Here is a 107378-nt window from a genome sequence, read left to right as displayed (position 1 = left end):
CTAATTTTCGCTCCATTATATAAACAGTGTATGCGTTCATTTGGTGCGTTATTCTTTACTAAAATTTTAAAAATAATTTTAAACAAATAAATCGGGAGTGATCTCCCCTAAACTTTCTCGAATATTCTTATATAAAATAACAGGGGATGGAAACTCGGGCTATAGACATGATTTTTAATCCATTTTAAATACTTAAAGTTTTAAAAATAGAATAGAATCTCGTAGACAAATTAATTGCACACCAAGTGAACGCAAATAAAAAAAGCGCATAATAGTGCGCAATATTATTAGTACTTTTAAAATTTACATTAGTTTTTTGAGAAATCGGAAGTAGCGTAAATTACTACTTCCAGTCAACGGAAATTACTCAAAATTTAACAGAAGGTAGAGAATTAGATCTTTTACTTACATGTGAAATTTCATTTATCTATCTGAAATAGTACTCAAGTTATAGGCTTTTAAAAAATTCAAAGTAGGAAAAGTACCACTTCCGGTTATCGGAAATCGCTCAAAAGTTGATACGGATCTACGATTTTGATAAAATACTTATATATGAAATTTCATCAACCTAGCTGTAACGGTACTCAAGTTATCGTGTTTACACACGGACAGACACACACACAGACACACACACACACAGACATACGGACAAGATTGCAAAATTATGTTTTTCCGTATCAGTGAGGTGTAAAACGTCGAGATTTGTAAAAATCTCGATTTTTTTTTTTTGCACGATTACAATACTTTCTCTATACTACGTATATACGAGAAAGTAAAAAACATTTCCGTTTCCCGATTGCATTTCTCTTACTCACTCTTACTGTTATTACTTGTTATACGAGAAGATTTACGAGAAATCGTTTCCACTTTATTTCTCTACACCATATATTCACAAAATGCCCCTACATGTCAATTTTTTTTTATTTATTTATTTTTTTTTTTTTAAATACTTTTATTTTCAAATAGAAATAATTACATCAGCATATACAAATGTGTGTGTGCGCGCGCGTTAGTCTTTAACATAGTTCAAGGATTTACAAAAATTGTCATTACATGAGCAAAATGGTGAACATTCCTAACAAATGATTGGTCGATCAACAATTCAAATGAGGATAATTACAAATAAAGAAATACAGTAATGGTAGTTAACCATGATCGTTTAAAATGTTTTTACAGTTATGAGTAAAATTATTAATTTTTTTTTCTTTCTTTTTTTTTTTCTTTTTCTCTTTTTTTTTTGCCTCAGACACGTAATTTATAGCGTCAGTTGTGTGTTCGCTTTAGTATTACAGTTTTCATCATCGGCTTGTGAGGACTGATACAGATTTTCAATAGTAATATTTCTTTCTTACGTGTAGCCTGCTTTCATTCATTTAAGATGGTTTACTTATACATAGATCTAATACAAAACGTCTAAATATAAAGAAAAAAATAAAAATTAAAAACCAACCTGAAACTGAAAATGCAAATGTGTAATTAAATGATGATTCAAGGGATTTTCTTTACTCTTTCTCGGCGTGGTGGGCTGAGGCGACGAGGGGGGGGGGGGGGGAGAGGGGGAATTTGTTGTTTTTTTTTAAAGTAGAGCTGAAATGAATTTGGGATTACAGAGAATTAAAATGATACAAATTTTAAGCAATCAGAAAAGCTATGTTATTACAATGAGACACGTAAAAGCAAACACTCTTCCCTTTCAAACATCTATATCTATACAGTCCTCAATTAGTTTTTTTTTTTATTTATTAATTCAATTGTTTTAAACATTTAAATCAGTAATAATTATTTATTTGATAGATTTTACACAGCATCAAAATCAAAAACAGGAACATCAATTGCATATATAATAATCAAATGGAGAAAATAAAATGGCAGAAGAACTAGACTAAAATAAGGTGTGCAAACTAGGTTTCTCCTGACTACTTAGCTTACTGTGCTTTGTCCTTAGCTGAGGAGTCAAAAGTTCACATTGTAGCCGTGGGAGAAGTGTCTCTGCAGTACACATACTGATCTATCATTCCAAAACTTTCCATGACGTAAAATTGACCCTTGGCAAAGAGGGCACGCTACCTTGAAAAATCCGCCAGTCCGGTTGAGTGGGGGGGGGGGGGGGGTGGGAAGTGTGTGTGGGGGGGGGGGGGTTGGTGTGTATCTCTTTCTACCATTCAGGTTGTGCACTTTTAAAAACCTGGGAAATAGAACACTGTTCTAATGTTAATTTACTTGGGGGCTGATCGAGTGATGTTTAGCTTGAGACTGTCGATATTAATCATGCATCTAGTTTATTTGCTTCTTCTGTAGTTCAAATGTTAGTTTCCTGCAAAAGTAGGATGTCAATATTGTGTTTATTTATTATGTTGTTTATATAATGTGTTTGTCCCTAGCCCCCCTGATGTTCAAAGTTGCCAGAGTTAGCATGAATTATTTGGGGTTTTCTTTCGAACATCTGTTTCTGGAGGGCTGGATGGTGGTGGTCTTTTAACGCCAAACTTTCCAACCGCTGGTTTGCTATCCCGTTGGGCCCTGGTCACGACCCTTTGAGGTGGCTTTACTGTAGGTAATTGATTTTTACTTGAACTGATTGCTTGACTGTATGACAGTTGACCTGATACCTTTGTTGCTGATATACTTTGTGAGCTTTTAATTTCCTTTAGCGGTTTCGTTATGTTTTCTGAACTAGTGTTATCTTGAAAGAATATCATTTATTGTTTCGTCGACAGCCTCCAAATTTTCTTGATTCCCATCTTTTTGAGACCCTGTTACTATGGAATTTCTGATCGCTATTGTCTCCATGGCTTCGGCTTCTATGGTGGTTTCTGTTACGCTTTCGTTAACTTGCTGTGATGCTGCAGTAGTATGATGTGTTTCAGTTTGGCCATCTACTTCAAAGGCATCTTCTACCTCTCTATGCCTTGCTTCTCTAAGCATTTCATTTTGTCTTTCTCCGTCAACATCATACCTGCCCCAATGCTTTAAGAAATTTCTATTGCTACTTAGATGCTCCCTAACTTCTTCTTTATCATTTGCATCCCAAGGCTCAATTGCCCTGTACTGTTCATCTACTAGCTGGACGCCGTCAAGAGCGCGAGTCCTCAAATGCGCACACATTTTAGGCAGGTGCCTGTCTGTGCACCCTCCTCCCATTGAGGATTATAAGGACTCTGCTCTCCTTGTTGGCCTCATTTGTAAGTATAATATAGTGTGGGACACTCTCCACATCTTCTTTCTCCAGAGAGATGGTGAATTGGACCACATTTGATTGGTCTATTCTCTTAAATGTTGGTGTTGAGTCCTGACTGCTTATAGATTTCAGAATCGCCATTATATCATCGTCGCTTGTCTTGGAAGGCAGCCATTTCAGCATGCCCCTTTGCCCAGATTTATCGGCGTGGGTTATTGATATTCTCTGCACTCTGTATCTGGATGTTACCCCAGGTGGCAAATCTCTGTGAAATTCTTTTAGGTGCATTTTCTCATATAGTTCCTTTGATCTAATGGTGACATACCATTTACGCAGTGTCCCATAGTTATACAGACCTTCAAATTCAGCTGGTGATAGGCTACATAACATACATAGCTCTCTTTTTAGTTCGTCAGCTGTGAGGTAGTTTTGATTATTTTAGCTATTCGTTTACAAGTTGCCTCCCTTGAATAAAATTTTGCTTTTGGTATTTCAAAACGGGAGATAATACATTACCTAATTTCACATTCATATCCAATTCCTTCCCCTCCGATGGACCGCTATATTATAAAGTAAACTCTGATAGACGTACAACTATTATTTACTAAGTAAAAGAAGGAAGGGCGGAACTTCTAAACCGACCCTGCAAATGTGCGGGGGGGGGGGGGAGAGAGACCGTTATGGGGCCCAAAAATCCGACACACGAAAAACAAAAACTTCCCACCTTGATAGAGTAGGGATAGCTCTTCAGTAGCTAACACATACTGTTGTATAGAAAAAAAATAATACTACATGAGATAGATAGGTAAACCTTCAAACCACTTTCACTTTCATGACTTATCGCCCCTCCTTTGTGGAGGTAACAACATACACTCTCCTACCCGACCATGCCGTTCCCAGCAGAAAACCAATATCAGTCAAGCCAAGCTCAAGTAGAATGTATTTAATACATCGCCCTTGTTTAATGTTGTCTGTGTTTTATGCTGTCTCTGTTTCATGCTGTCTATGTTTAATGCTGTCTCTCTTTAAGGCTGTCTCTGATGTTGTCTGTGTTTAATGCTGTCTCTGTTTAATGCTGTCTCTGTTTAATGCTGTCTCTGTTTAATGCTGTCTGTGTTTAATGCTGTCTCAGTTTAATGCAGTCTCTGTTTAATGCTGTCTCTGTTTAATGCTGTCTCTGTTTAATGCTGTCTTTGTTTAATGCTGTCTCTGTTCAATTATGTCTCTAATGCTGCCTCTGTTTAATGCTGTCTCTGTTTAATGCTGTCTCTGTTTAATGCTGTCTCTGTTTAATTATGTCTCTAATGCTGTCTCTGTTTAATGCTGTCTCTGTTTAATGCTGTCTCTGTTTAATCTCTGTTTAATGCTGTTTCTGTTTAATGCTGTCTCTGTTTAATGCTGTCTCTGTTTAATTATGTCTCTAATGCTGTCTCTATTTAATGCTGTCTCTGTTTAATTCTGTCTTTTTAATGCTGTTTCTAATGTTGTTTCTGATTAATTCTGTCTGTGTTTAATGCTATCTTCACCAATAAATATTTAGTGGCTGAAAAAATCATAAGTCAAGGGAAACAACTTGTTATGCATACGAGTATTGGTAAAAGAAAACTGAGTTTTAAAAGTTGAGATTAAGATGTAACAGATGGACTCACAAGGGTTGCAAAACTTTAAACGTATTAAAACTACAATTGAAATAACAACGGCTCGTTGGTCTAGGGGTATGATTCTCGCTTTGGGTGCGAGAGGTCCCGGGTTCAAATCCCGGACGGGCCCGTTACTTTTGATGATATTTACAGCAACATAGCAGAAGCCTAACCAGATCAAGGTCTATCCAAATTGAAATGAGCAGCCATATTCCAACCTGTAGAGTTCACCTGTTTCTCTAGCTTCGGCATATGAAACTATCCCCAGCCGCCTTAATATTCCCTCAGTCAGAGGCACTACGACTCAAGCCAGGGATCCGAGCTCGTGACTTTAGGTTTAGCAGTCGAACACTCTACCATTTGACTACACCGGCTTATAAAAGTCTATAATCCGCAGCATCTTAACCCTTTCCCCGGCAACATATTTGGTACCCTGTCCCCGGCAACTGGGTGGATCATACCTGGACACTTTTTATAGTGGGAAATACTATTTCTTCTAATTCCCGGCAACTGGGTAGATAACACCCAAAGACTTTCTTATAGTAATTTTTTTTCTTTGTTCATTGTGGGATGGGTAACGATACTGACACAGTTAAGGTATTCAGGGCACAGAGGCCATGGGGAACACAAGACACATTGTTGTCAATGGTTGAGCTGCAGAGCCGGCGTTAGGAATACGCGGGGCCTAGGGCCAACCATCCGCGCGGGGCCTTTCCATTATATATATATATATATATATATATATATATATATATATATATATATATATATATATATATATGTATAAAGGCCTATGTAATGTGATGTACACATAATAACAAAAATGTTTTGGAGTTTATAAGCTAATGTCAAACTTTCCACTATAATAACAGATTTTTATCTCTCCCATGTATTAACCCAATGTTCGTAGTTTTTTTTTTCCTTTGCTAAGATTTTAAATCTCTTTTGACAGTTATGTAATTCATACCAAATCACTTAAGAAAATTTAATCACGTGCCGAATAATTAGGAAAATAAAGTTTACAATACAGCGAACTCGGCCTGATGTATCAAAAACAGTATAGACTTCAAAATTTGTTTAGAATTCATACAATATTTTAAAACCAAAAAAAATATTGTCTTAATTATTGAACGGGTGAATCCTTAAGGTGACACAACATAACAACAGTTTTAACTTTCTTCCAAAAAATAATAATAAGTCACTCTGTTTAATGCTGCCTGATATAGATCCTAAGCCCCCCCCCCCACCGCCCTTGTCGCCCTCCTCCCACCCCTCTGCACGCAAGTGAATGTTAATTTTGTTATACCGGCCTACATATAGAGTTTCTTCCAGGCATCTCTTCGGGGAGGGGGGGGGGCTTGCCCGAAAACGAAATGAAATTTATAGAATTTATATAGAAAATATATACTTTTAACAGTATCCGCCCCCCCCCCCCCCCAAATTTCAAGTGCCCCTTCCCCCCGGAGAAAAAAGTCTGGAAGAAACACTGTACATATACGACATTATACGACATCTACAACAAGAAAATCAGGACTAGAGTTCATCAGGTCACTAACTGTCTACTACAGACATCCCGTCTGCTCACTAAAAGGACGTCTTCATGGGTCCGCATACAATAGGGTATCTCTTTACGTCGTGGGCTAATTCTCGACCGCCATCTCCAGTCAGCTCAGGTCAAATGCCAGGCGACCGTACCCTACACAAAGGGGAGGTGTGACACTGTTTTTGTATCGAATTACGGCCTGTCCCAGTTCAGGTGTGACTCACCAACATCGACCGTGGCCTCAGTTATAACAATCAACAACGTCGGTATTCGACCATTTAGTTTTTCCCAATTGAATTCAGCAACAATTTTTTTTTAAGTTTACGAACTAATTCAGATAACAATGACATTGCTGAAGCGCGGGGCCCCTTCAAGCGCGGGGCCTATGGCGACCGTCCCGTTCGCCACCCCCTAACGCCGGCTCTGTTGAGCTGTAATATGATACTACAGGTTGATGGGATTCTCAAGCAAGAGTTAACCTGTGGGTGGACACATGTAGTGATTTATACTCTATGCTGGAGCTCTGACTTGCAGTTACAGACAGAACTGTAGTTTAGAGTTACAATAGGTTAATGAAATGCAGGGGTAAGATTGCCTGTGGGAGGACATATATGGTGATTTGTACTCTTTTAGGGAGCTCTGGAATGTAGATAGAGACAATCGAGCATTTTAGAGTAACCTGAAATTAACCTCATTAGGAGTACGAATGAGGACAAAAAGGCAAAACAACTTTGTAATGCTGCTTGAAAGTTGATACTGGGCAATGAATTGATTAAACATGGAGTGGGGTGGGTGTTCTACAGGTTGTGACCCTGAGAGTAAGGTTTATAAATAGTCATAAACGTTATTGAGGACACAACAGAAACAAGTCTTGAACGCTTTTGTCTAAACTCAAGTGCTAATGATATAGGAATATATTTGCCAGTTTTAGTATAGCAGGTGAAAATGACCAACAAGTTTTGAGTATGAACTATCAGTATCAGAGGTAGAAGATGAAGAACGGCAGCCATCAATATCAGAGGTAGAAGATGAAGAATGGCAGTCACCAGTATCAGAGGTAGAAGATGAAGAATGGCAGCCATAAGTAGAAGACAACGCTGGTTCAGTTTCAAGCAGCTCTGATGATGAGGTCTACCCAATATACTGCATTTCAACTATCAATAATGTGTCAACAGTTGGCACTCATAATGAAATGAAACTGATGGTGCAAAGTGAAGAAAAAGAAATATTTTCTAGAAAGACAAAGTAACAGTACACTAGACCACTGCCTGAAATATTTCTTCTGTACGTGAATACAAAAATAATACAACCAATATTTGACTGCATTAGCAGGGATGGAGAGAAAGCAAGAGGAGACACTGGCACTCTGTAGAAAAACAATTTAATTGTATGTCAATTCAGTTCTAATTATTGAAGTTTTTGAAGGCAGAATTTTCTATGAAGAGATTCAGCAACCTTCTGGGTCAGATTCACTTTCACAACAATAACACTAACAGTCCATCAGGCTCATGGTATATTTGCTTCAATTATGGTAGATTTTCCATACAAATTTAGCAGGGTGTTATGTTTCTGGAGAGATCATTACTAATTGGGCAACTAGTTGATTTTAGAGGTGGGAGTAGATTTATCCAATACATACCAAGCAATTCCGATAAGTATGGAATTAAAATATTTTGGGCATGTGACTCATGTAACACCACTAAAAGGGTGCCCATATTTTGTCAAAGAAAACTAAAGTTACCTGCCAGCAAAAGAAAATGTCCAGTTATTTTAATTTTATCTAACAACAGTGCTCTCTGAGGTGCAAATTATTAAAACGTGTTAATGTTCTATTATTTTATTACTAAAGTTGATTACTTCAAACTTCAATCCTGTTTGATATTTTTGTTACTCAAATACCTTCAGATTGTTAATTTATAGTTAAACTTTGAAAATGTAACACAATGACTTAACTTAGAATGAGTAAAAACAAATATTTAGGAACGAGTTTATAAGTTATAAATATTTTTTTCCATTCAAAATTGTGTTTGGGTGTGTAGCACCCAGTTGCCAGGGACCGTATAAAAAAATTTCAAACCCTCTTAAAAAATTTTTTTACGAATATTTTTAAAATTTACAACCTCCAATGTGTTCACCCCAACCACCTTATAGATGGGAATGAGGCCCAGAAAAATGTATAAAACGAGACTCGAGATATGAGCAAAAATATAGCGACTTTGAGTCGATTACACTCAGTCGCCGGGAAAGGGTTAAAAATACCTACCGGTTCCTTGGGATGGTTCTGCCGAACAGCCGACTTTAATTCACGCGTGGTTTAGAACCCTGTGTTCGTGTTCATTGATCCTAGCTACGCCACTGAATGTCCTAACACAGAAGCTGCCGCCAGGTTCTCTTTGATACACCGCTATCGCGGTAGGTAGAGACTAGCTCATGCAGGCATGCATTTGCGCCGCAAGAAGGGAGTGATTAACGCCCAAGACTAAATACAGATTAGGGACCTGGAACATCAGAACCTTACATGAAAGCAGCAGATCAGCCCAGGTCGCCAAAGAAATGAGAAGGTATAAATTAAAAGTCCTTGGATTAAGTGAGACACGATGGAATGGCAGTGGCCAAACTAGGTTGGTCTCGGGAGAGACTGCCATCTACTCAGGCCACGAGGACGAAAATCATGAACACACAAAGGGTGTAGCCATAATGATGTCTCCAGAAGCAACAAATGCCTTGATTGCATGGGAACCAATCTCGCCACGACTCATAGCAGCTCGTTTCAATGCCAAGGGAAGGAAAACAACTTTAATTCAGTGCACCCACAAATGCTGCAAAAGATGAAGAGAAAGAGGACTTCTACAGCGCCCTGCAAGCTCAAATTGACAAATCACCAAAAAGAGATATAAAGATAGTTTTGGGAGACATGAATGCCAAGGTTAGAACAAAAAATGAAGATCGGGAGCTCACAATGGGGGAAAATGGAATAGGCATAATAAATGAAAATGGGGAACTCTTTGCTGATTTCTGTGCATTTAATGATCTAATTATAGGGGGGGGGGGGACAATTTTCTCTTATAAAAATATACATAAAACCACCTGGACGTCACCCGATGGCAAAACAAAGAACCAAATTGATCACATCACAGTTTCCAGAAAGTGGAGAAGAAGTTTAGTGGATGTTAGGGCGAAACGAGATGCGGATGCAGCCTTAGACCACCAACTCGTGGTTGCAATACTAAAATCAAAACTAAAATCCTACAGGGATCGAGCTGATAAACTTTAACCGTGCGGTAAAAAAAAAATAGGTATGAAGCACTCTCCAGTCTGGCAGAAGAAACAGTTGAGCCAAAATTGATAGGAATACAGGAACTATGGGAGTCAATATGCACTGACATATTGGAAAGGAAAAAATATGAACAAAAAGAATGGATCACAACAGAGACATGGGCCAAAATTGAAGCTAGAAAAGAGATAAAGCAGACTATGAACAAATGTAAGGATGTGAAAGAGAAAACAAACCTCAGAACACATTATTGGGAAGTAAGTCGCATGGTAAGAAAAAGTGCAAAAAAGACAAAAGACAGTTCAAAGGACAGCAGAGGCAGAAACTGCAGCAGGACACGGAAACATGAAGATGCTCTATGAAGTAACCAGAACCATATCAGGCAAAAATATTAATCCCAACAAACCAGTGAAGAATAAAGTAGGAAATATCATAACAAGTGACGCAGAACAGAGAAACAGATGGGTACAGCACTTTGATAAGATGTCAAACCATCCTCTCTCATCAAACTTCCCCGATATACCACCTGCAAATCACCCACTAAATGTGTGTACAGATCCACCCACAAAGTTAGAAATAATAAGAGCAATAAAGAACATGCAAAATGGCAAAGCAGCTGGCCCGGACGGCATCCCACCAGAGGCACTCAAAGCAGACCCAGCCATATCAGCAGACATATTACATCCTCTACTTAAGCAGATTTTAGAAGATGAGATAATCCCATCTGACTGGAAACTGGGCTACCTGATAAAACCGTCAAAGAAGGGAGACCTGACACAATGCTACAACTGGAGAGGGATAATGTTTCTTTCACTCCAAAGTAAGGTGCTGACATGAATCATCCTAGAGAGACTTAGAGATGCTTTGGACAAAAGATGAGACCAGAAAAAGCTGGTTTTCGTCAAGACAGGTCGTGTACTGACCACATTGCCACACTGTGCATCATTATTGAACAGTCCCTCGAGTGGCAATTCCCCCTATACATGAATTTTGTCGACTCCGCATAGGCGTTTGACAGTGGGAATAAAGATGTTATCTTGAAGCTAATGAGCCACTATGGAATACCCAAAAAAATGTATATCTATCACACAGAAACTATAAGAAGACTCCACCAGCCAGGTAATACACAAAGGAAAACTAACAAAACCACTCACGGTGACGAAGGGAGTAAGACAGGGATGTATGCTATCGCCAATGATATTCTTGATGGTAATCAACTGGATCATGCTGAAAACCACAAAAACGACACAGGAATCCAGTGGAGTTTCACTAAAAGACTGGAAGATCTTGATTTTGCTCGATGACATCTGCCTACTATCTCACAAGCATCAACATATGTGAGCGGGTGAATGGATTATTTATTTTGTATCATTTTATTTGGTGCGAATCTGCGAGTGGATGATCCAATGGGGAGCGGCCACGGGGTCCCCCTTCCGCCCGTAGCGGTCAGTATATAAACTGACCACTCGGACATTTTCTTTCTTTTTTGACCGCCAGAATGTAGGTCAGGTCAGCTTCTGTGGTCGCGCTTCGTGCGTTGGAGTGAGGTTGCTTGTGCGACTTGGCTGGGTGTTTTGTTTGGTGTAAAAGGTTTGTTGTGTACGTATTGTTTTCTACGTAATGTATTGTACGTAACGTATTGTACGTAGTGGTTTTACGTAGTGTTTTGTTTGGTGTGGACTTTTGGATGTCGAGAATGGATGAAGGGAGGTTTCTGTGTGTCAGGGCCTGGACCATCCTAGACATCATAAGTCGGTGCAGCACCATCAAATAGTCGAACGTAATGTTTTGTTACGTTAAATTGTTTTGTATATTTTTTTTGTCCCGTTGAGTTTCTTTAGTCGGGTTTTGTGTATTCAGTAGTTTTTATTTTTTATTTTTTATATTTTGATTGGTTCCATGAAATAAATTTTATTAAATTGTTAAAAGTTTTTTGTTTTTAATTTAGACTAAGGTTAGGTTATTAACCAGTCTGGCTTTAGCCGGGCTTGCACTGACCGGACGGTAATAGATAAGCCTAGGGAAGGGTAGATAGATTTTAGGTATCCCCCCTAGCAGGGCTTACACATACACAAGCCAAACTGAATCGGCTATCGGAAGAAGCCTCCAAAGTAGGACTAAAAATCAATAAAAAATAAAACAGGTCATCAGAATCAATAACAACCAGGACCTGCCCATACAGCTAAATGGAGAAGATTTACGAGAAACAAACATATTCACATATCTGGGAAGCGTGATCAATAAGGACAGGGGAGCAGACGAGGACATAAAATGCCGTACCAACAAGGTTAGATGTGCCTTCAACTCACTGCGCCCGATGTGGAGGTGCACGGCCCTGTCATTCTGAGCAAAATTGTGATTTTCAACACAAATGTCAAGGCAGTATTGCTCTATGGCCCGGAGACTTGGAGGGTTACAAAGGCAAATACCGAGAGGCTACAGTCGTTCACAAACAAATGCTTACAACATATAATTAAAATAAGATGACCAGACAAAATATCAAACAAAGACCTGTGGCAAATTTTAAAGCAACAGCAAACAGAAAAGGACATCCAGGCCCATAAATGGTGATGGATCGGCCCAGTGTTTCTTCATGACTTTTTTCTCCTGGGGGGGGGGGGGGGCACTTGAAATTTTCGGGGGGGGGGGTGTGGGCGGTAGACTATCTTCGTTCGGGGGTGGGGGGGGGGGGAGCGGACACTGTTAAAAGTATATATTTTCTATATAAATTTAATTTCGTTCGAAGAGATGCCTGGAAGAAACTCTAGATCGGACAAACGTTAAGAAGAGAAAAGAAAATATTGCAAAAAATGCTATGGACTGGAATGCACGGGGAAAAGGGAAAGTAGGCCGGCCAAAGAAAACATGGAAAAGAACGGTTGAGGAAGAGGCCAAGACAGTTGTGTTCACATGGGCACAGATTAAGGGAGCAGCCCTAAACCGAGTCCACTGGAAATGTGTAGTTGCAGCCCTTTGCTCCCCAGGGGCCCTATATATATATATATATATATATATATATATATATATATATATATATATATATATATATATATAAAGCTCAATTCTGTAATGCATATGTTTGTCGTTGGTCTTGGATGGATTAAAGTGTTATAATATTATCGTGCGCATTTCTCTAAATTTATGAGTTAAAAAATTACTATTGAAAGTGTTGGGAAATAATTTTCATTTTTCAAATTATAGTAATAATTGTCGGCATGTTCATTCAACGCAAGTTTTAAAAAAATATCATCTTTTACAAAAATTCTAATTATGTCTTTATTTAGTCCTATAGCACTTACTTCCCTTTGATAAATTAGGAAAACAATTACTTCCCTTTATAAAACCATTGCATTCGTGGAAAATAATTTACTTTTTATTACTTTGTTTTGGGGTTGGGAAAAAAAAATAATTACATAATTAGCGGGGATTGATCAAGTGCAAATGTTGTAGGTATTTTACGGATAAGCTTGGAGTATTAAATTTGTTCATTAAATTGAAACAGGCGCGTTCGTTTAAGTGAGTGCAAAAGACTGTGAATAAGTTGGGGTACTATAGTCGTTCATTAAGCTAAAACAGGTGATTCCGCCCCGGGCGTTTATGATCGCGTTAGTGTTTTCTTTGTGTTTAGGTGGGTTTGCGTTAGTGGTTGCGTTTTGATTTGGTTCGTTTTTGTTCTTTCTTTTTTCGTTTTTGTTTGTGTTTTTTTGTTTGGGTTTGTATTTGTGTTTTTGGTTGGTTTTGCGTTTGGATTTGGTTTGTTTTCGTTTGCTTTTTCGTTTTTTTTTGTTGGTATTGGTGTTTGTGGTTGGGTTTGTTGTTAGGTTTTTGTTTTCGTTTGCTTTTTTGTTTGTTTTTTCTTTGTGTTTGTATTGGTGTTTGTGGTTGTGGTTGTGTTTGTTAGGTTTTTGTTTTCTTTTGTAATTGTGTTAGCGTTATGTTTGCGTTTTGGTGTTTTGGTTGGTTGTGGTTTGGGTGGGCAATGCCGGGTTTATGATGATTACTAAACACACAGGTAATGGTCTTTAACAGAAAGGTTTTTCACAGAAGCCAGAGCAGGGCCTGGCCGGGACGGCTAGTATATATATATATATATATATATATATATATATATATATATATATATATATATATATATATATATATATATATATATATATATATATATATATATATATATATATATACATATCGATGGTCTCGGTCGCAAACCGTCTAACTTCGAAAATGTAAATTTTACAAGTGGGACAAAAAAACTGATTATTTTATTGTTGATCGCTCTAATACAGTGGTTCCCAAACTTTTTCGATTGGCGACACCCTTTTATAAAAAGTAAGTGACCCGCGACCTCCAAAAAAGTCGAAATTAGTAGGAAATGAATATGCACTAAAATAACTAAAATAATAATTTAAGTAGACTTTCAATATGAATTATTCTTAATAACTGTTTTAATACGATAAAATTGCATTCTAATAACTCGTCTCGAAATTCGCGATTGCGTTTTTGTTAACGCCAACCTCATGTCCTTCTCAACATTTACTTTATTTCATTGTTTTGTTTTTAGTTGAGGAAGTGTTGAAAATCTATTCTTGCAAAGATATGTAGAGACAAAAGGAACTAAAACTCTAAAGGCAATCAATGTCACGTTTGGGTATGGATGGTGCATACTATACCAAAATTGTGAGAACAGTTTTTCATTTAACACAGCATGTGATGTGCAATCATTTCGCAAATTTAAGAATTTTGTTTTGAGGAAAATCGCACCGTTCGGGGCGTCATCCCTGCGAATTCTGCAGAAACCTCACCAGGAGTATTCTGATTTACTCACCAAAGTTTCATGGTACTCGCATGAACCGTGTCGAACCGCATCCTCCTTTTTTATATACAGTAAAATAGAGAACATTGCACCATCCCTGGTCGCTGCCCGTGAGAATCTATAAAAAGATTTGTTTTTGCAGAACCCTCTCCTGTAACGTTCTAGTTAACCATAAATTGAGGAAAAAGTTATGAGAAAATTAAAAAGATTTAATTTTTCTGTTATTATATCTGCATATTTTCAACAGTTGTTTTAAATGTAGGGTAAGACGATGTGGTGTTATGTGTGCTATTAAATATATTCATATAAGTTAATACAAATGGTTTACAGTACCCATGATTAGAAAGACACTTTACATTTCTTTTTGCATTTGAATAAAAAGTTTTTACTGAAAAATATTTGAACAGAAAAGTCAAATGTTAACATCACATGACAAGCAAGCCTTTGTTGTCTGACACTGACCTCAACAACCTGTCATGTTAAGGCATTAAATCATCAGATGAGGGTCAAGTAAACCCCAGGATACAACACACATTGGTCTTAGAGGAATTTTTAATAGACATTATTAGTAAAAGTAAAATACTATAATAAAAAAAAAATACATTTAGTAAGAAATTTTTATTTTTTTATTATTCCCATAGCTTTTGACTACAGCAAGATTTTCATTTATGTGTTAAAAAAAAGTAAACACAACAATACATAAATCATGCTAGAAATAGGATACCAAAATATCAGAACATAACCATTACAGCTTTATGTTTATTGCCTTTTAATTGATAACTTGTGTGTGGTGTTACTGTTTACAAATAGAAAAGAAAGTGGAATAGTGTCAAGCATTAGAAACTGATAGTTGTTTTAGGGAATGACCCAACTTACACTTCTCAGACTGAGACCAATGAAAAGATCAACTATAGATGTTCAGCCACAAGGATGGTCTAAATTAGATTATTTTACTATTATAACTTATTAATAATAGTCTGCTATTATCTTTTATATTCATTTAAATGTATGCAATAAACATCAATTTAGCTGTATTTGCATATAAAATACGAAAATATATACAAGTGTCCTACAAGTAGAATTAATACATGCTATCCTAAAATTAATATATACAAATAATGAATGAATTGACGATTAGAATGTCTATTCTATTGGTGCTTCAACAATTTAAAAAATATTATCATACACTACTGTGGGTAAAGTTTTCATAACTAACATCATATTTATATTATATTATTTTTGTTTGTGCCTAATTAAACTAGAACTAATTGAAAATCCTTTCTGACAAAAATCATATTCATGAGGCTTAACCACTAAATGATTTTTTTTTGTGTTTGATTAGAGTAGAACTGTATGAAAACTTTCACATTCATATGAATTACCTGCTGAATGAATTCTTTTGTGTCTATGACAATTAGAAACTGTTTAAAAATCTTTTATGACAACCATTCACAATCATGTGACTAATCTACAAAATGAACTTTTTTATGGTTCTTTAAACAAGAACTAATTGAAAACTTTTTATGACATAGATCACATTCATATGGATTATCTGCTGAATGAATTCTTTTGTGTCTAATAAAATTAGAACAGTCTGAAAACATTTTATGACAAACATCACACTCATAGGGCTTAACAACTAAATGAGTTTTTTTGTGCCTGCTTAGGGCAGAACGGCCTGAAAACTTTTTATGACAAACATCACATTCATATGGATTATCTGCTGAATGAATTCTTTTGTGTCCATTAAAATCAGTAGAGTTTAAAAACCTTTTATGACAAACATCACATTCATAAGGCTTAACCCCTAAATGAATTTTTATGTGTATTCTTAGAGTAGAACTGTGTGAAAACTTTTTATGACATAGTTCACATTCATAAGGCTTTACCATGAAATGAATTTTTTTATGGTTTCCTAAACTAGAAATGCTTGAAAACTTTTTGTGACAAACATCACACTCATAAGGCTTAACCATTAAATGAATATTTTTGTGTTCGCTTAGATAAGAATTGTATGCAAACTTTTTATGACAAACATCACATTCATAAGGCTTAACCCCTAAATGAACTTTTATGTGCATGCTTAGAAAAGAATTGCGTGAAAACTTTTTGTGACAAACATTACATTCATAAGGCTTAACCATTAAATGAATTTTTTTGTGTTCGCTTAGATAAGAATTGTATGCAAACTTTTTATGACAAACATCACATTCATAAGGCTTAACCATTAAATGGACTTTCTTATGTTTACTTAAACTAGAACTGTATGCAAACTTTTTATGACAAACATCACATTCATATGGCTTAACCATTAAATGGACTTTCTTATGTTTACTTAAACTAGAAATGTTTGAAAACCTTTTATGACAATCATCACATTCATAAGGCTTAACCATTAAATGGACTTTCTTATGTTCACTTAAACTAGAAATGTTTGAAAACCTTTTATGACAATCATCACATTCATAAGGCTTAACCATTAAATGGACTTTCTTATGTTCACTTAAACTAGAAATGTTTGAAAACCTTTTATGACAATCATCACATTCATAAGGCTTAACCATTAAATGGACTTTCTTATGTTCACTTAAACTAGAAATGTTTGAAAACCTTTTATGACAATCATCACATTCAAGTTCAAGAGGCATCTCCCCTACTTGAGCTTGTTTATGTTTATTCAAGTTAGATCTTTGAAAAAAATGTTCATGATGATCAACAGAAACAAATGTATTATCTTCAGGAAGTTTTAGCTTTTCTTCTAGTCCTTTTTGTTGTTTGTCCTCAAAATCTATAAATTTTGTCCATAAATCTGGTTTTATATCGTCACTTCTTGATAAGGTTGCTAATTCTGATTTTATATCTTCGCTAGTTGATAATGTTGCTAATTCTGATTTCATATCTTCGCTAGTTGATAATGTTGCTAATTCTGATTTTATATCTTCGCTAGTTGGTAACATTGCTAATTCTGATTTTATATATTCGCTAGTCGATAAAGTTGCTAAAGTTGATTTTATATCTTCCGATCCTGTACATACAGCAGGTTCCATATCTTTATTAACTAAAAATCCTGTTGTTACATCTTGAGAAGTTATTAATGTCATATTGTGTTTTACATCATCAAAAGATGAAAATGTATATTCTGTTTTTGTTTCTCTACTAGATAAAATCCCTGGTGTAACATCGGTTTTAAAATTATGTGAAGTTATAAATGTCATGTCTGGTTTAATATCATGGAAAGTCAAAAATGTTGATACTTCTGTTTTTATGTCAGTAGAAGATGAAAATAATGTAGATAGCTCTGGCTTCACATCTTCAGAATATGAAAATTCTGTTAATTCATCTGACTGTATATCTAAATCACATGTTGCCTCTCCCATGCTGCCCTGCTTCTTATAAATGAACTGAGGATAAAATATTTTAAATGTTAATTCGAATTGTTTTCAAATTTTTAAATGTTTGTATAGGCCTAGTAGCTACAGTAGATTGGAGTTTGTAGATGCCTTATAATAAATGATCTCCTTTCGGGCTTTTTCATTCAGTTTTTACAGATACTATAAAATGTGCAGCAGTCACTAAACAAAGCCTGCTGTAACTAAGTATTTATCCTTCTGTAATAAAAATTGGTCTGAATTTAATAAAAATAAGTAGACATTTTTATAATTTGTACTACTGCTATAACATGCTTATAAATCAGGTTTTACGTTTTAATTAAAAGCCCAACAGAGCTACAATGTTTATTAATTTTTATTTATTTTATCTATTTTAGGTCACTGTGAACACAATAACTAGAGTACCTTTATAGCTAGGTTGATGAAATTTCATATACAAGTATGATATCAAATTTGTAGATCTATATCAACTTTTCAGCGATTTCCGGTAAATGGAAGTGGAACTTTTTCAACTTTATATAGCCTATAACTTGAGTACTATTTCAGATAGATTGATGAAATTTAACAAATAAGTAAAGGATCCAACCAATTCTCTCCCTACTGTCCCTACTGTCAAATTTTGAGTAATTTCCGTTGACCAAAAGTAGTAATTTAGGCTATTTCCGATTTCTAAAAAAACACATGTGAATTTATAAAGTACTAATAATATTCAGCACAGTAGTGTACGCAGGGGGGAGCAGGGGGAGAGGCCGCTCCTCCTCTGGCCATTTTCAGCAAAGTGGCGCCTTTTTGGAAACTTTTTAAACTCAAAGTTTTAAACAATGATATTTGTTAAAAAATATTTTTGGTCGGCACATCTATGTAAATCACAAGATTTCTTTTCATGCAGCAATTAAGCATCATTGTACTAGTCTAGTAGTGTCTACATTTACAACACATATTAACAGCTGCACCAGTTTGCGATTCTAAAAATAATCTTTACGATGCATTGCAATGTTTAAAAAACATTTACGGTAGTACCACTTGGCAAGAGGGGTGTTAAGTTTAAGGCAGCTGTATAATGTATTTGCTTACGAATAATTGAATTAGAAAATGTTATAACATAAAACTTCACACATAATTACTTTATATATACAGTTTGAATCGTGTTATTAATTTTTTTTAAATTACAAAACAGAAACAAATACAACTGATGTGGCATCTCTATTTAAATTCACTTATGAGCAAACTGCGTAGTGGTGGGGACATTTTGACAAGGTCAACAACGTCATCACGATGAAGTAGTAGTATTCTTACAGTTTGGGCGATAGTGATTACGATTACAGTTACAACCCCCCTCCTCATCATAGCGAAGTAATGACATACATCTAGTAATTATATATACATATATATATATATATATATATATATATATATATATATATATATAATACACGTATATAGAAATTCGGCGCCTTTTTTTGCTCTAATCGCTCCCCCTACAACGAAAACCTGGATACGCCTCTGATTCAGCACTATTATACACACATTGTTAGGTGTTTACTTGGTGGGCAAATCTGTTTTAAAAGTTTAAGTTGCCATCCCCCGTAGTGTTGTATATGAATATTTGCAAAAGTTTAGGGGAGATCACTCCTGGTTTATTTGGCATTGGTGTCACACCCCCCCCCCTTAAATGGTGTCACCTGGTGCAGTCTGCACCCCTGGCCTCCATTCCTACGTCTCTGTGATAGAGGAAATATACAGCATGCTTAGACCATCTCACACGAGGATAAATTTTATCCTCTTCTGTTTAAGAAGAAATAAACTGATCTTAATGCTTTCCTTTCCTTAGTTTCTTAGACTATCCCTTACCCTTAAGCATAAAGGCCTAGCCCCTAAGCCTAACCCGAAGTTAGATCTAATGAATTAAAAAATAATACTAATGCCATTTGCATTAATAACAAAAACAAATAACACAATCATGACACTGAAAACAGTAGGCTAAATTTGCAATGAATGAGATGTGGCCCACTAAATCTATTTCCTAGGTTGAACGCAGTCTAAAAATAGATATCATGACGGCTCGATTTTTTTGTCTTAGTAATTCAATATTGACATTAACTTTAAATGTTTTATTTTAAAACCAATGTAGGCACAGGTTAATAATACAAAAAAGAATAGAATCTTGGTCAATCTGATCTAGTACTTGTAGACCGACAGTACAGTGGCAGTAGTAGGTCAGATGATAGTCCTAGATTTAGCTAGATCTTTAGAGCTATCTATCATGTGTGATAATAGATCTAATTTTATAAGCCTATGTATGTGAACTTACAAAAAATAATGACCAGAAGTAGGTCTGTTTTTAAATTTGCTTGAATGGGGTGGGGGAAGGGGGGTGGAGGGATGACATCGACAATCACAAATATGACTTGTTTCAATTCTATGACTATACTTATACTATAGTATAGGCCTCTTGAACTCACCAACCAGGGTGCAAACAAACAAGTGACGATTTTTTCCGGTCGTGCAAACCCAGGGTTCGAACTCAAAGCTCCAGGGCTATGAATATTAGCTGCCGCATTGTTGACTCTACCACTACCACGCCCAATGTGCTTGCAAATGAAATATTAAGCATTTTCAATCAGAAGACAGCAAATTTGAAAGGAAATAAACACTGCTTCATTAACTTACCCAGGTCAAAATATATCTTAATTTCAAACATAATGATAATATCCTATTGTATTAATTTATAGGCCTTAAGTAGTAGATTATGTATTAATGGGCCTAAATTTGTATATTATTGTATGAGTTTATTAGTTAGATATGTATGGGGTGTTGAATAATATTCCCGATACCTGTTTTGGTATGATATAGCGTCTGTTATTATTCCGGAATTGTACAGCAGTAAAAAACAGTAAAACCTTGGCGTAGTCTGTCACACCATTCTGTAAACATTTTTTTTGGTGCCATATTATTTTTAATACATAATTTTTTAAATGTGCATATAGTGATTTTAGTTACATTTTAAATAGCCTACTGTTTTGCTAGGCCTAATTATTATGTATTTCTAATTACTCTAAGTGTATCTGTTAATCATTGCAGCTACCAAACATTGTTCTAGTTCTTCTTACTACTTTTAGTAGGCCCTAAATCTAATATTCTTTTTTACTAGACTAGACCAAGACCTAGTTATCGCATTTCTTCTGCAAGTTTTTGTCTGTGCTTCTTAAAATACCTTATTATTAATATTTAGATCTCCTAATTGTTGCTAATTTTCTGTCAATTAAACTTTAAAGTTAGTTAAAACATTAATTTAATGTACTTGACTTTATTTTTATTTCAATGGTCAAATAAATTATGTTAGTAGTTGCCAGTTGCAGAGTAACGAATGTTAATGAAGCTCAACAAACATTACTTACCCGATAATTTCTGACTCTATATCAAATATCATGAGATTTCCCCTATTTTTAGAATGCTTTATATAGAATTCAAAAATACTTATTCACTCCAAAAAAAATTCATAAAAAACGTTTTAATAACAATTTTTTATGTAATAAAGCGTGGGTCTATTCCTAAATATTAGTAAATAAAGATAATTAAGTAAAAATAAAGTATATAGGCCAAGTGGCCCAGGCTTTTCTTTATAGTTATATTAATAGTAGTGCATTGGGCCCTAATTTATTTTCTACTTTTAAGTGCATTATTACATATAGCTTGGGATGATTATAGATAATGAATACGGGTGTCCGGTAATAGACTTTTCCATAAAATAAGTGGTGTGGGTTGTTAATAGTAATAGTATTGCAATCTCGACTAATTTTATGGTTAGAAATTAGGGTTAGGCGTATGGTAGGACCAGGGTTGGGGTTAGGGATAGAGTTAGCATTGACATTAGCCAGCCATGTGTCTATTTAGTTAGCTACTAGATCTAGTAAAATTTTTTAAAGATTCCATTATCGGACATAGTTGTAATTGTAAATATTCCCTCTAACTGCCTCTAAGTTAGTTTGTTATTAAAACATTTTTATGATTTTTTTTTCAGTACTTAAAATGTTCTAAATTTACAAAAGAATTGCATGACTAAAAAACATTTGTGTACCTTTGTGAACGTGATAATGCGTGTATAATTATAATAGAGTGGAATAGTTTGATGAGACAAAAAAAAAAACCACTAATAATACTAAAAGTAGGCCGTAGGCCTACCCGAATTTTTTTTTCTAGACAGACCTGAAGTGAATATTAAAGAATAACGACAGACTGACGACAGATAGAATAAGAATGTCGACAGACAGAGGAAGTAAGTAAAATAAAAGCTTGTAAAAACAATACTTCACAAAGAATGTGATCGCTGTCACGCCTTGCAATTCTAGTTGGTTGTGAAGTTTAGATCTGTCTTGTTGCTTGATGATAACAAAACTTTTAAAAACTACTCTTCAGTAGGCCTACTCTTCTGCCAATTAAAAATAAAAATATGTAGATCTATTACCTTTTATTAATTCGCATTATAACTCATACATATTCATATAGGTCTATATATATAATATATATAATATATAATATATATATATATATATATATATATATATATATATATATATATATATATATATATATATATATATATATTACAATACTTCCTCTATATCTCATATACGAGAAAAGTATAAATTGAAAACATCAAATTGTTTTTAGCGCAATTTCCATTCTGGAGAATTGCGTTTATTAACCCGTCATTTCTGGATATATGAATGAATTAATGGATGTGTGTCCGCAGCTTTAAGTCGTATCTCCTCCTCAACGAAGCAATATCGAGGACTAGTTCCAAAGCAATTATGTTAAGCAAGTTACGAGGATGAACATAGGCCTAAAAAATTCCGGGTTTCTTTCATGGATTTCCCGGAAAAGCCAAAAAAACCTCGAAAAAATGCAGTTTTTTGCCCATATCTCGGCAACCAGACCACTTAGCGACTTGAAACATGTACCAATCGATTCCTGCCATAATTTAAATCAATATTGCCGAAGAAAGTTTTCAAAAATATCCTTTCGTTCGGTCACAAATTTTTTTTTTTAATTTATTAAAATTTGGACCGAATTAGTAGGCATTTTTATCCAACCACACCACACGCATCATCACGTTCAATAGCTGCGCAATCACGTTCAATGGCTGCGACATCACGTTCGGTAGCTAGGCGCGCAATGGTTTTTAGTCATGTAACTCTATTGTAAATAAAACATCTAAAATACTGAAAAAAAATTTAATAAAAAACGTTTTAATAACTAACCAATGGTTTTACTAACCCTGCTCTTGATTTACGCTTGGACAGAGCTATTTTTAGATAACATAAGGGAATTGCGCTAAAATTGTCACTAGACTTTTTAATTATCTTGTTTTTCCTTCAAGCTCCAAGACACATGGGGCCCCAACAGAAAGTTCTTTCCAATATATAGATATACTAGGCATACTGCCTAGCTTCGCTTAGGTTTTCAAAAACATTTGAGAATTTGAATACTTAATTATTTAGTGATGGCTGAGGTGTGGAGTGTTTAAATTTAAACAGTAATGCTAATTTTAGAGAAAATGATGTTGTGTGTTGTTTAAAGTCCGTTTACAGAGAAAATATTGGAAAGTTCGCAATGTATGACTAAAATGGAATTATCTACAGAGGTTCCATGAACAGTATAATTTATATTACATTGACTTTTAAAATTTATTTATTTATTTAATTAGGATACGCACCTTAATTAACAACTTAATTTTTTTACTGAAGCAAATGCTATACTTCGTCATTTTCTGTTTATGTTTAAAAGAGTATACAAATACAATTGTTTTAAAAATAATGATTTTTAAAAAATTAACTCCCTTGAAATTGAACAAATAACGTTTTAACAAACAATTATAAGGAAATACGTCATCTGGAAAAATTTAACTACCCTAAGGGATTTTTTTCGACGGGAATGTTTTTTGTTATCCTCCGGGGTCGGTCTACGACCTCACAAAATATTAGAGAGATCGTTCGTCAATTTATTTATATATATCTCATATAAGGAGAATTTCGCTCGCGGTCATTTTATTGCCCTCGTTGAGAGCTTTGAGTTTGACCAACAGTTTTTCCATACGGTCTAGTCATCTATAGAGATACATGCAAAAAATTAGACAGATATACAGAGGTTAAGTACCCTAAAATTTGTGTTGAAATTACCCCATTTTTCACACAAAACACTTAGATCATATAGGGAAATACGACCGGTTAGTTTTGACCCGTTTCCAGATTTTTCCCGGATATGGTGAGTTTTTTCTGACACCCCTAGGCGTTCATCTACCACCTGACAAAATATCAAGGGGGCCGTTGAGCAAAAGTTTTTTTCAAAATATAGCTCATATAAAGAGAATTTCACTCGCGGTCTCCTTCACCTGCCCAGTGTCCCCCTAACTCAGACGTAATTTTGTCTTTGAAAACATAGATTTCGGCTGATCATTGGTCTGACCACACTATCTCTTCATATGCTGACGTCACAAGTAAACTATACACCTACCAAACTCTACTTCATCTGCCCAGTTTCCCACCAAAAATAATAAAAGTGAATTGCCGTGACACTGTTCACACGATCGTCATGAAACTTTAGGAAGTTGTTGAGAATATTCCTGGCGAGGTTTCTGCGAAAAAAAAAATATTTCAAATTCGCAGGGGTGGCGCCCCGACACGGCGCGATTTGTTTTTTTTTAATATACGGTATATAAAAATAAAAGTCGATTTTGGTTTGGCATCGTTCATCCGATAGCCATGAGACTTTGGGGAGATTTTATTATACCACTCTAGGGAAGGGTTCTGTAAAAAAAAAAAATTTTTAATTTCGCAAGGGCGACGCCACTGAAGGGTCCGATTTTTCTCTATTTACGTCATTTTAGGGGGGGGGGGGGAGTCTGGCTATTTTGTGACAATGTGTGACGGAGGGGAGGGGGAGGTAAAAATCGTCAAAAAAGCGTGACATCATCCATGGATGATTCCCTCCCCCCCCCCCCCCAGCTATAGTCTAATTTTAAAAATAGGCTTCATCACTAATTACTTAAAAAGAGGCTTAATATAAGTAAGGGGTCATCCATAAATGACGTCACGCTTTTTTTGACGATTTTTACCCCCCCCCCCCTCCCCTCCGTCACACGTCGTCACAAAAAGCCAGACCCCCCCCCTAAAATGACGTCACACATCAACCTACAACCCCCCTCAAAATTGCAGTTGAATTTTTTTAAAACATCGATATTTTTCCAAAATCTTGTCTAAACTAAAAAAAAAATTACAATTTATTAAAACAGTTATCTAAAACGCGAAATAACGTCTAAAATTCGTTACCTAACATTGCTTTTTTATAATGCAAAAATGAAACGTCGCGACATCTGACCCCCCCCCCCCCCTCCCCTCATCACACATCGTCACAAAATTACGGACCCCCCCCCCCCCCTACGAGTGTGACGTCATTTATGGACGACCCCCAGGCATATATAAAACAATACAAAACAATCATATTAAACCACAAAATCAACAAAAATTCATAAAAAACGTTTTAATAACAAGCTTTTATGTAATGATGCACTAAAAAGTAGAAAATAAATTATAGACTACTATTTAAATAACTATAAAGAAAAGCGTGGGTCACTTTAGTATCTATTGGATACCTTTACTAATGTTAAGGAAGACACCCACGCTTTTCTTTATAGTTATTTAAATAGTAGTCTATAATTTATTTTCTACTTTTTAGTGCATCATTACATAAAAGCTTGTTATTAAAGCGTTTTTTATGAATTTTTTTTTCAGTACTTTACATGTTTTATCTACTATAGAGTTACATGACTAAAAACCATTGCGCGCCTACTGAATATCACGTTCAGTAGACGCGCAATGGTTTTTGAACGCAGCCATTACGTGGTCGTGATGGCGCAGCTATTGATGACGCGTATGGTGTGGTTGGCTAGACATGCCTACTAATTCGGTCCAAATTTTAATTAATTCATAAAAAATCAATTAGGCATCCAATTAAGTCAAATTTAGTTTCAGATTGCATTGTCTTCATGTCTTGACCCACGTGCCAAATGTGAATCGTATCGGTCAAGTAGAACTGTCCGAATTTTCACTCCTGCGTTTCCGTCTAGACTGACGACAGACAGAATGACGAGGAAGTGAGTTAAATAAAAGCTTGTAACAAAAGACATGCGAATAGACAATTTTTTCAAGGGAAACTACTCTATTATTGTTTTTGAAACATTGCCGCTGCTTGTATTTACTCATTGTTGTCTCGAACGGGGTAGTTTAAAGTTTATTCCAGGATATTTATGACTGGTTTGGTCTTGGATTGTGATTTGTTATTCAATTATCTGTTATAATATGTAAAATATGACATAAATATGGCCAAATGAAAGAAATATTCATTAGTTACCTTCATCGCACATTACTAGCTAAGTTGGAATTTACGACGCTAAACTAAGATTTTACGGTAAAATCTTAGTTTAGCGTCGTAAATTCCAACGTAGCTAGTAATGTGCGATGAAGGTAACTAATGAATATTTCTTTCATTTGGCCATATTTATGTCATATTTCACATTTATAACAGATAATTGAATAATAAATCACAATCCAAGACCAAACCAGTCATAAATATCCTGGAATAAACTTTAAACTACCCCGTTCGAGACAACAATGAGTAAATACAAGCAGCGGCCATGTTTTAAAAACAAAAAATTGTCTATTCGTATGTCTTTTGTGTTGATTTTGTGGTTTAATATGATTGTTTTGTATTGTTTTAAAATATATGCCTGGGGGTCGTCCATAAATGACGTCACACTCGTAGGGGGGAGGGGGTTCCGTAATTTTGTGACGTTGTGTGATGAGGGGGAGGGGTTCAGATGGTGCCACGTCACACTTTTGCATTTTAAAAAAGCAATGTTACAAAACGAATTTTAGACGTTATTTTGCGTTTTAAAAAACTGTTTTAATACATAGTAATAACAATTGATTAAAATACTCTATTTTGACAGAGTTCAGACAAGATTTTGGAAAAATACAGCTGTTTAAAAAAAATTCAACTGCAATTTTGAGGGGGGGTTGTAGGCTGAGGTGTGACGTCATTTTAGGGGGGGTGGTCTGGCTTTTTGTGACGACGTGTGACTGAGGGGAGGGGGGGGGGTAAAAATCGTCAAAAAAAGCGTAACATCATTTATGGATGACCCCCTGTATAGTAATTTTTCTTTTTTTTTTAATATAGTTGACATGAATGACTAATAGACCTTATCAGACTTAATAGTGTGCATCCAAGACCACAACAATTGTTGGGAGGTCGAACTTTTGAACACTTTATTTGCAGTAAGCAAATCAATATTAGATCGCTCATAAATGACGTCGCTCTTAAGATAGTAATGACAGCGTGCATTATTACAGAACAAACATATGAACATATTGTTTCAAACAGAAATTGTGATTTGTGGTGGGGAGAGGTTGAGTAGAACTCAGCGATGTGATTTTGGAGACGGGTCAGGTTTTTTTTTTTTCGTGAAAACGGGATGGTTGTGGGGGAAAGACCAACTGTAGAAGTATGACGCGTCATTCATTGGTGATCCATTTTCTCAGTGGGGACGAAAGAACTATTAAGAAGGGTCAAGAAATGTAAAAAGCTTGGCGAGTCGCATTTCTTGAACCCTACCTTTTTCATTCCCCCACTTAGCACATCGTCACCGAGTTAACGCTCGCACGTGACGTCATGTAGCGGTACCGCCGACCGTTAGGCTAATTTTATAGAAAAACAACAAGCACTGCCTTTTTGAGGCTTTTGCGACGTTTAGTTTGATTACATAAGTTGGTGTTCATTAAACAGCCCCTAACACATCTATCACTCGTCCATTTAAACGTACGTAGTTATTTCTGCAAGCTTGCTGTCTTGAGACTTTCGGCCCTTTAAAAATGTATTAAGCTCACACCGTATAGAACTAGACTACCCATATTAAGCTCCAAAAGAAGCTTGGTGAAAACAGGATGGCCGTCCGATTTTGAAGCTGCTCTGCGCTTTATAAAAACCACAATAAACGATAAGATGACACTTAAATTAAATTATAGTTCTGAATCTTGATACATTAAAAGTGATATTCGGAAATTAAGAGCCAGACAGACAACATGATATTTCAATTTAAGTTTAAGTCCAAGAAAATAAATTTCCTCAAACGATGGAACAATACTAAATTTTCGCGCAGTTTAGCGAAATTGAATTTAAGTATTTACGTTATCTTACAAAGCGCGATAGCCTACTGGTGCTCTAACGCGGTCCATGCTAATGGCCGTATTCCTAACGCCCCGCATTAGACGCGGCTTATTCGTCGGCAGGCATTTGGTGGCAAGCCTTTTTGACGGGGATAATGTGTTGCGGCCGGTTTGCCGAATGTCTTAAACTAGCAGGCTTGCAACATTTGTGATGATTCGTTTTAAGCAAGGTATACGTATACTAATGCTTATTTATCGTTATTTTGATCGAACAAAGCATTATAGAGGTTCTCCGTCAACCATCTGGGTATTTTTCCCCGTTCACCTCCTTTCATGAGACCGACACGTCATAAATTGCAAAGCCGCCTGAGTTGACGTCACAAATCTTCACTCACTCCCGTAGCAAATCATATGTGACATCATTTATGGACAACCCCATATCACTCACTTGGGTACTTGATATTGACAATTTGACAACAAAGGATAACCAAAATGTGTCTGGCAGGTGGAGACTTGCGATCGACCATAATGACAACACGCACTTAAGGGGTGGACTCAGTGGCGTAGCCAGGATCGTCTCAAGGGGGGGGGGTTCCAATTTTTACCCGGGGACAAACTTTCGATTTGCACCCCCCCCCCCTTTCAAACTTTCAATTTGCACCCCTCCTCATACTTTTTATATATACAGAGGGGTCTATGGGGGGGGGGGGGGGTTATGACCCCCCCTAACCCCCCCTGCCTACGCCACAGGGTGGACTGGCTCATTGTTTTAGATGATGTTTTACGAGTGAAGCTGGTGGATAATACATTTTGTCTCTCTGTATATATAAATGATGACAAACATTTAATGTTTTCAAAATTATGGTTAGAGATCTTAGATAAGGCAGAGTGAAGCGTAATTTTTTACATTATGACTTGATGTGACATTGACGACAAAAATATGACGGGGGTTGGGGTTTAATTAAGGTAAAGAGAAGTAAAAAAAAATGTCATAAGTTACGATATAATTACTAATAATTATTATTGATGAAAAGAAAAACCTGAAACTGAAATGAAAATAGTGAACATTAAAACAATAAGAAAAAACTCACAACTATTTAGTAATAGTAAGATCAAATAAACATTAGTTTTAAAAAAACGTGATTTAATACATGGATACAAGTTGCATCTCACAATGCTTCTAGAATTAATAAAGTTGTTTGTTAGGAAATTCACATTTTTTAAAAAAAAATGCTTTGTAATATGGACTAAACAACAAGACGATCATATTTAAATACATTTTCATATGAATAGAAATGAAAGGGAAGCTACTCTCAATAACATTTTCTTAAGATGGCTGCTGTTTTTAATAGCAAATTTACTATCTCGAACAGGGTTGATAAAAATTAATTTCAGGATATTTAAATTGATTTAAACATCTATGGTGATTTGTTATTCAATTATCTATAATACTTTATCAAAATATACGAAAATGGTAATCTATCGTTTTGGGTACGTAAAATCGCCCGCGGCTATTTATGTACGAAAACGTTACCTCATTGTCAAGGCTTTAATAGAAGTATATTGTCATACTTTTGTGTCAAATATTATAGATAAATGAATAATAAACCTAAATCAATGGCTAAATATATCGATATAGGCCAGAAATTAACTTTAAACAGCAGTGTCTGAGAGCAAGATTTGCTATATAAACAGCAGCCATTTGTAAAATAGAGTGACTTCCCCCTGAATCTGGCGCTAAAAGCTTATAAAAATAAAACTTAGACAAGATGGCTGCTATAGTAAATGAGCATGGTTGCATCTGTTGGAAACATCGCTAGTCTTCATTTATTACGGAAAAGTTTTAATTCAATTGTTTAAAAACAGGTACATAAATGAATCAAGGAAACATTTTTGAATTTTTTAAAACATAAATTCTCCTCAAAATGTGAAATAATTATTAAAATGTAAGGAGTCACCTGTTTTTCACATTACTAGTCGCGGGCGATTTTACGTACCCAAAACGATAGATTACCACGAAAATATACTCATATTTAATGACATATTCATTAGTTCACTCTCTCCCACATTACTAGTTTTGGGCGAATTTACGACGCTAAACTAAGATTTTACCGATTTTACCATAATGTATATTCTAGAAGTCTATAGATCTAGCTAATTTATCGTTTTTAGGTGCGTAAAATTGCCGAGGCTGGTAATGTGCGAAAAAGTTGCCTCGTTGTTAAGGCTTTAAAAGAAGTATACTGTGATATAGTTGTGTCAAATATTATTGTTAACTGAATAATAAACCAAAATCAATGGCTAAATATATCAATATAGGCCAGAAATTAACTTTAACAGCAGTGTTTGCGAACAAGATTTGATATAGCTAAATAATTGAAATTATATAAATAGAGGTTATGTGTAAGTTAGAGTGGTTTCCCCTGGATTGTAACCAAAATAACTTAAACAAGATGGCTCCTAAAGTTAAATGAGCTTGGTTGCATCGCTAGTCTTTTTTTTATTACTGAAAAGTTTTAATACAATTATTATTATTGTTTAAAAACAGGTACATTAATGAAACTTTGAAACATTTTCGTAGCTTTCAAAACAGATCTAGAATTCTAGATCTAGAGTCTAGGATCTATAATTCTAGCCTTGGCCGATTTTACGTAGAATCTACCTAAAACGACAGATTACCAGTAGCCTATATAAATGAGTAGATCTAATTCTAGAGTCTAGCTAGACCTAGACATCTACTGGAATATTAAAAATTAATACTCTATTAAATTAGGACTATTAGGTAGTCTAGCTCATTACTGAGATGGCGGGATGACCTCTGACCTTGAAACGTCACTCGTCGTTTTTTTTTTTCGGTTTTTTCGTTTTTTTAGGGGTCCTACACACGACAAATGAAAAAACTGCTAATCTCGCACAATCTCATCATTATTTTAAGGCAGATTCTAGTCGGAATAAGATACGCATGCCTAATGGAGAGAAACTACGACTTAGCGGCGATGTTTTCGATGGTACTGCGCATGCGTGTGTTTACAACCGCAGAACCCTAACACCAACCCTAATCCTATCCCTAACCCTAGCCCTAATCCTATCCCTAACCCTAGCCCTAATCCTATCCCTAACCCTAGCCCTAATCCTATCCCTAACCCTATACCTAATCCTACCCCTAACCCTCATTCTAGCCCTAACCCTAGCCATAGGTCACTGCGCATGCGCAGAACTATCTTTTGCCGAAAAATCTTATTCCGAGTAGACACTTCGTTATTTTAATGTGAGATTCTAAATAAATGAATGCCAAAAAATTCACGAGATATGTGGTTTTTATTAATCAAAGTGTCTACTCGGAAGAAGATTTTTCTCCCCAACGTCTCCACTTAGTCGGCAAAAGATAGCTCTGCGCATGCGCAGTGAGCTATGGCTGGGGTTTGGGCTAGAATAAGGGTTAGGGGTAGGAATAGGTCAAGGCAGTTCTGCTGTATGGAGAGTCTCCAAGGCAAGCACAGCAAAGATACAGACCTTCATGAATAGATGCCTTAGACAGATACTGAAACTGAGATGGCAGGACAAAGTGCCGAACTTGGAACTATGGAGGAAAGCTAGGCAGGAGCCTATAGGTGTGCAAATAAGAAGGAGGAAGTGGCGCTGGGTGGGTCACACACTGCGAAAGGCTCACACAAATGTTACACGCCAAGCGCTTGAGTGGAACCCCCAGGGAAAGCGGAAGAGAGGGCGCCCAAGACAGACCTGGAGGCGGAGTCTTCTTGAAGAACTGAAGCCAATAGGGATGTCTTGGGAGATGTCAAAATTAATAGCAGAGGATAGGAAGAAATGGAAGGAAATGGTGGAGGCCCTATGCTCCATAAGGAGCAAAGAGGACTAAGTCAAGTAAGTCAAGGTAGGAATAGGATAGGGTTAGGGCTAGGGTTAGGGTTAGGGATGGGGTTAAGGATAGGATTAGGGTTGGTGTTAGGGTTCTGTGGTTGTAAACACACGCATGCGCAGTACCATCGAAAACATCGCAGCTAAGGCAAGTCGTAGTTTCTCTCCATTGCGCATGCATATCGCATGCGTATCTTATTCCGGCTATAATCGGCCTTTATTAATACACGCTATTCTTGTCGAGTACTGTGGGGAAAAACTGAACTGCTGCCTTAAACGGCCCGGTACATGGTCAAAACCCCCTGGTACAAATGCAGAAATATATAATTGAGATATTAATAATGATTAATTACAGTCCTGTTGATACATTTTTTTTTATCGAATATGAGGATGAGGTACCCATGCAGACATTTCTGTCCGCTATTTTTTTCATTGTTACGCTAGTTACCTCACAGAAACAACTAGATCTAGTTTTTGTTTTTTGCGGAATGAACTGTTAAGTCTAGTATTTTAATTATAATTTAATTGTAGCTTGTGCTGAAAAATGTAAAATTGTGGAAATTATTATTGTATTAGTAATTTTATTAGTATACTAGGCATGCTGCCCAGCTTCGCTTAGGCTTTCGAAAACATTGAGAATTTGCATGCTTAATTAATTCGCCCGAGGGTCGGTCTACGACCTCAAGAGTTATGAAGAGGTTCCTCCGTGGACATTTTTTTTTGATTTATAGCTCATATAAGGTACCGGTCAGTCGAGGTCAGTTTTGACCCCCTCATCGTAGACTTTTCGGCCAACCGGCCCCCGTGTTCTGTCGCCCCAAGGCAAGATCCTGCCAAATTTGAAGCGCCTGCGGCGCCGGGAAGTGCCCTATCGGACACCCGACAATCTAGATCTAGATTCCTAAAAGAATTTTTTTTTAAAGTTTAGCCCGAGCATAATAAAAAAAAATACATTAACCAAGTTGACTTGGTGTGTCTCGAACCCGCACCACCTGCGTGGTTTAATGTACACTAACATCTTCGCTATTTAGGCACCTTATAAAATACGGAGAATGAAACACGTATTTTAAAATCTTAACTTACGCGAATATGCCTATTCTTTCAAATTAATTTTTTTATCCCAAATTAGCCAGTTCCAAACAAAGATTTTGTATAAAATAAATAAGTCTTGAAATAGTTTAGTCCTAATATAGAAATTTATTTTTGGAATTGATTTTAGAGAAGTTAGAGTCTAAATCTAGATCTTAGCGTCTACGTCTAGATCTAGTTATTGCGTAGATTTAGATTTAGATTTAGTCTAGATCTAGAATCTCTAGATCTAGAATCCAAATACATAAAATAAATTTTATGAGTTTAGGCTGAAAAAATTGTATTGTATACATTTCATAGTGTACGTAGATCTAAATCAAATTTGAATGAAATAGTTCATTTCTTTTTATTCAAAACACGGCAGATGACGTCATTGGTTAATGTATAAGCAATAGTGACGTCACAGTTTTATGCGTTCTTTTTCACATATATTAATGCTTTTCCGGTTGCATAAATAATACTGTTTCTCTACATTCGAATACGCCTTTAATTTTTATTTTTCTTCTTTAAATAAAATTGTGGTTATACATTTAAAACATCTAACATATTATTTTCAACAAAAGTCCGTATAAAAGTATGCATATATCGCTGCCGATTCTGACGTGATGTCCGGCGAAAATATTTTGCGGACAGAGAGAGAGAAGAGCGCACACAGCCTTTTATATATTAGGATTGATTTTTTTTCTTCACTGTGGGCCGACAGTAGCTGCATTGAATTTAATTCGTGACTGGTGGTTAACCTTGTCAACGCTGCATGGCCTATTTGTTTATATAATTAGTGATGCTCGTTCAGTGTGTCAGTGGTCTTTTTTTCAGAGCTAGGCCTAATAACGGGTGATTGTCAGACTTAATTGATTGGCCGTTAGCCTTTTTCATTGCTGCATAATTTAAATAATGATCATTCAGCTGCCTTTTTTTTGGCGCTTAATAATCTGTTTATGGGCATTTTAAGCGTTTATTTATTTATTTTTTTAAAGCTAGCTAGAGGTATATCTAGTTAAAAAAAATTTGCGCGAGCATCATTTTGTCTTTTAAAACTACGATCGACTTGATATTGAATATTTAAATTACTTTACCTTACTACATTAAATTACATTTGCTTTATGTTTTAAGAGTTTAAAAATAATGTGTGCCTTTTGTGTAGACAAAAAAAAATTAAGCTAAGGTTTAAAATTAGTCTTACTTTTGTATAAATTCGGCTCTACTCTATAATAATTTTAAAAATGTAATAATTAGTTAAGGCCGCATTTGCGCTTTTCGCTCCTCGTTACGCTAAATTTTTACCCTAGATTTTTTTACAAGTCCTATTGTGTACAAATATTGTCACAAAACTAAAAAAACATTAGGTGCAAATTAGTGCCATGCTACCTGAAGAAATCAAGTGTTTATTAAGCTGTTTATGACAGTTTAGAACTGTAATTAAAATTAATTACATATTTTATTACATATTTGGATAAGATTAAGCACTTATTACTTACATTTAAAAACTAACAAAAGTAAATCAAGTTTTGATTTTTGTTATTATTAATATCTTAGTATTTCTATTTTTTAAAATAATTTTAAGAAACTGGTAGCTTAAGATATTAATCTGCAGTCCTAATTGCTTTGCATTACTGGTTGTCTATTTTAAAATTACATTTGACTAAGTAATCATTAGTAATCAGACTGACAAAAGTCTGGCATGTGTTACAACTTTTGCCATGTTATTAGTAATAAGTTGTTTTGGTTATTTAATAACCAGTTCAACATTTCCATTTTTTAAATCATCAGTTCATATCTAAGAAGCTAACCAGCATGGAGGTGGAAACAGATGTGTTAGCTGCAGTTTCTTCTACTGTAGAAGTACAGTCAAATGAATTATCAGAGTTTTCATCTTCTGAAGATTTGAAACCAGATCTATCGGCCATATTTCCATCTTCTGCTAGCATCAAAACAGAATTATTGTCATTTTTTCATTCTCAGAATATAAAACCTGACATGACATTTAAAACCACTCAAGATGTTAAACCTGATGTTACACCAGACTTTTCTTCTTCTGCTGGCATCAAAACAGAATTATTGGCGTTTATTAATTTCCAGGATATAAAACCTAACATGTCATTTAAAACTTCTCAAGATGTTAAACCTGATGTTAATTCAGAATTTACTTCTTCTAATGACATAAAACCAGAATTATCATTTTTTAATGTTCAGGATATAAAACCTAACATTTCATTTAATACTTCTCAAGATGTTAAACCTGAAATTACATTTTCAATTGAAAAAATTAATAAGAAACCTGCTGCATCAGCAGTATTTTCAAGATCTAAAAATTTAAAACCAGAATTATTACCTACTGAAAATTTAAAACAAGAGTTCACAAGAGAATTTTTATTTTTTGAGGATAAACAAGAAAATGGACTTGAAGAAAATCTACAATTGTCTAGGGACAACGAAAATAAAATTGTTTACTATCATGAAACATTTTCTCAAAGTTCTAAAAGTAATATGCATAAAAATGTTCATTCTGAAGATAAGCCATGGGAGTGTGAGTTTTGTCTTAAAAGGTTTTATCAAAGTTCTCATTTAAAAAATCATAAAAAGATTCATTCAGGAGATAAACCACATGAATGTTATGTTTGTCATGAAAAGTTTTCTGCAACTTATTTAAGAACACATAAAAAGATTCATTCAGGAGATAAACCACATGAATGTTATGTTTGTCATGAAAAGTTTTCTACAAGTTCTGATTTAAAAAAACATAAAAAGATTCATTCAGGAGATAAAACACATGAATGTTATGTTTGTCATAAAAAGTTTTCTACAAGTTCTGATTTTAAAAAACATAAAAATGTTCATTCTGGAGATAAGCCACATGAATGTGATGTTTGTCATAAAAGGTTTTCTACAAGTTCTCTTTTAAAAAAACATAAAAATGTTCATTCTGGAGATAAGCCATATGAATGTGAGGTTTGTCATAAAAGGTTTTCTAGAAATGCTGATTTAAAAAAACATAAAAATGTTCATTCTGGAGATAAGCCATATGAATGTGATGTTTGTCATAAAAGGTTTTCTCAAAGTTCTAACTTAAATTACCATAAAAAGATTCATTCAGGAAAAAGACCACATGAATGTGATGTTTGTCATAAAAACTTTGTGGAAAAGAATAGTCTATTACAACATAAAAATGTTCATTCGGGAGATAAGCCATATAAATGTAATGTTTGTCTTCAAAGATTTCAATATAGGTCTTATTTAAGTAGACATAAAAAGATTCATTCAGGAGAAAAGGCATATAATTGTGATGTTTGTCATAAAATCTTTGCAGATGAGAATGGTCTATTGCGACATAACAAAGTTCATTCATTAGAAAGGCTACATGAATGTGATGTTTGTCATAAAAGGTTTTCTCAAATTTCTAATTTAAGAACACATAAAAAGATTCATTCTGATGAAAGGCCACATGAATTGTGATGTTTGTCCTATAAGGTTTGCTTAGAAATGTGATTTATTAAGAGATAATATTGTTCTTTTGGGAAAAAGGCCATATGAATTTGATGTTTGTCCTAAATCATTTACTCAGAATAGTTATTTAACTACACATAAAAAACTTTTTTTGGCTATAAAAATTGTTCTCAACTTCTTATTTAACCATTAATGACTCATTCATTCTACCAAAACACCACCCTTGATGTCCCAATGTAAGGAGCATAACTCTGTATGAACAAGTGAACACTTTCACAAAATATTCCTTTTTGTTTAAATGAAACTAATAATTAAGATACAAACTTCTGCTTAATGTTAAAATTATATCTGGCTTTCTAACAGTATTAAATAGAATATAATATATTTGGTTGAAGTACAGAATAAAAAATATAAAAAATGTCAGAGAAATTCCAAAATAGTTAAAATATAGATCATTTTGGGTAGTCAACTTTATTTTTGTCGAAACAACTATACATCGAATTTAACAGTTGAACATCAATTTGTTTATGTTTAATATATATCATTCGTAAAATACATGCCTAGATTTGTTTTTAAGCTTGTTTTTATTTGATTTTTAATTTAAAATCAACTGAAAATGGGACAAATGCGTCTAGAATTTTGGGATGGAAAGAGACTAATATTATGAATCTTTCAAAATTGCCATTGATATTAGTAAACAGGACAAAATATGCTGAAACTATCCAACATCCTGTTTAGATAAAAATTAGGATTTTTAGGCCAAATCTTTATAAAACAAATTTAAGTTTTCTATGCGTATTGTATGCAGGCGTTACGGGCCATCATGTGTAGCGGGCGGCAGCGGGCGTTATGGGTCATATAAAAAAGTTCATTCTGGAGACAAGCTACATGAATGTGCTATTTGTCATTAAAGATTTTCTAGAAGTCGTAGTCTAAATGATATTTTTCACAAAAGCTTTTCTCAAATATCTAATTTAAATACTCTAAAAAAATTCATTCTATAAGTAAGATGGAGGAATGTGATGTTGGTAAGGAAATGTTTTCTTTTAAATTTACTTTATATTGTCAAAAAAAATTATCATGACTTAAAACCAATTTAATTTCATTTTTTAACTTAAAAACAATCAATATCTATAGCAAATTATTACTTTTAAATTTCTTATTAATTTTTTTGTCTGCACATAACTTTAACAAGCGGTTAACCAATTGTGGGTCATAGTTAATACGTTTTTAATTTTGTATTATGAAAAGGTTCTTTTGTCAAAGAGTATACCTCGGCAATTTTTATACATACTGTAAAAAAAAATTTATTCTATTATGTCAGCTGTTTGTACATTTTTTTTCTTTATCTATCCTACTTCTTTTTGTGTTATTTGTAAATATGAATGAAAGAAGAAATAAGCCATCACTTTAGAAACCCAGGGTTTTATTTTTAACCCGCATGGTTTTGTTCAGGCCACACAGTTAATTTGCCAATTCTTTTCAAATTTTATAAAATTGACAATGCACATTCATTGGGACAAGGGAGTTTACCAATACTGATCAAACCAATTACACATTAACAATAACAAAAGCTAACTAAAATAAAATACGCTGTTCAACTTCAATGTATTATTTACATTTACAATATAAGTACTGTAACACAATTCTCAAACATAATTTTACACATTTACACTACTCACAAACAGCCCAGTAAGACATACAGCGACATGACAGAATATCAGGTTAACAGTTAATACAACCTAAATTAGACAAGTACAATGACATCGGGCAATGGCATCTGGCCAACAGGTATAGTGACATCACAACTTCTGAGCAGACAAAATATTTTTTTGCAAAAACTTTTTCATCTTTTGCTAAATGTACTTAATAATTATATTGAGAGGTATAGAATCTCAAATCATATGATCAAACTTTATTGTCTGCAATGTATAACTCAGACAGACCATATGTAAAAACGTCCTCCCCCTCCCCACTATTTACATGTCTTATGGAACTAACCCCAAGTTTCATGTTGCTCCAACCATTGCTAAGGCTTATGGTCACTGCCTTACTTTTGCTAGATGAATGGTTTTTTTTTTAATTTTATTAAATTAAATGCATTTGTTACATGTTATATATAGATTTTATCTTTCTGCACTCCTTCTCAATATGAACTTTATGCCAAAGCTCAGACACCTCTCTGCATGCTATGTGATTTAGGCTATACAATTTAAAGATTAACCACACATTTCAATGTCATAAATTAACATTTAATTTTTTACAAAAACAGCATAAAAATTATAAGTTTGAAGAAAAGAAAGACTAAAGCTGCAATTGTTGCATTTTGGTATCTTAGTTTCAACATAATGTAATTTTTGGCTAGTTGTTATTTAATTTTGTATTCCGTACTATTAAAAAAATAGCCTCGTAATGTAAATTCTAATGTAGTGAATCATTAGAAATTGTAACATGAAAATTTTAAGAAATAAAATGGCTAGAGTGTGTGTCAAATTTTATTATTATTGTTTTTCTGTATGTAAATTCCAAGGAGGCCAATGTGTTTTGAATGATGGGGTGTATTTTACTCTCTTGTGATGATCCAAAGCCTGTACCTGCAAGTTAGGTTAGGTCAGTGTCAGACAACATTTGCTTGTTAGGACTCCAGTTACAAAGGAAACATTTGACATTTTAAGCACTTGTTTTACTATTTTTTTATCAATTACAAGCAAAATAAAATTTATAAAAATGATTGCATTATGGATGTTTTTGCCATAAACTTCTATGGCACTACTGCACACAAAGTGCACAATCCAAATTATTACTGTTATAAAAGCTTATAGAGTAAGTTTAAGGGAGCTAAATGTGTATGGGATTAGTTTTTTTTTTTTTAGAAGTATAGTGAGACGGTAGAATCAAAGGCTTTTTAAAACCTATCAACAAGGTGAAACAAAGTAGGTTTGAGTACTTCTGAGCCAGTTTTCAATATTATTATTAAACTCTGTGATCAGAAACTTTCTAAACCTAGATTGATTAGTATGGAAAAGGTAATGCTTTTTAGGCAGTTGACATGTATTTGTTTATATGCATTTCAAATGGTTTGGAAATTGGGGGTCATCCATAAATTAAGTCATTCTTTCTGTGACGATTTTTACCTCCCCCCCCCTTCAACTCCGTCACACATCGTCACAAAAAGCCCGACCCCTCCCCTAAAATGACGTCACACCTCAGCCTACACCCCCCCCCCCCCCTCTCAAAAATGCAGTTGAATTTTTCTTAAAACATCGATATTTTTTTCCAAAATCTTGTTTGAACTTTGTCAACATAGAATATTTTAATTAATTCCTATTACAATTTATTAGAACAGTTTTCTAAAACGCAAATTATCGGCTAAAACTCGTTTTCTAACATTGCGTTTTTTTAATAATGCAAAAGTGTGACGTCACACTATCTGACATTCCCCCTCCCCATTATCACACACCGACAGCAAATTACAGACCTCCCTCCCCCTTACGAGTGTGATGTCATTTATGGACCACTCCTTGGTCAATAGCTGTATGGATCCTGGATGTTACTTGTTTGTGTAGTTGTACAACATAAGTATACTTAACTCAGTGGCGTATCCAGGGAGGTGGCGTGCAGAGGGGTGGAGGCGGAAGAGGCCCAGGTCCCGGCATCCACCAGGGGGGGTGGAATTTTTTTTTTTATAATTAAAAAAAAGTAGCGGTATGTTGTGACATGGTGTCATCGTATCTTTCCATATATTTGCCGATCTCACCCAAAAAAAATTGACACTCAATCGTCTGTCACTCGTTTTGACATTACACCAGAGGCGTAGTGACCCTTCCCGGCGCCCGGGGACAAACTTTTCATTTGCACACCCCCCCCCCTCGAACTTTTCATTTGCACCCCCCCCCCCCCCTCAAACTTTCGATTTGCACCCCCCCCCCCTCAAACTTTCGATTTGCACCCCCCCCTTTCGAACTTTTCATTTGCACCCCCCCCCTCAAACTTTCGATTTGCACCCCCCCCCTAAAACTTTCGATTTGCACCCCCCCCCCCCTTTCGAACTTTTCATTTGCACCCCCCCCCCCCTCAAACTTTCGATTTGCACCCCCCATCGAACTTTTCATTTGCGCCCCCCCCCCCTAAGGTCGGCGCCCGGGGACATATGTTCCCCCCCGCCCCCCTTCCCCTCGCTACGCCTCTGCATTACACTGTCCGTAGGGCAAAACTTGTATAGAAAAAGCGGGCATCAATGAAGGGTAGTCCAAATGGCAGTCATTGATATTTCCGTAAAAAATGTGTGTGATATTTATTTAGTATAGTGTAGGGCAGGGGTCGGCAACCTTTTGAGACGGAAGAGCCAAACGTAATTATTTACCGAATTTCCCAGTTTTTAAAGAGCCACTAATATTTTTATTGAAATGCTATATTTTATTAGGATTATATATATATATATATATATATATATATATATATATATATATATATATATATATATATATATAATATTTATAATAGAATAGCGAGTGATTATTGTTTGTTTATTATTATATCGTTCATTACCGGGTGTTGCAGAACAATATTTTTATGAGTTTTGAAAATAAAATAATTATTGATATTTATGTATGGAGCTGAAGAGCCGCATCTTGATATCGAAAGAGCCGCATGCGGCTCGCGAGCCGCAGGTTGCCGACCCCTGGTGTAGGGGCATCTTTTAGAGTACTGTAATAGATTGAGATAATTGTGAGGTCAAGGGAACTCACTCTTCTGTATTAGTATTATATTTATATTGTTATCTTGAGTGATGTCCCTTACATGTTTATAAATAGTTGTCTCTCGTCACTTCCGTCCTCTTGCTGTTATCATGATGTAGTTAGACCCAATAAACGTTTTATATACAACCACATGCTTCTATCGTCAATCTATCTCATCTGGCGACGAGGATGGGATAATCTACTAGAAAGAGCACCTACTTACGCAAAAAAGAGGTTTGCTAGAGCTTATTAGCTACGTATTTCTAGAATAATGGCGCTGTATGGCCAAATAAAAGAATTTGATGCGAATGATGAAATCATTCAGGATTACCTAGATAGGTTAAGCTTTTACCTAGAAGCTAACAACGTGACGATAGAAGCCAAAAAGAGAGCTGTTTTGTTAACAGTCATAGGGCCTCAACAATTTAGGCTACTAAAAGACTTATGCGCACCAGCTAGTCTAACTACCAAGAGCTTTAACGAGCTGAGCAAATTGCTAACAGACCACCATGCGCCTACCCCATCAAAGTTTCTATGTCGAGCTAGATTTGACAGTAGGACTCGTCAACCAAACGAGTCAATATCAGAATATGTTGCTGCTTTACGTCATTTAAGTAGATTCTGTGAATTTGGAGAAACGCTGTCTGACAGATTATGTGAAAAGTTTGTGACAGGTGTAAACAGCCCTGATATTCAAAGAAAGTTGCTGCTCGAGTCAGATCTAAAATTGGAAAAAGCAATACAACTTGCAATGTCATTCCAGCAGTCATCTGATGCGGCGAGATCTTTAGCACCTTCAGAGATCCATGCAGTAAACAGCAGGTTAGTCAATAAACATCAACCCCATCAGAGCATTCCAACTTATGCTAAACAGCCTGCTCGTTCAAATCCTAGATCTAAATCTAGTAATAATTATCAAAAATGTCATCGATGCAAAGGTCCCCATGCATCTCATCGGTGCAAGTTCAAGTCTGCAACTTGTTATAAGTGCAGTAAGCAAGGTCACATTGCCAAGGCCTGCTTTGCAAAGTCTTCGTCTGTTGCTAAATCTAGCCAGTCAAGACAGTACCGCAACCAAAGGCAGCACTATGTTAACTCTCACCAAGACTACCTAACCCAACCAATGAACCACTCTACCTGTGAAAATGCTCAAACTGATTTGCAGCCGGATTTCAACCTGTTCTCTGTGAAATCAATAAGTCATGCTCCCATCAATGTACCAGTTTATATCAACGGTAAGAGCATCAGCTTCCAACTTGACACTGGAGCATCTCTAACAGTCATAACAAAGAAAGATTTTGACGCTGTCACAGGAGGATCAGTGTCTCTACAACCGTGTCACAAGTGTCTAACAACATACACTGGTGACAATGTTCCGGTAATAGGAGAGTGTATGGTTCATGTAAGTTATAATGGTCAAAGTGTTAAACTTCCTCTTCTTGTGGTTGAAGGAAATGGACCACCATTACTAGGTAGGAACTGGTTAAGTGATCTTAAGTTAAATTGGGAGAGTATTTGTTCATTGAAGAATGTAAAAGAATCTAGTCTTACTTCACTAGATAGAGTTATATCTGAAAATAAATGTGTTTTTGGTAACTCTGGATTACTAAATGATAGAACAGTGAAGTTAAGCATTAAAGACACAAATCCAAGATACTGCAAAGCTAGAGTTCCACCTTATGCAATGAGGAATAAAATTGAAAATGAGCTAAGTAGATTGGAATCTAATGGCATTATAAAGAAGGTAGACTATTCCGATTGGGCGTCGCCCATTGTGCCAGTGTTAAAGAAGGATGGTTCTATAAGAATTTGTGGAGATTATAAAACTACACTGAATAAGCAAATAGAGCTAAATAGGTACCCTATACCTAACATTGAGGAAATCTCTTTGAATTTGGCAGGAGGAGACAAATTCACTGAATTAGACTTTAGTCATGCTTACACTCAACTAGAACTGCATCCAGATTCAAAAGTCTATACGACAATAAACACACATAAAGGACTCTACCAATATGAAAGACTATGTTTTGGCATATCATCTAGCCCTGGAATTTTCCAAGCTGTCATGGACAGTATTTTTAAGGACATTCCAAATGTTTGTGTGTACTTTGACAATGTGTACATAACTGGTAAGAATGACACTGAACATCTTAAAACACTAGATAAAGTCTTGAAAATTGTTGGTGAAAAAGGTTTAAAGATAAACAAAGATAAATGTCAATTCATGTTGACAGAAATTAGTTTTCTTGGTTATATATTGAGCAAACAAGGCATCAGACCTCAACCTGAGAAAACAAAAGCCATTCAAGAAGCACCCAAACCTGAAAATACCCAACAACTAAGAGCTTTTTTGGGCTTAATAAATTACTATGCAAAGTTCATAGGAAATCTGTCTGGTAAACTATCACCACTGTACAAGCTGCTACAGAAAAATGCAACTTGGCACTGGGGTAAACAACAAGATACTGCTTTTAATACAGCAAAAGAGGCTTTGTCTGCTGACACCTTACTAACTCACTATGACCCAGGGAAAAGACTTATATTAACATGTGATGCTTCACCAGATGGAGTAGGAGCAGTCTTGTCCCACATGGATGAGAAGGGTGACAGACCCATTGCTTTTGCCAGTAGATCTTTGAATCAGGCTGAGAAAAATTATTCTCAGTTAGATAGGGAAGGCTTAGGCATCATTTTTGGTGTTAAGAAATTTCATAAGTTTCTGTTTGGTAGGAAGTTCACCATCTTTACAGATCATAAACCATTGCTAGGTTTATTTGGAGAAAACAAAACCCTACCTGAGCATGCCTCACCAAGAATTCAAAGATGGGCTATCACACTAACTGCATACAATTATGAATTGAAATACAAACCTGGATCTGAGAATAGTGCAGATAGTCTTAATAGATTACCTTTAAAAAAAACCAGAGCCTGAGCTATGTACCAGAAGATGTATTTGTTCTCTTCACTATCATGGATAACTCCAATATAAATGTGAATGATATTAAGAGAGAAACACAAAAAGATGAGTGCTTAATAAAAGTGTATGAGCACTGTATGAATGGTTGGCCTGAAGAGTCTGTGAATGATGACTTAAGGCCATATAAAATAAGAAATAAAAACCTTTGTGAAGATAATATAAAAGATGGAGAAGATGCAGTCCATTATCAGTCAGAGTTGCCTAAACAAAGTATTTGTAACTTAATAAATGATTATGGTGATATGGCAATTTCAAATGTTTTAAAGAGAATACATTAGTAAGAAGGAATGTGATCATCAAACAACTTTGCTAACATCATTAGCACTTACAGAAACTAAAAGGGTAACATCAAAAGAAAAAAAAAAGATTTTTTGCCATTTAATACTTTCAGATGCCAATTCAAAAATAGTTCCATTAAATCATGACAACTCATGCATTGAAAGAGAATTTGGTGTTAATAAGAATGTGTATCTAAGAAATTATGGGAGAAAGGAAAAATGGATACCAGGTCAAATTGTTCAATGTACAGGACCTGTGCCTTATAAAGTTAAAAATAACTTGTGCAGATAATAAGTGTGAATCTATCAATCCCACCAAATCTGAACAGTTCACACCAACTCAGTTTGTTCCACAACCAAGTTCTGTTGATATGAGTGAACCAAGTTGTCTGGAGTCAGAAAATGTAAATTCTGGAGTTAATGATTTAAATCCTAGACCTCCTGAGATAGAGAATCCAAATGGTCAGAACATTGAGTCACCAAATCAAAAGCCACTGAGAAGGTCAAGCAGGACAATCAAAGTCCCAAATAAGTTAGACCTATGATTTTAAAGGTCAAGAGGACTTTGACATTATTGTTTTGTATTTTAATTATGTTGTAACATATTGTGCATTGTTTGTAAGGTTGTAATCTACCATAGTGTTCATGTTACAATATAACTGGTGATTTTAGGATACTATCAATTGTTCTATTGAGAGATGTGTTATTGTGTTCTAAGGGTAAAGGGATGTAATAGATTGAGATAATTGTGAGGTCAAGGGAACTCACTCTTCTGTATTAGTATTATATTTATATTGTTATCTTGAGTGATGTCCCTTACATGTTTATAAATAGTTGTCTCTCGTCACTTCCGTCCTCTTGCTGTTATCATGATGTAGTTAGACCCAATAAACGTTTTATATACAACCACATGCTTCTATCGTCAATCTATCTCAAGTACTTGTGACCAAATTATGCCCATGCACTGTAGGGACATCGTTAAAGTAATATACACGTAGGCTTATTCGTTATACTCATTTTCAATGACATCCGTCGATTAATAATTATATCATATTTATTTTTATACACTGTATGGGCATATTTAAAGTAATCATTCGTATATTCACTATAATATATTTTATGAGCTTCTAGTAATATGCCCACTTCACTTTATAATACATTTTATATATTGTACGGGCATCTTAAAAGTAATTATGCTTATATTCATGTAATATACTCGAAGGGCATGCAACAGTAATTACTCCATTGGGGGCATCTCTAAAGCTTTTTTTTATGTACATGTTCATTATGATACATTTTAAGGGCATCCAAAGGGTAATTATGCCCATATTATTATACATTTTTGGGGCATCTATGGTGAAATATATATTTGTAGTGTAATTACGCCCATGTAGGGGCATCCTTTAGAATAGATTCATTTTCATGCATTGTATGAGCAGAATGCCCATATTGTTTTTGATACACTGTATTTTAATTCTGAGTAGCGCTTTCTTTAAAGTAATTGGGGGCACACACAGAGCAACTGTTATTCCCGTCTTTTTTTTTTTTATCTACTTCTTCGTTCTTAATTTTTGTGTTGGAAGGAAGCGAACTCGAGACTTTTCGGTTTAGCAACCATGAGCTTTACCGACTCGACCACGCCGACCCCTTTCCAACACAATTAAGTATTCGTGTCTACTGGTTATGCGCCCTTTATTCCAGTTAATAGTAGTGCTATCTATAGAGTTATTAAGCCCATATTGATGTAATGAAATGTGGGGATGCGGTGTGGGTTTATATGCTATGGATGCCGTTAGTGGATTATCCCCCACCTGAACTAGACATGCGTTACCTGGGTGTTAAATTTGGGAAAACACGTCCAAGTTGTAGGGAGGGTCTGACATAGCACAGTGGATTTTTAAACACAGTCCGATATAGAAGTGGTTTTTTTTTAGGGCTGGCAGCTTTAGCCAACCAAGGTACACTTCTCTTATATTCAAGGTTAAGATAGTTTGAGAGTATCTAGCATCACCCATCTCTTTAAAGAGTTGACGTTTTGACCAAGTGGTTTAGAGAAAAAAATCTGAAACATCTCTAGTTCATTGTACACTCTGGGTCTAGCCCGTAGTGGCGAAACGGAAGTACAAAAATTTTAGTATTGTCCGTACTGGCGAAATTATTTTTTGCGATTTAAAATATTAGATATTGATTATAGTTATAAACGTTTTTGATTTCCTCAAAATATATCACAAATACAATATGTAATTTTGTGTATTAAAAAAAAAATAATCGCAGTGTAAATCGGTGTTACAACATAATCGTACGTGTAAATACTCGATTATTATAAGGGAAAAAAATGTCAAAAAACAAGAACCAAAACAAAAATTACTGAAATAAATAAAATTTTATATTTCTTCGTTTTTGAATTTACAAAAACTGAAATCATCATTTAAAAACTCAGTTAAGGGCATTTTTACAAGCTTTTATTTAACTTGATTCCTCGTGCTAATTCTCTCATGTCTGAGTCAGAGATTCTTTCAGGCATCTCTTCTGGGGGGGGGGGGGATTTAATGAATTTTATATAAAAAAACATACTTTTTTTTATCAGTGTCCTCTTCCCCCCCCCCCCCCCCCCAGGTGAGAAAAGTCTGGAAGAAACACTAGCCTGGGTGGAAACTTTGCTAACAAAAAAACAAAATTATACCCGAACCGATGAGGTTTAAACTTGAATGTCACTTAGGTTAAGATCTGATAATGCAATGTGTCACGAACTTTGACATAATTAGAGGTGTTTCGTTCATTTTTAAAATTAATTAAATATTTCTATGACATATAGTGCACACTTACTTATAATTTAAGGCCTATATATAATAAATATAAGCCTTTTTAAAAAAAAGAAAAACGTAAATAGTAACAAAATATATAGTTCAGATTAGTTTAGTTTAGTTAATTTATATGTTTAGATTAGATGGTGATGATCTATATTAGATATATGTTTATTATAATCATACGCGGTGATATATTAGCTTGGAGTTGTGTTAGATTATGCTTTGGATGAAAAGTTAGGTTAGTTATGGTGTTGATTGTAAGAATTGTTTAGTAAATTTAAAGTATGGGTTGGTTTTGCTTTCAACGTTGTATAAGGGGGGTCGTCCATAAATGACGTCACACTCGTAGAGGGGAGGGGGCCGTAATTTTGTGATGAGGGGAGGGGGGGGGTCAGATTGTGACGTCACCATTTTGCATTATAAGAAAGCAATTTTAGAAAACTAGTTTTAGCCGTTATTTCGTTATTTAGCAAACCGTTTTAATAAATTGTAATAGGAATTGATCAAAATACTCTATGTTGACAGAGTTCTGACAAGAATTTGGAAAAATATCGATGTTTTAAGAAAAATTCAACAGCAATTATGAAGGGGGTTGTAGGCTGAGGAGTGACGTCATTTTAGGGGGTGGGGGTCTGGCTTTTTGTGACGACGTGTGGTGGAGGGAGGGGGGGGGGTAAAAATCGTCAAAAAAAAGCGTGATGTTATTTATGGATGACCCCTAAGTCGTTTAGTTTCTCTTAGTTTCAGAAAACGATTGAGATAATTTTAATTTATTGTTGTTTTTTTTTTCACGTTTAATCATGATTTGGCTTAGGTCAATATTTGGTCACAAAATTAAGTGAACAACAAAATGTCTGTGTGTGTGTGGGGGGGGGGTGTCCTTTATGCATTATTACACCTTTCATCCGATCGACATGAAATGAAAAACTATGTGAATTTTGAGCACACTCAATGGCAGGTTTCCCCGAAGAGCTACAAATTTAAGCGCCTGCGAATCTCATTTACCTTTAGCTCATGCAGGTTTTATTGAGCCGTAGAACTGGTTGGTGACCTACTTACCAGCCCTATTTTGTTCCAAATGTCCAGCCTATATTTTATTTTCTTGTACCACACCCACCCCACCCCAAGTTGACAAAATATCGATCTAAAGAGTTTGATTGATTGATTTCTGGTGCCAGTCCTTACCCCGGGTTGTCTGCCTATGACGCCTTCAAGTTTGTTAGCGCTGGCAAGAAAATGGAGAAACCTCAGCACTGCAGTTCTGACATGTACATAACTTTAATCCCAACCACACAATCGACAACACACACATCCACTTTGACAACTAAAAACCCACTCAGCTAGAGAAATTTTGACAATTCCACATCAATTACGGCAGCAACAAAAAAGTTCCACACAATCACACACAAAAAATCCCACACAATCCCCACCCCCCACATAACTCACCCCAATGTATAATCCCACCCACTCACAACCCCACACAACTCAACTCCAACAATCCTACACAAAATCCTACAAACCCGCATAACTCAACTCCCACACAACATCCCACCCCACACAATTCCATACACAAACCCACCCCCACAATCCCACACAACTCACCCCCATACATAATCCCAACCATTCACAACCCCACACAACTCAACTCCCACACAAAATCCCAATCCCACACAAACTCCCACCCCCACACAACTCAACTCCCACAATAAATCCCACCCCCACACAATCCCACACAAACTCCCACCCCTACACAATCTCCTACCCCCACACAATCCTACAACTCAACTCCAACAATCCCACACAAAATCCCACCCCCACACAATCTCCCACCCCCACACGCTTGTCTGGATGCGGACATATTGGATGAGAAGTTATAGGACATAAAGCTGGTTGTATGAGAAGATATAGGACATAAATGAGAAGATATAGGGCATAAAGCTGGTTGGATTAGAAGATATAGGACATAAAGCTGGTTGGATTAGAAGATATAGGACATAAAGCTGGTTGGATTAGAAGATATAGGACATAAATGAGAAGATATAGGGCATAAAGCTAGTTGGATTTGAAGATATAGGACATAAAGCTGGTTGGATTAGAAGATATAGGACATAAATGAGAAGATATAGGACATAAAGCTGGTTGATTGAGAAGTTATAGGACATAAAGCTGGTTGATTGAAAAGTTATAGGATATAAAGCTGGATGGATGAGAAGTTATAGGATATAAAGCTGGTTGATTGAGAAGTTATAGGATATAAAGCTGGTTGATTGAGAAGTTATAGGACATAAAGCTGGTTGGATGAGAAGAAATAAGAGATAAAGCTGGTTGCTTGAGAAGAAATAGGATATAAAGTTGGCTGGATGAGAAGAAATAAGATATAATGCTGGCTGAGTGCAGACATAATAGATAAGTTATAGTAGAATGACTGGGTTATATTAACTGACAGTTGAAGTCACCTAAGAGATCCCGGATGTTACATAACTTACTTGTATTTTGCAGATAACTTTTTTTTTAAAACCCCAGAAAGTCGATTTAAAAACGAATCAAATCATTCTTCGCAGTGATCTCGTGCAAAATGTTTTTGTCGACACAAGTATTAGACATGCTGACAAGTATAGGGCTGGTAAGTAGGTCAATAAATAGTTCTATGGCTCATGCAGGTTTTATTGAGCTGTAGAACTGGTTGGTGACCTACTTACCAGCCCTATAGTAGCGATCGTCCAGACGTGTATATGTTTCATAACATACCTACAAGACATTTGAAACCTACCCCATACCCCAAAGGACGTTACAGAACAAATATGTTTATAACCCCCCCCCCCCCCCCCCCCCCCGCCTCATCACGAACAAAATGTTAACTCAGTGCTTTGCAATTTATGTGACCATATAAATGAATTACAAGAATCACATTATTTTTTTAGGAAATCGTCGTTTTTCATCCTAATTATCCAATGATTGTAGATTCATGGGCCTATAGCAGAATTTTCTTTTGTTTTTTTTTTTTACAAATAAAAAGAACTAAACTTACTGACAGTGTTATACAACAGCAGTATTTTAACCATATTCCATATGACACAATATAACATGATGATAAATATAACCCCCTCCCACTTTCTCCTTTCATCAAATGTGCACGATCTGTTAGGCAGAATAAAATATTTTGTTAAAATAAGACTGTTTTGTAATAATATTCATTATACAACTGTCTGTTGATTTAAGCAAAAGAAACAATAACGTACATTAATAATTGTAATGCATTCAATGATAAAAATAGATAATAATAAATGCAATCTTTTGTAGTTTAGATATTAACGTCAATAAAACATTAAAATTTAATAACTATGAATATAAACACACCTAACTGTATATACAAACATTGTATTCAATAAAAACATTGCAACCATCCATTGTTTGCAGTTGTGTTGTCATGTTATAGTGATGCCTTGTATTCTATAGAACTGTTTTCATCGTTACTATGGACTTATAGTAACTACTTTTACAAATGCTGCCGAGTGTATGGCTTTCTCTCACTGTTATTCGATATCTCGCTAGCCAGGGAGAGGTGTGAATTTTCGAACTGAATTTTCTCTTGTGAACATGGTTACCATGACCATTATTAACAAAAAAAAATGCGGTTATTTGTTTCTAGGTCTCGCCTCAAGATTTTAAAATGCCAAGAGTGCATAAAAGAAAAAAGAATTGCGCAGCAAGTGAACGGAAAAAAATATTTAAATAATAGTGCGGAAAACTAGTTCTTCATTAATTCATATGCGTTTTTTTTAGAAATCGGAAATAGCGTAAAGTTCTACTTCCGGTCAACGAAAATTACTCAAAATTTGAAAGAAAGCAGAGAATTAGATCTGTTTACGTTTAAGTGAAATTTCGTTTCTCTATGTGAAACAGTACTCAAGTTATGTTTGAGTTTTTGTTTGTGGTTAGGGTTAATTAAAAAGGTAATATATATATTAAATCCGGGCTATGCCGGGTATATGCTGAACACAACACACAAGTCATGGGGGGGGCGGTAGATGCATGGAAAAAATTCTGGTGCCTGGCGGGCTAGTTTATAATTATATATATATATATATATATATATATATATATATATATATATATATATATATATATATGTTAGGGGGATTTAGTTGTTCGAGAAAGAGGGATCATCTGCGATCGCACTTCTGACACCAAAATGTAAGGGGAGGGTTGTTTTTGTTAACCGATTAAAAGAGAGACATGGTAAGATGGTATTGACCATTATTCTCTCAAATCCGTGCACCTTTGCGTGGTGACAAAGGAGTCTAATAGACCTGAGCAAAACTAATTAACATCTAAACAAATACAACATTAATTTTACACTAAAAATAAAACTTTGTAAACACCCAGTTAATGCATTTATTTAACTTCACAAAAAATGTATTTTACAAGCAAAAAAACAAAAGGATACAAATAAGACCTGGCCAGTTTTCATAATTAAGGAAACATCCCTCGAATTCTTAATACATGTAAAAAAACAAAAAAACAATCGCTTACATTTTTAGATACAACCACAATTTTATCCTTTATGCGAGTTCCTTACACGACCCAGTTCGTCACACACTAAAGGCAGGGTGATTCCCCAGCCACAAGGACAACATATCCGTCCTCCAAAACAAACATCTGGCCCCAGAGCGAGACATTTGGCTACTGGATCGAGACATCAGGCAACGAGCATAATATCGGGCCACAAGAACGAGGTGTTGGGCCGCTGGTGTAAACACCAGGCCATATCAACAATACCTCAGCTGGGCCACTAAACCAGCCTCTGCGGCCATCATAAGGCCTAGACTGGTCTATAGCCCTAGCTTGGTGTGTAAGAGACAGAGGTCTGAACACAGTCCTCTTAAATAGGCTGAATCCAAACAAACTTTTTTCCCATACTTTCCGACCACCTGTTTGACAAGAACTGACCGTCGCGACCTTACGGTCGTAAATTTAAGCAGACAACCATTGGGGAGACAGGACATAAAATTGAAGACAAAGCATGCACACACCTAGGGTCCGGTCACAATCCACGACTGTGAACCTCGTCAATTATCCGTGACACCGTCAAACCCTGCCAGAACCCAGCGCCGTGATAACCGGGCGGCGTCTTGAGAGAAGGGGGGAACATTACCCCGATCCAGCTACGACCAACCACGAATATAACTACACACAAAAAACAAGCAACCTGTGACAACTATTCAATAACCAGCCAACATTAGGATACCAGCCAACATATATACACACATATATATACATGTATCGTACATTTACACTTCTGTGCTCGCTTTTAAGAAACAGATCTTTTCTGTTGTAAATTAAACATTATCAAAACTTTAGAATTGGTGAAATTTAGCTGTTAAGAGCTCGCTTTGTTTGTGAATTAATGTTGGTTCATGAAAATCAATTTCATTTTGGGCATTTAAAAGAGTATATAGTGGTATTGGCGGTAGGACAAAATCGTTACTTTTATGTCAATAGTGGTCATGCCATTCATTGGTCTGGAGCCAATATGTCGGGAGCCCAATTGCCGGGAGTCTATTTGTCGTGAGCCGATTTGTCTTGAGCACTTATATCGGGAGCCGCTTTATTCTAGAAACATATTTATGGCAATACTCACATTAAAATGGTTTATCTTCTGAATGAACTCTTTTGTGTCTATATAAACTAGAACTCCAAGAAAACTTTTTATGACAAACATCACATTCAAATGGTTTATCTTCTGAATGAACTTGTTTGTGTGTATATAAATTAGAACTATATGAAAACTTTTTATGACAAACATCACATTCAAATGGTTTATCTTCCTAATGAACTTGTTTGTGTGTATATAAACTAGAACTATATGAAAACCTTTTATGACAAACATCATATTCAAATGGTTTATCTTCTGAATGAACTCTTTTGTGTCTATATAAACTAGTACTCTGAGTAAACTTTTTATGACAAACATCACATTCAAATGGTTTATCTTCTGAATGAACTTGTTTGTGTCTATATAAACTACAACTCTGAGAAAACTTTTTATGACAAACATCACATTCAAATGGTTTATCTTCTGAATGAGCTCTTTTGTGTCTATATAAACTAGTACTCTGAGAAAACTTTTTATGACAAACATCACATTCAAATGGTTTATCTTCTGAATGAACTCTTTTGTGTCTATATAAACTAGTACTCTGAGAAAACTTTTTATGACAAACATCACATTCAAATGGTTTATCTTCTGAATGAACTTGTTTGTGTGTATATAAATGAGTACTCTGAGAAAACTTTTTATGACAAACATCACATTCAAATGGTTTATCTTCTGAATGAACTCTTTTGTGTTTATATAAATTAGAATTACCTGAAAACTTTTTATGACAAACATCACATTCAAATGGTTTATCTTCTGAATGAACTCTTTTGTGTGCATATAAATTAGTACTCTGAGAAAACTTTTTATGACAAACATCACATTCAAATGGTTTATCTCCTGAATGAACTCTTTTGTGTGTATATAAATTAGAACTATCTGAAAACTTTTTATGACAAACATCACATTCAAATGGTTTATCTTCTGAATGAATTCTTTTGTGTCTATATAAACTAGTACTCTGAGAAAACTTTTTATGACAAACATCACATTCAAATGGTTTATCTTCTGAATGAACTTGTTTGTGTCTATATAAACTACAACTCTGAGAAAACTTTTTATGACAAACATCACATTCAAATGGTTTATCTTCTGAATGAACTCTTTTGTGTCTATATAAACAAGTACTCTGAGAAAACTTTTTATGACAAACATCACATTCAAATGGTTTATCTTCTGAATGAACTTGTTTGTGTGTATATAAATGAGTACTCTGAGAAAACTTTTTATGACAAACATCACATTCAAATGGTTTATCTTCTGAATGAACTCTTTTGTGTCTATATAAACAAGTACTCTGAGAAAACTTTTTATGACAAACATCACATTCAAATGGTTTATCTTCTGAATGAACTTGTTTGTGTGTATATAAATGAGTACTCTGAGAAAACTTTTTATGACAAACATCACATTCAAATGGTTTATCTTCTGAATGAACTCTTTTGTGTTTATATAAATTAGAATTATCTGAAAACTTTTTATGACAAACATCACATTCAAATGGTTTATCTTCTGAATGAACTCTTTTGTGTCTATATAAATTAGAACTATATGAAAACTTTTTATGACAAACATCACATTCATGAGGCTTTTCTCCTGAATGAACTTTTTTGTGTTCCGCTAAACCAGAATTCCTTGAAAACCTTTTGTGACAAACATCACATTCAAATGGTTTATCTTCTGAATGAACTCTTTTGTGTGCATATAAATTAGTACTCTGAGAAAACTTTTTATGACAAACATCACATTCAAATGGTTTATCTCCTGAATGAACTCTTTTGTGTGTATATAAATTAGAACTATCTGAAAACTTTTTATGACAAACATCACATTCAAATGGTTTATCTTCTGAATGAACTCTTTTGTGTGTATATAAATTAGAACTATATGAAAACTTTTTATGACAAACATCACATTCATGAGGCTTTTCTCCTGAATGAACTTTTTTGTGTTCCGCTAAACCAGAATTCCTTGAAAACCTTTTGTGACAAACATCACATTCATACTGTCTAACTAGTAAATGTATTTTTTTGTGGCTGCTTAGAGCAGAACTATTAGAAAACTTTTTATGACAAACATCACATTCAAATGGTTTATCTTCTGAATGAACTTGTTTGTGTGTATATAAACTAGAACTATCTGAAAACCTTTTATGGCAAGCATCACATTCAAGTGGCCTCTCCCCTACTTGAGCTTGTTTATTCAAGTTAGATCTTTGAAAAAACTGTTCATGACAATTATGAGGATCAACAGACAGATATGTTTCATCTTCAGGGAGTTTTAGCTTTTCTTCAAGTCCATTTTGTTGTTTGTCCTCAGAATCTAAAAATTTTGTCCATAAATCTGGTTTTAAATCTTTGTTGGTTGATAAAGTTTCTAATTCTTGTATTATATCTTCGCTAGTTGATAAAATTTCTAATTCTCGTTTTAGATCTTCACTAGTTGATTTATTTTCTAATTCTGGATTTATATCTTCAGTGGTTGATAAAATTTCTAATTCTGTGTTGGTTGATAAAGTTTCTAATTCTGGTTTTATATCTTCAGATCTTGTACATACTGCTGATACAGCAGGTTCCATATCTTTAAAAATTAAAAATCCTGTTGTTTTATCTTGAGATGTTAGAAATGTCATATGGTGTTTTACATCATCAAAAGAGGAAAATGTTGTACATTCTGACTTTGTGTCTGTAGAAGATGAAAAATCTGGCGTAACAACGGTTTTATCATCCTGTGAAGCTATAAGTGTCAAGTTTGGTTTGATATCACGGAAAGTTAAAAATGATAATTCTGTTTTTATGTCAGAAGAAGATGAAAATACTGTAGATAGAAGTGGCTTCACATCTTCAGAATTTGAAAATTCTTTAAACTCATCAGACTGTAAATCTAAATCAGCAGTTGCCTCTCCCATGCTGCTTCTTATAAATGAACTGAGGATTAGATATTTAAATGTTAAAGTGGTGATTATATAGATCTAGTAACTATAGTCAAAACAAAGTTTTTTCAATGAAACTTCTCAGAAGCATATTAAAACATCTTAGAAATGAATTTAGATAGCTTAAAGTTAACACAATCAATAAACAATTTTAAAAATAAAATAATTAATGTATTGTATATGCCTAAGAGTGGCGGATTATGGTAGAAAATAAAATCAAACTTAAAATTTTTTTTGTTTTATACAATATTTGTACAAAATTAACATGCCATGCTTTTTAAATTGACAGAAGGTAAGTATACCATGTTACAAAAACTGCAATCATAACAATTCATATTTTCACTTTAAAATATGAAAAGAAAAAAAAACAATCATCAATGAGGAAAGCGCAACGCTTTATGTTTTTAAAATATGGGGCGACATGACAAATAATAAATCTGGCCAAATGATTGGCTTTGGGCGCAGCACACATCTAAACGCGCCTTGTTTTTCACAAGATTATAATAAAATGGCATTAATGGGGAGGGGGGGGGGGGGGGGGGTATATGACTGGCATAGTGACCACACCTAAGGACATGAGAATTATTCCCTAACCGTTGTTTAATCATACACGGCATAACATTAGAATCATAGTTTAGAAGTTTATTTGATTGTAAGATCATTTTAAAACAAGAATATACAAAGCTACTTTCACTAAAGTGTCGCTTGCGAGATAAATAAAGAAATTAGGTCAAAAGTACACCTTACTATTCTTAATTAACAGACTAAGGTAATCTATGGTTTTATGTACATAAAATATGCAGAGGCTAGTAATGTTAAAAAGCCAGTAGTGATCTCCCCTAAGCTTTCTCGAATTTTCTTATATAACACTATGGGGGATTGGCAACTCGGGATATACAATATATAGACATGATTTTTAAATCTATGTTTAAGTACTTAAACTTTTTAAAATAGAATAGAATCTTGTAGAAAAAAGAATTGCGCACCAAGGAGACGCGAAACAAAATGTGTATAATAGTGCGGAATATTATTAGTACTTTATATATTCACATGCATTTTTGAGAAATTGGAAATAGCCTCCATTACTACTTCTGGTCAACGGAAATTACTCTAAATTTGAAAGGTGGAAAATTAGATCTTTTACTTACATATGAAATTTCGGTAATCTATCGTTTTGGGTATGTTAAATCGCCCGCGGCTATTAATGTACGAAAATGTTACCTCATTGTCAAGGCTGTAATAGAAGTATATTGTGATATGTTTGTGTTAAATATTATAGATTTTACGTACCCAAAACGATAGATTACCGCAAAATTTCATTTGGCTATCTGAAACAGAACTCAAGTTATAGGCTTTTGAAAAATTTAAAGTAGAATAAGTTCCACTTCCGGTTAATCAGAAATAGCTGAAAAGTTGATACAGAACTAGAAATTTGATATAATACTTATATATGAAATATGAAATTTTATCAACCTAGCTGTAACTGTACTCAAGTTATCGTGATCACAGACACACATACACTGAAAGAATTGCAAAGCCCAGTTTTTCAGACTTGATTATGCATAAAACGTCAAAAATTTGATAAATGTGGGTTTATAATTTTTGCCCGATTAAAGTAAGTCTTCTATACTCCAGATGAAGGACTGAGGTGAAAAACTGTGAAAACCGTCACAATTTCATGTGATTTTTGTGCACTATCAGAATACTTTCTCTATACCCTGTATGAGTGTATAGTGTACTGTATACTGATACGAGAAAGAAAAAAAGGGTGACGTATCAAATTTTTGTAATTAGTTGGCATTTTTAGAAGGATTCACATTTTGAAAGCTACAAAAATGTTACAAACTTTTATTGATGTGCGTGTTTTAAAACATCAGTAGTAAAACATTTCAGTAATAAATAAAGATTAACGATGTTTTTACTTGATGCAACCAAGCTCATTTACTAAAGCAGCCATCTTGTTTAAGCTAGAGATTCAAGGGAAACCACCCAAATTTACAGTTGGCCGCTGTTTATATAGCAAATCTTGCTCGCAAAATAGGCTGTTTAAAGTTAATTTCTGGCTTATATTGATATATTTGGACATTGATTTTGGTTTATTATTCAATTATCTATTACTATTATATTTGACACAAAACTATTAGTATTACTCGCTACCTTGGAGGTGTGGATCGTTGCTAACATCAATATGATGTCCACACCAGATGCATGACTTTCAAAGATTTTTCATCTTAGCACCAGTGACCTTCTTAAGGCTTCTTACAATTAGTTTTTAAAACGTTTACCAAGAGCAAAAATGTTGGTTTTTCACGGTATACAAACAAGCTATAGGTGGCAGGGCAAAATATGCCAGAAAAACATTTTAAAATTTGCTTTGGAGAAGGAAGGTATATTTAAAAGCTGGTACCATTAAAAATGATAGAACTTTTAAAATATTAGCCCGGGAAGTAGAAAAATGAATTGAAGATTGAAGAACTATTAGGTTTATCAGTCTATTAAAAAATATATCCAATATATATATATATATATCCAATATATATATATATATATATATATATATATATATATATATATATATATATATATATATATATATATATATCCAATATATATATCCAATATATAATACAACATAATTAGTTTAAAATGTTAGTACAATCTCAAGGCCTACCCCCATGCATGTAAACCACAATACAAACAACTCTGTAGTGGCAGTGGTCACTTTTTCTACTGTTGGTAATACAGAAATGTGTAGAAATATCTAAGAATTTTTTTTTAGCAGGCCTGAACTATAACAAGTGGTAGGCGTACAACACAAATGTACACTGTCGTATGCCTGCTTTTACAACATACCCAGGTATATGGCTAATTTCCACATCAAAATCTAAAACCTTATGTTGCACCATTTCACCACCAATGTCCCCCACCTTGATATGCGCGATGACGTAAAAAAAAATATTGTGGAAATTCGTAAGTAACATCGCAGGATTACAGAAACGTTATTTTTACTAAGAAATCACTTCAGAAGTAGGGTTGGTGTGGAGAGACAACTCCAAAATCAAACAACTTCTGCCTTGTAGTTTGTTCTTGGGTGGACAAAAGCTATGGAAGCAAATCCAAAAAGAAAAGCAGGAAGAAATCTGAGTCAATGGCCTCAATGGCGCATAACCAGTTGACGTGTATATTTCATTATGAAGAAGATTTCAGAAGTAACTATGCTAATACTAATGTCAGAGATGTAGCGCCCCAACTCCCCCCAAAGCAAGTAGCTGATTTTTTTTACAAGTGGTGGGAGGAGAAAATAGGATGAGTGCAGTGACAGCAGCAATTTTCACAAACACTGCATTTCAAGGTTTTTTAAAAATTTCAAGGACCTTTTACAACTGTTAAAAAACAACTATAGATAGATCGTGTAAAAAAAAATTATAGCAGGCCTACATATTTTGTTTGAAGACCCAAAACCAGACACGTTTTTTTCAAAATTTTGCTTAACACTAACAGTAAAGTGACTTTCTTAGAATTTGGTTTTTAAAAAATGATTATCACATGAAAAATGACAGATTTTAAGCGTATTTTTATGCTACCTGAAGATGACAAAGCTATTTTTGCCAGAAAAAAATTTAATTAGCTTCCAACAATGAAGGTCAAACATAAACATGGGTAAAGTTTTAAGTTGCTTAAAAACTTAAAATATCTATCTGTAAGGTTCCAAACTTGCACTGTTAGGTAGGGTATTATTAGATTGATCTGTTTCTGAATTAAAACTGTAAATATTCTGTACTCATTTTGAGAAAAAAAATCACCCACATGTCACGTAAACAATATTTTTTAACACGTTTTTCTTAACTCAGCTTCGCGTTTGTGGATTTGTTTGTTTGTTGTTAAAATTGACATCGAAAATTAGCCCACTTCTGATTGCTCTAGAGATCTGAAATTTGGCATACACGCTACTTTCGCCTAACAATTTCAGATGCAATCATAAAAACTAGCAATTAGAGACCGTAATTAGCTTAATTTAATTACGCCCCAAGGACCATAAAATTGAGGACATGATTTCTAAAGATACCGACAAGACTGTAGGCTTATTGACACAGTTACTTCGGCCCCATTTGATGTGAGCGCGCTGGCCGTGATCGTATAGTGGTTAGTACTTCGCGTTGTGGCCGAATCCAGGTTCGAATCCTGGACGCTCAAGATTTTTTTAGTCCGTGTATTTATAAACACTTAGTAAAGTCATACTTAATCAAGTCATTAGATAAAGTAGAAAATAAACTATATAAAAAACTTTTTTAAAAACCACGTTTTTCATGTGTAGCAACGGACTAAAAAGGAGAAAATAAAATACTTAAAAAAAACTTTTTTAAAAAACCACGTTTTTCTTGTGGACTAAAAAGTAGAAAATAACTATTTACATACATTTGATGACAAAAAACGTGGGTCGGGCAGATGGGTCGGGAAATTTGATGGTGAACGTACCCACGTTTTTTGTCATCAAATGTATGTAAATAGTTATTTTCTACTTTTTAGTCCACAAGAAAAACGTGGTTTTTTTAAAAAAGTTTTTTTTAAGTATTTTATTTTTTGTGAGGGACGTCATTGCTATCCTCTGTCACTGCTTAAGTAAGTTTTCTTTTTACTTGACACTTTTTTTTTTACCTATTTTGCTAGCGTAATTAGGCTAATTAAGTCTCATTATGGATCTTTCACCTGGCTTTTTGATTATACTATGACTCTAAAAGCCCCTAAACCACAACGATCTATTATTTTGTTTTTTAATTTGTGTTAATCCCTGAAATTATTGCGAGTTTGCCTTTGTGTGCTTATTTATGCCTAATTATTTGTTGTTTTCAAATGTGTTATAAGGGGTTGGCGTGGTAGAGTCGGTAAAGCCCATGGTTGCTAAACCGAAAAGTCTCGAGTTCGAACCCTCAGCTCGTTAGCTGGGGACAGCCACCCTTCTAGGAGAAGCGCGCTCACATCGATTGGGGCCGAAGTAACTGTGTCAATAGGCCTCCAGTCTTGTCGGTATGTTTAGAAATCATTTCCTCAATTTTATGGTCCTTGGGGCGTAATTTAATTAAGCTAATTTAGGTCTCTAATTGCTAGTTTTTATGATTGCATCTGAAATTGTTAGGCGAAAATAGCCTGCATTCCAAATTTCAGATCTCTAGAGCAATCAGAAGTGGGCTAATTTTCGATGTCAATTTTAACAACAAACATCCAAACAAACAAACAAATAAACGCAAAGCTGAGTTAAGAAAAACGTGTTAAAAATATAAAATTTCTAAATTAATTTTAGGCTTAAGTTTTAATTTTTTTTTACGGTCTAAATCTAAAAAGCATGTTTTTATTCCATGTCAACAACATTATGGTCTATGGAAGGAATCATGTCAACTCGCTGGTGTCCATTAGTTTAGTTACAGTTTAGTATTTCTATTTACTAGCCTATAGATCCAGGCCTATAATAAGAAGGCCGATGCTAGCCGGAATAAGATACGCGTGTGTTTACAACTGCAGAACCCTAGCCTAACACCAACCCTAATCCTATCCCTAACCCTACCCCTCATTCTAGCCCTAATCCTAGGTCACTGCGCATGCGCAGAGCTATCTTTTGCCGACTAAGTGGAGACGTTGGGGAGAAAAATCTTCCTAGTAGACACTTCGTAATAAGAAACGGGTATTTTCTATTACTAAAATTGAAGATGGGTTCAAAATCACTGTTTATTGTTTATCCCTCTACTACTAACTTACTACTAGATCTAGATCTAATAAGATGTAAGATCTAGACTAATTCTAAGTCCTAATAAAATAAACCGGTAGTGATCTCCCCTAAACTTTCTCGAATATTCTTATATAAAACAACAGGGGGTGGTAACTGGGGATATAGTTATGATTTTTAATCCATTTTAAATACTTAAACTTTTAAAAATAGAATAGAATCTCATAAAAAAAACATTGCGCACCAAGCAAACGCCGAATAAAAACGCGTATAATAGTGCGCAATATTATTAGTACTTTAAAAATTTACATTAGTTTTTTGAGAAATCGGAAGTAGCGTAAATTACTACTTCCAGTCAACGGAAATTACTCAAAATTTAACAGAAGGTAGAGAATTAGATCTTTTACTTACATGTGAAATTTCATTTATCTATCTGAAATAGTACTCAAGTTATAGGCTTTTGAAAAATTCAAAGTAGGAAAAGTACCACTTCCGGTTATCGGAAATCGCTCAAAAGTTGATACGGATCTACGATTTTGATAAAATACTTATATATGAAATTTCATCAACCTAGCTGTAACGGTACTCAAGTTATCGTGTTTACACACGGACAGACAGACAGACAGACAGACACACACACACAGACATACGGACAAGATTGCAAAATTATGTTTTTCCGTATCAGTGAGGTGTAAAACGTCGAGATTTGTAAAAATCTCGATTTTTTTTTTTTGCACGATTACAATACTTTCTCTATACTACGTATATACGAGAAAGTAATAAAAACGAAACCGCGCCGCCATCTTTGTAAATTGCTCCGAGAGCTTGGGCCGTGAGATAAAAAAAAAAATATAATTTTAATAATCAAACAAACCCGTAGATATCTAGACCTAGATCTACTTATTCAGTTTTCAATCTTTCTTGTTGCAAGACTAGATCTAGATCTAGGATGTTTATTTCAATTATTAAAATAGGATCAAAACGTAAAAATACGCTAGTGATCACAAGCAGGGACAGGTGACCACAGGGGAAAAGTAAATCACAAGGAGGTTCGTCACTAAAACATGAATATCTCAAATACTATGCGTATGAATACAAAATAACTCATGCATATTAGAGGGGTCTAGCCCGTAGTGGCGAAACGGAAGTACAAAAATTTTAGTATTGTCCGTACTGGCGAAATTATTTTTTGCGATTTAAAATATTAGATATTGATTATAGTTATAAACGTTTTTGATTTCCTCAAAATATATCACAAATACAATATGTAATTTTGTGTATTAAAAAAAAATAATCGCAGCGTAAATCGGTGTTACAACATAATCGTACGTGTAAATACTCGATTATTATAAGGGAAAAAAATGTCAAAAAACAAAAAACAAAAATTACTGAAATAAATAAAATTTTATATTTCTTCGTTTTTGAATTTACAAAAACTGAAATCATCATTTAAAAACTCAGTTAAGGGCATTTTTACAAGCTTTTATTTAACTTGATTTCTCGTGCTAATTCTCTCATGTCTGAGTCAGAGATTCTTTCAGACATCTCTTCTGGGGGGGGGGGGGGGGGGGTTTAATGGATTTAATATAAAAAACATACTTTTTTATCAGTGTCCTCTTCCCCCCCCCCCCCCCCCAGGTGAAAAAAGTCTGGAAGAAACACTAGCCTGGATGGAAACTTTGCTAACAAAAAACAAAATTATACCTGAACCGATGGGGTTTAAACTTGAATGTCACTTAGGTTAAGATCTGATAATGCAATGTGCCACGAACTTTGACATAATTAGAGGTGTTTCGTTCATTTTTAAAATTAATTAAATATTTCTATGGCATATAGTGCACACTTACTTATAATTTAAGGCCTATATATAATAAATATAAGCCTTTTTTTTTAAAAAGAAAAACGTAAATAGTAACAAAATATATAGTTCAGTTTAGTTTAGTTAAGTTAAGTTTAGTTTAGTTAATTTATATGTTTAGATTAGATGGTGATGATATATATTAGATATATGTTTATTATAATCATACGCGGTGATATATTAGCTTGGAGTTGTGTTAGATTATGCTTTGGATGAAAAGTTAGGTTAGTTATGGTGTTGATTGTAAGCATTGTTTAGTAAATTTAAAGTATGGGTTGGTTTTGCTTTCAACGTTGTATAGGGGGGGTCGTCCATAAATGACGTCACACTCGTAGAGGGGAGGGGGCCGTAATTTTGTGATGAGGGGAGGAGGGGGGGTCAGATTGTGACGTCACCTTTTTGCATTATAAGAAAGCAATTTTAGAAAACTAGTTTTAGCTGTTATTTAGCAAACCGTTTTAATAAATTGTAATAGGAATTGATCAAAATACTCTATGTTGACAGAGTTCTGACAAGAATTTGGAAAAATATCGATGTTTTAAGAAAAATTCAACAGCAATTATGAAGGGGGTTGTAGGCTGAGGAGTGACGTCATTTTAGGGGGTGGGGGTCTGGCTTTTTGTGACGACGTGTGGTGGAGGGAGGGGGGGGGGGTAAAAATCGTCAAAAAAAGCGTGATGTTATTTATGGATGACCCCTAAGTCGTTTAGGTTCTCTTAGTTTCAGAAAACGATTGAGATAATTTTAATTTATTGTTTTTTTTTTCACGTTTAATCATGATTTGGCTTAGGTCAATATTTGGTCACAAAATTATGTGAACAACAAAATGTCTGTGTGTGTGTGGGGGGGGGTGTCCTTTATGCATTATTACACCTTTCATCCGATCTGTAATATATTGAGAATTGTGAAGTCAAGGGAACTCACTCTTCTCGTATTAGTCTTATATTTATAATGTTGTTTTGGGTGATGTCCCTTGTTTATGTCTGTAACTTCCTGTTCCTGTTTTCCATCATGGTGGCTGAATAAAAGATCTCTTTACAATTAGCGTGGCTTCTCGTCAGTGTATCATAATAGAAACAGCTCCAATCCACCACAACTGGCGACGAGGATGGGATCATCCGCAGAAAAAGAGCACATGCTTACTTAAAAAGAAGCACCACCGCCTCGGGTGCCTCACCAACCCTCCCACTTCTGATGTATGTGCCCTCACAACCCCAACCTTACAACCCATATGACCTTACCCCTTTTCGAGCCCCTATTCTTCGCACATAAAATAACCCCCCCCCCCCCCTGTTTTATTCAACAGCTTTTCTGCCCAAATCTCCTTAGTACCCAACTACTTTATAGTATTCAATAATGTTAGTTCTATATATGTATTACCCCGCTTAAATGCAAACATTTGAAATGTACAATTCTAAGAGAAAAGATCCTCACAAATTATTTTCGTATAATGCTGTACTTTTTTCTGTTTTCAAGTCTGTTTGTCACCTTGAACTTAATATGTGAACACTTGTAAGGAATTTGTTTACCTCCATACGAAAACTCCACAGCAACCCCCCCCCCCCCCCCCCCCCCAGGCATGTGACTCGAACACACCAAACCCACCCACCCCAGTTTAGCTGTTGAAATTTAAAGTTTTTTATTTACTGACGTAAACTACAGTTCAAAACACCTACCCCCCCCCCCCCCCCCCCCCACTTTCTCCCCTTTTTGCCGGATTGTCACCTTCAACAGCAGGTATAAGCATATCCAAACTATTTTATGAGAACCTTTGAAATGATTTTTTGACCTCTAAAAAGTAACTTCCTTTGTAACTCCACACCCCAGCACTGACCCCCTTCCAAAATCGTTTTATACCCAACTGTTTTTACCAACATTTTTCTGCCCTAGTCTCCTTAGTACCCATCTATGTTATGGTACTAAATAATGTTTTGTCCATATATGTTTTACCGTATTAAAATGCAAACATCTGAGATGTGCATTACAAAGAGAAAAGAATTGCATGTATGAACCAATTTTTATTACCATTTGTGAACACCTGTAAGGAATCTGTTTACCCTTATACGAAATCACCACAGCAACCACTCCCCCCCCCCTTCAAGCACGTGACTCGAACACACCAAACCTACCCACCCCAGCTCAGATGCTGACATAAAAAGTTTTGTTTACTGACGCAGACTATAGTTCATAACCTCCTCCCCCCCCCCCCCCAACCACCATTTTCCTCATTTCTTTTTTCTGAACTGGTTGTTTTATTTACAATAACAGGTATGAACCTTTTTTTTTTCAACTCACTTACGTGAACATTGGTAATAAATTGTTTGACCTTTAAAAGGAATTTTTACTGTAACTCCACACCCCAGCACGAGATGAGAACACACCACCCTACGTGCCCCTGCTCAGCCACTGACATTAAAAGTTTTGTTTACTTATGCAGGCAATAGTTCATGACCCCCCCCCCCCCCCCCCACCCTTCTATCCGGTAAACAGAAAAAAAGTCACAGGAAAAAAAAAACACAGAAAAAAGTCAGTTTTTGCTAGGAAAAAAAGTCACAGAAAAAAAGTCACAGTGGAAAATTTTTTTCGGAAAAAAAGTCACAGAAATAAAGTCACAGAAAAAAAGTCACAAAATCGTTTTAGAAATATTTTTATTAATTTCATAAAAATTGTAAAATTTTGTATGTTTATTGTTGTGGGTTGTATTTTTTGATAGCATAAATTATTTATAGACGTTAAAAGCATTATGATTTATAACAATTGTAAGTAAAAATACTCTAAGATAATTAACACAGCAATCTCAAAATTTGTTACGTATTTAGTTAAATACGCGGTAGAAAAGTTGATTATAAAAGAAATTTAAGCACATTTTGCCGTAGGCTATTCTCTGGTCGGCCTCTCCTCAGTAGGCATTGTCCGAACATATTTTGTGTTGTTGACGTTATGCGTCATCGACAGCCTTTGAACCTTGTCGGCTTTCTGTTTTGATCCTAAGTTTTGTTATGTAATGAGCGTGGTAAATGTAGGCAGTAAAGGTGGTTGAACTAATCATAACTATTGTTGCCATGAGTTGAGGGCAGCAAGTCAGATGAACTTACCATTTCACGGTAATTTAATATTGGTATTTTAAAAAAAACACGATGAAAAACGTGGACTTTGGAGCATTCTATTAAATGCTACTAATCTTAAGTTTAAAATAATCACAATCTACATACTTCATAATAAATATTTTTAGATGAATTATAAAAATTCCTATGCGTATACAGCCTACACACATTAAATTACTTTTAATTAATCCTCAGTTAATTTGCACTCTCTAAATATTTAAACATAAAAGTGTTAACAAATATCATGCAAATATATATTTGTGACTTTTTTTCCTGTGACTTTTTTTCCTGTTACTTTTTTTCTGTGTTTTTTTTTCCTGTGACTTTTTTTCCTACAATCTTCTATCAACCCATCCCATTTGGGAAATCATGCCTAACGCATCCACCCCTCTTCACCCCTCCGTAGTATGGAGAAAAAGTGGTCCAGTGACAGAGAACTGGACCGCTAACCCGTAAGTCCCAAGCTCAATCTGGATCAAATAAGATTAACGACTCCGAGCCCATCTAACTACATACCCCAGAGCTTTATATATGTACTACCTTAATGAAATGAAATAAAAGCTTTGTTTGGGTTGTTGTTGTTTTTTTTTTCCCCACACATATGATTCATTTATTTATTCACTAAAAGATAAGTTAAAGAATTCACTGTAAATAAATTGTATCTCCTTTTTTTGCGCTTCTTATATATAACAAAAAAAAAAAGCAAATCAGCGTACTGTAAAAATGTTGTATTTCCACCTTCTTCCTGTATATTAATAACATATGTACTTATTCATTCAAATTTATGTTAACATGTCAATATAAATATGTTGTATTTTGTTTTATGGAAAATAAAATTATTTAAAAAAAAAAAAAGAAGAAGCTTGCTAGAGCATATTGGCTAAGTATTTCTAGGATAATGGCGCTGTATGGCCAAATAAAAGAATTTGATTCGAATGATGAAACCATTCATGATTATCTAGATAGGTTAAGCTTTTACCTTGAAGCTAACGACGTGACGATAGAAGCCAAAAAGAGAGCTCTCTTTTTTTTTTTTTTTTTTTTTTAATAATTTTCAGAACAACATATTTGTTTTTTTTCTAATTAAGCTTTATATATATGTGAGCGGCTGGAGTGTATTATTATTATTATTATTATTTTTAACTTAGAAGGCGAATGTATCGTTTCGTTTCATGTCGTAACCTGTTCGTAGTTTTTAGTTGTGTAGTCCCGTATTATGGCGCCGCTGTCTCACTGTTTATGTCCCTGTTTACAGCTAGTTTGTATATAATTCGTTTATATTGTTGTCAAGGTTTATATTAAGTGTCTTTTTATATAATTCTGTTGCATGTTTCGTGGCGTTTGGTTTGTTATCTGTGAATTAGGGACTATTTGTTTACGTGTAGTGTGTGAGGTGTGTGAAAGTCGATTTCCGGCTTGATGATTCTGTCTTTTTGTGTGTGCTGAAGCGATGAGGTGAGGGCGAAGGCGTTCCTCTTTCCATCAAGTATAAAGTATAATCATCTAGCTCTTATTATTTTGTGTATGTGTTCGTTACAAACCTGGACGTAGTCCGAAATTGGGTGTTTTGTTTGGTGTAAAAAGTTTGTTTTGTGTAGTCGTGTTTTGTGTATTCTGTAGTTTATCATCTTTCTTATTTTGATTGGTTCCATGTAATAAATTTAATTAATTGTTTAAAAAAAAAGTTTTTTGTTTTTATCATTTAGACTAAGGTTAGGTTATTAACCAGTCTGGGTTTAGCCGGGCTTGCACTGACCGGACGGTAATAGATAAGCCTAGGGAAGGGTAGATAGATTTAAGGTATCCCCCCCTAGCAGGGCTTACATATATATATATATATATATATATATATATATATATATATATATATATATATATATATATATATATATATATATGTGTATGTGTATGTGTGTGTGTATTTATGGGGGGCATTTTCCCCTTGATTTGGCCCCGGGCATCTACATAGGTCTACACGCCACTGTTCAGTATAAGAAATAGTATGCTTTAATTTAAGGGTCATCTATCTATGACTTCCATAAGTGAGTCGGTTATAGGCTGTTCAAACTCAGTGTGTGGGAAGAGAGGTCCATGCTGTACATTTACTTACAGTATGCTTGTAGATTATCAAAACAAAATGCCGTTATCCTGTAAACATCATGTATATCATACATTTACACTTCTGTGCTCGCTTTTAAGCAACATATCTTTTCTGTTGTAAATTAAACATTATCAAAATTTTAGAATTGGTAGAATTTAGCTGTTAAGGGCTAGATTTGTTTGTGAATTGATGTTGGTTCATGAAAAACAATTTCATGCAGGCATTTAAAACAGGTTATAGTGGTAGTGGATGTAGGACAAATGATTACTTTTATGCCAATAGTAGTAATACGATTTATTTGTCTGGAGCCAATATGTCGGGAGTCATTTTGTCGGAAGCCAATATGTCGGGAGCCTATTTGTCGGAAGCCAATATGTCGTGAGCCCTTATGTCGGGAGCCAATATGTGGGGAGCAGCTTTGTCGGGAGCCAATATGTCGTGAGCCTATTTGTTGGGGGCCAAATTGTCGGGAGTCCATTTGTCGGGAGCCCATTTGACGAAAGCCTATATGTTACGAGTCAGTATGACGGGAGCCCATTTGACGGGAGCCAATAATTCGGGGCCCTTTTGACGGGGTATTACGATCGCTATTCTGTCAGTCGCAGAGCTAGCGAACGCCCCGGGTTCGTTTTGGGATGGCTAATAACAGATGTCTACTAAAGAGGGTCAGAACACAACAAATTTCAACGAGGGCTCGTGAATAAGATCTAGGGGTATAAACACGCTGAACTGATGTGACTCACAACAACTTTAATCTGCCAACAACCGTTTAATAAGAGTACAGGAATTAAAGTGACACTAGGACTTGTACAAAATAATACAGAATCTAAGGGCAAATACTAAACCAAAAGCCAACTTACAGTTGATGAAAAAGTCACTTGTCTAGATTACAAATATCACAGATATGGTATAGGATAATGAGCACAGCTAAAAGGAAACTATCGAAAACAATGAATGGTACTAGAAACACCAATAATAGGGGAAAAACTGCCGCTACAAACTATGTAACACAAAATGGCGTCACACACATGGCACTCTCTCCCAAGATGTCTCATAAAAGGCTGCTTCGAGCCTCTGTGTTCAGGGTTTTTAAATCAGAGAGAAACCAGGGGAGGTCACTCCAAAGTTGTAAAACCATAGGTTGGGATTTTACTAAATTTCGAAATAACCAATTAAAATTTCATCACATGACGTGGCGGAAAAGTACTAGTGATTGTACAACTCTCACAAGGTCGATTACATGAACCAAAAACTTAATTTAAAAATTTGTCGGGGATCGATTTGACGATGGCATATTAACGGGGCCGATTTGTCCCGGGCCGTTTTGGGGGTGCGCCGTATATATATATATATATATATATATATATATATATATATATATATATATATATATATATATATATATATATATATGTTACGGTCAAAGCCCGAAATGCGGCCAAACCCCGGATTGGCCGGCCAATTTGCGCATTGGCCGGCTCTCTTGGCCAAAGCCCGAAGAACTTAGCACTAAGAGCGTATTTCGTACATTGGCTGGCCAATGCGCGCACTGGCCGGGACGTACTGGCCAAAGTCCAAAGCTCTTAAACTTGACAGCTTATTTTGTACATTGGCCGGCCAATGCGCGCACTGGCCGGGATGTCCTGGCCAATGTTCTATCTAGACTAAATTGTGATCGCGTTTTCATTATTCTGGGTGTCGATTTATTGTGAGTAACGTATTGTTTGGCTCTTGTTTGTATAGCATTCTATATGCAATGCGACATTGACCAAAAGGACCGTCCGATCAAGAGACAGATATACCAGATGGCTGCCAAAATAAATAATCCAAATCCTAATGGAAAAGAATTTGTGAATCAAGTTAATTCTGAACTAAAGAACATGTGGCCTGATATTAAACTAGTTCACAGAAAACCAGGCATAGCCAAAGCCAATGTTCAGTAGATCGTGCCAACTAAGATGTTCAAACATGATGATGACATGGATGCAGACAGATGAATCAGCTCATTGGGCTGAGAGTCTTATGAAAAACCGTAATTTTCATCAAGGAATCCAACAATCGCCTTACGAAGCCTTGTTTGGATGCAAAGCAAAAGTGTGACTTAGCACTTTAAATCTACCAAGAGAGTTAACTACTTAAGAAGATCTTGAGAACCTTGAACAAGAAATGGAGGTTACCATAAATGCAACGACATCCTCAGCTAACACATCTGCTGCCGTGGCAATAGTGTGGCCAACAGATTATGTATAGTTTGTAAAAAACATTTAGTGCAGCCCATTCTTGTGGATCCTGCGACAACGATGTTCATGCTATTTGCGGAATACCCAATGAAGCAGACGAAGGGTACGGAGGAAATATTACTTGCAGATTGTGTCACAATAAACAAGACATCATGGACAACAGGTCAGCAGCTCATACTAGCTTGCAAACTCAAGGTGCTAAGATGCTTAAAACATCAAATACAAAATTTAAACAAGCTGAAGTGGAAAAAAATGTACGCATCCGTATACCAGATGTTGACAGAGGTCGCGGTGATCCCCGAAGCGTCATTGCAGTTGTCATGAGCGTCGAGGGCGCTTTCTACTATTTAGGAACGGAACATGGTGTTCTAAACCAACTGTATGCTAGAAATGAGTTTTCAATTCTTCACGAAAAAACTGCTCTTATTATCGTCAGTTGAGGAAAAATCACTACGAACCATCGCATCTTCACAATCATTGACCGGCGGTCAAGACTATACTCGCTGCAATTGCACAACCAAGTGCAACAAAAAATCGCTGCAAGTGTAAAAACAACAAGCTATTATGTAATTCTAAATGCCATAAAAGTTCCACTTGTTGTAACAAATAATATTGATTGATTGAGACTATAGTACAATAAAATATTTGAATGTTTCTGTCATTTACTTTAATGAATAATCAATAAAGACTTAATTTCATGATCCTTACGGTATTAAAAAAAAACCAAATCTGCTCATGATCTTTTAATTCGGACTTTTACCTGTCGTCCCTAGCCAGATGATCTTCTAATTCAGACCGAAATCAAGCAAAGTTTCGGACTTTGACCGGTCAAGGGGAGGCGATGTTGGCCAATGCACGCATTGGCCGGCCAATCCGCACACATTGACCGTAACATATATATATATATATATATATATATATATATATATATATATATATATATATATATATATATATATATATATCGTATAAGGAGAATTTCACTAGCTGTCATTTTATAGCCCTCAATGAGGGCTTTGAGTCTGACCAACAGTTTTTCCATACGGTCTAGTCATCTATAGAGGTACATGCAAAAAATTAGACAGATTACAGTCGGTAAAGCTCATGGTTGCTAAACTGAAATGTCTCGAGTTCGAACCCTTCGGCAGTGGAGGCTCGTTAGCTGCGGACAGCAACTCTTCTAGGAGAGACAACTCCAAAATTAAACAACTGCTGCCTTGTAGTTTGTTCTTGGTTGGACAAAGGCTATGGAAGCAAATCCAAAAAGAAAAGCAGGCTGAAATTGGAGTCAATGGCCTCAATGGCGCATAACCAGTTGACACGTAACGCTTAATTGTGATGGAAGCATGGTCGAGTCGGCAAAGCTCATGGTTGATAAATTCGAAAAAGTTTCGAGTTCAAACCCTCTGGAAGATAAGGCTCGATCCCTCCCTACACTAAAAATTAAGAACGAAGAAGAAGAAGAAGAAGACACAGAGGTTAAGTACCCTAAAACGTGTGTTAAAATTACACCGTTTTTTCACATAGAACACATAGATTATTTAGGGAAATACGACTGGTCAGTTTTGACCCATTTCCAGATTTTTTGGCCAACCGACACCGGCTCTCGTGTTCTTTCGCCCAAAGGCAGACTCATACCAAAGCTCAATATATTACATCCCTTTACCCTTAGTAAATAATAACATAGCTCTCAAGAGAGTGAATGATAGTATCTTTCAATTAACAACACTTCAAAAGTCAATACAAAACATTATATGATTTGAATCATTTGGTAGATTAAATCCTTACAAACAAATGCAAAATATGCTACAAACATAATTAAAATACAAAACAATGATGTCAAAGTCCTCTTAACCTTTAAAATCAAAGGTCTAACTTATCTGGGACTTTGATTGTCCTGTTTGACCTTCTCAGTGGCTGTTGATTTGGTGACTCAAGATTCTGACCATCTGGACTCTCTAGCTCAGGAAGTCTAGGATCTAAATCATTAATTCCAGAATTTACATTTTCTGACTCTAGACTACTTGGTTCACTCATATCAACAGAACTTGGTTGTGGAACAAACTGAGTTGGTGTGAACTGGTCAGATCTGGTGGGATTGACAGATTCACACTTATTAGCTGCACAAGTTATTTTTAACTGGTCTGCATGTCTACGGACAATAAGTCCATTATTTGTTTTTACTTTATAAGACTCAGGTCCTGTACATTGAACAATTTGACCTGGCATCCATTTTTCCCCTCTCCCATAATTTCTCAGATACACATTATCATTAACTCCAAATTCTCTCTCAATGGATGTTTTGTCATGATTTAATTTTTGTGTAAGTTGATGTTGGGAAACAGACCTTTGAACAGTTGGATGTAGTAGGTCAAGGTGAGTTTTAATTTTCCTACCACATAGCAATTCGCATGGTGCAACACCTGTTGTTATATGAGGAGTTGTGCGGTATTTGGCTAAGAACCTGTTTACTCTTTTAACATCATTCACATTTATATTGGTGTTATCCATGATAGTGAAAAGAACAAATACATCTTCTGGTACATAACTAAGGCTTTGGTTTTTTAAAGATAAACGACTAAGACTATCTACACTATTCTCAGATCCAGGTTTGTATTTCAATTCATAAATGTATGCGGCTAGTGTGATAGCCCATCTTTGAATCCTTGGTGAGGCATGCTCAGGCAGGGGTTTGTTTTCCCCAAATAAACCCAGCAATGGCTTATAATCTGTAAAGATGGTGAACTCCCTACCAAACAGAAACTTGTGAAATTTCTTAACACCAAAAATGATGCCTAAGCCTTCCCTATCTAACTGAGAATAATTTTTCTCAGCCTGGTTCAAAGATCTACTGGCAAAAGCAATGGGTATGTCACCATTTTCATCTATGTGGGATGAAACTGCTCCTACACCATCTGGTGAAGCATCACATGTTAAGATAAGTCTTTTCCTTGGGTCATAGTGAGTTAGTAAGGTGTCAGAAGAGAAAGCTTCTTTTGCTGCATTAAAAGCAGCATCTTGTTGTTTACCCCAGTGCCAAGTTGCATTTTTCTGCAGCAGCTTGTACAGTGGTGATAGTTTATCAGAAAGATTCCCTATGAATTTCGCATAGTAATTTATCAAGACCAAAAAAGCTCTTAGCTGTTGGGTATTTTCGGGTTTGGGTGCTTCTTTAATGGCTTTTGTTTTCTCAGGTTAAGGTCTGAGGCCTTGCCTGCTCAAAATATAACCCAGAAAACAAATATCTGTCAGCATGAATTGACATTTATCTTTGTTTATTTTTAAACCCTTTTCACCAACTATTTTCAAGACTTTATCAAGTGTTTTAAGATGTTCAGTGTCATTCTTACCAGTTATGTATACATTGTCAAAGTAAACACAAACATTTGGAATGTCCTGAAAAATACTGTCCATGACAGCCTGGAAAATTCCAGGGCTAGATGATAAACCAAAACATAGTCTTTCATATTGGTAGAGTCCCTTATGTGTGTTTATTGTCGTATAGACTTTTGAATCTGGATGAAGTTCTAGTTGAGTGTAAGCATGACTAAAATCTAATTCAGTGAATTTGTCTCCTCCTGCTAAATTCAAAGAAATCTCCTCAATGTTAGGAATATGGTACCTATTTAGCTCTATTTGCTTATTCAGTGTAGCTTTATAGTCTCCACAAATTCTTACAGAACCATCCTTCTTTAACACTGGCACAATGGGCGTTGCCCAATCGGAATAGTCTACCTTCTTTATGATGCCATTAGATTCCAATCTACTTAGCTCATTTTCAATTTTATCCCTCATTGCATAAGATGGAACTCTAGCTTTGCAGTATCTTGGATTTGTGTCTTTAAGGGGGCAGTATCACCCAGACTAAGGGAGGGAAACAAAAACTATCACCAAAAAAAAACTATTTGACATACACATGTCAAATTTTTACAGCAATAGTAACGTTTCTTCTGCTATAATACAGTATATAAATTGTAGGGTATATGAATGGCAATAAATTGTCAAAAAATTATTTTGTTAATATTTTATCACATTTTGAATTTTTTTGTAAAGATATTTTCGAAACCATAAGTAAAGTACTTACAATTTGGTATAAACGTTCCTTGCGTTATTGGCTACGTCCGGGACTAAGATAATAGTATTCTATTGAGAGATAAATTTTTTAGGAAATTTCAAAGTTCAATTATTTTGGTCTGACTTTGAAAAATTCTAAAATTTTCAATATTTGTCACAACGGATATCTCCTAGCCCCGGACATAGGCAACCCTGTTGTGCATCTCTGAGAGTATTTTCAGGAGGAAAGGCCAAAATGTTGGAAAACCGCAGCCAAAAATTACTTAGTAAACATTTTTTGGTAAAATTATTTATAAAAAATATTTGCATCATACGTTAACTTTCTTTTATGTGCTGTTTTATAGCTCCTTGATATTTACTATTATGGTAAAAGATTTATGTGTGTATGTATAATAGTTTTTTTTTTGGCAAATTTTTTCGTCAATTTTCAAATTTCTGGGTGATACTGCCCCATGCTTATCTTCACTGTCCTATCATTTAGTAACCCTGAACTACCAAAGACACCTTCATTTTCAGATACAACTTTATCTATTGAAGTAAAACTAGATTCTCTTGCTTTGTTCACTGAAAATATACTCCCCCAGTCTAACTTAAGATCAACTAACCAGTTCCTACCTAGTAATGGTGGTCCGTTTCCTTCGACCACTAGAAGAGGAAGTTTAACACTTTGACCATTATAGCTTATATGAACTATACACTCTCCTATCACCGGAACATTGTCACCAGTGTATGTTGTTAGGCACTTGTGACATGGTTGTAGAGGCACTGATCCTCCTGTGACAGCGTCAAAGTCCTTCTTTGTGATGACGGTTAGAGATGCTCCAGTGTCAAGTTGGAAGATGATGCTCTTACCGTTGATAAAAACTAGTACGTTGATGGGAGCATGACTTGTTGATTTCGCGGAGAACAGGTTGAACTTCGGCTGCGGATCAGTTTGAGCATTTTCACTGGTAGAGGGGTTCATTGGTTAGGTTAGGCTGTCTTGGTGACAGCTAACATAGTGCTGCCTTTGGTTGCGGTACTGTCCTGACTGGCTAGATCTAGCAACAGACGAAGACTTTGCAAAGCAGGCCTTGGCAATGTGACCTTGCTTGCTGCACTTATAACAAGTTGCTGACTTGAACTTGCATTGACGAGATGCATGGGGACCGTTGCATCGATGACATTTTTTATAATTATTACTAGATTTAGATCTAGGATTTGAGCTTGCAGGCTGTTTAGCATAAGTTGAACTGCTCTGATGGGGTTGGTGTTTGTTGACTGACTTGCTGTCTACTGCATGGATCCCTGAGGGCGCCAGAGATCTGGCCGCCTCGGATGACTGCTGGAATGAAGTTGCAAGTTGTATTGCTTTTTCCAATGTTAGATCTGACTTGAGAAGTAACTTTCTTTGGACATCAGGGCTGTTTACACCTGTCACAAACTTTTCACATAGTCTGTCGGACAGCGTGTCCCCGAATTCACAGAATTCACTTAGATGACGTAGAGCAGCAACATATTCTGATATTGATTCGTTTGGTTGACGAGTCCTACCGTCAAATCTGGCTCTACACAGGAACTTTGGTGGTGCAGGCGCATGGTGGTCTAGTTGGTGCGCATAAGTTCTTTAATAGCCTAAATTGTTGAGGCCCTATGATTGTTAACAAAACAGCTCTCTTTTTGGCTTCTATCGTCACGTCGTTAGCTTAAGGGAAAAGCTTAACCTATCTAGATAATCATGAATGGTTTCATCATTCAAATTAAATTCTTTTATCTGGCCATACAGCGCCATTATCGTAGAAATACTTAGCAAATATGCTCTAGCAAGATTCTTCTTAAGTGCTCTTTTTAGTGGATTGATTAATCCTCGTCGCGAATGAAGTGGATTGTGGTTTTATAATAATACAACAGACGAAGAAACCCATTAATATATACCTTGTTTTTATTCTGTATCAGCAACCGGAACATGACATGCAAGGGACATCACCCAAAACTTTATAAATATAAGACTAATACAAGAAGAGTGAGTTCCCTTGACTTCACAAAGCTCAATATATTACAGTAAATATTGACAATCTCGACAATACATACTCTCTCTCTCTCACACACAAACCCTCTTAAAATATAACGGCATACTTTCTAGAGCAGGCATTGTATGCATTTAAATAATTCAGTTTTAGAAAACAAGGTCACACAACTAAGAATATAATATTAGTAACGCAATGATGAAATCCTCTTAAAATATTACGTCATACTTTCATCTATCCCCGCGTTAACGCGCAGGGACGGGCACGCTAGTATATAAATTCTATTTCGTTCGGTAGACAATTGTTTTTCGGAGCAACCCGAAGAGATGCCTGGAAGAAAATCTGCAAATGGGGCAAATGTAGTAGATTTCAACTGATACGGCCACCTAGGCATATAAAGTGATAGCGTGGTCAGCACTATGCCCATCCGTCTTTGTTTCCCAACTGGTTAGAATTTTGGACATTATAGTGAACCTGGATTAAACTGAAGATTCTCGGTTTAGCAGTCTAGCTCTCTACCACAAGGCCACGCCGTCCAATTTATCTCTCTGTATATATATAGGATATATAAATATATATGTATGTATATATAATATAAATAAATATATATAGGCTATATATTTTATTATGCATAGGCCTATACATTTGCACAAATAATCCTATATGGGACCCAAATGTTATTTTTTTGTTTTTTTGCAAGGAGGGTGCCTATAACTACAAGCTCAGGAAACAATAAATTATATAATTTGCGGTAGTGGTCTTAGAAAATGTAATAGCCTATAGCAGGGGTCTCCAAAATAAAAGTTGACAGATTTAGTTAGAAAATTTTATTTTATGTTACAATCCCGTAGCATTTGACTACAACATTTTCATTAAAGTGTCTTTAAAAATAAAGAAAACAAAAGTAAACACAACAATACATAAATTATGCTAGAAATAGGATACCAAAATGTCAGACATAACTAATACAGCGTTAGTCTTTTTTGTCTTTATTGCCTTTTAATTTGTAACGTGTGTGTGGTGTTACTGTTTGCAAATAGAAAAGAAAGTGGGATAGTGTCAAGCATTAGAAACTGATAGTTGTTTTAGGGAATGACCCCACTTACACTTCTCAGACTGAGACCAAAGAAAAGATCAACTATAAATGTTCAGCCACAAGGATGGTCTAATTAGGTTATTTTAATATAATAATTTATTAATAAGAGTCTGCTATTACCTTTTATTTTCATTTAAATGTACGCAATAAACATCAATTTAGCTGTATTTGCATATAAAATACGAAAATATATACAAGTGACCTACAAGTAGAATTAATACATGCTATCCTAAAATTAATATATACAGATAATGAATGAATTGAAGATTAAAATGTCTATTCTATTTGTGCTTCAACAATTAAACAAGTTAAGTAAAAAGTCTAGTGACATTTATGCGCAATTTCCTTATGTTATCTAAAAATAGCTCTGACGTATAATGCTAGGGTGCGTTCAAGCTAGGAGAACGATCGGTTTGTAGGTGTTTATGTAATTTTAAAATTTGTGACCGAACGAAAGGATATTTTTGAAAACTTTCTTCGGCAATATTGTTCTAAATTATGACAGGAATCGATCGGTACATGTTTCAATTCGCTAAGTGGTCTGGTTGCCGAGATATGGGCCAAAAACTGCATTTTTCCGAGTTTTTTTGGCTTTTCCGGGAAATCCATGAAAGAAACCCGGAATTTTTTTAGCCTATGTTCATCCTCGTAACTTGCTTAACATAATTGCTTTGGAACTAGTCCTCAATATTGCTTGAGGAGATACGACTTAAAGCTGCGGACACACATTCATGCATACATTCATACATCCAGAAATGACGGGTTAATAAACGCAATTCTCCAGAATGGAAATTGCGCTAAAAAATATTATCATACACTATTGTGGGTAAAGTTTTCATAACCAACATCATATTTATAGAATTTATCTCCTGAATGATTTTTTTTTTGTGTGCCTACTTAAACTAGAACTAAGTGAAAATCCTTTCTGACAAAAATCACATTCATAAGGCTTAACCACTAAATGATTTTTTTTGTTTGATTAGAGTAGAACTGTCTGAAAACATTTTATGACAAACATCACATTCATTTGGGTTATCTCTTGAATGAACTCTTTTATGTCTATTAAAAGGAGACCTGTTTGAAAACTTTTTATGACAAACATCACATTCATATGGTTTAACTCCTGAATGAACTCTTTTGTGTGTATTAAAATTAAAACTGTCTGAAAACATTTTATGACAAACATCACAAAAACAAGCACTGCCGTTTTGACACTTATGCGACGTTTAATTTGATTACTGATGTTGGTGTTCAATTAAACAGCCCCTTACCCATCCATCACTCGTCCATTTAAACGTACGTGGTTATTTTTGCAAGCTTGCTGTCTTGAGACTTTTGGTTCTTTAAAAATGTATTAGTATTAAGCTCCTACCGTATAGAACTAGACTACCCATATTAAGCTCTAAAAGAAGCTTGGGGAAAACTGCATGGCCGTCCGATTTTGAAGCTGCTCTGCGCTTTATAAATAAATTATAGTTCTGAATCTTGATACATTAAAAGTGATATTCAACATATTTCAATTCGAAGTCGAAGTAATTTTTTTTTTCTCAAACGATGGAACATTACTAACTTTTCGCGCAGTTTAGCGAATTGAATTTAAGTATTTACGTCATCTTACAAAGCGCGATAGCCTACTGGAGCTCTAACGCGGCCCCATGCTAATGGCTGTATTCCTAACGCCCCGCATTAGACGCGGCTTATTCGTCGGCAGTATTACGAACGCTATTCTGTCAGTCGCAGAGCTAGCGAACGCCCGGTTTCGTTTTGAGATGGCTAATGACAGATGTCAACTACTAAAGAGTACAAAACAAACTCAACGTGGGCTCGTGAATAAAATCTAGGGGAATAACACGCTAAACTGATATGACTCACAGCAATTTTAATATGTCAAAGACCTTTTAATATACGTACAGGAATAATGAGTGACACTAGGGCTGTACAAAATAATATAGAATCTAAGAGTAAAAAATAAACCAAAACCCACTTTACAGTTGATGAAAAATCACTAGGTTACAAATATCACAGTCAAGGACTATTCTATAGTCAATAGCCACCTGGATCCTAAGCGGGGGATTCGCATCCCTGCCGCCGCCATAAGCGCGCGAAATCCATACCGCTGCCGCCATGAGCGCGCGGAATCCATACCACTAGACCACCCTGGGTCGGTCATAGATCCTCGGCGGGGAATCGAACCCCAGCCGCCGCCGTGAGCGCGCGGGATCTTAACCACTGGACCTCCCAAGCGTCGATTACATAAACTAAAAACTAAATTATATAAAAAATAAGACCTAAGTAGGTCACAGCAGGCATTTGGTGGCAAGCCTTTTCGACGGGGATGTGTTGACGCCGTTTTGCCAAACGTCTCAAACTAGCAGGCTTGCAACATTTATGATGGTTCGTTTTGAGCTTATTTATCGTTACTTTGATTGAACAAAGCATTATAGAGGTTTTCCATCAATCACCTTGGTATTTTTCCCTGTTCACCTCATCTCATGAGACCGACACGTCATAAATATTGGGGAGCCGCCTGAGTTGACGTCACAAATCTTCACTTTCCCGTAGCAAATCATATGTGACATCATTTATGGACCACCCCATATCACTCATTTGGGCATTTTATATTGACATTTTGACAACAAAGGGTAACCAAAATGTGTCTGACAGGTGGAGACTTGGGATCGACCATAATGATATACGCACTTAAGGTGTGGAGTGGCTGATTGTTTTAGTTGATGTTTTTCGGGGAACGGTGGTGACTAATACATTTTGTCTTTCTGTATATATAAATGATGATAAACATTTATTGTTGTCAAAATTATGGTTAGAGATCTTAGATAAGGCAGAGTGAAGCGTATTTTTTTACATTATGACTTGTTGTGACATTGACAAAAAAAATATGATGGAGGTTGGGGTTTAATTAAGGTAAAGAGAAGTAAAAAAAATTCATAAGTTACGATAGAATCACTAATTGATGAAAAGAAAAACCAGAAATGAAAATAGTAAACATTCAAACAATAAGAAAAAACTCCAACTATATAGTATCAAATAAACATTAGTACAAAAAAAACGTGATTTTATACATGGATACAAGTTGCATCTCACAATACTTCTAGAATTAATAAAGTTGTTTGTTAGGAAATTCAGTTTTTAAAGGGCAGAATTTAAAAACAAGTTAATAAAAAGTCTAGTGACAATTTAAGCGCAATTTCCTTATGTTATCCATAACAATTTTAAATCGAGATAAATCATATATTCAGCAAATAAATAATGCAACACAAGTAGTTTCAATAATTCAAAACAAAATAGAAAAAATCCTTTCGAACCTCCGCTCATTCGCTATGGTAAAATCCTTTCGAACCTCAGCGCTTTGCGCTAAATCATCCTAGGCCTACACGACGCTAAGTTTAAAAATTCTTAATTAATTTTTTGTGGCCGAAAGAAAGGAAATTTTTGAAAATTTTCTCCGGCAATATTGTTCTAAATTATGGCTGAAATCGATTGGTAAAAGTTTCAAGTCGCTAAGTGGTCTGGTTGCCGAGATATGGGCCAAAACCTGCATTTTTTCGAGGTTTTTGGCTTTTCCGGGAAATCCAGGAAGAAATTCCGGTAATTTTTTTAGCCTATGTTCATCCTCGGAACTTGCTTAACATATTTGCTTTTGGAACTAGTCCTCGATATTGCTTCGTTGAGGAGGAGATACGACTTAAAGACGACTTAAAGCTGCGGACACACATCCATCCATACATTCCCAGAAATGACGAGTTAATGAACGCAATTCTCCAGAATGGAAATTGCGCTAAAAAATGCTTTGTATGGCGGACTAAACAACAAGACAATCATATTTAAATACATTTTCATACGAATAGAATTGAAATGGAAGCTACTCTAAATAACATTTTCTTAAGATGGCTGCTGTTTTTAATAGCAAATTTACTATCTCGAACAGGGTTGATAAAAATTAATTTCAGGATATTTAAATTGATTTAACCATCAGTGGTGATCTATTATTCAATTATCTATAATATTTTATTAAAATATACGAAAATAAACTCATATTTAAAGACATATACATTAAATGACTCTCTCCCACATTACTAGTTTTGGCCGAATTTACGACGCTAAACTAAGGTTTTACCTTTTCAAACTTACATCTTGCGAAAATATTATCATACAGTATTGTGGGTAAAGTTTTCATAACCAACATTATATTTATAGAATTTATCTCCTGAATGTTTTTATTTTTTGGTAAAATCTTAGTTTAGCGTCGAAAATTATCGGGTAATGTTTGTTGAGTTTCGGTATCTAGAGTTACGGTAAACCATGGTTTATTTGACCATTGAAATATAGGCCTAAATAAATTGAAAGTCGATTGTAGTAAATTAATGTTTTAATTTTTTAAGTTTAATAGACAAAAGGAAAAAACAATAAATATAATAGTAGATTTAAATTAGTAGATCTAAAAATAAAGAAAAAACATATATTAATATGAATAATGAAGTCAAATATAATAATTTTATGTTTTAGTCTTGCAGCGGATTTGCAACCATTAATTAATTAGATCTAGCTAGCTGCTAGGCCAAGTAAAAAAATCTAGATTACGAAAATAGTAATAATTATTACAAAGATGTAAAAATGATTACAAAAAGAGTAAAAGTGACAAGAAATAGGGTTCGTACACTATTTTGAAAATGAAACAAGACCTTTGTAACCACACCATCATTTGTGCTTATAGCTGAGAAACTTTTGTGTGCTATTAAAAACTACCGGTACACCCCCCCCCCCCCCCCCAACAAGAGACGGCAGAGGGTTCACTGTGAGGTCACAGTAGACCAGTCAAATACGTCATATCATGAACTGTACCGTAACTTTTATTCCCCCCTCCTCCCTCACCTAGCCAAACAGCACCATCTACGTACTTGGGGTCACGTTAGTTCATACAAGTTTAGATATCAGTGACCTTATTTACTATGAGGAGCGGGTTAGTATAGCAGTAAACGTTTTCACGGTCAGTCAAGCAACAACAAAAAAATGACGCCAAATAAAGTATGGTTTTCAAGACTTCCGGTGGGTACCGGAACTGTGTGACAGACTTTGCCATTGTTTTACTGTTTTTTTTACTGCTATACCATTCCGGAATAATAAACGACGCTAAACTAAGGTTTTACCTTTTTTTGTGCCTACTTAAACTAGAACTAAGTGAAAATCCTTTTTGACAAAAATCACATTCATAAGTAAGACTTAACCACTAGATGATTTTTTTGTGTTTGATTAGAGTAGAACAGTATGAAAACTTTTTATGAAAAAAAATCACAATCATATGAATTACCTGCTGAATGAATTCTTTTGTGTCTATGACAATTAGAACTGTTTAAAAATCTTTTATGACAAACATCACATTCATAAGGCTTAACACCTAAATGAATTTTTTTGTGCGTGCTTAGAGTAGAACTGTGTGAAAAATTTTTATTACAAACATTACATTCATACGGCTTAACCATTAAATGAATTTTTTTGTGTTTGCTTAAGGTAGAACTGTTTGAAAACCTTTTATGACAATCATCACATTCATAAGGCTTAACCCCTAAATGAATTTTTTTGTGATTTCTGAAACTAGAACTGTCTGAAAACTTTTTATGACAAACATCACATTCATGTGGCTTAACCCCTAAATGAATGTTTTTGTGCCTGTTTAGAGTAGAACTGTATGAAAACTTTTTATGACAAACATCACAATCATGAGGCTTAACCCCTAAATGAATGTTTTTGTGTTTGCTTAGGGTAGAACTGTGTGAAAACTTTTTATGACAAAGATCACATTCATAAGGCTTAACCCCTAAATGGATTTTTTTGTGATTTCTGAAACTGAAACTAGAACTGTCTGAAAACTTTTTATGACAAACATCACATTCATAAGGCTTAACCCCTAAATGAATGTTTTTGTGCGTGTTTAGAGTAGAACTGTATGAAAACGGTTTATGACAAACATCACATTCATAAGGCTTAACCCCAAAATGAATGTTTTTGTGTGTGCTTAGAGTAGAGCTGTATGAAAACTTTTTATGACAAATATCACATTCATAAGGCTTAACCCCTAAATGAATTGTTTTGTGTTTGCTTAGAGTAGAACTGTGTGAAAAAATTTTATGACACACAGCACATTCATAAGGCTTAACCATTAAATGAATTTTTATGTGTTTGCTTAGAGTAGAACTGTTTGAAAACCTTTCACGACAATCATCACATTCATAAGGCTTAACCCTTAAATGAATTTTTTTGTGATTTCTGAAACTAGAACTGTCTGAAAACTTTTTATGACAAACATCACATTCATAAGGCTTAACCCCTAAATGAATGTTTTTGTGCGTGTTTAGAGTGGAACTGTATGAAAACTTTTTATGACAAAGATCACATTCATAAGGCTTAACCCCTAAATGAATTTTTTTGTGTTTCCTGAAATTAGAAGTGTCTGAAAAATTTTTATGACAAACACCACATTTATAAGGCTTAACCCCCAAATGAATTTTTGTGTGTGTGTTTAGAGTAGAACTGTGTGAAAAAATTTTATGACAAATATCACATTCATATGGTTTAACTCCTGAATGAATTTTTTTGTGTGCATTAAAATTAGAACTATCTGAAAACTTTTTATGACAAACATCACATTCATAAGGCTCCATTAAATGGACTTTCTTATGTTCACTTAAACTAGAAATGTTTGAAAACGTTTTTTGACAATCATCACATTCAAGAGGTCTCTCCCCTACTTGAGCTTGTTTATGTTTGTTCAAGTTAGATCTTTGAAAAAACTGTTCATGATGATCAACAGACAGTGTACTGTCTTCAGAAATTTTTTGCTTTTCTTCTAGTCCATTTTGTTGTTTGTCCTCAAAATCTAAAAATTGTGTCCATAAATCCTGTTTTATATTTTCACTAGTTGATAAAGTTGCTATCTCTGGTTTTATATCTTTGCTAGTTGATAACATTGCTAATTCTGATTTTATATTTTCACTTGTTGATAACAATGCTAATTCTGATTTTATATCTTCGCTAGTTGATAACGTTGCTAATTCTGATTTTATATCTTCGCTAGTTGATAACGTTGCTAATTCTGATTTTATATCTTCGCTAGTTGATAACGTTGCTGATTCTGATTTTATATCTTCTGATCCTGTACATATTGCTGATACAGCAGGTTCCATATCTTTATTAATTAAAAATCCTGTTGTTACATCTTGAGAAGTTATTGTCATATTGTGTTTTACATCATCAAAAGATGAAAATGTATATTCTGTTTTTGTTTGTCTACTAGATAAAAACTCTGGCGTAACATGGGTTTTAAAATCCTGTGAAGTTATAAAAGTCATGTCTGGTTTCATATCATGGAAAGTCAAAATTGTTGATAATTCTGTTTTTATGTCAGTAGAAGATGAAAATAATGTAGATAGCTCTGGCTTCACATCTTTAGAATATGAAAATTCTGTTGATTCCCCTGATTGTATATCTAAATCACATGTTGCCTCTCCCATGCTGCCCTGCTTCTTATAAATGAACTGCGGATAAAATATTTTAAATGTTAATTCAAATTGATTTCAAACTTTTAAATATTTGTATAGGCCTAGTAGCTACAGTAGATTGGATTTTGTAGATGCCTTATAATAATTTATCTCCTTTCTGGGATTTTCATTCAGTTTTTAGAAGTACTATAAAGTATTTATTCTTGTGTAATAAAAATTACTGAATTAAATAAAAATAAGTAGACATTTTTTATAATTTGTACTACTGCTATAACATGATTATAAATCAGGTTTTACGTTTTAATTTTTTTTAATAAGCCCAACAGAGCTACAATGTTTATTAATTTTTATTTATTTTATCTATTTTTGGTCACTCTGAACACAATAACTAGAGTACCTTTATAGCTAGGTTGATGAAATTTCATATACAAGTATGATATCAAATTTGTAGATCTATATCAATTTTTCAGCAATTTCCGGTAACTGGAAGTGGAACTTTTTCAACTTTCAATTTTTCAAAAGCCCATAACTTGAGTACTATTTCAGATAGATTAATGAAATTTAACAAATAAGTAAAGGATCCAATTCTCTCCCTACTGTCCCTACTGTCAAATTTTGAGTATTTTCCGTTGACCAAAAGTAGTAATTTAGGCTATTTCCGATTTCTAAAAAAAACACATGTGAATTTATAAAGTACTAATAATATTCAGCACTATTATACACACATCGTTAGGTTTTTCTGGGTGGGCAAATCTTTTTTAAAAGTTTAAGTTGCCATCCCCCGTAGTGTTGGATATGAATATTTGCAAAAGTTTAGGGGAGATCACTCCTGGTTTATTTTGCATTGGTGTCACCCCTCCCCTTAAATGGTGTCACCCGGTTCAGTCCGCACCCTCGCCCGCCATTCCTACGCCTCTGTGATAGAGGAAATATACAGCATGCTTAGATCATCTCACATGAGGATAAATTTTATCCTCTTCTGTTTGAGAAGAAATAAACTGATCATAATGCCTTGCTTCACTTAGTTTCTTAGACTAACCCTTACCCTTAAGCCTAAAGGCCTAGCCCCTAAGCCTAACCCTAAGTTAGATCTAATGAATTAAAAAATAATACTAATGCCATTTGCATTAATAACAAAAACAAATAACACTATCACGACATTGAAAACAGTAGGCTAAATTTGCGAGGAATGAGATATGGCCCACTAAATCTATTTCCTAGGTTGAACGCAGTCTAAAAATAGATATCATGAGGGCTCGATTTTTTTTTTGTCTTAGTAATTCAATATTGACATAAACTTTAAATGTTTTATTTCAACACCAATGTAGGCACAGTTTAATAATACAAAAAGAATAGAATCTTGGTCAATCTGGATCTAGTACTTGTAGACCGACAGTACAGTGGCAGTAGTAGGTCAGATGATAGTCCTAGATTTAGCTAGATCTTTAGAGCTATCTAATCTATCATGTGTGGTAATAGATCTAAGTTTATAAACCTATGTGAACTTACAAAAAAAAATGACCAGAAGTAGGTCTGTTTTTAAATTTGCTTGAATGGGGTGGGGGAGGGATTACATCGACAATCACAAATAGAACTTGTTTTAATTCTATGACTATACTTATACTAGATCTATAGTATAGGCCTGTTGAACTCGCCAATTTTCTTAAAAAAAAGTCCCACATGACGTTAGTAATATGAAGAAAATAAGATGTCAAAAAAAAAAAAACACTGTTTTCCGGTCGTGCAAACCCAGGGTTTGAACTCAAAGCTCCAGGGCTATGAATATTAGCTGCCACATTGTTGACTCTACCACTACCACGCCCAATGTGCTTGTAAATAAAATATTAAGCATTTTCAATCAGAAGACAGCAAATTTGAAAGGAAATAAACACTGCTTCATTAACTTACCCAGGTCAAAATATATCTTAATTTCAAACATAATGATAATATCCTATTGTATTAATTTATAGGCTTTAAGTAGTAGATTATCTATTAATGGGCCTAAATGTGTATATTATTGTAAGAGTTTATTAGTTAGATATGTATGGGGTGTTGAATAATATTCCTGATACCTATTTTGGTAATCACAAGATATAGCGTCCGTTATTATTCCGGAATTATACAGCAGTAAAAAACAGTAAAACCTTGGCGTAGCCTGTAACGCCATTCTGTTAACCTTATTTTTTTTTTGGTGCTATATTATTTTTAATACATAATTTTTTAAATGTGCATAGATTGATTTTAGTTACATTTTAAATAGCCTACTGTTTTGCTAATTATTTTGTATTTCTAATTACTCTAAGTGTATGTGCTAATTATTGCTGCTACCAAACATTGTTCTAGTTCTTCTTACTACTTTTAGTAGGCCCTAAATCTAGTAATATTCTTTTTTACTAGACTAGGCCAAGATCTAGTTATCGCAATTCTTCTGCAAGTTTTTTCCGTTTTAATTACTACACGCGACTTTATTATTAATATTTAGATTTATTAATTGTTACTAATTTTCTGTCAATTAAACTTTAAAGTAAGTTAAAACATTAATTTAATGCACTTGACTTTATTTTTATTTCAATGGTCAAATAAATTATGTTAGTAGTAGCCAGTTGCAGAGTAACGAATGTTAATGAAGCTCAACAAACATTAGGCCTACTTACTGGATAATTTCTGACTCTATATCAAATATCATGAGATTTCCCCTATTTTTAGAATGCTTTATATAGAATTCAAAAATACTTATTCACTCCAAAAAAAATTCATAAAAAACGTTTTAATAACAATTTTTTATGTAATAAAGCGTGGGTCTCTTCCTAAATATTAGTAAATAAAGATAATTAAGTAAAAATAAAGTATATAGGCCTAGTGGCCCAGGCTTTTCTTTATAGTTATATTAATAGTAGTGCATAGGGCCCTAATTTATTTTCTACTTTTCAGTGGATTATTACATAAAGCTTGGGATGATTATAGATAATGAATACCGGTGTCCGGTAATAGACTTTTCCATAAAATAGGTGGTGTGGGTTGTTAATAGTATTGCAATCTCGACTCATTTTATGGTTAGAAATTAGGGTTAGGCGTATGGTAGGACCAGGGTTGGGGTTAGGGACAGAGTTAGAATTGACATTAGCCAGCCATGTGTCTATTTAGTTAGCTACTAGATCTAGTAACATTTTTTTAAAGATTCCATTATCGGACACAGTTGTAATTGTAAATATTCCCTCTACTAAGTTTGTTATTAAAACATTTTTATGATTTTTCTTTCAGTACTTAAAAAGTTAAAATGTTCTAAATTTACAAAAGAGTTGCATGACTAAAAACTAAAAAAACCTTTGTGTACCTAATGAACGTGATAATGCGTATAATTAATTATAATAGAGTGGAATAGTTTGATGAGACAAATATAAATATTTAATAATAAATAATGTATTTTATGTAGTACTATGTAACTATGTAGGCCTAGGCCGTAGGCGTAGGCCTACCCGAATTTTTTTTTCTAGACAGACCTGAAGTGAATATTAAAGAATAACGACAGACTGACGACAGCAGATAGAATAAGAATGTCGACAGACAGAGGAAGTAAGTAAAATAAAAGCTTGTAAAAACAATACTTCACAAAGAATGTGATCGCTGTCACGACTTGCAATCCTAGCTGGTTGTGAAGTTTAGATCTGTCTTGTTGCTTGATGATAACAAAACTTTTAAAAACTACTCTTCAGTAGGCCTACTCTTCTGCCAATTAAAAATAAAAATATGTAGATCTATTACCTTTTATTAATTCGCATTATAACTCATACATACTCATATAGGCCTATATATATTATTATATATATATAGGGGCCTATATATATATATATATATATATATATATATATATATATATATATATATATATATATATATATATATATATATATATATTACAATAATTCCTCTATATCTCATATACGAGAAAAGTATAAATTGAAAACATCAATTTGTTTTTAGCGCAATTTCCATTCTGGAGAATTGCGTTTATTAACCCGTCATTTCTGGATGTATGAATGAATGGATGTGTGTCCGCAGCTTTAAGTCGTATCTCCTCCTCAACGAAGCAATATTGATGACTAGTTCCAAAAGCAATTATGTTAAACAAGTTACGAGGATGAACATAGGCTAAAAAAATTCCGGGTTTCTTTCATGGATTTCCCGGAAAAGCCAAAAAACCTTTTTAAAAATGCAGTTTTTGTCCCATATCTCGGCAACCAGACCATTTAGCGACTTGAAACATGTACCAATCGATTCCTGCCGTAATTTAGAACAATATTGCCGAATAAAGTTTTCAAAAATATCCTTTCGTTCGGACACAATTTTTTTTTTAATTAATTAAAATTTGGACCGAATTAGTAGGCATTTTTATCTAACCACACCACATGCGTCATCACGTTCAATAGCTGCGCCATCACGTTCAATGGCTGCGACATCACGTTCGGTAGCTAGGCGCGCAATGGTTTTTAGTCATGTAACTCTATTGTAAATAAAACATCTAAAATACTGAAAAAAAATGAATTAAAAACGTTTTAATAACTAACCAATGGTTTTACTAACCCTGCTCTTGATTTACGCTACTACAGAGCTATTTTTAGATAACATAAGGAAATTGCGCTAAAATTGTCACTAGACTTTTTAATTACCTTGTTTTTCCTTCAAGCTCCAAGACACATGGGGCCCCAGCAGAAAGTTCTTTCCAATATATAGATACTAGCTGCATCCCGTGCTCCGCCACGGTAAATATTTTTTAAATGTACCAACTTGGGAACAGAACAAAACTAAACACAACATAAACGAACGCAAAAAAAAACAAACAAAAAAAAACGAAAAAACAAACACAACACTCACAACAAACACAATTTAAATGCAATCATAAAGGCATATTGCTCACAGTCTAGCCCGTAGCGCCAAATCGCGCCCTTTCCAGTGATTTGCACCCCCCTCAAACTTTCGATTTGCACCCCTTCCCCCCCCCCCCCGCCCTAAAACTTTCGATTTCCACCCCCCCCCCCCCTCGCAAATTTTTTCAAACCCACTTTGGCGCCCCCTAAGGTCGGCACCCGGGGACATATGCCCCCCCCCCATCGCAACGCCTCTCCTATAAAACCCCTAGCTTGTCCGCAAACCGAAAGAATAATAATTAGAAAACAGTATAAATAATAGGTAGTATTTAAAATATCCGTGTTTTACCTACAATATTTCACTTTATCCATTCACGCATTTTTTTTCCAGTACTTTAAATTTTAAAAATTTACAATTGAGTTTCATATCTAAAACCATTGCGCACCTAATGAACGTGATGACGCGCCTATAATAGTGCTGAATAGTTGATTAAAAATTATAAGTAATAAACAGTAGGGCCTACATTCAGTGAATAAAATAAATAAAAGATTGCCTTTTATCAATCCATGCTAATTATAATTTTCTAACAATAATTTCCTCTTACACATCCGAATAATTTGCATTCACATTTTGCTAATTATATTATTGCAACACTAATTCCTTCTATGACGAACGTATATTTGCATTCACATTTTTTATTAGCGTGAGTTTAATGTATTTTTAAATTACCTCCTTTGTCAAAATTAGAAAAGAGTTAAATTAATTTGATTTTTCTACCCGACTGTTATTACGTTATTAAAATGTTTACATCTTTTCAAGGCATAAATAAGAAAATAATATTTGACATTGATCTTTTTAATACGTTTTAGCAATGTGCGAGTATTTAATATTTTTATAACGTTATGCAAAAAAGTAAACACAGTGTCATTTATAAAATTGCTCTATGTCGCTATATAAACAAACCCTACTCTAACACTTATAATAAGACACTGCGGTGCACTGAAAAGCACAGCATGGTGCGAATGTTTACTTTTATGGTTCCAAAAGCTATAGCGATGACAGAAGGAAGGAAGGACTGACACACGCTCAGCCCGCTTATATTATAGATTATATTATAGATACTAGGCATACTGCCTAGCTTCGCTTAGGTTTTCAAAAACATTTGAGAATTTGAATACTTAATTATTTAGTGATGGCTGAGGTGTGGAGTGTTTAAATTTAAACAGTAATGCTAATTTTAGAGAAAATGATGTTGTTTGTTGTTTAAAGTCCGTTTTCAGAGAAAATATTGAAAAGTTCGCAATGTATGACTAAAATGGAATTATCTACAGAGGTTCCATGAACAGTATAATTTATATTACATTGACTTTTAAAATTTATTTATTTATTTAATTAGGATACGCACCTTAATTAACAACTTAATTTTTTTTACTGAAGCAAATGCTATACTTCGTCATTTTCTGTTTATGTTTAAAATAGTATACAAATACAATTGTTTGCCCTCGTTGAGGGCTTTGAGTCTGAGCAACAGTTTTTCCATACGGTCTAGTCATCTATAGAGATACATGCAAAAAATTAGACAGATATACAGAGGTTAAATACCCTAAAATTTGTGTTGAAATTACCCATTTTTCACACAAAACACTTAGATTATATAGGGAAATACGACTGGTCAGTTTTGACCCATTTCCAGATTTTTCCCGGATATGGTGAGTTTTTTCTGACACCCCTCGGCGTTCATCTACCACCTGACAAAATATCAAGGGGGGCCGTTGAGCTAAAGTTTTTTTCGAAATATAGCTCATAAAAAGAGAATTTAACTCGCGGTCTCCTTCAACTGCCCAGTGTCACCCGAACTCAGACGTAATTTTGTCTTTGAAAACATAGATTTCGGCTGATCATTGGTCTGACCACATTATCTCTTCATATGCTGACGTCACAAGTGAACTATACACCTACCAAACTCTACTTCACCTGCCCAGTTTCCCACCAAGTCTCAGACAACATATTTTAATCGTTTAAAAAAAATATTCCGGCCGAGCATGGCTCTGACCACACTATCCCTTCATATGCTACATAATGCGTTATACTTTTGAATGGGCAATAAAATCTTCGATGGAAGCCGCCATTATTGTTGTAAAAAGTAAATAAAGCATGTGACGTCCTTATTCGCTATAAGTAAAGTCATTGTTTTGAACTTTTATAGTTAATGTGGTTAATCTACCAATGAATAAATCAATAAATTAATAAACGTCTTTAAATAAATTTGTAATTAACAGTCTGTTTAAATAAGAAATATTGTTCTCTACCTAAATACTATTTTACAGCTCTACACATAGTGCAGATTCTCTCCTGTAACGAAACGGAAAAAAATAAAAATAAATAAATATTCAAACATGTAACCAAACTTGATTTTTAGTATACATACATACATACATATATATATATATATATATATATTCATATATATATATATATACATGAATATATATATATATATATATATATATATATATATATATATATATATATATATATATATATATATATATATATATATATATATATATATATATATATATATATATATTCATATATATATATATATTCATATATATATATATATATATATATATATATATATATATATATATATATATATATATATATATATATATATATATATATATATTCATGTATATATATATCTAATATATAAAGCTCAATTCTGTAACGCATATGTTTGTCGTTGGCATTTCTACGGATTTAAGTGTTAGATCAATTATCGTGCGCATTTGTCTAAATTTATGAGTTAAAAAATTACTATTAAAAGTGTTGGGAAATCATTTTCATTTTTCAAATTACAGTAATAATTGTCGGCATGTTCATTAAACACAAGTTTTAAAAAAAATATCATCTTTTACAAAAATTCTAATTATGTCTTTCTTTAGTCCTATAGCGCTTACTTCCCTTTGATAAATTAGGCAAACACAATTACTTCCCTTTATAAAACCATTGCATTAGTTGAAAAGCATTTACTTTTTAATTACTTTGTTTTGGTGTTGGGAAAAAAATAATTACATAATTAGCGGGAATTGATCAAGTGCAAATGTTGTAGGTATTTTACGGATAAGCTTGGAGTATTATAATTGTTCATTAAATTGAAACAGGCGCGTTCGTTTAAGTGAGTGCAAAAACTATGAATAAGTTGGGGTACTATAGTCGTTTATTAAGCTAAAACAGGCGATTCTGCCCCGGGCGTTTATGTTCGCGTTAGTGTTTTCTTTGTGTTTAGGTGGGTTTGCGTTAGTGGTTGCGTTTTGATTTGGTTCGTTTTTGTTCTTTCTTTTTTCGTTTTTGTTTGTGTTTTTTTTTTGTTTGGGTTTGTATTTGTGTTTTTGGTTGGTTTTGCGTTTGGATTTGGTTTGTTTTCGTTCTTTCTTTTTTCGTTTTTGTTTGTGTTTTTTTGTTTGGGTTTGTATTTGTGTTTTTGGTTGGTTTTGCGTTTGGATTTGGTTTGTTTTCGTTTGCTTTTTCGTTTTTTTTTTGTTTTTTTTTTGTTGGTATTGGTGTTTGTGGTTGGGTTTGTTGTTAGGTTTTTGTTTTCGTTTGCTTTTTTGTTTGTTTTTTCTTTGTGTTTGTATTGGTGTTTGTGGTTGTGGTTGGGTTTGTTGCTAGGTTTTTGTTTTCGTTTGTATTTGTAATTGTGTTAGCGTTATGTTTGCGTTTTGTTGTTTTGGTTTTGGTTGGTCGTGGTTTGGGTGAGCAATGCCGGGTTTATGATGATTACTAAACACACAGGTAATGGTCTTTAACAGAAAGGTTTTTCACAGAAGCCAGAGCAGGGCCTGGCCGGGACGGCTAGTATATATATATATATATATATATATATATATATATATAAGCTACCTTCCGATATTGGTAAGTTATTTATAATTGTAAACTATTATAATGATAGCTAGATGAAGGCTAGCTTAAAGAAAAATATAGCCTACGTTAAATTGTGATTTTTTAAAGAAACGTATTCTAAAATATTGTTTATGCGAATTCGTTACAAATTATCCTAAACCAAGTAACATTTATATAAATATTAACAGCCTTGGCAGTGGCGTCGCTTGGTTGGGTGTCATCCGTTGCAGCATTTTATGGTGTCACCCCCGCCCTAAAACACAGCAAGGAAAAAAGAGTATATATATATATTTATATATATATGGGAGTGTGTGTGAGAGTGAGTATGTATTGACGAGATTGTCAATATTTACTTATAAGACTTTTAAACTTTTAATTATTCATCAACTGAACAGGCAAAAAGCATATATTGTAATTGTTCGTCACCCCATTAAATGGTATCACCCGCTGCAGTCCGCATCCCCCCATGCCCGTTCCCGCCTGTCAACGTCTCTGATGGGGGGCTCTCAAGAGCACCTCTCTAAGTCCATGACACCTAGACGATCACCAAGCGTGTTCTAAATCAGTATTACTGCATAACGTACACTCAAGGTTGTAATGCGGTAGTGTAGGTAAACCCATGCCCCGGAAAATATGGTCCAAACGTAGGCATTGTTTATGTTTAAATAATTCAGCTGTAGAAAACAAGGTCACACGTCTAAGAATATAATATTAGTAACGCTATGATGAAACCCTCTTAAAATATTGCGTCATACTTTCTTCTATCCCCGCGGCAACGCGCAGGGACGGGCACGCTAGTATATAAATTCTATTTCGTTCGGTAGACAATTGTTTTTCGGAGCAACCCGAAGAGATGCTGGAAGAAAATCTGCACATGGGGCAGATATAGTAGATTTCAACGGCTTTGGCCACCTATAGAGTCCTTGCAAACACGTGACCTAAATCACGTGATACCTACGCCCGCCGCCACAGTGGTGTACATCAGACGTAAACACAATCAGCTGTTCGCCAGCGCTGGACGTGTTCACCAGCGCTGGACGTGTTCACCGTATGTAAAGAATCGCGCCGCGGAAAAGGAAAAATACGTTAAAAAACTTGAACTCTTAGGAATTGAAGATCCTTATACAGCACGGGTTCCCAACCTGGGGGTCGCGACCCCCTTGGGGGTCGCGAAGGGCTTTCTGGGGGGTCGCCAACTGGTATACTAAACCTAAGCAATGAGAAACAAAACTTAAATATTTAGAAGAATATCTGAAATTTGGCTTTACTAACATCACTGGAAGTGGAATAGAGAAGAAACAATCCATACTGTGCAAAGTTGTTCTCAGGAAATCTTCAAAACTAAAACCTCATTTTGCGACGAGTCATTCGGAACACACCAAAAACGATATGAAGTACTTTAGTCGGCGTGAAGCTAGTCGCAAACGTTAGAGACTTTATCGAATTGAATTGAAAGATAAAATCAAGTTGTTCTTGTAAGTGCAAACGATATAAGACCTTTTGATATTCTTTGACGACAAAGAATGGTTGAAGGGAGCAGAGTTTCTGCCATGCTTCACTCCAACCCCCCTCCCAGAAGAATGTCTATCGCCCCCCCCCCCCCCCCCCCCCGAACAAAATGGAATTTATGTAGGAATATATATATATATATATATATATATATATATATATATATATATATATATATATATATATATATATATATATATATATATATATATACTTTTAACAGTGTCCCCCTCCCAAGAAAAAATTTGTCCGCCCCCTCACCAAAAATTTCAGGTGCCCCCCCCCCCCCCCCCCCGAGAAAAAAAATCTAGAAGAAACACTGGGAGAGAGTATCATACATAACCTTAACCTGAAGTTTCTGGGAAAATGAACGAATAGAAAATATTATTTTAGTGCTTATTAATTTCCTTACTAATTTCGACTTTTTAATTCTATGGGGGTCGCGGGTCACTTTCTTTTTATAAAAGGGGGTCGCCACTCGAAAAAGGTTGGGAACCACTGTTATACAGTTATTGACAGTTTCGTGGATAAAATAGATCTAAATATGTGGCCGAAATTTCTAAATAAAAATACTGTTAGTAATACCGTTTGCGTTTAGAGTTTAAGTAGACGAATCTGATCAAATGCAGTAATATATTATAGGTTATCTACTGTAGCAAACGTGAGACCACTTAACTCCTACAAAACCCACACTACAACGACTAATATAATCCATGGGTAATAACCAATCTGGGTAGCATGTTATACAATTTAAGACCCTTATAATCCAGCAGGGAAGCGATCAGACACATTAATACTGATGTGCAACCCTCATGATTTCCAGCCGCCACCTGTATCTAGCCCACAATAAAACCAAAGAGGAGTCTGCCCTGCCCTCCCCTGAAAACGTCTCACCTCCGTGATACCCAGCCCCAGAGAGATAGTATTTCTTATATAATTTTGACCCTCAGGGCCCAGCAGGGAGAACAAAGGGGAAAATCCCACTGCTCTCCCCTCAACATTTCTCACCTCGGTGTCATGTTATGTCATTTATAGCACACATGGCTTATCAGGGGAAAGCATTAAGGCATTAAGAATCTTAACTCTGGACAGCTACACACTAGTATACTAGCTACACACTAGGTGCCTACTGTAAACTACTAGACTGTAGGCCCTATGTACACCTGCAATTGTATCAATTGTAGACTGGGTCCATTGTTATTATTCTAAACCATCTCGCTTATAATGTTTCTAGCTTGATTTGTTTCTTTTATAAACAGTGGATTTTTTAAAAAAAATTAGCCTAATCATTAACCAAATAATAATAATGTGGTTATTTGTTGTTGGCTGGTATGATCTAGATTGTACTACTAGGCTACTTAAACTTAGTAGACCAATTACTAGATATGAATTTGAATTTAATTAAACTCAGTCCAGTATCAGATACATATTGCTGTAAAAATACAACAAAGTAGGTAGGCCTTAGTAATTTATTAAAGCCTTCTACTACAATAATATCAACTACATGCTTGTATAAAGTTTTTACAATTTAATTTAAGTAGCAGATTCTAGATCTAAGTCTAGTCATACAATCTATTTCAATTTCAGAAAATATCGTTTGCTAAAAAAAATGATTAGATTATAGAGCGAGATTTTAGATCTTAGAGACAATTAAATGCTTTATTATGCCTATTATGACTACTTTTGATTTATTATGGGCGTATTTTGAATCGAATGTAGATCTAAATTTTGTAATTAAATTTAAGTAAAGAAGTAGATTCTATGTCTACCCAGCGGAGCCAGTCATCCTAAATCCAGAATCTATATCTGTGGTCCGAATTTTGTTTACGCCATGTTTAGAGCTAGATTCTAGATCTAGATATTAAAACACTATTATTAGGCCTACTATTAGATCTTATTATTCTTATTATTACTTTTGACTTTGTCTTTTACTATTAGTATTTGTGAAGGTCGAGCATATTTGTTTTATTAATAGATTCTAGTTATCTTTTATAATTAAAATGAAGTTTATTATTTTACCGTCCTTACATGAAACAAAGTATCGAGAACTGCATTTGATCAGATTCGTCTACTTAAACTCTAAACGCAAACAGTGTTACTAACAGTATTTTTATTTAGAAATTTCGGCCACATATTTATATTATCCACGAAACTGTCAATAACTGTATAAGGATCTTCAATTCCTAAGAGTTCAAGTTTTTTAACGTATTTTTCCTTTTCCGCGGCGCGATTCTTTACATACGGAGAACACGTCCAGCGCTGGTGAACACGTCCAGCGCTGGCGAACAGCTGATTGTGTTTACGTCTGATGTACACCACTGTGGCGGCGGACGTAGGTATCACGAACGGACGTGACGTCATATGAAAGGACTCTATTGATATGGGGTCTTCCATAAATGACGTCACACTTGTAGGGGGAGGGGGATCCATAATTTTGTGACGGTGTGTGATGAGGGGGAGGGGGGGGGGGGGTTCAGATGGCGTGACGTTACTTTTTTGCATTATAAAAAAGCAATGTTAGAAAACGAGTTTTTGCCGTTATTTCGCGTTTTAGATAGCGTTTTTAATAATTGTAATAGGAATTGATCAAAATATCGATGTTTTAAGCAAAATTCAACAGCAATTTTGAGGGGGGTTGTAGGCTGAGGTGTGACGTCATTTTAGGGGGGTCGGGCTTTTTGTGACGACGTGTGACGGAAGGGAGGGGGGAGGTAAAAATCGTCCAAAAAAGCGTGACGTCATTTATGGATGACCCCTATAAAGTGATAGCGTGGTCAGCACTATGCCCATCCGTCTTTGTTTCCCAACTGGTTGGACTTTGGGACGTTATAGTGAACCTGGATTAAACTGAAGATTCTCGGTTTAGCAGTCTAGCTCTCTACCACAAGGCCACGCCGTCCCATTTATCTATCTCTCTATATATAGGATATATAAATATATAATAATATGTATGCATATATAAATGTAAATAAATATATATAGGCAATATATTTTATTATGCATATACATTTACATAAATAATCCTATATGGGGCCCAAAAGTTTTTATTTTTATTTTATTTTTGGAGGGTGCCTATAACTATAAGCTCAGGAAACAATAAATTATATAATTTGCAGTAGTGGTCTTGGAAAATGTAATAGCCTATAGGATGAGGAAAGTAATCATGCATAAATGACGTCACGCTTTTTTTGACGATTTTTACCTCGCCCCTACGTCACACATCGTCACAAAAAGCCAGACTCCTCTCCTAAAATGACGTCACACCCCAGCTACAACCCCCCCCCCCCCCCTCCAAATTGCAGTTGAATAATTCTTAAAATAGGATATTTTTTCCAAAATCTTGTCTGAACTCTTGTCAGCATAGAGTATTTTAATCAATTCCTGTTACAATTTAAAACGGTTTTCTAAAACGCGAAATAACGGCTAAAATTCGTTTTCTAACAATGCTTTTTTATAATGCAAAAGAGTGACGTCACACCATATGAACCGCCCCTCATCACACACCGTCACAAAATTACGGACCCCCTCCCCTTACGAGTGTGACGTCATTTATGGACGATCACAAAAGTAATAAAACCGGGAGTGAGCTCCCCTAAACTTTCTCGAATATTCTTATATAAAACAACAGGGGATGGTAACTCGGGATATAGACATGATTTTTAATCCATTTTAAATACTTAAACTTTTTAAAATAGAATAAAAATTTTAGATTTTATTAAAATCTCGTGGAAAAGAATTGTACACCAAGTGAACGCCAAATATAATGTGCATAATAGTGCACAATATTATTAGTACTTTATAAATTCATATTAGTTTTTTGAGAAATCGGAAATAGCTTAAATAACTACATCTGTTCAACGGAAATTACTCAAAATTTGACAGATAGATCTTTTACTTACATGTGAAATTTCATTTATCTAGCAGAAATAGTACTCAAGTTATAGGCTTTTGAATAATTCATAGTAGAAAAAGTACCACTTCCGGTTATCGGAAATCGCTCAAAAGTTGACACGTATCTACGATTTTGATATAATACTTATATATGAAATTTCATCAACCTAGCTGTAACGGTACTCAAGTTATCGTGTTTACACACACACACGGACAAGATTGCAAAACAATGTTTCTCCGACTCAGGGAGGTGTAAAACGTCGAGATTAGCAAAAATCTTTTTTTTTGCACGATTACATGAATTTCTCTATACTTTGAATATACGAGAAAGTAAAATGATATTTTTCTGTTACCACATGTGCCTATTTTAAATGTAGGGTGCGACAAGGTGCTGTTAAGTGTGCTATTGAATATAAAATTCATATAAGTTATTACCAATGGTTAACAGTACCCGTGATTATAAAGACACACTTCATTTCTTTTTGCATTAGAATAAAAAGCTTTTACTGAAAAATATTTTAACAGTTAGCAAAGTTAAATGTTAACATCACATGACGAGCAAGTCTTTGTTGTCTGACACTGACCTCAACAACCTGTCATGTTAAGGCATTAAATCATCAGATGAGGGTCAAGTAAACCCCAGCATTCAACACATATTGGTCTTAGTGGAATTTTTAATATTAGAATACAGACATTGTTAGTAAAACACTAAATAAAAATTGACAGATTTAGTGATTTAGTTAGAAAATTTTATTTTATGTTACAATCCCGTAGCATTTGACAACAACATTTTCATTAAAGTGTTTTTAAAAATAAAGAAAACAAAAGTAAACACAAAAAAACATAAGTTATGCTAGAAATAGGATACCAAAATGTCAGAACATAACAATTACAGCTTTATCTTTATTACCTTTTAATTTGTAACTTGTGTGTGGTGTTACTGTTTGAAAATAGAAAATAAAATACTTAAAAAAAACTTTTAAAAAACACGTTTTTCTTGTGGACTAAAAAGTAGAAAATAAATTTTCATACATTTGATGACAAAAAACGTGGGTACGTTCACCATCAAATTTCCCGACCCATCTGCCCGACCCACGTTTTTTGTCATCAAATGTATGAAAATTTATTTTCTACTTTTTAGTCCACAAGAAAAACGTGGTTTTTAAAAAAGTTTTTTTTTAAGTATTTTATTTTCTCCTTTTTAGTCCGTTGCTACACATGAAAAACGTGGTTTTTAAAAAAGTTTTTTATATAGTTTATTTTCTACTTTATCTAATGACTTGATTAAGTATGACTTGACTAAGTGTTTATAAATACACGGACTAAAAATCTTGAGCGACCAGGATTCGAACCTGGGTTGTCGCGGCCACAACGCGAAGTACTAACCACTATACGATCACAGCCAGCGCGCTCACATCGATTGGGGCCGAAGTAACTGTGTCAATAGGCCTCCAGTCTTGTCGGTATCTTTAGAAATCATGTCCTCAATTTTATGGTCCTTGGGGCGTAATTAAATTAAGCTAATTACGGTCTCTAATTGCTAGTTTTTATGATTGCATCTGAAATTGTTAGGCGAAAGTAACCTACATGCCAAATTTCAGATCTATAGAGCAATCAGAAGTGGGCTAATTTTCGATGTCAATTTTGACAACAAACACACGCGAAGCTGAGTTAATAAAAACGTGTTAAGAAAGTGGAATAGTATCAAGCATTAGAAACTGATAATTGTTTAGTTTTAGGGAATGACCCCACTTACACTTCTCAGACTGAGACCAAAGAAAAGATCAACTATAAATGTTCAGCCACAAGGATGGTCTAAATTGGGTAATTTTACTATAATAATTTATTAATAATAGTCTGCTATTATCTTTTATTTTCATTTAAATGTATGCAATAAACATCAATTTAGCTGTATTTGCAAATAAAATACCAAAATATATACAAGTGTCCTACAAGTAGAATTAATACATGCTATCCTAAAATTAATATATAGATTCTACTAGATAATGAATAAATTGAAGATTAGAATGTCTTTTCTATTGGTGCTTCAACAATTAAAAAAATATTATCATACACTATTGTGGGTAAAGTTTTCATAAATTTTTAAATTAGGTAATTTTACTATTATCATTTATTAAGAATAGTCTGCTATTACCTTTTATTTTTATTTAAATGTATGTAATAAACATCAATTTAGCTGTATTTGCATACATACAAAAATATATACAAGTGACCTGGAAGTAGAACTAAAACATGCTATCCTTCCTATTATTAATATATACAGATCATGAATTCAATAACAGTAACAATAGTAGGCACGGAGGCCTTTTTTTCACATTGGCTGTTTTAAAATATAAACAAACAACGCAACAATGTAATAACAGCATTTAAAAAAGCAATTGTGTAATAAAGAGATAGTAACAAAGCACTAAAAAATGTGGAATAATGAAATAATATTACTATAGTTATAATTCAAAACCAGATAAAATAAGAACATATTAATAGATGAATGAGAAGTGTTGCAATGAAGAAGTCATTAAATAATTGTTTTTTAGTTAAGTTTTGAATATATTTTCATATCTAGAAAGTTTTATTTTATTAGGAAGGTTGTTCCACAAATTAGAAACAGTAGGCGAAGCTATGTTTTTGGAAAAAAGTTGTATAGGGGATCAGTAAACTAAGACGAAGATTTAAATTTGTGTTAAAAGAAAAAAGGTCTGATAAGTAAGAGGGGGCTGTTCCCTGGAATATTTTATATTAAAAAATTTCTTTAGTATATATTATCTTTTTATTTAATGGAAGTATATTAGTTGTAACAAAAGAATCCAGGCTACTAGACAAGCTAGTAACCAGTTTTATTGCCCTTTTTTGTAATGACAGTAGTGGACTGGTGCGTCAACAATTTAAAAAATATTATCATACACTCTTCTCAATAAAGTTTTCATGACCAACATCAGATTTATAGAATTTATCTCCTGAATGATTTTTTTTGTGCCTACTTAAACCAGAACTATGTGAAAATCCTATATGACAAAGATCACATTCATAAGGCTTAACCACTAAATGAATTTCTTTGTGTTTGCTTAGAGCAGAACTATTTGAATACCTTTTGTGACAAACATCACATTCACAAGGCTTAACCCCTAAATGAATTTTTTTGTGTTTGCTTAGAGCAGAACTATTTGAATACCTTTTGTGACAAACATCACATTCAAAAGGCTTAACCCCTAAATGAATTTTTTTGTGTTTTATGAAATTAGAAGTGGCTGAAAACTTTTTATGACAAACATCACATTTATAAGGCTTAACCTCTAAATGAATTTTTTTGTGTGTGCTTAGATTAGAACTGTATGAAAAAAATTTATGACAAAAATCACATTCATATGGTTTAACTCCTGAATGAATTATTTTGTGTTTGCTTAGAGTAGAACTGTCTGAAAACCTTTTATGACAAACATCACATTCATGTGGCTTATCTCCTGAATGGACTTTTTTATGTTTATTTAACCTAGAACTGAATGAAAACTTTTTATGACAGAGATCACATTCATATGGTTTAACTCCTGAATGAATTTTTTTGTGTGCATTAAAATTAGAACTATCTGAAAACTTTTTATGACAAACATCACATTCATAGGGCTTAACTACTAAATGAATTTTTTTGTGATTGCTTAGAGTAGAACTGTCTGAAAACTTTTTGTGACAAAGATCACATTCATATGGTTTAACTCCTAAATGAACTTTTTTGTGTGCATTAAAATTACAACTGTATGAAAATGTTTTATGACAAACATCACATTCATAGGGCTTAACTACTAAATGAATTTTTTTGTGTTTGTTTAGAGTAGAACTGCATGAAAACTTTTTATGACAAACAACACATTCATAAGGCTTAACCCCTAAATGAATTTTTATGTGTATGCTTAGAGTAGAACTGTGTGAAAACTTTTTATGACATAGTTCACATTCATAAGGCTTAAACATTAAATGCATTTTTTTATGGTTTCCTAAACTAGAACTACCTGAAAACTTTTTATGACAAACATCACATTCATATGGTTTAACCATTAAATGGACTGTCTTATGTTTACTTAAACTAGAACTGTATGAAAACTTTTTATGACAAACATCACATTCATATGGCTTAACCATTAAATGTACTTTCTTATGTTTATTTAAACTAGAACTGTATGAAAACTTTTTATGACAAACATCACATTCATATGGCTTAACCATTAAATGGACTTTCTTATGTATACTTAAACTAGAACTGTATGAATACTGTTTATGACAAACATCACATTCATATGGCTTAAACATTAAATGTACTTTCTTATGTTTATTTAAACTAGAACTGTATGAAAACTTTTTATGACAAACATCACATTCATAAGGCTTAACCATTAAATGGACTTTCTTATGTTTACTTAAACTAGAACTGTGTGAAAACTTTTTATGACAAACATCACATTCATAAGGCTTAACAATTAAATGGATTTCCTTATGTTCACTTAAACTAGAACTGTCTGAAAACTTTTTATGACAAACATCACATTCATAAGGCTTAACCATTAAATGGACTTTCTTATGTTCACTTAAACTAGAAATGTTTGAAAACTTTTTATGACAATCATCACATTCAAGAGGCCTCTCCCCTACTTGAGCTTGTTTATGTTTATTCAAGTTAGATCTCTGAAAAAAATGTTCATGATGATCAACAGAAACAAATGTTTCGTCTTCAGAAAGTATTAGCTTTTCTTCTAGTCCTTTTTGTTGTTTGTCCTCAAAATCTATAAATTTTGTCCATAAATCTGGTTTTATATCATCACTTCTTGCTAACATTGCTAATTCTGAATTCATATCTTCTCTAGTTGATAACATTTCTAATTCTGATTTTATATCTCCAGATCTTGTACATATTGCTGATACAGCAGGTTCCATATCTTTATTAATTAAAAATCCTGTTGTTACATCTTGAGAAGTTATTAATTTCGTATTGTGTTTTACATCATCAAAAGATGAAAATGTTGTATACTCTGTTTTTGTATCTTTAGAAGATAAAAATTGTGGTGTAACATCGGTTTTAAAATCCCGTGGAGTTATAAATGTCATGTCTGGTTTCATATCATGGAAAGTCAAAATTGTTGATACTTCTGTTTTTATGTCAGTAGAAGATGAAAATAATGTAGATAGCTCTGGCTTCACATCTTTAGAATATGAAAATTCTGTTAATTCCTCTGACTGTATATCTAAATCACATGTTGCCTCTCCCATGCTGCCTTGCTTCTTATAAATTAACTGAGGATAAAATATTTTAAATGTTAATTCAAATTGTTTTCAAACTTTTAAATATTTGTATAGGCCTAGTAGCTACAGTAGATTGGAGTTTGTAGATGCCTTATAATAAATGATCTCCTTTCTGGCATTTTCATTCAGTTTTTACAGGTACTATAAAGTGTGCAGCAGTCACTAAACAAAGCCTGCCGTAACTAAGTATTTATTCTTCTGTTATAAAAATTGGGCTGAATTAAATAAAAATAAGTAGACATTTTTATAATTTGTACTACTGCTGTAACATGATTATAAATCAGGTTTTACGTTTTAATTTATAAGCCCAACAGAGCTACAATGTTTATTAATTTTTATTTATTTTTATCTATTTTGGGTCACTCTGAACACAATAACTAGAGTACCTTTATAGCTAGGTTGATGAAATTTCATATACAAGTATGATATCAAATTTGTAGATCTATATCAACTTTTCAGCAATTACCGGTAACTAAAAGTGGAACTTTTTCAACTTTCAATTTTTCAAAAGCCCATAACTTGAGTACTATTTCAGATAGATTAATGAAATTTAAACAAATAAGTAAAGGATCCAATTCTCTCCCTACTGTCAAATTTTGAGTAATTTTCGTTGACCAAAAGTAGTAATTTACGCTATTTCCGATTTCTAAAACAACGCATGTGAATTTATAAAGTACTAATAATATTCGATTGTAGGAAAAAAAGTCACAGGAAAAAAAAACACGAAAAAAAAACACAGAAAAAAAGTCACAGGAAAAAAAGTCACAAATATATATTTGCATGATATTTCTTAATACTTTTATGGATTAAATATTTAGAGAATGCAAAATAACGTAGGATTAATTAAATGTAATGGAAAGATGTGTAGGCTGTATACGCATAGTAATTTTTATAATTCATCTAAATATATTTAGTATGAAGTATGTAGATTGTAATTATGTTAAACTTAAGATTAGTTGCGTTTAATAGAATGCTCAAAAGTCCACGGTTTTAATCCTGTTTTTTTTTTTAAATACCAACATTAAATTACCGTGAAATGGTAAGTTCATCTGACTTGCTGCCCTCAACTTATGGCAACAATAGTTATGTTTAGATGTTTAGTTCAACCACTTTTACTGCCCACAATTATCACGCTCATTACATGAGAAAACTTAGGATCAAAACAGAAAGCCGACAAGGTTGAAAGGCTGTCATTGACGCATGACGTCAACAACACAAAATATGTTCGGACAATCCTACTGAGGAGAGGCCGACCAGAGAATAGCCTACGGCAAAATTTGCCTAAATTTCTTTTATAATTAAATTTTCTACCGCGTTTTTAACTAAATACGTAACAAATGTTGAGATTGTTGTGTAAATTATATTAGAGTATTTTTACTTACAATTGTTATAAACCATAATGCTTTTAACGTCTTTAATAATTTATGCTATAAAAAATACAACCCACAACAATAAACATACAAAATTTTACAATTCTAAACAAATAAATAAAAATATTTCTAAAAATATTTTAGTAAATTTTTTTCTGTGACTTTATTTCTGTGACTTTTTTTCCAATAAAATTTTTCCACTGTGACTTTTTTTCTGTGACATTTTTTCCTAGCAAAAACTGTGACTTTTTTTCTGTGTTTTTTTTTCCTGTGACTTTTTTTCCGTTTACCTAATATTCAGCACTATTATACACACATTGTTAGGTTTTTCTGGGTGGGCAAATCATTTTTAAAAGTTTAAGTTGCCATCCCCCGTAGTGTTGGATATGAATATTTGCAAAAGTTTAGGGGAGATCACTCCTGGTTTATTTTGCATTGGTGTCACCCCTCCCCTTAAATGGTGTCACCCGGTTCAGTCCGCACCCTCGCCCGCCATTCCTACGCCTCTGTGATAGAGGAAATATACAGCATGCTTAGATCATCTCACATGAGGATAAATTTTATCCTCTTCTGTTTGAGAAGAAATAAACTGATCATAATGCCTTGCTTCACTTAGTTTCTTAGACTAACCCTTACCCTTAAGCCTAAAGGCCTAGCCCCTAAGCCTAACCCTAAGTTAGATCTAATGAATTAAAAAATAATACTAATGCCATTTGCATTAATAACAAAAACAAATAACACTATCACGACATTGAAAACAGTAGGCTAAATTTGCGAGGAATGAGATATGGCCCACTAAATCTATTTCCTAGGTTGAATGCAGTCTAAAAATAGATATCATGAGGGCTCGATTTTTTTTTTGTCTTAGTAATTCAATATTGACATAAACTTTAAATGTTTTATTTCAACACCAATGTAGGCACAGTTTAATAATACAAAAAGAATAGAATCTTGGT

General features: G+C 34.5%; 4 protein-coding genes and 1 non-coding gene across 6 annotated transcripts in view; 2 read left to right on the top strand and 3 right to left on the bottom strand.

The window, feature by feature from the left end:
• Nucleotides 1-4876: 4876 nt before the first annotated feature.
• Trnap-ugg (transfer RNA proline (anticodon UGG)) lies at nucleotides 4877-4948 on the top strand. The gene has a single exon. It is a non-coding gene; the product is annotated as a tRNA-Pro (tRNA).
• A 10139-nt stretch (nucleotides 4949-15087) lies between these two features.
• LOC131928815 (zinc finger protein 883) lies at nucleotides 15088-21242 on the bottom strand. Its single transcript, XM_059284950.1, has 4 exons — nucleotides 21236-21242; nucleotides 20672-20761; nucleotides 20300-20428; nucleotides 15088-17849 (listed from the first exon to the last, which is right to left on the bottom strand). The coding sequence occupies exon 4, from the start codon at nucleotides 17823-17825 to the stop codon at nucleotides 15912-15914; it is 1914 nt and encodes a 637-aa protein (XP_059140933.1). The 5' UTR covers nucleotides 17826-17849; nucleotides 20300-20428; nucleotides 20672-20761; nucleotides 21236-21242; the 3' UTR covers nucleotides 15088-15911.
• A 9267-nt stretch (nucleotides 21243-30509) lies between these two features.
• On the top strand, nucleotides 30510-38862 carry LOC131928818 (zinc finger protein 883-like). Its single transcript, XM_059284954.1, has 2 exons — nucleotides 30510-30605; nucleotides 34793-38862. Exon 2 carries the CDS (start codon nucleotides 34817-34819, stop codon nucleotides 36473-36475), a length of 1659 nt encoding a protein of 552 aa, XP_059140937.1. The 5' UTR covers nucleotides 30510-30605; nucleotides 34793-34816; the 3' UTR covers nucleotides 36476-38862.
• A 16020-nt stretch (nucleotides 38863-54882) lies between these two features.
• LOC131928811 (zinc finger protein 708) lies at nucleotides 54883-89228 on the bottom strand. Its single transcript, XM_059284946.1, has 7 exons — nucleotides 89181-89228; nucleotides 83699-85606; nucleotides 83222-83301; nucleotides 55766-55853; nucleotides 55605-55662; nucleotides 55115-55425; nucleotides 54883-54939 (listed from the first exon to the last, which is right to left on the bottom strand). Exons 2-7 carry the CDS (start codon nucleotides 85580-85582, stop codon nucleotides 54883-54885), a joined length of 2478 nt encoding a protein of 825 aa, XP_059140929.1. The 5' UTR covers nucleotides 85583-85606; nucleotides 89181-89228.
• Nucleotides 89229-100920: 11692 nt separating this feature from the next.
• The window catches only part of LOC131928808 (zinc finger protein 271-like), a 14754-nt gene continuing 8296 nt past the window's right edge, over nucleotides 100921-107378 (bottom strand). Inside the window, exons 1-2 of one of the 2 annotated variants that reach the window (XM_059284943.1) lie at nucleotides 102936-105439; nucleotides 100921-102851 (exon numbers count right to left, since the gene is read on the bottom strand). In XM_059284943.1, the coding sequence (XP_059140926.1) occupies nucleotides 102662-102851; nucleotides 102936-105019 (2274 nt within the window). In that variant the 5' untranslated portion in view covers nucleotides 105020-105439 and the 3' untranslated portion in view covers nucleotides 100921-102661. Of the gene's footprint in view, nucleotides 105440-107378 lie in introns of those variants that run through there. The other variant, XM_059284942.1, reaches the window with a different exon arrangement.

This window comes from Physella acuta, unplaced genomic scaffold, assembly GCF_028476545.2.
Source record: "Physella acuta isolate Inbredline_101_S28 unplaced genomic scaffold, ASM2847654v3 ptg001552l, whole genome shotgun sequence".
NCBI lineage: Eukaryota > Metazoa > Mollusca > Gastropoda > Physidae > Physella > Physella acuta.
This window is presented reverse-complemented; position numbering and strand designations above follow the sequence as displayed.

Coding starts and splice junctions, on each gene's coding strand:
- LOC131928815 (XM_059284950.1), bottom strand. CDS start 17,825: ATGGGAGAGGCAACATGTGATTTAGATATACAGTCAGATGAATTAACA.
- LOC131928818 (XM_059284954.1), top strand. CDS start 34,817: ATGGAGGTGGAAACAGATGTGTTAGCTGCAGTTTCTTCTACTGTAGAA.
- LOC131928811 (XM_059284946.1), bottom strand. CDS start 85,582: ATGGGAGAGGCAACATGTGATTTAGATATACAATCAGGGGAATCAACA. Junction 83,302..83,698: donor TTAAGCCACATGAATGTGAT/GTTTGTCATAAA, acceptor AAAATCATCTAG/TGGTTAAGTCTTACTTATGA. Junction 55,426..55,604: donor TCATCTTCTACAGACACAAA/GTCAGAATGTAC, acceptor CAACCAACACAG/AATTAGAAATTTTATCAACC.